At 41.7% G+C, this 144,179-nt stretch overlaps 2 protein-coding genes and 1 long non-coding RNA gene across 7 annotated transcripts; 1 reads left to right on the top strand and 2 right to left on the bottom strand.

Moving 5' to 3' along the window:
- Positions 1–42,549: 42,549 nt before the first annotated feature.
- Positions 42,550–48,650, bottom strand: LOC138716854 (uncharacterized). The gene is made up of 3 exons (XR_011336754.1): positions 48,523–48,650; positions 45,652–45,747; positions 42,550–42,615 (listed from the first exon to the last, which is right to left on the bottom strand). It is a non-coding gene; the product is annotated as an uncharacterized lncRNA (long non-coding RNA).
- Positions 48,651–57,138: 8,488 nt separating this feature from the next.
- Positions 57,139–67,443, bottom strand: THAP12 (THAP domain containing 12). The gene is made up of 5 exons (XM_069883267.1): positions 67,279–67,443; positions 62,134–62,254; positions 60,485–60,592; positions 59,454–59,490; positions 57,139–59,169 (listed from the first exon to the last, which is right to left on the bottom strand). Exons 1-5 carry the CDS (start codon positions 67,365–67,367, stop codon positions 57,227–57,229), a joined length of 2,298 nt encoding a protein of 765 aa, XP_069739368.1. The 5' UTR covers positions 67,368–67,443; the 3' UTR covers positions 57,139–57,226.
- An 11,347-nt stretch (positions 67,444–78,790) lies between these two features.
- On the top strand, positions 78,791–119,316 carry EMSY (EMSY transcriptional repressor, BRCA2 interacting). 5 transcript variants are annotated; one of them, XM_069883282.1, is made up of 21 exons: positions 78,791–78,921; positions 79,797–79,905; positions 83,356–83,455; positions 84,088–84,162; positions 86,400–86,575; positions 87,708–87,860; positions 91,154–91,413; positions 94,462–94,741; positions 97,990–98,298; positions 100,352–100,501; positions 102,020–102,193; positions 104,384–104,520; positions 106,011–106,184; positions 107,075–107,273; positions 108,167–108,331; positions 109,656–109,811; positions 111,514–111,573; positions 112,619–112,773; positions 114,121–114,684; positions 115,886–116,050; positions 117,613–119,316. In XM_069883282.1, the coding sequence occupies exons 2-21, from the start codon at positions 79,836–79,838 to the stop codon at positions 117,805–117,807; spliced, it is 3,717 nt and encodes a 1,238-aa protein (XP_069739383.1). In that variant the 5' UTR covers positions 78,791–78,921; positions 79,797–79,835; the 3' UTR covers positions 117,808–119,316. The 5 variants fall into 5 exon arrangements, with proteins under 5 accessions (XP_069739383.1, XP_069739379.1, XP_069739381.1 ...); XM_069883278.1 differs by having other exon boundaries at positions 115,538–116,050; XM_069883280.1 differs by lacking the exon at positions 87,708–87,860 and having other exon boundaries at positions 115,538–116,050.
- The last annotated feature ends 24,863 nt before the right edge of the window (positions 119,317–144,179 follow it).

The following is a 144,179-nucleotide window of genomic DNA, read 5'->3' as shown; positions in this document are numbered from 1 at the left end:
AGTAGGAGGTGGGGAATGTTTCCAAAGAAGGTCATCATTAAATTCAATCAGTTCTTATACAACGGGACAGGCTGCCCTCTCAACAAGCCTGCAGAGGATACTAAACTAGGGGGATGGTTGATGTGCTGGAGAATAGCGGTGTTTTTCAAAGAAATAAGCTGCATAACTGGATGAACTGGAACCTCATGAAGTCCAGTTTTGAGAAATGTGAAGTTCAGTGTCTGGGGTGGAATAAGCCCACACAGCAGCACAGTGTGGGCCCAGCTGAATAGATCCAGGGGTCCCAGTGGATGATAAGATGCTCATGAGCCAGCCTTGTGCCCTTGCAGCACAGGATGACCATATGCATGGCTGGATTAGCAAAGGGTCAGCCAGCAGGCTGAGAAACATGATTCTTCCCCTCTGCTCAGGGCCTGAGACTGTATCTGGGCACTGGGTCCAGTTTGGATTCCTCAGTACCCAGTAGACAGTGTTAAACAGGAGCAAGTCCAGCCCCGAACAGCCTGATCGGACCTGTTTTTAGTGGGTCTTAGACCAAAGACACACAATCTCAGGAGGTTTCCTCCATCCTGTTATTCTGTGATTCTCCAAATCTGAATTTTCTTCTTCTTCCCACTATACACCAGGACTCAGTCACAAACCTTTTTCTAGGAAAATTATGAAGCTAATAGAGCCAAGCTCACATTTAAACTCACTCCTCCCATTTGCCAAGAATTTTCCCTCCCTCTTACAGAATCACACAAAACTACAGTCTCATGAAAAAGTGCAAACTGAATCATGCAGACCATCATATATATGTATAAGCGCAAATTTGTACAACATAGGAGGATACAGAGGTCTTGAAATGCACAGGCATCACATGTGGGTCTAGAGCTGAACCTGACCTTTCACAGAGGTTGACAGTGCCCAGGAGTTGCACCACAGCAATGCTTCTCCATTGTTTTGCAGAAGGTAGAGCTGCGTGTTGACCACGTGCAAGGGCACCTGGAGCGGCTATAGCAGTTCTTGCATTTAACTGAGTACATCACACATATATGAGAGACAAAAGAATGGATATCTGGAAAAAGAAGTGTCAAAGAAAGCTTGAATCTGATGAAAGGTGGCAAATGTCAAAGAGGATACACCTGGTATTTGCCTAGATATAGCACCGGAAGGTAGGACATTGATTTAATAGATACATGTGCGTGTTTATTCTTAGTTCCAAAGCAGTTTAATAGTGTCTGCTGTAGGATTGGCAGTAACTTAAATGGGTTAGACCATGAAGGGGTCAAGTTTGTCATATGCTTAATGGTACAAACGCCCATCAGCCTGGTCCAACAGAAGCACCAGCCATTACTGGCGTTTTGCAGCAAAATACATCTGTTATAGGTACAGGCAAGGACAATATTGCCCAAATCAAATGAAGCTTCACTAGTCCTGTAAACGTCTAAAGCTGCTGTGCTATGGACAAGGTAAGCAGTTACCTGTTTAGCTTTGTTTTGTGTTTTCTTAATGTGTGTGAAAAAATGAAATGCTACCTGGGCTGAGAAGCGTGTGATATATTCTTGCATTAAGGATAAGAACGGAAACACACAGAGGTAATAATTCTTCCAACACAAAGGAAATTAATAACTCCAGAAGTGATATACAGCCTTTTAACACAAGAGGCATTTTCCTTGGATAAATATAAGTTTTGGAATGGTTTCTCCCCTTGAACATTGTTTTTCCTCCAGTCCTCTGATCCTCGCTCTCTCTTTTTCCTCCACTCACTTCTTTTGCCATTTAGATGAGCAATGGGATCCCACCATGTGCAATGACAAGGCTCTGGCCAGCATGCAGCTCTCTGTGACTTGTGCTGAGATGCCACAGTCAGCTGCCAATCTGCTCTGACTTATCCAAGTTCCAGCATGTCTAACAGGTAAGTTTTTATTAATCATTGTCCATTCTTTTGCCAATCTCGAGCCTGGTCCAAAGCTCTCTCAGGTCAACGTGAGTTTCTGCCCATCAAAATCTCTTTTGATCCCTCAGTGCTGCTTGCAGACTTTTCTTTCTCTCAAAAAAACTTCCTGACATTTATAATTTTAACTTAATGCCTTGTAAAAATGAATTATGAATTCTGATATGTTTTGGAGAAACTCTGCAAAACAAATGAAGTCATCAACTGAGGTATAAATCACATGTCCTTCGTCACTGCTTTCAAAATAAGATTTTATCTACATGCTTATTAGCTCCTTCCAGGCCAAACTGTGTTTTCACAGTGCTTACTTATGTGAGTGATAGTAGAGAAGTCAGCCCAGATCTTTCTGGGAGTAGCAACTTGCCAGTGCAAACCTTAATTAGTGAAGTTTTCTTCTTTGGGGAAGGTTTTTTTTTTTTTTCAAATCTCCTTAGCCACAAGCGTAAAACTTGCTCCTCTGAACCCTGTCTTTGTCTTCAAGACTTGTTCTGAAAAGCAAGATGTAGAGCTATGAGGGTCATTTATATTTGGCTTTCAACCAGCTTGGACAGTGTCATGTTGATTGGTTAGATGTTGTCTCCCCTTTTCCAGCAATGATCTACTGATACATAAAAAAGTAATCCAGAATGAGTGATAGCAGTCAGGAACTCTTGAGCTGTGTCTCCCAAGCCACCCATGACCTCCACTGCTTTTTCCTTTCCCCCAGCCATGAGCGACAGGAGACACTGAGCAGTATCTGACCCACAAGCAACAGGTTAAGAACACTCAACAGCAAAGAGTTTGGCTACTAGTAAAAAAATCACAACATCTGTTATGAGCAGAATGGCTTTGACCCGTTCTCGGTTATTTTCAAGAGAATTGCACATGAGATTAATTTGGCTCAAGGACTCCAAATTAGTTGTGCATATTTATTTTCTCATGTCAGGTTTGCTTCTGTGTTTCCACTGCAGTCATGGCACTGACATTCCATTCAAGCTTCTGGCACAAGGAAAAGCCTGTGTTTTCTCCTGAACCTTACAGTACTGCTTACAAAGAGTAGTTTCAGGTATTCCTAATAGGATGTGGGAAATGACAAGCTTTATCTTCAATCACACATATGTATGAGCACATATGCATGTCTGGAGATTATCCATTTGCTAGAACCTCTTTTATTTCTTCATGTCAGGGCCACATCTGCACATCATGGTGCCTTCAGCCAATTAGTATCTTGCTTATATTAAATACAGGTTCATATGTGTCTACCTACACATACCGAGCGCATGACTGTGTTGATACCCTGTGGTACGAGCATCAAGCAGCTGAGCTTCATTCCCTTTGATAAAAATAGTGATGACCTCTGTGGCCATCCTCAGAGATATAAAGATAATTCTCCTTATTTACCAATAAATTAAGCCTTTTTAGAGTGCTGAGGTTTGACTGATTAACACCTAGAAGCGCCTTATATAAGTGTTAAAATTCTTCTTTATAAATGCACTACTTCACATAGTTCCTTAAATATTAACAGAAATATTGGCTGCAGGTAATGTAAGATAATTGTTATTATTTCCTCTGGTGGTGACGTTTTACTGCCTTGGAGACAGTCAGAATTTGTATTAGATAAAGATCATAAAGATACATGCACAGTAATTTGTATTGTTTACAATTACAGCTCAGGCATTCCCTTCAGCTGCGTCTTGCAAAGGATCCCACCACTTTCCCAGCCAGATGCCTGATGAATTGTAGCTCCATGGAGATAGTGCTAATGGAAATTATGTCACTGCCTACCAGGTCTGGCAGACCAAAGAGTCCTCCCTGGACTAACTCCAACAGCATCCCACTCCAATTTATTCTCAGTGTCTCCTCTTATGCACCGAGTCAGGCTATCACACCCTGAGGTGGGGATGCAAGAGAGAAGCAAACCTTTTATTTCAGTTTAAAAAGAAAGATTGCTCCCACCCCAGTGATGCTGCCCCCTTGCATCCCCATTCATCAGGGCTGAGAGAGCTTGTAAAATGAACGTGGAGCCTACGCAAGCTCCTCTTTACTGAACTGGGAAGGTGGAGATGGACAGAACAGGCCTTTAATTATCTTCCAGGTGTTGCTAAACCCAGAGGAGTTGCTAAACCCAGTGGGAGAAGATGCTCTTCCAGATCACCCACAGCTGCTCTCCCTCCAGCCACCCAGGTCTTCCAATGGAGTAATCTGGATGATCACCAATTATTTTCCTGCTCAAAGGCTGCACCTCTCTACATTTCTGATAGCCATAGCTTTGCCACCTAATGCTTGTAACACAGACACAGCCTCTAGGAGTCGAGGGTCTTGGTGAATCTCCAGCCTGCAACACGCAATATTCGTGACATAAAGAAGCAATTCACCTTTCTTTGTGCAGGATGTAGGAGGCCTTACCCTCCTCCTCTCCTCAGGCACCAGCCACATACTGGAGATCACATCCAAAAGCATAAGAATTTGAATATGATCTAGAGAAGCTTCACCAGAAATGAAGTTGATTCCCCACCCAAAGACCACCACCCAAAGAAGAGCCAGGGAGCACAGCCACAACGGAGGCAAACAGCTCCCCATAAACATTAACTGATTTTCCCTTTGGAAAGGACAACTGGTATATGCATTTAAAAGCATTACAAGCTTTCTACAGAGTCATGCCTTGGAGTGATGACTTACATCCTTACAGATGGCATATTTATCAGCTGTGCAGGCAGCCTTTCCCCTCTGGCTAACACTTTCAGAAAATTTCCATCTGCAGCCCCTGCTGATTTCCATTACTAAATCTGCTGCTTCGGGACTTCTGTAGGACACAACAAAGCCATCAACATGACCTTTAAGTAAAGGCTTCATCTGCATCACACAAGGTTGTTTCTATCAGTGGAGAGGGAAGGGGAGCTTGACTTGGTGATATTAGGAAGATTCCTGATTTATGCCTTTCACACACCACTCCCAGCTGAACAGCTAATGAGATGTCAAGAGCCAAGCACAAAGTCCAGCCCATCTCAGGTCCTGTTTTTACATGTCTTCCCAGCACAGAGGTTCAAGTGGAGAGCTGCTGCATGGAGTGGCTGGAGCAAGTTGGACTGGGTCGTGTGGCTTCCAAATGCTTCAGCAACATTTCTAGAGGGAAAGCAGGAGAGGCAAAGGGTACAATGGGGCTCCCAGATGATGCTGTGTCTGAACTGGCACATTCAGCTCCAGATGCTCAGCTCTGCAACTCCCCGTGGCCCAGTAGTCCACCCTCACCATCACTCTTGTGAATTTAAAAACTCTGTCTTAGTTAGCCCTGCATAATTCACATTGAGAGATGAGAATATACGTTTTGCTAAATCTTCTCTCTTTCAATTACAACAAATTTTCAGCTCAAACTCTCTGCAGAAAGTTCAAGAACTGCAGATGTATTTTTTTTTTCTATTGAAATTTCACAGAGCCTTTTGTCCAATTTAGCTGGCGATGCATGGATGGGATAGCTTGGAAGAGTTAGTCATCAAATATTTGGGCTGCAGGCAGAGGGGGAGCTTGATGTATTGCAGTGTTCCTTGCAAGCTAATCTGAGTGATGCCTTAGATAGTCAGGCCATTGAGTGTGGGGAAAGCCATGACCCACTGCCACTTTCATTCTGTCCTGATGCGCTTTGCATATTTGGTATTGTCTTGCTTGGGTGTGATCCAGGCATACATCCTTGAAATGAAACAAGCCCACACTGTTTGAGCATCCCTTTGCTTTTAGGAGCTGGGAGCCTACTCTGCTCCTCGTGTCATTTCAGAAAGGGCACACAAAGATTTTTAGCTTCTTTAGAGCTCAAAATGGGTATTAAGAAAAGGCTGAAGCAAATGGAATCCATTTGAAGAAGATGCCAGCATCACCCCCCTCTGCAAACAGTCTGCCCTTGGCCACAAAGCCAGCCCATCCTGCAGCTCCCACTGATCTGGGTGGGCCAGGCTCCCGTCTCAGTCTGCACGCAAAGTAGATCTTTCATCTTCCTTCGGGTGAAAAGTAAAATGTCACCTCATCTGTGGGGAATTTGCATTCAAATTATACAAGGCTCCTAGAAGTGAAGAGATTGCAACAGGCGGCTGGCAGCCTATTCCTCCCTCTGTGGGGACTTCTGTGCTGCAAGTATGTACCTGCCGTGCCAAGTGCTGTGACTTGTGGCTTCCCACTGCTGGAGTAATTCAGACTCAAGGCGTCCATCCGTGTCACATAAATATTTCAGCTGGCATTGCTGAAAATACATTTATATTAGGGTATAGCAGGTCATGGATGTAGCATACCCTACCCAGCCCCTGAGTGGGTTAAGCAAGGACACCTTCCCATTGCGTGCTTGTACACAAGACAATACCTCTTCTCTCCTTGCTGCCAGTGCACCTCAGCTCAGGTACCATCCTTCTTGAATAGACTTAGAAAAGCTTGACATTACATCATCGAGGTATTTACTGGGGTTTCTTCCTTCACCAAAAGCCCCTGCAAAGGATCTAACCTCTTCTTTGCAGCACTGGAACCTCCAGCATCGCTGCCTGTCCTCCAGAGGTGGAGGCAGAAGGCTCTCAGGAGCTGGTAGTAGCCTTCTCACTTCAGCCAGGCATGAGCCAACCAGACATCAAGGACCCTTTTCACATCCTCCACTAAAACTCTACTGATTAGGTTGCGCATAGAGTATTTCTCTGACCTCTCTTCCTGCTATTCGTTCTCTGTGGCACAGGGGAACAGGGAGTGAAAAGGGATTTCAGCCTAGGTAAATGAATGGCCAAGCAGAAACCCCAGGGACTTACCTATCAGTAGGACCATGGGTCACAGATGCAAGAATAACCCAAAAGGCTTTCTGCTGGTAAAGCCATATATCTATGTTGCTGAGGTTGTACTTCGAGCTCCTGGAGGAGCAGAGGGAGCATGAGGAGACCACATGAGGTCTTTAGATGCTGCATGAGACCACAGTGGATCCTTGAACGCTGCTGATGGGTCTGTTTACGGTAGCCAAAATGGTCTCTTTCTCTCCCTTCCTTTCTCTATCTCCTCATCTGAGTTTTGATTAGAGGATTATCCATGAAGCCTGGAGGAGGCATTTCTGAGCCTTCTTGGTGAAAAGTAAGTTGTAAACAGTGGGGAGGAAGCAGAATATAACAATAGGCTCTAAAAAAAAAAAAAGGAAAAAGTGTAAGCCAACACCACCCGTTTTTCCAAGATGATTAAGAGAAATTGTGGAGTAAATGAGTAACCTTGTATACTGCTGGTTTATCAATCAGATCGCAACATGGAGGGGAAGGCAGCAGGAGGGGAGAAAGATTTCTCATCTTGGCTTCTCTGGCAGCTACTGGCTGCTCTTTATGAAGCCATAGAAATGTACAACACGCTTTACAAGACACACGTGCTGAAGGCTCTGGGCCAGGGAAGGGTCTACGGATGCAGATCCTACTGCTCCTACACCACTTTATCAGCAGGACACCTGGAAATTGGTCCCACTAGCTGCAGAGTGTGCGGGCTGCGGATCGCAGACTCATCCACGCAACAGAGAGGGAAAAAGTAAAAATGTTGAGAGCTCATTAAAAATATAGAAGCAGAGGGAGTGTGAATGTAAAGGGCCTGTAGGAAGTGTGTTAGTTCAAGTTACTGAATTCTAGAGCTGCTCTGTAAGCAAACAACGGCTCCATAACCCCTATTTCAGTGGAGAGAGCAGAAACCTCCACATTATGCAAGTCTTGCAGCTCTGAGACCTCACCTGGGGCTGGGCGGCTGACCCAAACTGGGTATTTGAAAGAGGAGATGACAGAGAGTTAAATTATAAAACCTCAGCCAAGCTTATGAATGGGTTGATTTTTACCTTCAACCACCATCTTCAGGCTGGAGAAAGCCCACAGCGTGTATGTGACACCCGAGCTAGGAGAAGCAGTGCAAGGGTTCACAATGCTAAACTAGAGGTACCCCAAGAGAAGGTGGACAGAGTAAGGGGGAGGGGTGTTGTTTGGTTTCAGGATTTTATTTAGATGCCTCAGGGCCAAGCATAATACTTAAATCCATTTTTTTCCAGACCATTTGAGTCTGAAGTTTCCATTCAGGACCCTCGTCTCAGAGTAGGATTTATCCTTTCCGGCCCTTCCCTCTGCAGAATACATTTTGGTTTGTGGCTGGCACCACATCAAACATTTCCAGTACCTGATCTGAAGTAAAACATTAAGAATCAGTTACAGCTGGACTTGAAACAACATCAGCACTATTATAGAAGAAAAACTCCTGGTGATAATAATGAGCTCTTTGAAGGGAACTACCAGCAGGATAACTCCCCTGTGCCCTGCAGATGGTGAGTTGGGTGAAGAGAAAAGATGATTTGGCTTCTCCAAAACAGCTGCTGCAAAGCGCACAGCTATCCAATGACAAAACATGACCATGACCAAAGATGGGGGGCCAGGAGGATCCTTTGTGTGATATTTCACATTTCCTCAAGTGATGATTTCAACACAGCACATTTTTGTTGTCACTGGCATTCAAGAGCCTTCAGAAGAGTGGATTAAAGAGTGGGATAAGGCTTCCCTGCCCGTCTGATAAAGCCTAGCTGGAGATAAGGGTTCCTTACATGTCTAATTTTAAAACTGGCTTGATTGCCCTTTGCTTCTCTTGATTCAGAGCTGAACAATGCTGCCTTGGTAAAAGCTCAGAAACTGGCAAAGGGGATGGGGAGGGCCAGGAGTCCACCCTCCTCTTTCCACTCGAGCCACCATAGGAGTCCCCATGGCTTGAAGTATCTTGAGATGCCATGCTCTTCCACTTGAACAGCCAGAGGAGCCAGAAAATTCTTCTCCCAGCATGGATGGCTACTTCAGACTCTGGATCTGCTTCCTCCACCCACAGTAACAATTTTTGGAAAGCTGAAGGAGTTGTGGGGCACACACAAAAAAAACACCTGGGTGGATGAAGCCCTACCCACATCCTCTCCTGCCCCAGCATCAGACTATCCATGCCTCAAGGCTTCCTTTTGACTTTATTTAGCTCATTATTAGGCTGGAGCACCCCTAGCAAGGACTCAGGCTAGGACATGTGAGAGGCATCCAGCCTGGCCCTGGAGCACATAGAGGCTTCCTCCAACCAGGGTGATACTTCCATCCAGAGGCTGGGGTTAAGCAAAGCTTGTTTATCTGAGCCTCAATAAGTGCCATTTATTTATCTGCTCCTGCTTTAAGTGCTCTGAGCAGCAATTCCAGTGTATCCTCCTCAGGAAAAGACAGCTACAAAGACAGAAATGTTCATCCCACTAACTCTGTCCTCATGGCTGTAATACTCAGAGGTGTCCCACGACTCTTGAGTGTTACTGCATTGAAACAAGGAAGATGGTCAGCTGCTGCAAACCTGTGTAGCCCCAACGATAGTGACAAAAACCCCTGATTTACACATAGGTAACAAGAGTCATCTGCTTTAAAGCATGGTTTTGAGAACAAAGCCCTGCCTCTGCTCCATGGCTCCCTTTAGTCTTGCATTTTTTTACTACAAGTTCGGAAAGGAGAGGGAGAGGGGAAGAAGGAAGAAGGGGAAAGTAAGGGGAGAGGTAAGGGGTAAGCAAGGCAAAGAAAAGCACGCACTCAAATGTAGAAAAGGTATAATAAAGCTGGAAGGCAGTAATGTGCAGTATGGTATAGTGTGGAGAAATCAGCAACGAACGTCCTGTGTATAAATCAACCGTGCCTGCCTCCTCATGCTTTGATCGTCAAATACAATTGCTAAAACATGCAAGCCACAAACACTCACCCCCCTGGCTACTTCACGCATCACATTAAAACCATGTCCTGAAACCTAGTTGATCCCTCAGTTGGAAACAAAAGGAATGAATTAAACCATTTATCCATCAGAAGGTGCCAGGAAAGACCCAGTGGATGCAATGTGGGCTCACTGCTTGGTTCTGCCTCCCCAGGCTCAGGAAGAGATGGGTAATGACCAACCTGGGGAGCTGATAGAACATGAAGGGGTCAAGGCAGTGAAGAGGATCTGAGTGACTTGAGACTGTGAAAGGGGATGAGATAGATCCCCTTTCCAAACAGCTGCATAAATCAGTAAATGGGCAGAAGACTCTGATTGGGGCTGATGTGCCATCCCAACCACCCATTATGTGCTGCTGCTGGGACACCAAGCACAGACTTAAGAGCCTGGCACATACACGGTGCAGGGGACCATTTGGTACATCACTAGCATGTGCCTGCACGTCAGGGCTTGAGAAGCCACAGCTGCTCCTGTGGGGTGCAGTTGTAATGTATTCTCCACCAGCTTGGGCCCAGGTGGGTTTGCAGGAGCAATATTTTGTGGCTTACAAAATTCCTATTATCCAGTTTTGGATTTCACTAGGACCTTGCTGTAGTCCCTGGCAGCGGCCAAGACTTCAGCTCTGAATCACACCAATGGGCCAGAATTTAGCAAATGCAAAGAAGACCCCAGGCTAGAAACAAACGTGCCCATGTGCTGCACATTTTATCACCAGCGTAACTGCTTGCTGTTCCTGCAGGGATGGCTTTTATCTTGAGGTCTTCTAGCCCCCGAAAGATCTTTTCAGAGACACTCACACAACTTCGGCAGAAACTGATTCCAAAGCAATATTTTAAAAGTAGTCATATATCCACATGTATAGAGGACACACAAAGTAATATAGTCACATGAGCAGTAGAAACTTGTTGATCTAGAATTATGCCTTTCTTTATAACTTTCCCGCACAAGCCTTCAAAAGAAAACTGGGTTGCTAAAAACTGTCAAAAACCTTTCAAGAGCTGACATGTATCCAAAAATATGTCTGCTCTAAATGATCTACCCTGCTTAGTCTGAAACAACATTCAGGGTATTTCAGCAACAGTAGTGCCATGATTTCCTATCTCTGTTTCAGATCAACTGCAAGATTTGTCTTCTGATAGTTTTGAAAAATTCTCTTGTAACATTTGAAAAGCAGCCCCAATGCAGACTGTGACTTCATGTGTCTCTTTGAAAAGTTGGTCTAAGACTTATTCTTCAAACCATTTCCAGAGGGAGATACATTTTTGCATCCTCCAGTTCCTGCTGTCAAGTTCTCTTTGTTTTGTATTTCAGTCTGCCCTCCAGATTTGCTGTGCACTTTACAAGGGGGTCACAAGAAAGTTGCCTTTGAATGGTTTAACAAAATTGCATCTGTGCATGAGAAAGGAACACTTTGGGTTGTTTCAGTGTCGAGGAGGCTACAGGAGGCCAAAATTGGCTATTGATTAATATGATGAAGCCAAACCCAGGGTCCTTTCATACTCCTCTGGCTTTCCCTTACGTTTCTTGGCCCACCTGTCATGCTTTCATTTGCAGACCTCCTAAGACAATTTTGGATTGTTTAGGGTTTTTTTGGTTTTGGTTTTGGTTTTTTTTTGGTTGGTATTCCCATTCCCTTTTGGCCCAATGATCTTTCAGTCAACGTGAACCCCCACAAGACCCTGCTTCTCCAACCTAGTAAGAGCTGGATCCATCTGTGTGAGGTTTAACACAGCACAAACAACACAGGCTCAAGGCCAAAACCCCCACTGCCTGAAAGCCAGCATAGTTTGGCACTGATTTTTACATTAGAGCCGTAGATCTGTGACAGAGAAGAAAGGAAGGCTTCTTCCCCCTTTGACTGCAGGGGCTTTTCATGGCCACTACTGCACGCTTTCAGAAGCGTTAGCAGTAATGGGTGGAGCTGTGTTGATGGGCACATTTATCTTTATAATGTTAAAAACCAATAAAGTCTGTCTTTCCTTCTGCAGCCCTGACCCTGGAGCACTCAAACTCAAGCTGAAATGGGAGGAGACAAAGAAGAGGACATGGGACATTTGGACCGTGCGTGAAACAATAGAGAAAATCATGAGTTTCAAACTCAGCAGAGATGTGGGAAGGGAATGGGATTTGTTCCTAGGGCAAAACATTGCTCCCTGAAAGGACCCATTCATGGGGGTCCGATCTTGTGTTTCCACACCCAAGGAGCTTGATTGGTTTCCCAGCCATTGACTCCACCATCTTCATCTGTTTCAAAAGCCTTGACAAGGCAAGCTGAAAAGAATCCCCCCAAAAGCACCTTGGGGAACATCCCATTGCCTTTAAAATAAGACAGAACAGGGTAAGAAAAAAATACTCAGTGAGGAGCAAATCTGCCTCAGCAAGATAAATGGATCAAAATTCTCTTGGGTCTTTTCCAGCTCCCCCTGCTGTGAAACTTGAGCCTAGACCCCAGATGCTTTATAGCTATCCATGCCTTCTGGGTTGTGGAGTCACATAAATTCACCCTGGCTGAAGATTTGGTTCTAATGTTGGAGCTGGAGAGGAGCACTGCCAGCCTCTACCATCCTAATGTCATTTAACCCATGGGCAAACCCTAAATATTGTCTCCAAAGGTGGTCATCAAAACAGGACTCAATACATGCTTCAAGACAGTGATAATAATGAAGGAGGCTCCCCCAGGCTTGCCAAACTGGACACATTTCAGAGGTGCATCCTCAGACAAGGTACTCCAGCTGGCTTCCTTCAGAGACCTCCTCCTTAACTTGCAGCTACTTTTCTTCGCACACATCTATCCTTAGACTTCTCCTGTTTTGATCTCAGCCTCGCACCTTTGCCACTAGGGCTCATCAGTTCTTCCTCCTTCTTGGAAATCTCAGAGGAGAGAAGTCCTACGTTATACGGGGGATGTGGAGAGGCACAAAAATGAAGAACGTGACCTGGGTCTTCTCAGACAGTTCAGAGACTGACAGCCTGAGTCAATCACAAATTTACAGTGCACCAAAGAGGGCACTTGGTCTGATTTGAATGCCACTGAGCTGTCCTAAATGCAACCAGAGAGGGAAGAGGGGCTTGCCATGTGCATACATTTTTATTCGGCCCCAAACTGAGTAGCTTCCTGATTTCTGCAGTATATCCACCTGCCCCTATCCATGCCAGATTGAGCCACTTTTTCTTATCAAGGTTCCCAAGGCCAAGGTCGTCTCTGTGTCACCAGGTTAAACTGTGTATTTCATTAACACATGGGAGTGTGATGCTAAATTTGCAGTCATTGAACTGTAGGGCCTTAATTAATTCTGTATATCTCAATTAAGTAGACACTTTGCCTTATATATTTGGGCTCAAAACTTGGCCTAAATTCATATCTCCATATCAAGGCCAGATTCTATCACCTACAGCCATTTCTTACCAATTTTTTTTTTCTTGTTTTGCGTAGCCGGGACTTTCTCTCAGGTCTGGTCAGGGGAAACTAAACTGCCCATGTGTGGGTCTGTCTATATTTGCTACACGCAAACACAGGAATGAGCTGCAGCCCACAGCTCAGCACAGTCTAACTAGCACACAAATTATGGAAAGTAAATCACTTGTATGTGTGTAAGATATTATTTCCTCACAGAGAAATTAATTTTGACCTTCTGTTAAACTGCTAAATACATTCTTATGTTTGGGGGAGTGTTGGGATTTCTTTAACTTTCTCCAGATGAAGAGTATTAAGCAAGGGGTATAGGCAATGGATATTTTTCTCAGAAGACTTTCCAGGCAGGTGTCTCTAGCCCATCCTCTGCAGTGAGCCCAGAAAAGTGAGCTCAACCTGTTACTTTTCCAACTCTTGTGATTGCACTTGTGTTTCTGCTCTGGACCCTCTAAGCACCAACAAGGGTGGAAGAGAATGGTGCTAAAAGACGTGGCAGGTGAAAGAAATAGCCCGTGGACCAGAGTGTTAGAAATGCTGAACTCCTTCCTAGCACATGTTTATAAATGATTGCATCAAGGTTATGGTTTGCAGATCTTGGAGCTTGCAGATGGGATGACGTGGTGCCCAGCCCAACCCTCAGAACTAGCCAGACACTCTGCCATGAAGCAACTGGGGACAAGACTTAACCTTCCACCCAAGAGCTGCATGGACTGAACTCTGCACTCAGCTTGGCACAACCAGAGCTCTCCTTCACATTCCACTCCACCCTAGCAGGACCCTGTTTTGGCCTCTTGTCTGTGCCGTGCAAAATGTACTTGAGTGAGGGGAGCTGCTAAGTTTAGACCAGACCCCTGAGGAATCCCATTTACTGCCTCAGACACTGGCAAGGAAAAATGCACCAGAAAAACTTCAAGATAATCAAGAATAAGCAGACGTGGATCAATAGCAGGAATCTCTTTCTAACTTTCAGCAAATATTAACTTAAACCCCAGAGCAGACATGGACAAATATTGCCTCATCAGACCTTTGGTGGGGGTTAAATATGTCTTTTCAATGGAAAAAAAAGAAAATCTACACTTTTTGTTTGCTTCTGTTAGAACATTCTACTTTTTATTTTCTTACAAAAAGAAAGTTCAAGTATTTTCATTTTCGGTCTCTGTGTTCAGAAATTCTCCCACCATCCTCAAAGGAAAAACCTCATGACACATTAAAAAGAAATCAACATTCCCTGTAAAAATGCAATTGGAATTTTAAAAGTTTGTGCTGGAGAACGAAGATTTACCTCCCTTCAGAAATTAATTTTCTTTGTAACATGAAAAATAATTCTTTTAGTTTCTGATTCTCTTTTTATCTGCATAAACATCCACCACCATGATGACAATGTGCCAGGGTTATGGCACATTATTACAGCATGTTTAATTTCTTCCTGAGCCTGATATTTCCCTAAAAAGTAAGTCTTGACATTTAAACAGGGAGTTATTTGTGGCAAGAAATTCAAACACCAAAGCTGGCTGGATAAACAGAACAAGGAAAACTATTCTCAGAGTGTAACAAGGAAAGGGCTGAAATAAAGAGAGGGGTAGGGGGGTTCAACCAATAGTTTTTACGTCTGTGTTAGCTACCTGTAACACCAGAATGTTCAACTGCAGAAGAGTTATAACAATGCAAATCTGTGACTGGCAAAGCCATCATCTCCTGGTTATTCACTTCTCCTGTCCCTGGGCTACTGCTAGGAAATGAGTTTAGCCTGTTCTTTAACTTCCCTGCATCCACCGTTGGCTCTCAGCACCATGCGGGTACACAGTCTTCTTCCCCGTTCCCTGCTCTACAATGTGATTCTTTTCCCCTTCGAATAAATTACCTTCTGCCGGATGTTGTGATATGAGTGCCAGTCTCGCAGTATAAATTGAAGATTATCAACCTGTATATCTGCACCCAAAATGACCGTAAGATCGCATTGTTGTTTGGTGGGAAGCACATCTCCAACACGCTGTCTGGTGGGTCAGAAGACCACTGCCACCACCAGCTTTCCCTTAGCATTGTCCCCTGCAGACACCCTGGCATCCCAAGGAGATGGCAACAGCATCACTGCTCTTCTCCTGCAGCTCATCACTCCATCTCCAGCAGACAGGAGGTCTCCGAGTGCCTGGCAGGTTATAGGTAGATGAAGTTACTGGGTTACTGGATGCTGCTGGTCCTGAGTGGAGAAAGGCTCAAGGGCTAATGATGCTAAATGCAGAGAAGCAGATGTTTGTCTTCTAAATGATGCACTTCTTGTGCGTAGTTCACAATGGTCCATGGCATCTTCACAGCAGCTGTGCTGTGCACTGCTGCCACAGCTGCCTGGACCCACTCATAATTTTTCACCAAGTAGCAGATGCTTTGATAGCAGATAATCCTTGTGGGGAAGTTGCCTCTGACCGTAGCTTCTGCAGAGTTGACTTTTTCCTATTAAGTCTCCACTGGTCACAGCTAACACATCTATGGGCTTTCTCAGGTGCCCCATGTTGTGAGCTGGGAGTCTAAACAAGTCTACATGGGCTGCTTGTGAATCTCTGACATCTCAACTCTAAATCTGCCCCTATCCAGTTTATACCCATTGCCCCTAGTCCTATCACTACAAGCCTTTATGACTAGTCCCTCTCCAGCTTTCCTGTAGGCCCCCTTCAGGTACTGGATTGTTGTTATAAGATCTCCTCAGAGCTTTCTTTTCTCCAGGCTGAACAAGCCCAACTCTCTCAGCCTGGACTTGTATGGGAGGTGCTCCAGCCCTCTGCTCGCCCTTGTAGCCCTCCTCTGGACCTGTTCCAACAGTTCCATAGCCTTCCTATGTTGAGGGTTCCGGAACTGGACACAGTACTACAGGTGAGGTCTCACAAGAGAGGAATAGAGGGGCAGAATCACCTCCCTCGACCTGCTGGCCATGCTTCTTTTGGTGCAGCTCAGGATACGGTTGGCCTTATAGGCTGTGAGCATGCATTGCTGGCTTGTGTCGAGCTTCTCATCAACCAGCACTACCAAGTCCTTCTCTGCAGGGCAGCTCTCAATCACGTCATCCTCCACCCTGTATTGAAATCAGGGATTGCCCCAACCCAGGTGTAGGACCTTGCACTTGGCCTTGTTGAACCTCATGAGAGAGTAGAGATTGTAAACATGACACCCAGACATGCACAGTCATGATAACACTGCAGATGCCATCTCTGTAGAGATGGACCACTTACGGTCTCCACGTCTGCTACCCCGTTTGAGGTACAAAGAAGGATGTAATCCTTTGCACCCAGCACTGCTGTAAAGATATCTCCTGCTGGGCAAGGTTTGTGGTAAGAAGAACATTTCTTCTTACACTAATGTGCTACTGATTAGTAGATGAGGTTTCCATCACACCAGGACTTCTACGGGTCTGAAATACAAGAAAAAAAATTCTGTGGTGGTTACACTTCAGTAGCAAGTGTGTGGAGTTCAACTAGAATTGTTCACCGGCTGAAAGAAAAAAAATGTTAAGCGCAAGATGTTCAGTAATTAAAGGAAGAGGATGGTGAGATAGTTATTTCCCATGGGAAAAAGTGGAAGCTTACCACCTGTGGGACTTGCAGAGAGTGATGGTTTGATGGGGAGAGAGTTGTGGTTTCTTAGACACTTCTATTCCTTAGCAAAAAAAACATTGTGAAGAGAGAGAGCAGAAAAGAGAAACCAATCAAAGGCCCTCTGCCCTCCCAGAACAAACACATACACTGGATTTCCTCTGTGGAAGAAGCCTCCTATACAATCTCAGTCCAGAGCAGAAAAAAACAACAGGCAAAACACGGAAATGCTAATGCATTTTAATCGGTTTTTAAATTATCCTTAAGCATCACTGTCTCAACTGTGTGTCTTCTGATATTGTCCAAGCTAGGTATTCTATTAAAATTACTGTAGTCAGAAGGGAATTTTTTTTCAGCACTGTTGAAGACCCTATCACAAAGAGCCCCAGGTAGCTGCCAAGGGTCTGTGGAAGAAATGTGGTCCACCTGCGGCTTCCCTACGCCACTCTGTCTTTATTTGTGGTAAACTTTGAGGAGCTGGGCTGAAACCAGGCACCATGCTGATACCTGACACCAGCACTGAGCCAGACTCCGGGTGATTTACACTAGGGAACAAAGCCAAAGGGAAATACAACTGTTTGAGGGGAAGGAGCTGGCACTGCAGAGTATGGACGTATGTGATCAGCCAGCACCTTAACAGAGGTAGTCCACTTTGGAGCAATATTTTTGCTTCTCCTGTATCGTTTTTATTTTCCATATGTTAACATAAAAATCTCCAATGGCTGCTATCCACTGTTACTTCACATTTCTCAAGGTCATTGACACCCAAAATGTGAAAGATTAGATTACTGCCTCCAGGCTTGGATCTCAATTACCCAACTGCAAACCTTGAGTGACGCCAGTCGTCTGGCAGCAGACTCTGGCCCATGAAGGCATTAAGTAGACCTGTGTGTGGCCAGGCAAGATGTGGAGCCCAAATATGTGTAATAGTTTTCAGATTTCATTGTATTTCCACACAAGCCTATGCCCTATATCTGAGCCATTAACCTCTGAACTTTCCATGACCACAACACCCATGTTTGGGACAAATGCAGCTCAAGAGCTAAGCCACCTGGACAATCTGGATACCTTGGTATTACTACCACAGTATGGAGGGCTGTGAACATCTTAAAACATGATTAAATGGCATCACTTCAGTAGCTTAGCCTCCCAATATCTACCTTTCATAACAGCTGGAGGCTGTAAAAGGTTTTGACCTTTGTATATGGAGAAGTGTTTAAAAAGTTTGCAACTCTTGTCCCTGTTTTTAAAGGATGATAATGTAGTGCCCTAGAGTTCTGAGAGGTTTTTACTTTTTTCAACACTAGGTTTTCACCAGGAACTTCCTTTGTTTTGTATTGCCGGTTGTTTGGGCCGGGAGGTTGGTCCTAGGGAGCCAATGCTGCTGGCACAGAAGGCTGCAGCTGCTTGATGTGTGACTGGAAAGGTTGAATCACTTTTTGGGTTGCAGTCCAAAGCTTCCCACAAACTGGTCTAATCCCAGCAGGGGACAGAGCTTGATCTTGTACGAAAAATCCCAAAGATGAGCAGGAGAATTGAAGTTGGTTTATTGTAGCTTTTTCCTTCCACAAATTTCAAGCTAAGAAATAACAAGATGGTGACTGGTATCATCACTAAATGCATCATCTACATCAGTTTCTCCACTCCTTGCAAAGACCATGCAAAAAGAAAGGAAGGATAGGATCTGGTATTGACCCTAAGTAATGCAGATGCACAGCAAGGACCTTCAGCTACTCAGGGAGAAGCTAGTGTAAGATGCTCTGCCCGTGGGTTGTAGCTAAGGTTAATCAAGCAACAGCAGCAGCTGTGGACCTTTTGAGGTTCCTTGGAAGAGTGCTAGTCATGACAGGTGCCATCAGGACCTGTGCTATCAACGTGGTATTTTCAGAATGTGCAGTAGGTCCACGTCCTCTCTGCATCAGCATGAAATGTCAGACTGCATTCAATCAGCTCACTTGGGAGGAGCCAGTGTAGTCTCTGGGCTTTGTTTACACTGATCTACACCTAAAAATACCCCTCACGACTTAGGTGTTTCCTGTGAAGAAGTCACTCGAGTGACACGTGACTTGGGTTTCAAACCATTGCATCTGTGGAGTGTGAACACTTGCTGGAAAGCCTGAAATCATGTGAGGAGCTAACAGATTGCTTAGCTTATTCTGTTGAGTTCAGGTTCAGATGGCCAGAGTATGGTATTGCAGCAATCTCAGGATTGTGGGGTATATTGATTTGATCTCCAGGTTAATTAATGTGCTGTGACACGCAAGGTGGCAGTGCTGAATGCTGATCCTTAGCAGATGCAACTTGATATTCAGTTGGTGAAAAAACTAATTTCAGCCTGGCTTAGATTCTAGGTGTACAGTCCCTGGTGTCCCCTTCATACAATAAAAGCAAATAGCCAGTCAAAACAATCAGACTGCTTGCCCACTGCTTGGGCAGCACATTCTGCAGTCACCTTTGCTCATCTCAAAGGGGGGTCTTTCAAGTCCTGACTTTCATTTTAAAAATGATTAATCCCCACTTTAATCCAGAACAAAGAGACCTACAGCAGGCTTTGCATTAAGCAAGGAAAACCAAGAAAATGAGTGAGGAACCTTTTATTTTATATACCATCAGTCACGGGCTACTGGTTTTTGGTAGAAGAGCTGACAAGCGGTTGTGCCAGAACCAGAAGGGACTAAGCTGCAGACACAGCTTGTTAGAAATGACCTGGGAGCTGTGAAAACTCGCCTCCTCTGAAACAAGTACAAAACAGTTTGATTATTTGCTCCATTTAATGTGGGCTCAGCAGGAACTGGAGATAGGTGCCAAAGTGAAGCCAAGCAAAAATCACTCAGCTGAGCCTTCCCAATGCCTCTGTTGCTCACCAGGGCATTTGGTTACAGAAGTGTGAGTTCCTCTCACTAGTGCCAAATGTGTTGCTACAGGATGAATAATTTCACCTTTATAAACTGAGCTGTCACTGGGAGCAGGCAGACAATAACATATAATTGTGCATACTTCTCCCAGTCCTTCCACTCAGCTATCTCTGGAGTGATCTAGGTTTAGCAACATTGCTTAATGCACTTTGATTTGAAACATGGACCTGAGCTCCAAAATAATTCCCAAACTGAGCCTATTGGATCTGAAGAGGTGGCCTTTCATAAGTCCCGCTCTTTGCTCTGAGATGGAGGCATGAATTTGATGTGATTTTGCAGATTCAAAGACTGATGCTCGAGGAAATTGATTGAATTGCTCAGGGTTTCCCATGGAGAAAAACTGGTTGAATAACAGCAGTTATGGCTCACTTTTTTTTTCTTAACATTTTAGAACTTGAAAAATTAGTAAAACAAGTAGGAGTCTTTTTTTTCAGTAGTTCCATTGCATAACAAGCATGAATGAGGATTAATTCTGTCAGCATCTCTTTTGTATCATATCAGATCTTTTTTATGTTTGTTTTGTCATTTCCATTTTGCATTACATCTGAGGAAAAAGGAAATTGACAGGTCCTAATTTCCACTCTTTTCTGCTTAAATTAAATTAGACTAATTTATAACAACTCACATCTCTTAATGGGAAAACCTAAATCCCTTTCTACTTGCCTTTCTAAAACCAGTTCAAATTATTTCCTGAGCAAAATCAAAGCAGGAATACACAATTGTAATGAAAGATATTATACCTCTTCCTTTTCATCTGACCAGATACAAAAGAAAATTATAAATAAAATATTAATATTGTATATGGTTTCATTGATCAAAGCAGATGGGAAAGGAGAAGAACAACTGAAGATTTGGGTCGTGGCTTCAGGGAAACATTTACTGCTTCTCCCCTGGGTGAGGATTTTCATTACAATACGTCCTTATACTAACTATCTGTAGGTGGACTTCTTCCACATCTTTCTTATGATTCTGTTATGATTATAATTTCAAAGGCAGATGATATTTCAGCAAACAATAACCTGATAGCAGGGAAAGAATAAAGACCAGCTGCTGTTCTTTAATGGTGATGTGAATTTGAATGCATTAGGATGCCACAAGTCAGTGGTAGGAAGGATTGTCTTTTACCACACTCCATACAAATGCAGGATATAATTTCTCCCTAAAAAAGGGATTCAGATAAATCACTTGAACTTTGCCATATAAAAATACGTTTGTTTTGAAGCTAATACCAAATCTAGAAGAAAGATGACTGTGCAATCACTGGGAAAAGCTAAACAAATAAAGCTAAACAACCCGGCAAAGCAAGCTAGAGAAAGTGTGTCCCCATGAATTTGGAGTGAAATGCAGTGGGTTGTAAGGTGAGAAAAAATAGCCCTGATTTATATAAAGGTTGAATTGTCCCCAAAGATTTGAGATCACTTCTTCAGCAACAAGCTCTAGCCATCAAATCCAGTGAGTGACACCTCGATGGAGCATGAATTTGTCCCCTGCTGATTCAGGACTCCAGGCTGTTCCTGATGACAAACTGGCCCTCACCCTGCCAATATTCCCACTGAAATCCAATAAGATGAGTAAAACGGGAGTCAAAAATTCACATCTTGAGTAGCACTCCCCTCCTATCAACTGCTGTGTTTTCACAGTGCTATTGCTGTTATTTTTGGACACAGCAACTCACATTTCCTGCTAAGACTTGTTTCCACTATAATTTATAGTACTATTCCTACAGCGGGTTGAAGGTTCTTTGGATTACAATAGCAAACATGTTGCTTATCTTGCTGGTCCAAGTCCAGTGGTTGTCTGCCTAAGACGTGGTAGCCTCATCTATCCGGGAGAGTGTCTTGATCAGCGCAGGAGTGGTACACAAACCACCTGCGATGCTCCTCACTGACAGATGATTACTTTCATGCAAGAGGCATCATACTCTTCTCCTGTCTAGGGGCTGCTCCACAAGAAGCCAAGAAAAGAGGTGCTAAAAGCAGATTTCACAGGAATGATTTGAGAGATATCTGCTGCTGTCGTGTGTCCCATTCTGTCTGTAGGAAAATCTGATTTATTTTCCAGCCCGGGCCTGTGAAAACTGCAGGAAATGATTGAATTAACTACAATGCTGGCTATGATACACATTTGAACTTGTATGGAAAAGTCTCAACTGTAATTTGATTTATGCCTGTAACAACAGTTGTGTTTATATTAATAAATGCAATGCATACATGGTAATCCCACAAAGCACAGTTATCCACTCTGAGCTGAAAATGGCCCAGCTAACCAGATAAGACCATATGCAGAGACTAGTGGCGTCATCTCCCCTTACTTGTCTGTGTCCAAAACACCAACAGAAGTGTCCAAGGAATGGGAAATAGAATCTCTTGTACAAGTCCTTTCAGAGTGTATTGGACAGAGCAAAAAAATGCCCTTTGGGACTGGGATCTCCTTCTAAGTGGCGCCAGGATCTCTGTGGCCACCAATGTTCATTTCTCCATTATATTATATTTTTTATATGTATATACTTGCCTTATTCTTATAATGGGAGTATTGGCTTCTTTTCTGTGTTATTTATGCTTTAGCCCAGGACACAGTCTTCTACTGATGTAATGTTGTTTGCGAATGAAATATACACTTGAATGCCAACACAATCCATTTCCAGGCAAGTAGTGTATCCCTTGTAATGGATTCAGTAGTGCTCCAGCCTCTCCAGGACACCAGGAGTGGGGCAAATCCAGGTGGAAGAGAAGCTGCGAGAAAGCATACAAGGACAAAGAATACAACAGCAGGGAGAAACCTGGGAGAGAGGAAGAATCTGCTCATGCCCCAGGACCTCAGCTACACCTCTATGCAGTTTCCCTGCCTCCCTCCAAACTAAAATTCCGTTCACCAGAAATCCAGTCATTGGTCCAAGAGGTGGTTTCAGAAATTGAAATCTATTTTGTTAGTCCTTTTTCCACTTTATCGATGGCTCAGAGCTAGCAGTGAGGAAATCTGTTTTTCCTTCCCAAGTCTGTTTATAGCTTTCCAGTGTGGCTGGGATCACATCTTCACAGAATGACCAGGTGATGCTAGGTCTGTTAGGTGGCTAATGAGCTGGAAGTGGGCTGGATGCTGAATGAATGCCCTAGTTCTTCAAGTCAAAGTCTCCAAATATTTTTAATTTCCACGTGGCCTATATTTTTCAAAATATTTAGATACTGAGTAGCACCAAATCAAGCCCCCACATTGAGGTTACTGAGCTATATATGCTCCTTGGAAAGATGCTTCATGGGATTTCCAAAAATGTCTAGGCACCCAAATCCCACTGATTTAAGAGGCTGAAGCCTGCTCTGTTTATGAGGTTTTGAAAATCCCAGAGATGTCACTCTGAATCTCTAGCCTTGCATTGCTTTCTCCAGGACAATGCCTAGTTTCTGCTACATTTTCTGGTGGTTTGGATTCATTTGCCATTACCGGAAGGTTACCCTGGTAGTTAGACTTTCCTTTTTAGACTAAGGAGGAGATTGCTTTACATGATGCCTTTCATCTTCAGTAATATGCTCCATATTATCCTCTTGATTTCTTCCATCTGGGCAAATCTTTTGTTGACCTCACCTGAAATCTAAAACCTTTCAAAATAAGCCCTTCCACTTCTCTCCTCTGATCCCATAACGGTGAATATGACTGAGAGGTCAGAAGTCTGAGATTAGTGGTGACCTCGCTCTTGGGCTTCGTATTGGCAGTAGGTTAGAGGCTTTGAACTTGGCATCCTGACAAATTGTTATTACTACATACCAAAAATCACCTCACCCTCATGTCCGTGGGAGGGTGTGCAGGAAAAGACAGGGAGATGGATTCCTTTAAAGTGCAAAGCTATTCCACACAGCACGACACCGAGACAGGAAGGTTTAACCCAAGAACCCCAAGGTAAACTGCTGACAGACTCTAACTCCTAAAATACAACCCAGAAATTATTTTAATTGAATCCTAACTTACTCAGATGATGTGCACAGAGAATACCGCTTGAGCTTTTATTTTTAGAGGATGAGCTGCCAACCTCTCATGAAAACTGAGCAGGGACTAGAATTCTGCGCTGAACGACTCTCACATTTTACAAATCCACAAATAAAGCCAGGCTGATGCAAACAATTGGTCTATCACCCCAAAAGGCAGGAGTAGATCTTCAGGGTCTGACTCAGTCCTCTGCCATCAGAGGCAACTGCTTTTACTAAGGATGTTCCCAATGTATCAATCCCCATCTGAAGAGATAAGTTTTCCTTTAATTTAATGTTAACCTTCATTATTCTCTATTTTTAGGCTGAAGAAATGAAGCTATTAAAATCTTCTCTCTGTCAGACTGTGAGCACGAGCATGTGCTCGTGTCCATTCAGCATTCGAGTCCTTTGGCCAAGTTCAACCACACTTGAAGGAGATTAGAGGCCAAAGAGGCTTTATTTGGTATCCCCCTGAGAGCAAGGCTTTCAAGCCAGTCAAGCAGAGAGAGGTAGACCATAAGTACACTGAAGCCAGACAAATTCAACTTGGAAATAGAGTCTGCATTTTTAACAGCATGGCTGTCAAATGAGAAAAGCTTCAATTGGATTTTGTGTCTTCTTAGGCAGCAGCGTTAGTCAGCCTCAAGACACAAATCCAAAGGAAACCTGGCTCCTTTCAATACAGAACTACCTGTTTCTTAGATTTTAAAGTCACAGTGGGCCATAAGATCATCTATTCTGAGCTACATATAATATGGACCATAAAATTGCATACTCCAATAAGGAACCCAATAACTTGTGCTTGGCTAAAACCTCTGTTCCAGCAGGCATCTGCTCACAATTTCAGAATATCTGAAGAGGAAGAATCTACTACTTTCACTGGTATTTTGTCTCAACACTTAATCATTCCAACTGTTAAAGCACTGGGTCTCATTTTGAAATGAAATATGTCTGCTTTTAGATTCTGGCCTTAGACCTCTGATAGACTACAAGGCTCTATTGCCTCTTGGTGTTTTCTCCTGAGGACAAACTTCCACCCTTCTTGAGCCTCCTCTGACCTTCCCTTGTTAAGTGATGCAGGTGGAGATCTAGCATGAGACTTCTTTTTCCTAGGCTTTTGAAACTTTTTGTGACTTTTCACTTTGGGGGGGGGGAGGGGCGGCTTTCAAACTAGGTTGACATAGCAATAGCTTGGACAACTTGCAGACTAGGGTTTTATTGATGTAGTCAATGCACTTGAGGGACCTAAGCAGAGACAAGGGTGAAGGGTGAAGAAGCAAAAATTCAAACAACCCAAAAGTCTCGTTTCTCAGTCTGGTGTGGGTCTTTACAGTGCTGAAGTGTTCATGTTGTTTGATAACAACATCTCCCCTCCTAAAAGTGTTAAGGCAGAATTGAGCTTTTCAGAGGGAGAAGCAGTGACACATTCAAGGCTCACAAGAGGCTCCCACTAAGGATAAGGAAGGCCTGGACAAGGCATAGAAATGATAATGTGATATCCTCATGGCTTGCTGAGCACGTTTCAGAAATAGTGGCTCATACAGTTTTGCTTCTGGGCTTCTTGTGGCACTCTCTGGCTAGATCTCATCTCTTGCTCTAAAGAATGTCCAGATCTAACTGCAGTAGACAAGAGAGCACAGAGGCTATGCTCAGCCAATCTGATGGAGTTCACAGGGGGTGAAAAGCAGAATTTGACTATTTGCGCAGACTGACCTCAGCTCTTCAGGCCCTCACTGCCCGGCCCAGTGGTAATAGAGCCCGTAAATCTCTCCTCTCGTAGTTTTCATTTTTAAGTTCTACTTTAAAGCAGAAAACCTGCAACTGGTGGAAGAATAAGCCAAGCATAACAATGGCTCATGAGGTGTGGTAGTAAAGCAGTTAAGTGTCTCACTGCTGATGAAGAACCACATGTTGGAGCCTTCCTCTAGCTTCAGGACACTGACCACCTGCAGCAACTTCATCCATCACAGGTCACTGGCAGATAGGGCATGGGACGTACAAATCAGTATGGGTGCCTTCAGCAAAAGGTCAGCCTGTGGCTTTCAGTGATGATCCCATCTACAGCCCAGCCCAAAGGGGACGCAGCAGATAATGCCAGCGAGATAATCCACATGCACTTCTCCATCACAGTCAACAGCAGAAAGCAAGCTGAGCCTTAAAAGGGGGAATGGTGAATCAGAAGGGGGAAATTAGCTGAAATGGAGTTTGGGAGGAATAGACTACAGTGATGCAGCATGTTCTTCACTTAACATAATGTTTTTGCTTCCTTGATTTTTTTTTTATTTTTTTTTTTTCAGAAAAGCTGGAGAGGAGCAAAGAAGGCTGCTGACCTGACAAATGCATGTCTGTTCTCACAAGCATGCTGGTGAGCAGCCAACATACCTTTGCATGCACAAAGAAAAGAGAGACCTACCCAGAACTTTGTGGCAGCCTGGTGTTATTGCCTCGCGATTATATGACAGAGGAGGTGGAAGTACTTGTGTTGTCCTGCAGATGCCAGGTGCCTTTTTTTTTTTTTTGGTCCTCTCCACTGCATTATGCTGCACACTTCTTGTCCTGGGTCTGCTGAGGTGAGATACCCACACACCACCCAGACTTAAAGCATGGGAGATCCAAAATTAAGGGAAAACTGGATTTTATGGGACCTTGGCTAACTAAATCTTCTGAGTGCAACAGCACCGATCTCTCTGAAGTGTGTGAAACAGCACTAATAACGAAAGGAAGAGATTTTAACCTTTGTTTCAGAAGCCATAAATCACCATCCAGACGGTGAAAAATGAGTAGCAACTGTACGGTTGTAAAATCTACATGCTATGCTAGGCTGAGAAAACAGCAACATTGGAAGTCACAAATTTCCAGAGCCCAAAAGGAGCTCAACAGCTTTCCAAAGACATTAGTGACCCCAAAGCCCCTTTGACACTTTGGTGAGCCACTTAACTTTCATCCCACGGGGATAGAAAGAGACAGGTTTTCCCCATTGAGCCTCCATTCCTGCCAGCTCAGAGGTACGCAAGCGGCTTCAGCCCAGCAACTCTCCATGTAGACAAAACGAGGGTCCACAAGGATGTGTATTTGCTCCCATCCTGCACAGGTCCAGCCCAACATCATCAGCGCTAAGAAATTTCTTGCCTGGTCTCTCAGTCACAGGGCTACACTCTCATCGTGGGTGTCCTTAGCTCTGCTGCCTGTAATGAGGTCCGTGATTTCATGCCATTAGTGGAAGCCACCATAAAGACTCTACAAACTTCAATGGAGACTTTTAACAGGGGTCAACATGGCTCACACTACAATTCCCAGTCTGTTGCTTGAAGCTTGTGAGAAAACACCAGATCAGCTTGTCCTGCAGCAGTGGAGGGCACTGGTAGGTCCCCAGGTTTTGTTTTCAAGGATGGTTGTGCTAGAGTTGCACTTTCCTGTGACAGATGCTCAAGAGAGCAGAGGGGAGAAAAAAGCATAGAAAATGCCTTAAACTGGGGTGACAGGAAGGTCTTCACTTCGTAAACTCTTGGAGGCTGTGGAGACAGGGCCAGAGGGGGAAAGGGGAGAAAAGAAGGGGTGCTGGTGGGATAAGGAAGTCTATGTTTTATGTGTATATAAACATAGAATATCACACACTGGGACATAGGTCTGGTTTTGTGGATTTTTCTGTCCCTGGCAGGCCACGCTTCAGCTGACTGGTGCTACTTTATAAGGGTTGTTTCCTGAGATATGGATGAGATAATACAATGGTTTATAAATCATTCACTTCTGAGTAATCCTATATGGAGTTCACAAAAGACACAAAGGCCTTAAGCTGGAAGATGATAGCATTGTAGAGGCATCCAAATTAGGAGCAGATATTCATATGCTACTGCAACACAGAAGTATTCAAACATTTAAGAGTTATGCCAAAATATAATGGTATCAACTGGGATTGTCCTATTTTAACCAGTCGCGCTTAGCAAGCCAGTTCCCTGACAGCAGGTAATAGCAGAAGGTGGCTGTCTTTTATGCAAGCTTTTTTGTGAGCCTACCCACTGTGACATAAAAGCTTATCTCAGCTCTGGCATGGACACATCTCCAACCACTGCCTCCAACCCTGCTCATATTCATGTTCTTCCAGCAAGACATGCTGGCACCTCCCTGCACATTTCATTGTATGTTTTTATTAGTCTGGGCACGTGCATACATTCTTCTTTTTATTTATTTTTTTTTAAATTCTATGTCCTACGTCTTTTTGAACCTGAGAGGAAAGGACTTCTGGGTTTTACAGGTTTGGATTTGTTCCACTGGATTTAGAGCTGTATCTCCTAACGAAAACAAAATGCTGGAGTCCAATCTGTCATATTAAAGCAAAGATTTACTAAAGGAAAATATGCTTACAAAGTAAATATAAATTAATTTAATTGGTTCCTATTATCACTTCTATTGGAGCCTGCAAGTATAATCTGGTGCTGAAGTAATTAATTGGGTGTGAAGTAGCTACTGTGCCAAAACTCACTTGTAGGGAATGAAACTCACAGACTTCTTGGCCTGACTGTTACCTGCAGCGTCTTGGCTTTGTTATTTTGCAGAGCGGAGCAAATCACAGTGCCGATCTATGCAATCAAATGCTCAGATAAATGCCTTATTTCATGTTTTCATGATGGGGTGGTTACGACTACAGGCATTTTCCCACCCTGGTAAGGTTGAGATTGGTTTCAGAGGGGAAGCCAGCGGACAGGTTTAGCGCTGTTGGGATTGTAGGCACTTATTTTTGTGGTTTTCTCTGGCTTAATATAGTCTCAGCTCTAATGGCCCTGTTTTTCCCCTCCCTGCTCTGGCTTTGCAATAAAGGAGCATTGTCTGGTTGTTTGCAGAGGGAATGGGGAGCAGTGGGGAGAGGATGCTGCAATGATACAAGTATGTTCTCAGCAGCAGCAATAAGAGAGTCACCATTTATGGCCTTTCATTCCATTTTGCCAGGACAGTCACTCATGCAAGCTGGTTATTAGCTTGGGCAGCCTATCTGAATCAAAAATAACTCAAGCTCAAGTAACACAGAAATTTTGAGATGCTGACATGTCCTGAGATGGTGCTCATCTGCTGAGACTGGAACAAAAGAGAGAGATGGCTCTTCCTGATGCTTCTACCCACCTCCTGCACTTTTGGGCCACCAAGTCCTTCTCCCCATGATTCTCCCCAGCCTCCCATGGTGCTTTCCAGATGCTGTCGTCTGCCACTTTGGGGAAGTCCCTCTTCCTCTGTGGCAACGTCTCACTCCCTACTCTCTCATTTATCACTCATCTCAGCTTGTAGCATCTCTAAACAAGCAGAGTCCGTCTTACTTGCAATTAAGTTATGCTCCCAAATCCTGCTCCTCCCGGCACTGGGTGAAGATGGAACTGAGCTTAGGAATTCACTCCACGTTTGCTCTTTCTCCACTGTATTCAAAGCAAGCAGGACTGTAGCTGCTGAACACCCCCAGGAAAGAGGGTATGAGGCTGGGATGGTGCTTGTTGAGAGGTGCTGGATGGTTATCACAGGGTCCAGACTGTATTTAAGGTGCAGGAGCAAAAATCAGCTCCAAACATATCTTCTTCTCACACTTCCAATGCATGTCCTGTACTAGGTCTCACAGGCAGCTTCCCACCACTTTTTGGAGACACAGGCAAAGACTTTAGAGGGACAAGGTAACACCAAAGATAACAGGACTTTGGGGTGACTGTTGACCACCCAAAGCCCTGACCGAGACTAGAGATGGACTTCGGTGGGGACAAGACTTTACATGCCAGTACACCAGCGCTGCTCCTTGGAGTCTTCAGTGAAAACAGACAAGACAAAAGAAGTGCTGCTATTATTAGAGCTAACAAAAACACTGATAAAATACTTCGGACAAAAAAAAAAAAAAGTTTTCTGAGTAAGAGCCCAACCTTAGTAGGAAGTTCCTGATCACTGTTTTCCAGTCTTTTCCCTCAAGGGAAAGCAGAGACAGGCCCTTATCTTACACCCTTTTAAAGTAGCATCAGTGGTCTGGTTTTTATTAAAAGATTTGATTTGTTTAAAACTGAAGTTTTTGGTTTGTGAATCTTATTTCTTTCCACTTCCTCCTCTCACTCTCTCTCCATGTATAAATATTTATAAATGTACTTAACCAAAAACTTATTCTTAAATACAAATTCGAAGAAGGGCCAACATCTTCTTTAAGTTGTCTGAAGACTTTTGCTCAATTCCGAGCTCTGCCAAGGCCTTGTTTGGGCATCCCTAAGCCCCTCCCTCAGTTTTCTTGAATCTACAGATTTAGCTAATGCAATTGTACATCACTGGTGGGACAGAGAATTAAAGTAATTCTTTTTCACCAGCCACATGTATTATCCTGGATGTTGGATTCTCAGGGCCAAGGCAGTCCTGTGGGAATTATGATTGCAAGGTCCTTTCTTATTTTAGGGAGAAAGTCCCAGGGCGTGGAGGAGAAAGCAGGAACCACGCTCACCCAGGATCATGTAGATGTACCCCAATGCAAAGGTACCCCGGACACACCGGTCTAGTCACTAGCCAAACTCCCCAGAACTTGGGGGTTCACAAGAGCATTTGCCAGGGGTAGCACTTCCCTACAAAACCCTGGTGAACACAGAGGAGGAAAAACACCCAGACTACACAGGGTAGCCTCACTGTGACCTGCCAGGGCTGGGAATGATTGCAGCTCACAGGCCAGCCCGAGCTGGGGAACCTCATAAATCATGTGGAAGTGCAGAGTTATGAGTTTCCTCAGACTAACACCACTAATTGCAGTGCGCTCTGATTGCTGGTGCAAGGCCACGTAACATGCCAGCGAGCCTCGAGGGGTGCTGGATGGGGTGATGCAATTTTGGGGGGAGTGCAGGCAGACTAACACCATCCCAGAAGGTGCACAGCTGGAGCACAGCTCAGACGGACATCATCCCCTGCCAGCTCTACCCTGTAGTTAGCAACCAGCTAACCAGTGCGAAAATCCTTCGCCCTGCAAATTGTCTGAATGTGCCCGATTTTTCTCCTTTTGGAGAGAAAAAAATTTTTTTCTCCCCAAAATTCCTAGAGAAGCAAAAAGTAGCTCAGACTGGAAGGAAAGCCAGGCTGCAAGGCAAGCATCAATCAGAGCTCTATCTGCAGAGGGCAGCTACTTGGTGCTGTAAACGCTCCAGGGCTGTGTCTTTGTAGTAAAGCGATCCTTGTGATCACTCCACACCCAAGCCAAGTGACTCAGAGAAAAAAATAATTAAATATGTTAATAATTATCAGGGCCCCATTTGATTAAAACAAATAAAGCTTGGTGTATTTAAGCGAGGGGAATGTGCAGGTCTGCAAGGCTCAGCTTGCAACCAGGAACCAAAGTGGATGCGGTGCCTGGGTTGGGCATCAAAGGACCAACCAAGCACAACTCAAGGAGATGCAAAAGGTGGCCAGGTCCCTTCTACAGCAGTTGTTCCCATCCTCTATCCCAATGTACTGTCCTAAGAGCAGAGATGAAATTAGGCGCTGGAGCCATTAGGTCTCCACATTTCAACCTACCCAAGTGGGAGACTCAGCAGGTTTCGGGTAGTTGGTGTAAGAACCAGCATCATGCAAACTGCCAAGGGAAGGTGGGAGGCAATTTTTGGAAGTGAAGAAAACATTGAATATAATTAATTACACCCTGAAGGGAGTTCATTCGGGAGCCTTGGGTATCTGGTGGATGGAGTAGGGCACTCCTGAGGGGAGGTTCAGATCTCATGGGAGTTTGGTTGAGCTCCTGAAGTGCCCAGAGGAAAGCCAGGTTCCTGACTTGGACCACTTGAGTGCGGTGCTTGCAGGGGGAAGTTGTGCCACTGAAACACTTTCCTGTGTCAGCTCTTGCCAAAATACAGGTCCTGTTTGGGGTGGAACATGGTGGACACTGTGCAGAGCTTGGAAGGCAATTGCAAGAGCATTTCAGAAGAAGAGCGCATGCCCAAACAAGTGGCCCCTCAGCTCCTTTCTCTGCATAGGTAACTTATCTCCTCTCTTCCTTGGAACCGCAGGCAGCATCTGGGCTTTCTGGCCAGCCTTTTGGCCAAGGGAGGGGAGGTTACTAGTGTGGTGTTTGCACAGGAGAGTGTGGAGCTCCTCTCCTGCACTAGAATGTGGCTGGGGACAGGCAAGCGGCTAGGGCACTCATAGCAGAGTCTGAAGAAGCCTTTCTACAGCTGTTTTGATCTCTCAAGTGTACAGGTGATAAGAATCAGGGCCTGATGCACTGGGAGGGCATTTATAGACATAGCGAAACGTGCCTGTGGAGCAGGGGGGTGAGTTCACACTGTATCGTGCTCAGGATCAGCAGCACTCTAGGGAACAAATACCAAGACCTACTGACAGGGTGTGTTTCCCACATAGGTGTTTGTGCAGCAGCATAACCGCACCCATGCATGTAACACCATGTGCACGTTATGGACATGCTGACTGCCAGGAGCTGAAGAAGATCTGCCTGCCTCAGCTTCACCGTAGCTTCTGAAGGCAGACTCTAGGCTGAGCGAAGTTGCATGAGCAGATACAGCATCCCAAGGAGGAAATGCAATTTGTACACCAAAGCATTCTCATTCCCAGGATGGAGCTCATTGAAACATAAGACTTCATTGTTCTCTCTGCACGGGGATGTCCCAGATCATAAGTGGATGCAGATTTCCCACTGAAATGCAACCATTTTGGGGACAATCTGTTAGCACACAGCAAAACGACCCAACCGCTGAGAAGGGGAAGCAGGAAAAAAAAAAACCAGTCCCAGTTCAAATCAAAGGGGAACCTGAGGGAGATTCAATAGAGCTCCCCTCCCTAGAAATCAGCCAGGGCACTGGAGCCACCACCCCTTCAAAAGACCAATAGGGACCCAAGACAGACAGCAATGGACAGTACCTGAAAACAGGACACAGCTCTCAGACCTTTTCTTCCCACTGCTGGGGATGGGACATGCAGGGGGAAGGTAGCCACCACCAACACCTTCTGCCATGTGGTCTGTGTCTGTTATTTTGCATCCTGCTGCCCTGCTAATAAAACAAGCGATGCCCTTGCAGTGCTTTCCAGGGGAGAAACAAAAAAACTGCATTTGCTGTTAGTTTATTTTTTAAAGCCCGATTTAAGAAAAGAAGAGGAAAGGGATCCCTGCAAGGGGCACACTTGCTAACAGGAGAGCACAATACACTTGATTGCTCTTTCGTGTCTTGCAATACCTCACTGACTCCCTGGGAAGGAAAAAACAAAAGAGGGGTTAGGTGATGTAGCTGTATAGTGTATAAAGCAGCAGCTCCTTAACACATGGTTGTAGTTATGCAGCTGAGGAGTGGACATGTATTTTGGGAAGATATCCAGCCGGAGTGCAGCCAGTGTGATCAGATATCCAGGGTAACTGCGCCACCTCATGGTCCCCAGAGCCAAAGAGTTCAGAAGTAGGAATGGGGACATCTCCCACTAGACTAGGCTGCTGAAGGTCCCATCCAACCTGGCTTTGAACACTTCCAGGGAGGGGGCATCCACATGAACAACTATTCCTTCTAAGGCAATAACAAAATAAAAACAGGATATGTCTTTTGCTACAGACGCCCCCTGCCTGCTCTGGGACTGCTCCTTAGAGCACATGTATCACTTCTTCATCCAGTCCTGTTTTAAGAGACCTGACCCCTGTGGCGCTGGCTCATTCCCTGCAGATGTGAGCTTGCAGCCCAGTAGATCCCATACTGGAGAAGGGCTATCCCAGCTTATCATGTCCTGCTTCCCTTTCCTTTGATCCATTCAAAATAAGCTCTCCCATTTGGCACCCCCAGGCAGCCCTCCTTTTAGCCTCCTGTTCTCACCCTTCTCACACTTCTAGCTGATTGTTGGCCATGTCTCTTACAAGCTGTCATTTGGGCAGTCACGCCTGGATTTTCCCAGTTTTTCTTCTGCAAGGCTGGTGGTGGTGGAGGACTTTTCACTGACTTAACTCCAGCAGAAAATAGTCACCTAGTGCTCCCCCACAGTGAAAAGGGAGAGCGGGGTATCATCAGGGTTAAGCAAGACTGCCTCAAGCTGGCTATCTAGCATAGCATAAAACCATGCTCTGGAAAGGTCTCACTTTCTCCCATGGGTCACAGTGAGGGTCTAGTCAACTAGGTTTTTTTAATCCCTTAGATGGCTAAAACTGACCTGAACCCAGTGTGCACATCTTCTTTGCCTCTCATTATCCTCAACGATCAGCACTTCCACCATTTTCCATTCTCCTTCATCCTTTTGCTGCTTCTGCAACCACACACATCACCAAATCCTTCAACTGAACTCTATCCTAACTGCACAAGGAGAGATTGTCTGAAAATCTCACTGACTTCTTTCCTTCATATCTAATCTGATGTGCACAGTCAGTCCTGTTAGGAACTGATGCTGTGTCCTTCTTATCTGTGTTCACCCATGCAGATTGCATTTTCATGGATGACTTCCTTTTGTCTCGTTGATCCAGTCCTTCTCTGCAGTGAGATAACAATGAAGAACACAGCTAATTTATGATAATGTCACACAGACTCCTGGCATTGGTAGTTCCTGACACTGTAAAACCCATGTAAAGTGCAGGTGGAATAAGAGAAATTTTGGAGATTTACTGTATCCTGTATCTAGACACAGCTATTATTTTAAAACTTCTCCCTCACCCCCAGCACCTATTCTTAAAGGAAGGCCTTTGGGAGAGGAAGGGATTTGCTCCAGAAGCAATCTGCAGTAACAGATTTGGAGCCCTTACTGCCTCAACGTTCCCATCCCCTTTACCCATTGCCTCTCTTTTTCTCCTGGTACTCACATGCTTTCAATGAGCTCTATGTTTGGTGGGAGATGAATGCTGAGCTCTGATGTGAGGTTACAACTACGTGGGGTTGAAGGCCACTCTTACAGGAAGAGGATTCAGCTTAGGGAAATGGAATTTTACCTGCTTTGTTTGGAAATGCTGTCCCAGGAATCACCAGGTAGTAAGTTCTTCATATGAGGAAAATTTATTAAAATATGTGGGTTACTTGGAGTCTGGAAATCTCATCTCTGGCTTGACCCAAAACATGATATGGAACCAAAACAAAATACTTCAAAAGTATAACCGTAGCTACCCCTCTGTACAAACAGTTCAGAAGGCAAAGGAAAGATGAGTTGGAGAAACAACTGAAATGCAGCCAAGGGAATTTATTTCAAGCCATTTAGGAAGCTGCTTGTAAACTTTACTCAAAGTTCAGTGGTTCTTACTGGTATGAAGAAAGTTTTAAAGCAGAGAAGAGTGACTGATGGCTCAGTTGCTGCCAGACTCCTCGACTTCATCCTTCAGCAAAGCAATGAGATGCAAGGTGTCCTTGGAAAGCCAGAAACATCAACCCCAAGTAAAAGTGATGCAATAAAAACCATTTTCCTCCCCCCACTTCTCTTCCCCTGCCTGCTTTAGGATTAAGCTCCCAAATGCACTTCATATGTGGGAAGGGACAGAATTGAACAAACCCATAAAAAGCTGAAATATTGTGACGTATGTGGCTCATCTTACTAGAAGATCCTCAAGGACAGACACTTAAGTATCGTAGTTGTCTTCATGCCAGCAAAATGAGCATTGCCAATGCTCATTCCCTAGCCTAATGGCCAGATGAGGTGGAAGGTCTGTACTTTTATGATTAATCTCTTTTGCTTTCCAGAACATGTTGGTCACATCCATGCTTGTCATGGGGAAAGCTATCTGGCCTCTGCAACCAGAAGACTGTCTGTGACTGGAGAAGACTGTTCCAGGGACCATGCATAGAATTTAGCTGTATGGACAGCTGAGACCTGTGCTGTTACTAGTATGGATTCAGGCAGAGAGCTTTATTTTCTTACAAGAGCGATAGTTCCACAGCCTCATCAGTGAAAACTGTTCAAGTGAGGTCCAACCTTACCCTGTGAGGATCAAAGTTTCCGATTCAGCTCAGGAGGTCACCTGGAAGCAGGGAGACCAAAACTGAAACAAAAACCTAATTGGTCAAATTATTTATGAGGAGGAGAAGGAAAACATTAAAAAAAACAAGGAAGGAAAACATTAAAAATAAGCCAGGCATTCAACTGTCCTGCACAAAGCCTATTCAACATCTCTATGGAGTAACTGGGAGAGACAGCAGCTACTGGATGAACGAGCTGATAGAGACTAGAAAAAGGGAGTGTCACATCCCCCATTGGGTTTCAGGTCTTCTCCCTGCCTTAATTTAACGAAGCAATGAGTCAATTTGGCTTCTTCATACCTGTGACTGTAACATCCTGTCTCCATCTATGATCAAAGTAATCCAGACACCACAGGTTTTGGCAAATGTTTTAAGAATCACTGAGTGAAAGTCAGTGAGCTGGATGATGAATTAAATCAAACTAGATAATTAAGCTAAACTCATCCAGACTTTAAATAGAGGAAAAAGTGCCCATGTAATTCCTTTTAAGTGCTAAGGTCATTATCAGTCTTTATGGCAAATCACAGAGAATATCATTAATTTCAGTGGATGCAACCACAAGTTTAAGGCAGGGGGTTTTGTATGACATTTGATTATTTAACACCTAGAAATAGTCTCCATGCTGAAGCATGATTTTCACCTTATTAGTTTTATATAACCTTACTAACCTCCTAACTCAGATGGAGTTGATGATCTCTAAGGCCTTTTCCAACCTAACGTTTCTATGATTCTTCTTCAGTGTGACACAGTAGACATGTAGTTCCATATTATTTATATTCCCTATGACATGTCAAGCATTTAAATGTCACAGCGGTTTTTTTATTGTCAGTATTGCTCTTCTCTGCAGTAAGATGGTCATACTGAGGAATGGACATAAGAATGTTAACTGCTTACCCACAGAGTGGGAAAGCGTCACTTTTGCAATTTAGAACATCACTGAATTCTATGTCAAGGTTTACTGCTGACCCAAATAATTACAAAGAAAGCAAAAGAATAAATGAGGAAAAGAGTTTTACACTCAAACATACACCAGTTTTAGGTCTAGCTATTCCATTAGTGGGAGCAGGTAAAGAAAGGAGAGACATATGTATCCTTGTTCCCAGGTCTGTTATGTGGAGATGTTATATCAGACTTGAGGACCAGCCCGAGATCTGGATCCCACCTTCTCTTCCTGCAGTTTTTTGTTTTATAAACTCCGACTGAGTGTGCCGTCACGCAAGTTCAGAAGATACATTAACCATATTTGCCAGCCCCAAAGTTTATATCGTATGGTTGTTTTTCAAAGCTCCACCTATCCCATGCAACATTTCCTTTCTGATAATTGCTACAGAGATACAAAGCTTCATAATGGAAAGGGGGACAAAACTCTCTAATTCTCACCATTATCTTGAGGGAAACCTGTTAAAACATGAGCACTCTGATATTTTCTTCCAAGCTCCTCCCCTGAGATATCCTCTGAGCATCCCTGGAATTTCCTTGCATTTGCCCACTGCCTTGAATTGTCGTGGGAACATGGCAAGATTGGGAAGGTGTCATTTGGCATTGAAGGCTTCTCAGTTTTGTCAGGAATGAATGGAAACACAGAGCGGTGAGCTGCAAAAAGGAAAACCAACAAAGATTGTTTTAAAATCTTGTTTAGTTTATCTATTCATTGTAATAGTGAAGAGATTATGACCCTGGGATTTCATGTTCCCCCCACAAAGCATACGTAAGGCATACTTACACCTGCCCAAGGGGGAAAAGTCTCTTAGAGCAAGGACTAGTCTCTAGTATCATCAATGGCAAAACCAAAAAAGCCATTTTGGACCTGGTTTCAAATCTCAGGTAGATGGCAGTGCCCTCCACTGCAGGCCTGGGATTGCTAAAGTCACAGGTGCAAAACACCACTAAGCTCTTGCTTAGGCTGTCAGAAACTTTAAGGTACAGCATTGCTGTAGCATGAACGGCAGTATGAGTAACTTGCTGGGGCCATAGCTTCAACCTCAGGCACGCATTAACTTCTAACCTGGGTACTAGCTGGGTACCAGAAGACAACCAGATCTCTTCCAGAGGACACACAAACATGGTTGTCATAATTTTATCTAATCCTGACTTGGGCTGCACAGCTTAGGCACCATCTAACATGGTTTCCGACCTCAAGCCAGCTCATATCTTGGAGTACAGGAGTTCGGAGTCAGCATCTGCACCTGATCATATCGGTTGTTCCTGTGACTTCTCTTCCATCATACGAATGTCTGTCATTAGCACCTGTCAAAATGGTTCCTTGCTCAGGTACCTTGAACTCTACACAACATCCCATGGCCATTTGTGCTTTGAAGGCATCAATGCTCTTATTCCACAGCACTTGTAGCTGCATATGAGCACAAATTCCCAGAAATGAAGCAAAAAGACATTCAGGGAGATGGGAAGGGGATGAGAAACCAAGTCCCAGAGCAGGTAACAACTGCTCTGAATTAAAAGCAAGGGTGTGTCAGCAAGTGTTTTATTCCCATTCCGATACTTGAAAAAAGGGAGAATGCTGAGAAAGCTCTCACAGACTTTTATCTCTGTGTTAAACAGAATATAATATTAATCAGAAACAAACCCCTAGGAACTAAAGTCACAAGCAGATTTTGTCACAGCTTGATTTCCAACTTGGGCTCTCCTGTTCACCAGAGATATCGGCTCATCCAGCACACTGTGAAGTCAGCAGAGACATCTAGTGGCAAAAATAACATAAAGATACACAGGGGAATATACTGGAGTGCTTTGCTTCGTCTTTCAGACAGCTCGATTATCACTGGCTTTCTACTACACATAAAAAGGACTGGTTGAGAGCTCAAGGCTGTATTTTTAACTGATCTGTTGAAAAATGTATTGGAATGATGCTTTCCTAAATCTCCCAAACCCCAGCTTTATGGAGATAAAACACCTCTATAACTACTGTGCTTCCTGCCTGTCCTCAGTCTCCCAGGACATTGTTCACTCTGACTCTCTCCAGCTTTCTGAGGAGTCTGCAGATATTGGTATTGTGTCTGGTTCTGGTTATGTTTTTTGGTCATATGTGAAGGTTTCTGTATGCCATTGCTGCTGGTTTGATTGATGTGATACTGTTATACAATTTTTTTTCCATCTGTTCTTTACAAATACGGTTTTTGTTAAGAGCTTTTCGGATTTTGGCTTTGATGGCACTGGGTTTTGTTTAAAGACTCGCATTACCTATTACGTTGAATGTCTCTGTGCAGCTGTTCCATTTAGTCCAAGTTAGTTCTTCACTGGACACAAACCAGCCACTATTCAGCTTTGGCAGCTGTTTAAAAAAACCCCAACCTTTAAGAATGTAACAAAGCAATAGCAAAATTAAATTTCTTAGTGGAGCAGGTCATACTGCCAATTTACCTGCAGTGAAAATCTGGCTTATCTTCGTCAAAGTCTGTAGTCCTCTGGATTTATTCTACAGTCACAGACAAGGGATTGAAATACAATATAATGGTGCAAATTAAACATGTGAACACCGAACCGCCAGTCTAGGTAGAAATTTTTGCTTTTATAATGACTTTGTAGGGCCCACGTACATCTCACTGAAGACATTTGGCCAATGATGGGAGATCATTGCTGTGACTGCTATACAGCTGCCCAAGAAAAAGAAGACTGTGGCCCAGATATTAATGGGTATTCAACAATGTTCAGTACTTTGACACTTAATGGACTTAGATGAACACTGGATTGTAAGGACTTGATCGTAAGCATCCTAATGGAGCTAAAGTGAGTGACCTACCAGACCATTTAGCAAATCTCTGCTCATCATCTGGGCTGTGGTACCCAACTACGTGTGCAGCCATACCTTAACCCACTTGCAGCATTAAATATTTCAGCTTATTGAAAGCCAGCATGCTGCAAGGTTTTACATGAGCGACGAACTTCGGAAAATTAAATTTAGGCTCTGAAGTCAATTAGACAGTGCAAAGTGAAACACTGAAACACCAAATCACCTACTGGATGAGTCAAAGAGACAGTCAGGGATCTTCAAAGCAGTTGGGATCAGGTATTTGATGTGATTCCACACCAACTGTAAAACATTAAAAGGTTTAGAGAATTCAGTGGAAAAGAAGGAAATATAAGATTTTTTTGGAATTACTCTTTTAACCTTGGTAGTGATTTTTTTTCTACTCTGTAGGCAGGCAGTAATCCAAGAACAGGTGGACAATCAGTGTCTCTGCAGTTCACGGCCACATCAAAACTAGTGGCTACACCTCTTCCAGTAAGTGAGATGGTTCAGGGACTGTTTTCTGACCTGGAAGATCATTTGCACAGCATAGCCAACACCTGTACACCCCAAATAATCACCAAAACACAGTGACAATCCCATCTGCTGAGAGTGACCCACCCTGGGGAACAGGCACAACTACCCAACCTGGACTGCTTCAGGACAGCAGATGGGTCTGTGCCTTAGTCCTGGTTAGTTCCAGTACTCTTCAAAGGAAAGGTTAGCTACATAATCATAAAACCACTATTCAGAACTGTAATCAGTAATATTAAGCATAAGGGAGACTATAAATACCTGTGGCTTCAATGTGTGACTGAGCTTCAAACTACTAGGGAGGAGGAGCCAAGAGAAAGCTTTTGCATCAGACATCTCAGCTTACAATACATCATAAAGAGACTTCTGCAGTTTCCCCTGTGGTGCTGAGTCTGGCCAGTGTCTGGAGCAAGATACTGAGATGTGGATTTGGAGAGAATGGCAACTCCAGTGATGCTGTGAACCAAGGATGTCCATCATTTCCCAGAAGGAAAAAGAAACAACAGAGAAGTTATCTAGTGTGTCTTCTCTTTTGGGAATGGGGAAGATACAAACTAGAAGTAACTAGCTCACAGAACTGGGAAGATCTCTTTTTCTCTGTATCGCTTACTATCGCTGTAATGTAGGAACCGGTATATGTGGCTCTTGTCACTTGATACTTCATTTCAGTGGAAGCCGGAAGAGCTTAAATCCATAACAGACCAAGCTCTAAATACTTCCTCAGGACATACTTGGCTGCTGTTTCCAGAAACCTCTTCCTTTGCTTCTCTCATCATTATTGGACTTGCTTTTGCAGTGTCAATGTGCAAAGCGGAAGGAAATGCTTGGCCAGAAAGTGGGAGACATAGAGTATGTTTTACAAGGCTCCTTTGCATCAATTCCAGCTCTCAAATTATTGCTTTTCACCATTTAAATAATACAAAATGTCAGTCCAAAAAGGCAGGCTATCTGCATGGGAGATTCAAGACACTTTCTGAACCTTCAAAATCAAGCCATTTGTCAAAATATATAAGCACCAAAGTACACAATCAGTTACTGAAAGGTGAGTAAGCAAGAAATTCATTCTAATTTCTAATTCAGTAAACCAAATTATTTTTATACAATCTTAAAGTCCCTTTGATGGTCTCTTAGTGCCACAATTTCTGAGAATGGCTGAAGTACTCAGAAATCTTAACATATGAGAGAGGACATTTTAATAGCACCTGATTTCAAAGACACTGGCCATGAACATACTGCTAGAAAGTCTTTTGGGCAGGGTCTGCAAATTATACAGCTTAAATCCGAGGCATCCACAATTACCAGTCTCGTTAGACTCCTGGCTTGTCTGGTACATCCCTACTGCTCCTGAGCACATGTAGATTAATGCAAAGAAGGTGAAAATATTTATATGCAGGTGGCTCTCTGTGGTAGGAAGACGACTCCGTAGGGCCACGCTGAAGGCTGCCAAGCAGGAATTCAGCATTGTCTCTGTTTGCACAGAAGGACCTCAGTGACTTGGAAAGCACAGAAGAAGGAAATATTTTCTCCATGACATACTATGGGCTGCCTACAATCAGCATCCTTCCTCAGCAGCTGGGCTTGATAAACGTTGTCGGCAGCCTGGGACTCCTTTTGGGCTCCCTGTGTCAAGAATGAATCTGAAGCAATAAGGCAGGGACAAACACTCCTATGCCAGAATTGCTCTGGTCACGCTAGAGTGAGGCCTTATGTGACTGGGCTGGAAGACTGAATCCTTCAGAATAAATTCAATTTGAGCTACTTATTGGGAATAATCAAGTTCACTAATCTAATCTTCAGTAAGTTATCCAATTCTATTACATATATCACATTTTAAACCTAAAAGAATCCTAATATAATTTTCAACACGAAAAAGTAAATCTATTACCTTGTTTGTCTGCTATAATATACTAAGTTGCCAGACACAAATAGTGTTAACAGTTCTGCATGCTCTTACACATACTATTCTTTGACTTGGTATTTTTAGTCCAATTTCTGAAAGAAAAAGAATTTTTAAAACCCTGCAAATGTGCTGGGGTATTTGCGTCAGCTTATCTAGCTTTCCACTAGTACCTCTGAACCAACTGGCCAATTTCATACAAATATGGGCAAGGAAGACAGATCCTGCAGAGCTACAGGAGACGGAGATCTTTAAGTTCCCCTCACTATAGGAAACGGCTGAATGCGGCCTCACCCTTTATCAGACATCAGAGAATCCACACAGGCTAGCTCCTCTTAGAGACACAAATCCAGATAAAATTAAGCTCCTTTGGCTCTGCTAATCCCAAAACAACTTCAGTTGTGATCGAGTGAGGCAATGCCATGCCTTGTGTTTGTATTGCTCCAAGGGACAGAAAAAAGGTCACACCACACATCTCTGCACTCTCTCCCTTATACATATTTTTAAATCTCTGCTCCATCACTGGCTTTCCAGGTTGACATTTCCACTGTGCTGGGACATTTGGAACAAATTTACCTTTCAATATTACCACATGCAAGCAACATAAAGTGGTAGCTGAGGGGTGCTGCAGGACACACAATACCCTTTCCAGTATTCCCATCATTTACAAAGAACCACGTAATGGGGGTCTGGGCTTTCCTCTTGAAACAAAGCTTTCAAATGGTTTGGCTTGGCTTCCTTTAGAGCTACAGGCCAAGTGAACTACAGCCATTTGTTCTGCAACCATAAATCTCACAAGCTATAAAGTGGTTTTCTAATCTTTTTATTTTACAGGGCACACATTTTCTCAGTGAGCCATGCCCCTTCTTAGCTGAGATTTGGAAAAATCTGCATGAGGAAACCATTCCAGCCTTCAGAGCTTAATTTCTCCAGCTGTTACATTTTCCTTATTTTCTGGGCTGTCTTCTTTCAAAAATTAGGTGCTCCAACCTGTCACAACCACTGTGTAGAAGGAAAAGAGAAGGATCATCAGCAGCACCACAATAAAGTTGATCTTGGAGCCAAATAAAACTCTTGTGGAAATTAACTTGACTAATCTTTCTCCTTAAATAAAAATACAAAAAAAAAACCCCAAACCCAGAACAAAAACCTGACAACCCCAAAAGCCCCAAATCAACAACAAAACTGAGAAATGAAAGGTTTTGTGAGGGAAAAAAAAATGTACACACAGCTGAGCAAACAGATTTTGAGGTCTGTGAGCCATCCTTCCTCTGGACAGGATCAAAGTAACTCTGCTGGAGAGCATTATGGAAAGAGTCACACATAAATCGGGATCCTGAAAGTTTAGGAGATAAAAAAACAGGGAAAGGATCTGCTGAAGTTCCCTGTGACAACTCCCACTGCTACGAAATCCTGCTTTTAAATATCTAACTGCTGTTTTGAAGGCAATGGGGAATAAAACTAGAAGAAATAGCACAAACCACATAAGATATTCACTCCTTTGTCCTTCCACATCCTCCTGCTCTGGTAGATCCTCTCCTACACCAGCAGAATGGCACTGGGCCCACTCTCCCATGCTGAGATGGTGCAGGTAGGTGATGGCATCCTGCCTGGCTGGGCGAAACCACTTCCAGAAGGCATCACCTTCAGTGGCAGCTTAGCAGCAGTCATTCATGCTTTTCACATGCCTGACCATACTAGTCTCTGCCATATCCACAAGATGGAATCATAGAAACCCTAGGTTATTAAAAATCTTTGAGATCATCAAGTCTAACTGTGCCTGTCTATTACTAAATCATATCCCTAAGCACTTTATCTATCCTTCTTTTAAATACCTCCAGGGATGTGATTCAATCACCCCCCTGGGCAGCCCATGCCAGTGCTTGATAACCCTTTCAGAGAAGTTTTTCCTAATGTCCAATCTGAACCTCCCCTGGTGCAGAGGTGCCTGGACATACAGCTTAAGACAGGGGTTTCACTCATTTGTGAAACCTGGAGGACCTCCTACTAGTGACAAAGTCAAGGAGGATGGGAGATGTCTTCACATCACTGCAAAGGAGCTGGTACTTTCTGGTGAACCTCTCCTCCTTCAGCAAGACCATGCATGGGTGAAAGATGTGGAACACAGGAACAGATTTGTAGATCATATCCCACCTCTGCTTGCACAGGGAGAAGGAGCCAAGCTCTGCCAGTTACTGGTAGCTCTAAAAGGAACAGCTGAGGTCACATCAGCAGTCCTCATATCCGTTCCTATTTCCAACCCCAACCCTGTGTGACAGCAACAGTGACATTTTGAGAACAAAAAGAAGAGCCAGTATTTTTTCATCCATAATGAGACATGGGGACAGTTTATTCCTAAAAGTAAAAGCAAACAAAACCAAGAAAGACCTATAGAATCACAGTTTGGGTTGGAAGGGACCTTAAAGTTCATCTAGTTCCAAGCCCCCTGCCATGGGCAGAGACGTCCCACTAGATCAGGTTACCTAAGGCCCCATCCAACCTGGCCTTAAACACCTCCAGGGATGGGCAACCCACAGCATCCCTTGGCAACCTATTCAAGTGTCTCACCACTCTCATAGTGAAGAAATTCTTCCTAATGTCTAGTTTAAATCTGCCCCTCTCCAGTTTATACCCATTCCCCCTTGTCCTGTCACCACAAGCCTTTATGAATAGTGCCTCTCCAGCTCTCTTGTAGGCTCCTTCCAGGTACTGGAAGACTGCTGTAAGATCTCCTCAGAGCCTTCACTTCTCCATGCTGAACAAGCCCAACTCCTCTCAGCCTGTCCTCATAGGGAAGGTTCTCCAGCCCTTGGATCGTCTTTGTAGCCCTCCTTTGGACCCGTTCCAACAGCTCCATATCCTTCTTACATTGAGGATTCCAGAACTGGACACAGTACTCCAGATGAGAGATCACAAGAGAGGAAAAGAGGGGGAGAATCACCTCCCTTGACTTGCTGGCCACGCTTATTCTGATGGAGCCCAGGATATGGTTAGCCTTTTGGTCTGCGAGTGCACATTGCCAGCTCATGTGGAATTTCTCATTGACCAGCACCACCAAGTCCTTCTCTGCAGGGCAGCTCTCAATCACATCATCCCCCATTGTGTACTGAAATAGGGGGTTGCCCCACCCCAGGTGTAGGATCTTGCACTTGGCCTTGTTGAACCTCATGAGGTTCTCACAGCCCCACTTCTCCAGCCTGTCCAGGTCCCTCTGGATGACATCCCGTCCTTCTGGTGTGGCAACTACACCACTCAGATTGGTGTCATCTGCAAACTTGCTGAGGGTGCACTCAATCTCGCTGTCAATATCGTTGATGAAGATATTAAACAGCACTGGGCCCAGTACAGACGCCTGAAGGACACCACTTGTCATGGATCACTACTCTCTGAATATGACCATCCAACCAGTTTCTTATCCACTGTACCTTCCACCCGTCAAATCCACCTCTCTCCAATTTAGAGAGAAGGATGTTGTGGGGAACCATGTCAAAGGCTTTACATAAGTCTAGCTAGATCACATCTGTCAGTTTACCCATGTCCAGTGCTGTGGTCATCCCCTCATAGAAAGCCACTAAGTTGGTCATACAGGATTTGCCCCTGGTGAAGCCGTGCTGGCTGCCATTAATCACCTCCATATCCTCCATGTGCTTTAGCATAACTTCTAGGAAGATCTGTTCCATGATCTTCCCAGGCACAGAGGTGAGGCTGACAGGTCAGTAGTTCTCAGGGTTGTCTTTTCTGCCCTTTTTAAATATGGACACAATGTTACCCTTCTTCCCGTCACCAGAGACTTCTGGTTGCCACGACTTTTCAAATGTCATGGAGAGTGGCTTGGCAATCACATCGGCCAATTCCCTCAGGACTCTGGGATGCATCTCATCAGGTCCCATAGACGTATAAATGTTCAGGTTCTTCAGGTGGTCACGAACCTGATCCTCCTCTATAGTGGAAGGGGTTTACCCCCCGGTCACCATCTTGCTGTCCCATAACCTAGGAGGGGTGAGGAGAGCAGTTCTGGGGCAAAAAATTGTTCAGTACCTCAACCTTCTCCTCGTCTCTGTTGATATGAGGTCACCATTCCCAGCCATCCGTGAGGATACGTTCTCTTTGACCTTCCTCTTTTGATTGAAGTACCTGTAGAAGCCCTTCTTGTTAGTCTTTACTTCTCTTGCCAAGTTTAGCTCCAGCTGCACCTTGGCCTTCCTGACTTCCTCCTTACACAACTGGGCAGTGTCCCTATACACGTCCCAGGTTACCCGTCCCTGCTTGCACTGCCTGTGCACTTCTCTCTTCTTCTTTAGTTTAACCAACAGGTCTTGACTCAGCCACACCAGTATCTTCCCTTCCCTGCCTGATGTTTTACATATGGGGACTGAGCGCTCTTGCACTTTATGGAAAGCATCCATGAATATTTTCCAGCTCTGTTCGCTCCCTTGTCTTTGAGGACCATGTCCCAGGGGATCCTACCGAGTAATTCCTTGAAGAGCTGGAAGTCTCCTTTCCTGAAATTTAGTGTCCTGAATATAGTTCTTCCCTCTCTCATATCCCTCTGGACCTTGAGCTCCACCAGTGCATGATCACTGCAGCCCAGGCTGCCTCCGATCCTAATATCACTGGTGAGTTTGCTTGTATTGGTGACCATCAGGTCCACTATTGTATCTCCTCGGGTGGGGGTCTCTGCAGCTGATGAATATGTCATTTCTCTTTTTGGCCTCTAAGTATTACACTTATGCACTGCCTAGTGTACTTTAGAGACTGCTGCAAAATACGTGTCCTTTTCAAATAGTTGTAGGAACAACTGTTCTTGAGCTTTAAAATGGCCTTTGTTACACAGTGGGGTTTTCATTTTAATAATTCCTTACATCACAATGTGTGCTTGCATGCTCAGGAAGAGTCAGCCAAATGCTTGAGCTGAATCATGTGTTAAGAGATGGCAAGGAAACAATATCACACAATGGACATATGAACATCATTTTTTACATATTAGACACAAATATAGTGAAGTGCTGAGAGCACAGAAAAAGCCACAATTTCCCATTTAGTTCTGCTGAGCTTGTACTGAATTGTAAATAGGGGATAAGTCTCCAAAACAACTTTTCAAGATTTAAATGCAGCATCTGGAAGGTCTGTTCTGAAACACACTGATTTCAAGGACTGCAGGAAATTTGCACATACACAATCATTTTGCATTTACCTCAGATCTCACTTATGCGGAAACCAAAGTTTTATTTGCCCATGTTGCATCCCTAGTGAGAAATTGTTACTGCCATCTTTTTTTTCTTAGTATACGGTTTTGCTTCTTATTCCTTGCTTTTTTTTAATACAGGAAGGAAATGTAAGAATGTCAGGTCCAAGGTGACTTGTCTGTAATACAACATGTTTTTATTCCACATGTAAAAGGAATGCCAGCTTGTTCAAATATCAAAAATGTTCTTCCTCTCACCCTGCTGCAGTAACTGTTACTTATCTCTAAAAGCAAGCAAAAACCCCCAACCCTAGACAAAAGATCTGCTTATTGTTCAGCTGTGCATCCACTCTAATGTCTTTATTATGAATGATTCAGATGGCATGAACACATGATTTTATACAGTATTCATCCAAGTTTTTCAACCAAAACATTCTGCAAACTGGATGAATGATCTGTGAATTGATCTATTTTCCTGCATGGTTCAGAATGAATTAAATTGTTTTTAAAATGGAACATTTTCCTGATACCTAACCGCACCAGTTTGCCTTAATTTCTCTTAAATCTAATCTTGAGAGTATTCATATTTCATAAAATTACATTTCACACTAGATTATGACTGTTTATTTATAAAATATTTTTTATTATTATTCAGCATTATGGTTGAATATAAAATACCAATTATTTTATAGCGCTCTTCCCAAATTCTTTCCCAGCCCAGGAGATGTGGTTACTCTGTAAAGGCTATGATACATTCAAATAGAAGAATTCTAAAACTGCGTACTTAAAACTCTTTATGCCTTTAGCATACTGAAATATCTACTGCACGGCAGCTCTGGGACAACCAAGGAATGCAAGACACATTTTTATCTGACCTAGCACAACCCCTACATGTAATAAGATATTACCAAATTGTCTGTAAATTAAAATCCTAGTGGAACTCTGCTCAGCTCAGGGAAAGTATCACTATACTTCAGGAAATACTGATTTGCTGTGAATGAAGAAATTACAATATCAAATTTTTGTATTAGATAAATAAGGGAGATTGGTTTCTGAGTCAGCTGTGGATATTTAATATTTTTAATAGATGCTACTCACTTACACTTGTTCCCTACACTCACATTCCTGTCTCCAACATGTTCCCACCTTCTTTTCTGCAGAGATGCTCAGACTCAGGGTACAAGCGTCAGTGTGAAGAGGATGGTTCACAAACTGCTGTCAAGAGCAGTCGGTGTTTTTATTGGAGAAGACAACACCTAAATAACCAAAACCACATGGAATGAGCTTCTAAGATTCCTCCTGTCCTGGTGATCCTTCCTTATCCACTTCTGACAAAGCACAAATACAAATGGATACTGACGTTAGGAGGGGCTGTCTTTGTAGCTCTTAGGAATACCATGGACTGTATGTTCATTTACCTCAAACTAACCCAACCCTACTACTCCTTTAAGTGTCATATCATGTCATATCTGTAAGTCTCCCAGGCTAGAAACATTGTTTTATATCACTTGGCACAGCTTTGGCAGACTTTGATATAGTGTCCTGATTCACTACAAATTTTTCACGTGACCAAACGAGGGCCACAGTCACTTCAGATATCTGGTAATTGGGACTTACACCCCAGAGATTTTATGAAAATGAACAGATTGATGAAATAGAAAATATTACAAAAATCACTGTGATTACTACATAATCTTTTGCATACAAAAGAGACTATGTCCAACCTGCATCCCTAGCCAAACAGGAATCCTGGAGCCGTCTCCTCATCTTCAAGAAGGTGCATTGACCCAGCTTGCAACTGCAGGTTCCTGGTTCCCAGTCTGCTTGGAGCACAGGCAGAACACAGGGTGAAGTCTGCCTGCAAAGACCAGAGAACAGTACAACAGAGCAGGCTATAATCAGCAAGATTTACTACTCACGCCCAATAGTAGGGAGCTGACTGTAATGGTAAAAATCAACATTTTAAAATCTCAGAATCACTGCAGATAAGAAGTGCAAATAGAGAAACATATGGATTGATATGATCTGGTCCAACAGCAAAGTACGGATCCATACAACCTGGTGTCTAACTCCAATCCTCATTGCTAGAACATCTTCAGCTAATCATGCTCAGCAGTTCACTGACCGTGTGACCATCACAACTCACAACATTCTTGATTTATGAGGAAAGAAACAGTAGAAACATTGCAAATTTTTAGCCATCCATGATGGTTTGCTCCGTATTTCATTTAATCAACAGGTAAGGAATGTGCCAACAAGAAGCTGGCCAACCCAAGAAGGAGTAAGCAGAACAAGTAACTGTTCGAAGTATAACTTGACTGTACAAGCTGCAACCGTGACCCTCCCCTTGGCAGAGGGGAGGGTCATGCTATTTAGGATCACAGATTACTGATTAATACACAATACTGTAGAAAGGGCTTTCCTGCACTCACATCTGAGGGGACACTGAAGAGGACACTCCAGTGAAAAGCCTAGAAACTTCTTCAGTCAGTTCAAGCTGTTTAAAGGTCACCTTTTCTCTGAAGGCTGTGAAGGTAGTTCGCTTGTCTGGGCACCCTGCATAGCCAAGATTACAGAAGCACAAATCTTTATTTAATATTTGAAGAATAATGGTATTTGAAGAAAACTGAAAAGCAACTTGCTGCATTTTTTCAACTGGGATGCATAAAAGCTGCATTTTAGGATGGGGGGAGAAACATGAGGCTAAGTAAGTAAATGGATGGTTTGGTTTGTTTAAACTGTAAAGCTAATATCATACATGTTGCAAATTTGTCCTGGTCAGAACAGAAGTGTCTGGTAAAGATCAGAATCAATGACTGACACATGAACTGGAATGGAGAAGTGAATGCAACTTTGTAGACAAAAAAAATAATAAAAAAAAATGGAGGATTGTGTCCTGAATTTGAGAAGGAAGTAAAAGAAATAAAGTAGAACAAAAATATAGCATATGCAATACTTAACAGTAGAAATGAAATACAATGGTTTTTTTCTATTCTTCAAATCAGGATTAAAATGAAGGGATATATCAAAAAGGCAAATTTTAAAATTGTTTAAAAAAAAAAAAAAGAAATGCATGATCTTAGAGGAGAGCAGGTTAGTCACAAAAGGAGCAGAAGAAGAGGAAGAAGAGCACCCAACCCTGGAAAGAGACCCCTCCACCTTGAAGTTCTTTCAGGATCACTGCTGGGAGAAGAGTGGTGAGACCAGAAGGGCTATATGGTAGCAAGGTGTGCAGTACCTTAAGCATACCTGGGAGAAACAAACAGTGCAGAAAATGGCTGCGTAAGCATTTTTAGCCTTTTTTTTTCCCCTTGAAAAGTTTCCCAGAAGCAATGATGCACTCTCAGATGGGAAACAGCATCCAGGCTCTAGCTGTAATAGTTCTACCTGAAAAGGTATGCAGAATCAGGACTAGAGTTGCAAATCTGTTCCATTATCCTCACTGCTGGAATAAGAAGGTGACATAGTCTGGAAAATACAGGAATATCTGATGTCAAATTCTATGTATTACAGGTACTTTGCAAATCTAGCTTTTATAATGCAGAAAGGTGCCTTTATATTTTCCAAAACACACACCAAAACCAGAGGTTTCTCCATAACACATCTTCTGCAATGATGATACACTTACAGGATTAAAGTTTACAGAATCAGCTAAACGGAGAAAAGTCCACTCAGCTGCCAAGCAGTAATTCCCTCAAGCTTTCTGCTATCTCTGCAGACACTGAACAGGGTACTCTACTTTACGTACATTGATTTGGAAGGTGTAGTTTTGTATGATGAACTTGGAAGCCACTGCTCAGTTGCATACCTCCACTTAATATTTCAGAGGGGAATGGAAACTAATAATTAGTACAAGTTTAGGCTCATGTATTTTACTAATGTACCAGCTGTGTGCTTGGATCTTAGGGCACAGGGTTCAGAAGGAACTCTGTATGGCATGGACAAAAACTCCGAGGAACATGTGCCTTTGACTCTGGGCATGGTTCTTAATCAAAGTACTGCTCAGCAAAGTTGACATTTGCAAGATAACCAAGAAACTTCATCTGGCTTTACATACTTTATATGCATATACACACGCACATGCACAATATGAATCAAAAATTGACTTAGAAACACTTATTCATTAGGCAAAGCAAAGCCCTCCAGAGTACAAAGACCCTTTCTCAGTGAGGTTCCTGGCACTCATAGCTCTCTATTACTTTTTTATTATTAAAAAAGGAATTAAAACCATATTTTTCTCATTTCAGTAAATACCTTTACAACGTCCAAACAATTCCAACAATGATATCATCTGCCTCACTCCTCCAGGGAGAAATTCAGGCCAGACCGATAGTCCTGCTTATTCCTGGAGCACAGAGCTTCACACCAAGGCATAGGCAGCAAGCCCCACTCTTTGGGGCGGGATATGCATGTCACAGCACCAACCACTTTACACTGTACCTCCTACAGATCCCTCCCTCCTCCTGAGAATTGTTCAGCACTATAAATTCTATAAATTAAGACCTGAATACTCCTAAGCCTGATCTCTGCAGGCAGATACTCAAAGCTGTTCTTCAGCAGGATGTGCTCACCAGTAAGGATCTGCCCATATGGATCCTATTTCTCCACAAATACTTTTAAGGATATGTACAACATGTAGCATAATTGGGCTGCAGTCCTTGAAATGGCCTCCGATTTATTAAATTAGATGACTCACCTCCAACTTGTTAAGTCCCCAAGCTTAGGAAGGAGGTTAAGCATGCTTTTAGTTGGCTGCCTGCATGACAGTGGACTCCCAGGGAGAGCTCCAACATCCCCAGCACTGTCAGCCTCCCTGCAGCCACCTCTCCTCCATGCTTTGTGCAAGGTACCCCTTCTGTCCACAGCACAAATTCCTCCAGCCCATGTCTGCTCAGCCTGACACCACTGCAGGCTGGCAGATGGGGATGGCGAAGACCAGGAGCTCATCTGGGCTTAGCTCCGGGTTTACTTTGTACACAGGCTTGGAGCATCATACTGACAAGAGCACACTCTCCTGGGTGGAAAACTGGTTGGATGGCCGGGCCCAGAGAGTGGTGGGAAATGGAGTTAATTCCAGCTGGAGGCCAGTGACAAGTGGGGTTCCCCAGGGCTCAGTGCTGGGTCCAGCCCTGTTCAATGTCTTTATCAATGACCTGGATGAAGGCATCGAGTGCACCCTTAGCAAGTTTGCGGACGACACTAAGCTGGGTGGAAGTGTTGATCTGCTGGAGGGTAGGGAGGCTCTGCAAAGGGATCTGAACAGGCTGGACCGTTGGGCAGAGTCCAGTGGCATGAGGTTTAACAAGGCCAAATGCCGGGTCCTGCACTTGCAGCGCTACAGACTGGGAGAAGTCTGTCTAGAAAGCTGCCTGGAGGAGAGGGACCTGGGGGTGTTGGTTGACAGCCGACTGAACATGAGCCAGCAGTGTGCCCAGGTGGCCAAGAAGGCCAATGGCATCTTGGCTTGTATCAGAAATGGCGTGACCAGCAGGTCCAGGGAGGTTATTCTCCCTCTGTACTCAGCACTGGTGAGACCGCTCCTCGAACACTGTGTTCAGTTCTGGACCCCTCACTACAAGAAGGATGTTGAGGCTCGAACGAGTCCAGAAAAGAGCAACAAAGCCAGTGAAGGGGCTGAAAAACAGGCCTTACGAGGAACGGCTGAGAGAGCTGGGGTTGTTTAGCCTGGAGAAGAGGAGGCTGACGGGAGACCTTAGTGCTCTGTACAACTACCTAAAAGGAGACTTTTCTCCCAAGTGACAGCGGACAGGACAAGAGGAAATGGCCTCAAGCTCCGCCAGGGGAGGTTTAGGCTGGACATCAGGAAAAGAATTTCACAGAAAGGGTCATTGGGCACTGGCAGAGGCTACCCAGGGAGGTGGTTGATTCACCTTCCCTGGAGGTGTTTAAGGCACGGGTGGGTGAGGTGCTAAGGGGCATGGTTTAGTGTTTGATAGGAATGGTTGGACTCAATGATCCGGGGGGTCTCTTCCAATCTGGTTATTCTATGATTCTAAGATGTTGGTGATCAGCTCTACTCAAACATCAGGTCCTGTTCATGGTAGATTCTGAAGTCTCCTGTTTGCTAGGATCTACCTGCTAGAAAATTCCACTGAGGCTTGAGGGGCATGCCAGAAATGCAGTCTTGCTGAGCAGACCTCCTAGAGGTTCTTCCAGGAGCAAGGACAGTCCTTCCCCCAGACCCTCAGACATTTGCTGGCTGAAGAGGTGAGAGAAGCTGAATTTTCAGAGCTCTAGCAGTTGTGTGTGTACTCCTAGCTCCAACTGTAGACCATCACAGATGATCAACGACACAGTAATCACCTCTTGGTGAAATATGCCAAGAGACATGTGAAATTATTTGCAGACATGCTGAACTGCCTCCAGCCCTGGCTTTCACAGGGGTCTCCATTTTTAAACATTAATCGGTGTTCCTCAGGATCTTTCAGTAAAGGTAGAGCTGCAACAGGTCCCTCTCCTCTAGCTGCTGAGAAGGAAGTCTACGCACTTCCATATGTCATGCTTGCAGGCTGACAGCATGGCTTCCCAGCAAGAAGGATCTTTTGCTGCCCACACAAATGCTTTGTCATAGTGTTGCTGCTAATTGAACACATGATCATAAGTGTGTAAGCACTTGTGGGAGGTCTGTAGATGGCACAGGTGGTTTTGGAGGATGGCAAAAGCCATCTTTAGTCAGCATCCCCAGTTCTACAACTAGGAAACCAACTCATTCCTCAAAAGTATTGATGTCAATTAACATGCATGGGGGGGTCATTGGGAACCTTATGCAAAACACTTATCAGTACCCACTGCAACACAGAAACATTATCTACTGTAAGATCACGCAGGCAGTCACGCACAGTTACTTACTGACATACTTAACTTTAGGACACCACAAAGCAGAGGAATAGGGGACTACATGGACATCTGTTCTATCACTGCTCCACTGCTTCCTGTCATTCTCACTTAACGAGTTTTACTAGTATCTGCCTTGTCTTCAAGGACACTTCCAGGAATAACTATGTTCCCAGCTAAAACAGAAGACAAATAGGTATGGTTTTAAGAAAAATGTAAGTTTGCTACACAAAAATAAATTAACATAAACATTGGAGAACTGTGGCAATAATTAACAATTACTACATTATAGAACATGCACACTGAATTCTGGTTGATTAACAGTGTTACTCTGCGAAGTAAATAAAAGTTCTAATGAACATGCATACATTTCAAAACTGCTATAGAGTTGTCTACGATTTCCAACTCATTTTTTTTTTATTGATGCCTCACTACCTATACATAGCAAAATGCTGGGAAAACCGCTATTCTTTTTAAGAACTGTTTTCCTTAAGGAAAGCATGGAGCTTTAGAGGTCTGGAAATTATGGAATGTTAAGCCTGCTTTGGGATAACACCTATTGTTATTCTAGATTAGTAACTGTTTCTTGAAAAAGATCCAGTAAAGAGATTTATTTTCATCTTCTTAGAGTAATTGGGATGTTTCTGGCAACTCCAAGATTCTCAGTGTTTCACAGAAACAGAGTGCATGGGGAACAGGATGCACTCAGAATCATTAAGTTGTTCATGCCCTCGGCTTATTTACAGCAGAACCTTGGCAGCTAAATAAGCAACTACAGGATTACAGCAGGCAGTGATAGAAATAACGCTACAGGAGGTGGAAAGCTATATGCTACTTTTTGAAAAACAAATGGTGATCTCTAACAGGAACTCTGTGTTTGGGAGAAGAGTATGTGTATTAAGACAAGCATTGCTTTCACAAAACACAGTCAGCAGAGCAGCTACAGAAAACCCGCTTTCATTAAAACTATTTCTACCTCGTTAGTGATACCTAAATTAAATAGGCACATTGCTTCATTACACAGAATTCCCAACAAGTCAGATTAAAGCAAGGTAAATACCTCAGATACACCTTAGAAACACATACTGCCCTGAATTGACTGGATATGAGACAGTTAGTCCCTCTGTCTCAAGAACCTGTTAAAAAATGGAATAAAAATGTTTGTCCCACTTTCAGACACTTCTCTGTCAGTCCGTGACCTGCTCTAGCAATAGTGTTCTATTTAAAACTGTATTCCTGGATTCCACTTCAGTCACATGCTTTCTCTGCACCCCTACAAAGAAGATGGGAGCCACTGTAGTTTCAGCAAATGGTTTTCCTCCACACAAATCTCTTAAGTTAAAGGGTTATCAGTCATTTCAATCTGCTATTCCTTTGCTCCTCTGCATCCTGCCAAGCTATCACTATTCAGACCACCTGCTACAGGTTCCGAAGGGATGCACTGATGTGCCTAAAAAAAAAAAAAAAAAAAAAAAAAAAATCAGGCTTTCCTCACCACCAACAGGACAATCAATTCAGCTAAAGAAGGAGCTTTTGATCAATTACAGATAATCCAAGCATCTCTGTGAAAGGCAGTGCAACCATCAAGCACAGCAAGCTATCAAGGCTCTTGAAGCAAGCTAATTAACAACACTAGTAACAACTGCATGTCTCAGCTGAGCTCCAGAAGGCACTTCAGTAGCTAAAGGAGTGGTTTACTGCATTTCTCTTCTTCAGTTCACCTCAGTACATTAGTCAAAATTATCTCACTTACACACTCTTCAGCTCTTTGGGCCAATTCTATGACACTGGGTATCAGTTTTGACCCCTGATTATAGCTGTTAAGTCTTAGCTCATCCAACCTGATTTTATTGATATGGGGGTCATAACCATCTCACATTGTTAGCTTTAGCAGGGAAACTAACAGACTTTCCCAGCATGGGTAAGATTTTGTAACTTATTAAAATTTTAATTGAGATTTTCTTTGAAAAATAATTTTTGCATGTCTTCTAATTTAAAAATGTCCCTTTTTTATAGCATTAACATAGATTTGGGCTATTTTCATATATTCAAAGAAACAGAGGCAATAATTGCATTAACAGGAAAGCATGTCAGAAAGGATATACATATATAGCAGTGGAAAGAAAAGATAATACTTGAAGAGTATTTTTACTACTCCAATGTAACTAAAAGCTCCTGAAAGCATTTCTTAAGATCTACTTAGCCATGTTACTATGTCAGTTTACTAGTAAAGGATTTTTTTTTCAAATTAATTCTTATTGTTTGACTGCATTAAAACATTAAGAATTGTATAGTCTACAATCATTCAATTTCTGTTGCTGCATGTCTTTCCCACTGCAACTGGAAGTACATAAAAGGACATCTGTAAAGAAGTTATAAAATTGGCATGCATCAGGACAGCTGCAAAACTTGACTTTTCAACGATTTAAAATTTAATCCTTACCTGTTTCAGTTAGGCAGAACTTCCAAAATTAAAAGCGGGGTATTTAGTGCTATCTCAAAATACTCAAAAGAAACCCTCAGCAGAACACACAAATCAGAAGTGCTATTAATGCAGAAGAAACTTTTGTGTAAGACAATGCCACTCATGAGAACTAAAAAAAACAATGGAGAAAAAACTGGCAGAACTAAAAGGTACCTAACAAAAGGATACATTCTCACAGAGGCACAGCTTTAGTAAGAAATTCAATACTAAGTAAAAAGCAATTCACATTTTATTTTAAATTGCAATAAACTGTACAAAAATGTTTCATTCTTGCAAAAAATAACATCAATATTTAAAATTTTACTTCTAGACAAACAATCTCTGCCTTTAATCTTTCCTGGATGAGTTTACAAATAAACAGACAAGATGCATGGGTTTATGTCAAAGCCAGGATAGAACAAACAGATCTAAATGTTTGTGGAATAAACTTTAAAAGTTTTTAGTGTCTTTTAGGTATATCAGTACTTCTGCCATGCCTGTTAAAAGCCTAAAGAAAAAAAGTTGTGTCTCACACAAAGGAATGTAAACAGTCATTGAGAGATTAAAGAGGCTGACTCTTCCAATGAAACTGTAAACGTACCTCTATACCACTAACACTCACTTTACACCGAGAACAGTCCACAGCACGAGGATCGTGCACTAGCCGAATCCACTGTCCAAAACGCCAGTTAAATACACAAGACTTCTTTTTATAGTTCTGAAAGGGATTATACTCTTTTATTAATGTTTTGAGCTTTTATCCTTATCCTAATTCAGGAACGAATATGTAACAGCCCCATCAGACCTACAATCACAATATACTTTTTCCAAGATGCAACAAAGTAAACAAGCACCTAGTTAAGTCAATTGGATGTAGAAAGCACCTCTGGGCAAAAGCACAGGCTTATTTTCAGGCTTGGTTTTGTTCACATAACACGTTTAATGCCAACTAACAAAATATAATTTGGGTCACTGAGCACTGATCAGTCCAAGACCTAAAATGGAAATACAACTGCAGTGATTTTTTTAGATTTCAACAGGTTTTTAATCCTCAGTTTTAAAGCTTAATTGAAAGCTGTTTCAACAGATTGTTTAAAGCTTAAAAAAAATTAAGCATCTTCTGTTATTTCAGAGTTGTTTGAAGGAACAAGCTCTTCTTGAAATTCCACTTTATCTGGGTAGAGTTTAATGTAGGTGTCCACCATTAAATCTAAATCATGTTTTGTATCAAAGTTTATGTTCAGCAAAGCTAGGTTGCTTGACCTTTGCTCTGTCAAGGTGTTTTTCAGGTATGCTTTTAAGCGCTTGCGTCCTATTTCATATTTTTCATTCTCCACTTTCATCACTGGAAGTATGCACAAGACTTTAAGCAACGCGTAAACATTAGGGAAAAACCTAATGTCAGGCAAGTGAAGTGAGTCATAAATAGTAGTTGGAAGTTCGATATCTTTTCCCCTGTGCTTCCATTTGATTCTCCAACAATGAAGCTCAGCAGAAAGCGTGTCCGGATTAGGCAAGTCATTTTTGTACATGTCAGCGTGATGCTCCTCGGATGTATTGAATTTGAGCTGACCCATGACTGAGGGCACCAACGATAAACACTTAAGAGCTTTTAAATGTTGTTCTGAGAATATATCTTTTAATTCTTGAATAATATGCTCCACTGTGGGGACACTAAGGATTTCTTTATAGTAATTTTCTGACGTTACCTCAGAGTTCAGGTTCCCCTGTTGCGCCCTGCGAAATTTTCCTGGGAGTTTAATTTGTACATCCAGTTTTGCAGCCAAATTTGTTGCTTCCTCAAACCAAAATTCATGATAAACTTCAATATTCTCCATCACTTCATTCAGAGAATGCAACACTGCTGTTAAGCTGCTAGCTGCAAAGAATACATCCGATGTTTGTCCTTGGAGATTTTTTCCAAATGCTCTTGTGAAAGACAGAACATTTTTCAGAATAACAATAGTAACAATGAAGTCAAAATCTGTTAATGCACTCGAAAGTACAAATGCTCGACCGGCAATAAAGTTGTTCCACCTGACAGATGAGTCATTGCCTACTGCGTCCAAGCACAGCACCAGTGCTTGCATGAGGTCCACTAAAACCTCAAAAGTATCGTGCCTGCCTGTCCACTGAGAACGTAAGATCTCCTTCAGTTCATTACCCTTCTCCTCATTGTTCTGAAAAAGAACAGAAATTGTGTTGTCCAGTTCTACTAGCAATTGTGGAGACTGATTAAAAAGACAGCAAACTTCTTCAATTGTTCCTAGTGCAACGGAAACACCAACAACAGGAACTGATTTTGCCAGCCAAACATTTAAGGCACAAGAGGAACACAGCGTATACACAGCTTGCGGATACTTTTCCAAGAGTCTTGTAGCCACAACCTTCATTTTAGAAGCAAACCCACTGGAAACGATGTAGGCTTGACCTCTACAGTACTCCATGTTCAGACCCCATTTTTCAGTAACAGTTGTATGGAACTTAACAGCTAAAATTTCAGGATCAGCCTCATATGGTAAAAACCCTATGAATTCTTCTCGTAGATTATGAGAATCATCAACAAACCTCACCAACACTGGTAAATGTTCCTCTCCTGCTATGTCTACTACTTCATCAGTGACAATAGAAAAGAAATGTGAGTCTCTTACTTCCCTCAGTGTCTCTTCTCTAATACAGTTTTCACAGATCTCAAGCATTTGTTTCTGCTGAGTTTTTGGACAATATTCAAGATTGACTGCAGTCATCTCAAATCGTTTTCTCAGAACTTCATCTCCAGCATTTATTCTGTATTCCAGCAGAGCCTGAAAGTTATCTGAGGTAAAAGCACCTTCTGGTAATTCATCATTACGGCCATCCAAGGGAATATTTTGTTTGCCCATTAGGATCAAAATTTCAAACAAAGATTTAAGGTAATCTTTGTTTTCTCTTTCTTCCAGTGTTAAAGGGACAGCTTCTTCCTCCTGTTCTTCCCCTCCTTCTTCCGAGACAGTATTTTGTTCATTGCTTTCATTCAATTCTCGAGTTGCCTGTTCCCGTTCAAAAGCTTCAACTACAAAATGTAAAATACTGTAAGTGTCAAGATAACATGAATAAAACATAACATTTACATTCTCTTACTGTTCCTCTATTACCTTTAAGTTACTGGAGTCCAGAGAAGAACGTTTCCAGTTTAAAAGTGAATGAGTATTAAGAAAAGTGTTCATACTGGCTTTTTGAAACAAGCAGTAACTCAATTATCCTCCTGACATATATAAACTTACAGTTGTGTCCTGCATTACTTAGGCAGCTTTAGCAAATGAAGTTTTTATGGACTTAATTATTTTGCCTACTTACTCTTTTGTTGCTTGAGCGTTCTTATTTCATCTTCACTCTGGAAAAACAAAACAACCCTTACATTGATGATGTCTAGTCCATGACTTTAAAATAGTAAAACACAACGAGATCACATACAAGTATTGCAGATGAGACCATTATAAGACTGTTAACATTGACCAAAAAGTGCTAGAAGGTCCAAGAGAAGGAAGCTTCTTCAGGTAGTTTATTGCTGCCGAAACACGTATCTACTAACTACGTGAGATTAGTTCGCTACTACTGCTAAGATTCCTTTACTTATATTAGGAGTTTGTTCAACATGTATTCTATAATTAATAGATGCCATTAAAAAAATCCATTTCAATATGAACACTCATTGTTAATAGACGGAACTGTCTCTAGCTCTACTTTCAGTAATAAACAGAATAAAACTCATGAAGAAATACTTAGAAATTGTAGTTTTCCAACATGCATACAGAGTTTAAGAGTTGAATTCCTCTTAACTGTCAGTATACTTATAACCACAGAGACACTTTTTTCATTTATAATACAAAAAAGGTACCAATAAGACAATTCCACAAAAAACTTCTTGATCTTGGTTTTGTACATGGATTATCTTTTCAGAACAATAAGCTAAAACAAGCATGTCTGAATTGGTACAGACTTCTGAAGTTAAATGGGTGAACTGAAGATCACAATCAACACGTACCAAGAAACTCAGGGTACCACACATAAGTCGCATTCAGTTAGCATTGTAATAACAAGCAAGAGGAAGCGTGCACCTTCTTTGGAAGACAGAATCAGCATGGATCAACCCATTTCATCTTCCAGTTTATTTCATTAAATTTTCCTTAGTATATAAAATTCATATCAGCATATTATATGGACATTTAAACCCATCACCAAAAAGACAGTAGAACAGGAAATATTGAAAATGCAAACAATCAAGCACCAAATATTATTGACACTTTTTGTACAAAAGTTTCACATGCAATTACTTGCCTTTACTATTTTACTATTAAAAAAAAACCCAACTTGACATGAAAACTTACCAGCTCTTTTATCCTTTTCCTATGTCTGCTGTGGGGATTGTTCAAGTGACTTGTAAGGTCAAATATAGTTGGCACAGCATTATCCCGTAAAACTGTTCTGTAAGGGCTCTGTAAGAAGACGAAACACCCAGATTAGGGATTTCTTTGGGAAATTCTAAACCCCCAAAATTTTGGATGCCATGCTCATCCCCCTCAATTTTTTTTTTTTTTTTGAAGTATTTTAACCTTCAGTGTTTCAAACTCAACAGAAAGCTATGCAATATGACTCACATTTCGGGCATATCAAGTGAACACTGAGAATGAGAAGAGAGATACTAAAGAAAATTCCAACCAAACCAAAGCACAAATCCTTTTTCCTCTCCATTACCTTCATATCAAAGACCCCAGATGCAATAATTTTAGCTTACTGCAATATTATGATTTTTTAAAAAGAAACATTCTGGATAAAAAGATATATAAGCATCAGAAAGGAAACATTTTATTACTACTGTGCTTTATTTTTTATCACTGATTTCACAATTCCAGGAAAAAAAATTACATAAACATTTTCATTGGGAAAATGTTCAAGTACTTCTTTCAGTAGACTTACGAATTCCAGAAAGCACTACCATGAAACAACACATTGAAGGAAAATTTGTCAAACGGGCAGGAGGAAGACTTCTAGATGGTCATGTAAATGTTTCTAGCAGTGAAATAAGCATATTTTAAGTTTTATATCTTGATATACCATAAACTTATATTGTCTAAACTCCGAAGTTCCACTAAGAACAAAATTTTAGCTGATGACACTTGTCATCAGATTGAAACACATTTTAAACAAATTGAAACAAAGCTGTTTGAAACTCAAACTCAGAATTACTTCCAAAAGTAATTTGTTTGTTTCTCCAATGCTCGCTAATCAGAGACTCTGTCACACATTATTCAACCAGGAGCAACGTCTGATCCGTGCATTTTAATTATCTTTCATAACTAAAGGACATATTTACCTACATTTCAAGAGTGAACTTCACATGACACAAAGCTCCAAGTCCACCATTTTCTAATGTTACATTATCTGTTAAAATCAACAGTGAAGAAGTGAAACCTAGTATTTCATTAATTAACAGGAAACATTGTCGTGCCATGATTTTAGCTCGATTAAAAAAAAAAATAAATCACAAAAGCTTAACAGATAAAAAGAATGTTTAAATCTCTCGGCCACAACAGACTGTAAATGAACCAAATCACACCATGTTCACGCTTCAATAAAAGCATATTAACAATTTTAAATAGAGGTGTGCGAACTTACATACTTACACCCACTAAATTTATACGATGCTGTAATATCTAGTGATAATGAATAAAATAAACATTGCTTTGTATGAGGAAAGAACTGCAGTGAAGACCAGTGCTCTACAAACATACTGAAGCAGCAGGAGCAGTTCCACTTTTCTCTTCCCTAACTGCTCATTTCCACCTCATCCTTTGTGCTAACATCTGTGGTCTGTGCAGTGCCCTGGATCATGACAATGATCTCAATTAAGACTAAGAGATTAATTTTTCCACAGACCAGTTAGCCCGGGGATCCAAGATTAAAATACAGCATTCTGATGAAAAGCATTAAGTCACATTTCAAAAGATGCAATAAACAAATGCTTGGTTTTACTTACACTTTTACATATCATTGAAGTCTCAAAATGTTTAGCGCACAATCTGTAATGCTTGTTGAGCTGATCTGGAGTTTTATCTTCTAAGTCTGCCCTTCGACAGTTTTCTACCCATCTTTGACATCTGCATGTAAGCAAAAGAATTAGCTAGTTTTAAGATAACATAAAATCCCCTACCATTTCAAAGGGTACTCAAAATTGCAATACAATAAGCCCTGCCCTTTGTGCAAGGCTAAGGAAAGTTCTGTACACCTTCAGTTGTAATGTAGCATCAAATCATTTTAAAGACTTGGTTTTCTCCTTCTGGTCACCACTTAACATTGCCCCAGAAATTCATTAATCTTTTCCCTTAATCCACATATTCTTGCCTTTGTTTCATGCACACAGACTGTAATAGAGCCGCTCATGAAACGTAACCGTTTCATTCTTAAGAATTTAAACTTAAAAAGATAAGAAAGAGGTGCGCTTGTAGACCAAAGTCAAAGTTTTTGAAGGCAGCTATTAAAACACTTGCCTTCTCCACCTCCCTCCAAAACATAGCATTTTTCTTCTTTATTGTGGTCATTAGGGAGTTAGAATAGATTTTTGTAAAGTAAAATAATAAAAGCAAAGGAGCAATCATTCTACAGATAGTCCTCAAATGCCTGAAGTAAGTCTTCATTAGATGCATATTTTTACAACATTTACTTCTGTCTTGGATCAGTTCTCCCAGAATTAACACAAAACTAAAGAAATATTTCCCCTAATAATAGGGCTCATTTCAGAAATACAATATACTGTTTCCTCTGGTGAGTAAAGCCCTTGCAGTAATTGATGGAAATGCACTGGTCAGCTTATATTTCTCCCAGTGGGGTCTACACAAAGTCACCTTCTTGCTATGGATTTTTGAGCAACAACAGGCCTAGACTGATTCTGCACAGACACTCCATTAAAACGCATGTTATTCTATTTGTACAGTAAATACATATATTTATATGTATATACTTATATAAAAATTAACAAGACTCCAAGCAGCCATTGATAATCTTTGTATTTAAGTTGCAAAAATAACCCTCAGAAGTAGCATTATTTTAATGAACCTGCTTATAGCTTGTGGGATCACAGAACTACCAATTTATAACAGCACATAAGTAAACAGAGTTCAAAATATACACATCAGATAACTAAAACCTTCATATGAACACAACAGACGATTTATTAATCATTCTAACTGTACAGAATGTGGTTACTCAGCTCCCATTCCTCCTGGGGTAAATCCTTCCCTAGACAAACTCAAGAACACCAAAGACAACTACATTATAAAGAATTATGGCGGCATCACAATAATTCTACAGCAAAAAGGAGAAAAAAAAAAAAACTTTCACCACAGTCTCAGCAACTTATTTTACTTTAAAAGCTGTCATTTCACTACACACTTTTCAACATGGACACTCATTTTAAAATGCTGTGGGTTTTTTCTTTGTTTCGTTTTATTTTAATTGGTACATGTTGGCAATATCCACAAAGTTGCAGGTACCTACACAGAGAAATTACATGAACTGTCTACCATTTGAGTAGGGAAAAGTGGGGCACACCTCCCCACAGCCAAATCGTTACTGAAATTAAAGTGAAAATATTACGCTGTTCACATAAAAAAAAAAAATCTTAATTTTTATTCCCAGAATAAAAAACGATGGCTGCCAACCTAAGAAACAGCTAGAAGTTACAAGAAAGCAATTTTATTACTTTTGACTGCAAACACAGAATTCACACAACTCGACATGACTCAGATTTTACAGCATGGTCTTATAAATTAAGAATGAAGTTTAGACAGCATCAAATCTCTTCAATTCCGCACAAACTGCAGTCATTCTTTTGATTGTGTAAGAATCTATGAAGAGGTAACTAGCATTGCTTTAGTGCATATGCACCTTCCAAAATTGTGGGGACCAAGTAAAGTCAAACAATTTCTGTTGCTTGACAAAATTTTTGAGCTCATCAGTGATATCAAGGCCTAAGGCAGCCTGGGCTGCAGTGATCATGCACTGGTGGAGTTCAAGGTCCTGAGGGATATAGGACAGGCAAGGAGTATAGTTAAGACCCTAAATTTCAGGAAATCAAACTGTCAGCTCTTCAAGGAGTTAGTCAGTAGGACCTCCTGGGAAATGGTCCTTGGAGACAAGGGAGCAGAACAGGTCAGGCAGATATTTAAGGATGGTTTCCACAGAGCACAAGAGAACTTAGTCCCCAGATGTAGGAAATCAGGCAAGGAAGGGAAGAGACCAGTGTGGTAGAGTCAAGTCTTGCTAGTAAAACTAAAGGGCAAGAACCACACAGGCAGTGTAAGCAGGGACAGGTAACCTGGGAAGAGTACAGGGACATTGCCCGGTTTTGTAAGCATGGAGTCAGGAAGACCACGGCACAGATGGAGCTGAACTTGGCAAAGGAGGCAAAGAACAACAAGAAGGACTTCTATAGGTATGTCAACAGAAAAGGAAGGTCAAAGAAAGCGTATCCCCACTAACGAACGACAGTAGTGACCTTGTATTAACAGACGAGGAGAAGGCTGAGGTACTCAAGCACTTTTTTTGCCTCAGTCTTTACTGGCAACTGCTCTCTCGGGTCATGGGACAGCAAGATGGAGACAGGGTGTAATAACGTTATTTATCTGGATTTCTGTAAAGCCTTTGACACGGACCCCCATAACACCCTTCTCTCTCAATTGGAGGGATATGTCCAGACACAGATCTGTGACAAGTGGCATCCCTCAGAGATCCATATTGGGTCCAGTGCTGTTTATTATTTTCATTGATGATACAGAAACATAGTGTACCCTCAGCATGTCTGCAGATGACACCAAGCTGAGTGGTGCAGTCGTCACACCAGAAGAATGGGATATCATCCAGAGGAACCTGGACAAGCTGGAGAAGTGGGGCTGTGTGAACCTCATGAGGTTCAACAAAGCCAGGTGCAAGGCCCTATATTTCGGTCAGGGCAACCTGTTGTTTCAATACAGGATGTGGGATGACATGATTAAGAGCAGCCCTGCAGAGAAGTACTACGGGGTGCTGATTGACGAGAGGCTCGACAAGAGTCAGCAGTGTGTGCACACAGCTCAGAACACCAACCTTATCCTGGGCTGCATCAAAAGAAGCATGGCCAGCAGATCAAGGGAGATGATTCTAATCCTCTGTTTTGCTATCATGAGACCCCACCTGGAGTACTGTGTCCAGTTCTGCAATTCCCAACATAAGGAGCATATGGAACTGTTAGAACAAGTCCAGAGGAGGACCACAAAGATGATTAGAGGGCTGGCGCACCTCTGCTGTGAGGACTGCCTGAGATTGTTGGGGTTGCTCAGCCTGGAGAAGAGAAGGCTCTGAGGAGATCTTATAGCGACCTTCAGTACCTGAATGGGCTACAAAAAAACTGGGGAGGGACTTTTTACAAGGGCATATAGTGATAGGATGAGGGACGACAGCTTTAAATTGGAAGAGAGAAGGATTTAGACTAGACATCAGGAAGCAATTGTTCACAATGAGGGTAGTGAGGCACTGGAACAGGTTGCCCAGGAAGTTGTGCATGCCCGGTGCCTGGAAGTATTTCAAGGCCAGGTTGGATGAGGCCTCGAGCAGCCTGTCCTAGTGGGATGTCCCTGCCCATGGCAGGGGGTTGGAATTAGATGGGCTTTAAGGTCCCTTCCATTCTATAGTATATGATTCTATGAATTTAAAAAGCATTATCTAGATTTAAGATTGAGATTATATGCGGAGGTTCTAATAAAAGTATTACTTATTTTTCATGGTATTTTCCATTGCCTCTCACTCATACATTTCTTGCTCTACCAGTGCACCACCCTGCTTTTCACCCATTAGGAACTTGAATATCCCACCAATTCTGCTGCTGCTCATGATGCTTCACCACCGACCATCACTCTTGTAATCCTTCAACAACTGCCTGCCATGCTACTGTCCTATCTGTCATGTACAAAGCCTGTCTTCTAGCACCTACTGCCCTCAGCACACACAGTCGGACTGACAGCATTTTACCACCTGAGCCAGTACTGTCCCTACATAGGTTCCCCATAATGCATGGGCTCCATTGCTCCTGCACCCCTCCAGCCGCCTCACACCACTAACAGCCATACATCCCACTGTTCTCACACACCTACAACAGATGTGCAGACCCTCACAGCCAGGCAGCCCCACACTCACCACCACCAGGCAGCCTCTCACATGCTCAGCTCTCCCCGCCAAACCAGGCACTCTCTCACACCCTTGGTTCCCTACTCAACTCACAGCCAGGCACTCCCTCAGTCTCCCACCCCCCTCACAGCCAAGTAGTTCCCAACCAGGCACTGCTTCACACCCTGAGCCCCCCATGTGCAGCGCATCCCTTAACAAACCAGGCACCTCCTCACACCTTCAGCCCCCCCTTACCTCACAGCTATTCAGCCCCTGGCTCCCCCCACACAGCAGGCACGCTCTCACCCCCTCACATGCTGAGCATCCCTCCACAAAAAGGGCACTACCTCACACCTTCAGCCCCTCACGTGCTGAGCATCTTCCCCACAAACCAGGCACCGCCTCACACCCTCAGCCTCTCACATGCTGAGCATCCCTCCCCAAACCATGCACTCCCTCACAACCTCAGCCCCAACTCACCTCACAGCTATCCAGCCCCTGGCTCCCCCCTCACACCAGGCACACTCTCTCACACCCTCAGCCCCTCACATGCTGAGCATCCCCCCCCAAACAGGTCACTGCCTCATACTCTCAGCCCCTCATGTGCTGAGCATCTTCCCCACAAACCAGGCGCTCCTTCACACCCTCAGCCCCCATTCACCTCACAGCTGTTCAGCCCTTGGCTCCCCCCCACACCAGGCCCTGCCTCACCCCCTCAAACCCTGTTTCACCCCCCTCAGTCCCACACGTGCCGACCATCCTCCCGCCCCGCCGGCGCACGCGCAGCCCCCCCCCCGCCGGGCCCCCGCGCGGCCCCGCCCCCCGCAGCGCGCGCGGCCCCCGCCGGCAGCGCCGGGCCCGGCCCGCGGCGGCCTCGCCTGCCCGGGGAAGCGGGGACGGGGGGGAAGGCGGCTCCCCCTCGGGCGGAACGGACGGGCCTGAGGGGCGAGGCGAGCCCCCACCCCGCCCCGCTGCGGGCTCTCACCTGACCGGGTCCCGGGGGAAGCGGAAGAAGGCCAGGTCGGACTGGGTGCTCTTGCGGGTGCAGTTGGGAGCCGCGCAGAAATTCGGCATGGTCCTCGCGATCGGCGCCGCTGCCCCTTTAAATCCGCGGGCCGGAGGGAAGGGAAAGGGGGGGAGGGGGGGAAGGGAGGTGTGTGTGTGTGTGGGGCGGAGGAGGAGAGATGGGGAGAGGGAGGGAGGGAGGAGGGGGGTGCGGGGGAAAGCGGCTCCACACTGCTGTGAGCGGCCGGGAGGATTCACCGCCGCCTCCGCCGGGACAGGGGCCGCCTCCTTCCCACAAGGCACCGCGCCCGCGCGGCCCAGACGAGCTGCGCGCCTGCGTCCCCGGCGGGCGCCGCTCTGCGCCTGCGCGCGGGGCTAGCGGGAGGCGCTCTGCGCCTGCGCATAAGGGAGGGCGGGTACCGCCTCGCGCCTGCGCGGGGGGCGGGGGGAGCGGGATGGGCTCTGCGCCTGCGCATAAGGGACAACGGCTGCACCCCGCACCCCCCAGTGGCGCATTGAGTGTTTCCCTTAACGACTTTGGGAGGCAGTGGTACCGAGAATGCCGGCCAACAAACGCTCCGTGACTCGTGCAGCGAGGCGAGCTGGGGACAGAATGTATTTCCCACTTACAGGCATATGGATAAATTTTCCCCAGCAATCTTACGGCTAGTCTGTTACTTTCCAAGGACTAATTTTGGTGTTACTATGAAGTTCACAACGTTCAAATCTCTCGCTAATTTGGAGCTTTGGAGCCAGCTCTGCTTGGCCTTGCATTTGAGATAAAGACTGCAAAAAGAGGTGATTACAGAAAAGATGTCCGTTCAGCACGGATCATACTTCTAACAAGACATTATCATCACATTATCATGTCACAGAATCACGAGGTTGGAAAAGACTTCCAGGATCATCAAGTCCAACCATTCCTATCAACCACTAAACCATGCCCCTCAGCACCTCATCCACCCATCTTTTAAATACCTGCAGGGAAGGTGGCTCCACTATGTCCCTGGGCAGCCTGTTCCAGTGCCCAATGACCTTTTGTGTGATTTTTTTTTTTCCTAATGTCCAGCTTGAACCTCCCCTGGTGCAGCTTGAGGCCATTCCCTCTTGTCCTGTCACTTGGGAGAAGAGACCAGCTCCCTCCTCTCCACAACCTCTTTTCAGGTAGTTGTAGAGAGCAATAAGATCACCTGTCAGCCTCCTCTTCTCCAGGCTAAACAACTGCAGCTCTCTCAGCCGCTCCTCGTAAGGCCTGTTCTCCAGCCCCTTCACCAGCTTTGTTGCTCTTCTCTGGACTCGTTCCAGAGCCTCAACATCCTCCTTGTAGAAAGGGGCCCAGAACTGAACACAATACATGAGGTGTGGTCTCAACCAGTGCTGAGTACAGGGACAGAATAAACTCCCTGGACCTGCTGGTCACGCCGTTTCTGATACAAGCCAAGATGCCATTGGCCTTCTTGGCCACCTGGGCACACTGCTGCCTCATGTTCAGTCGGCTGTCAACCAACACACCCAGGTCCCTCTCCTCCAGGCAGCTTTCTAGACAGACTTCTCCTAGTCTGTAGCACTGCACAGGGTTGTTGTGCCCCAAGTGCAGGACCCGGCATTTGGCCTTGTTAAACCTCATGCCATTGGTCTCAGCCCAGAGGTCCAGACCGTTCAGATTCCCTTGAAGAGCCTCCCTACCCTCCAGCAGATTGACACTACCTCCCAGCTTAGTATCATCTGCAAATTGCTAAGGGTGCACTCAATGCTTTCATCCAGGTCATTGATGAAGACATTGAACAGGGCTGGACCCAGCACTGAGCCTGGGGAACCCCACTTGTCACTGGCCTCCAGCTGGATTTAACACTATTTACTCCCTGGGCCCAGCCATCCAACCAGTTTTCCACCCAGGAGAGTGTGCGCCTGTCCAGGCCAGAGGCTGACAGTTTCCTAAGCAGAATGCTGTGAGAAACTGTGTCAAAGGCTTTGCTGAAGTCCAGGAAGACCACATCCACAGCCTTTCTCTCATCCAGTAAGAGTGTCACCTTGTCATAGAAGGTTATCAGGTTAGTTTGGCAAGACCTGCCTTTCATGAACCTGTGAATCTCCAAAGAATTAACAGTGTTAGGAAAAACACTTGGAAAGAAAACATGCTATCAGAGGGACGTTATGTCTAATTTTCAAAAAATACAATTACTCAGATGAAACTTAACTCTACTTTGTCTGAACTAAAAAATACTCCACATTTTTTAGTAGTAACTACTTCTTGTATCAGTAGAATGAGGTCATAATCTTTTCTTGTTGTTTCTTTTCTGTGTTGGTTTTTAGGAAGGTGGTGTTACTCCACAGCCTGGATGGATAATTAGAGAATTCATGGGTGTTCTAAGCAATAAAGTAATAAACATGGAGTATAACTAGTGCAAAGACTTAGGTCCGTCAGAGGTAAAAGTGGAAGTAAAGATTAGAAATGGGGAACAGAAAACTGGATAGTTGAGTCGCCATCCCTGGAGGTCTTTAAAAGACACTTGGATGTGGTACTTAGGGAATCCAGAATGCTAATTTGGGCATGTAGCTGAGTTCATTCCTACTAAGTAGTTTTAAGTAGTCATTTAAGCCAGTGCTAAAGATAAGTTTAGCTGCACCTAACTGCTTTCACTTTACTGGACAATCACCAGCGTTTGTATGTAGTGAGCTATATAAAGTTCACTGTATAAAGGAGTTAATCAGATTAGTAACCTGCTTTTAAATACACTCATTACCTTTAGGTTAGATTTAATTCAGGTAACTGCCATCTGATTTCCTGTGCAAATTGCATAAATGTTGCGGGGGAATGCAAAAAAGAGAGTAAGATCGTTTCAAGTGCAGTAATAGTTTAGGAGCATGATTGCATAATGTTAATGTGCATTTTAAAATACTTAAAACCTGTCACAGTAGAAAAAAAATACTTCTTCACTCTTAAATGCTAAGAAAATTATGAGTATTTTCTGTCCAAGATTGAAGGGCCTTTTCTCCTCCAGACTGATTGACGAAATGAAAGTGTGTGTGTGTGCGTGCTGAAACTCCTTAGGGCTCTGAACAAGCAAAATCAGATCATTATAATGGCAGTATTAAAAAGAAATTCACTATGGCACGTATTTCCGAACTGCTACTTCTCAACAAAGCTTCTGTTGATAATGCATCATTTGAATCACTATACAAGCATGTTATGGCAGTTATCTGCTGAATGTGTATATATTTACATATGAGCTTTCCTAATGAAATGAATGCAGTGGCTTGTGCATAAAGTTAACTTACTGAAGTCTGCTGGGTGATGCTTTTTATGTGAAGACTAATTTCTAAGTGACTCCTATATAATGAGAAGAAAATTAAATTATTTTCAAAACCCAACAAAATTACTAGAAGTCCATTATTTTTAAAGAAAATTAGTTTGCATTACTACTTAGTGGGAAATTCCAAAAATTAGTTTCTGTTGTAGAGTATAGAAATCACCAGAACCTTTTTCTTCCTACAGAGTAGCCTCTGAAGTGTGCATCTATAATCTGTGTGCTGATGATTTTGTGTCTTAAGTAATTCTCCAGTTTATTGAATTATTGTTCACAGTATATTTCCAAGAGTGTCTGTCTATTGCATTGAGTGGGGATCGCATACTACAGTAGTTGTACCAATAATCTGTATTGTCTGGATAAATTATTCTTAAAAGAATTTTGTATGTTCGTGTGGATTTTTTTAATTGCTTTTTTTCCCCCACTGTGTCTTAAGGTCAACTGTTTCTTAAATCCAGGATTCTGTATCACATAACAGTGGTTGTAAAATAACGTCTTTAATGTACTTCTGGAAATGAAGTGTATGTCTCTTCCCCAGGGAGACAGTCAGTATGCCTCTGTTTTCTGATTGTACTGTTAAAAGTATGATTGTGTACTCCTGCAGGATTCCTGCTATTAAAAATTTAATTACAAGAGAATATTTGAAGTCTGAAATGCTTTATTGACTCTTAACTACTGTTATGTTGTCTTGAAAGTCTTACAGCCCCATGGTTGCTGGGATAACCTGTCTGTAAGAACTAAAAGGATGTCATGTATTTTTGTAGATCTGTATTCTTGCTCCCTTTGAGACACATTAAAATCTGCAAGGACAGGATGTAAACTGAGATGCTTATGGTCAGGGCTTGCCTACAGTTCTGGAGAATGGGAAAGCAAAGCTGAGCAATACCTAAGTCTTGGAACACTGCTTAAGAGAGGATTTCTGAGACCATGTGAATTCATACCGAATATGCAATACTAGTGACCAGCATATTACATAACCCCAGCCCTGAGCTCCTCCCTCACAGGCAGCCTTTTGCAAATCAAAGTTAGCAATGTCTGTGATGATCTTTAAGGGCCATCAGACACAATTCCCATTGCATGTTCCGTAATTCACAGGGACTCGATGATCTGGTGGGTCTCTTCCAACCTGGTTATTCTATGATTCTATGATTCTTGTTTTTCTGATTGAAAGAATGCAGATTTACATTGGTTTGGGATCAGCATGAGGAAACATGAAGAAATTCAGAGGGCAGGTGTTGCAGCAGCACTGTGCTTCTATGTGAGGGTGTTGTGTCAGCTTTACAAGTGTCCTGTATTAAGCTATTTACTCATAGCAGCCTATATTCCGTTGTGCTGCTAATTCCCTTTCCCTCCCTGCACAGGAGAGCAGCCCTCTAAATTACAAGCAACTGCTTTGAGTCCAATCCTTACTTCTACCAGAGCTGCTGCAGTTTCTGAAGGGTTCAGCCAGCCCAAGCAGATTATTCCAGCCTTCCGTGCTGCTAGTGCTAACAGGAAGACACACATTTGTATCACTGTGAAGGAGTTAAAAGTGAGAGAATCCAGGTCATTTTTTATTTTCCCTATTTTTTTGCCCCAGCTTAGGAGTGACACGTTGCCTTCATTTGTCGGCACAAGCCTTGCTGCCAACAGTGCTCAGACTAACCTCTTAAAAAGTGTGTGTACTTTTCTGAAAGTTTTGGTAAAGGCTGCACAGTGACAAAAATGTTACTTCTAGTTTGCAAGTGGCAGCTTGCTTTCCTTTTCCATTGCTGTTTCCACCCTACAACAATGCTATAGGTTTAAATAAGCTTCCATTTGCTAGGTGTTCCAGGATCAATATAATTTCCTGAATTCACGGTACAGCAAATGAATGGAATCCTTCAAAATCAGCTGGGCATAAAAAGTTTATAAGCGATTATATTGCTAGGAAAAATAAGGTCAGTGATTGTCCAGATAAACAAATACCTGGTTTTATTTGCCATTGGGTAATTATGATTGCTAAGTGTTTATCCTGTTATCCATAGAGCTGCCTTTATTGTCTGGTCTCCTGTCTCCAGAGAGTGATAAAATATATCCTTTACAGCTGATGCATTCTAAAATACGCAGTCAAAATCAGGAGGAGGTCATTCACACATGATTTGAGTTGAACTTAGAATACACAGTCTGTTGATGAGTTATAAAGTGCAAGGGAGAATATGCATCCCCCCCTAAAATACAACACAAATCAGGTCCTAGTGTGACTGAATTCCACTAACTGGTAATTTGGGATATGTTCCCTTGAATTGCAGAAGTAGGCTGGAGTTAACAGTGGTTTATAATACGCATATGTGACCATAGATAAGGATGCAAGTTGTACAGTGGAGCGGTAACTTTAACACTGCCTTATTCCCACGTTTTCTATTCCAAGAAATGCCTTCACTTTCTTCCTAGCAAGTTTAGATGTTCTTTACCAATACAGCATGGTACAAAGAGAAGGTAGGTTTGCATCTGCCTCCCAAGATTGCGGAGGGTAGAGACTTTAATTTGCTCTTTAGAATCACAGAGTCATAGAATGACACAATGAAGGGTTTTTTTCATTATCTGAGGTTATATAATCAAGTTTTTGCCTCAGTGTAGCAGACTGTTAAAAACATGCTCGACTCGATGCACAGTGGCACTTTGATGGATTTAAGCCGTGCTGAATCTAGGTACTTTCAGCACTGAAGCTGTTATGATTTGTAAAATAAATGCGTATGCTGAATATAATATGTATTACTCTACAATAGGGGGGAAGAAAGAGATCTTTATTAACTGGCAACACAAAGTTATCTTCAGGGAAAACAGCTGAAGTATCTTTGTGGATTTAAACACCAATAGTCCTGGGTAACATTCCCTCTATCTGACAAAGCTGTACATAAAAGGCTTCTCTGGCAAGCTGCCAGTGCCTAACCCTAGGCTTCTCTTCTTCTCTTAGCCAAGAGAAAAAATGCAATGGGAAAGCATTTGAGGAGGAAGAGAGAGTTTAGGAGTGCTCTGAGAGCGATAGAATTAAATTAAAATAGAGACGATTGTGTCAGAAAAGCATAACAAGTTGCTGAATAACCTCCTAAAAAAGGTGAAACACAGTGGGTTAAGACACGTAATTCAGAAACAAAAAAAGGCCAAGAAATAATTTAACTTTCATTAGAGAAGGCTATTTCTCTCTTATGCAAGACATGGAAGATACTTTAAATCATCTTTAAATTCCCTACAAAATTTAAATTCTCTAAGTTGATTGGGCTCATCTTAGTAAAAAAGCATAATGGGTTTCTCACTTCTTTTCTCAGTTGCTGGCATGCTGATAATAATACTTTTTTCCTCGATTTTCCAATTTTACTTTTGAAATTACCAACCTACCACTCTTGGAAGCTGAAAATTCACCATTTATGGCAGGAAAGAAGCAGCTGCAGTAGCTGTGTGAAGGAAGGAATAAATCATTAAGAGTAAGAATTATATGTGCATAGTTCTCTGGCACCAGGCTGATGTGCCTCCCCTACCTAGGAAAAGCTGGTCTGAAGAAAAAGGATTATTTTGGAGTCTGTATAAATCAGGTTGTAGTGATGCAAGTGGTGATGCAGTTAATAATCCAGTGAGGTTGCTGTGCTCATTTCCTACAAGCCCCCAAAGAGCTGAGAAGCCCAGCTTTATCCTGGTGACCAGGGCTGCATACAAATCACCTTCTCCACGTTAAATTCACTGCTCCTCCCCTGGGCCACCTCACCACTGATGCTTCTAAGCTACAGCTCATTGTCTTCTCCCAACCATTGTCTTCCCCCTTCTATTATCTTAGGGGTTAAAAAGAAGTGTGGTGCTACACAGATTATTCTGTTAGCACGCAGAAAGTTTAATGAATTAAACCAGTGATAATTGATAGGAGGAACAATTTTTGCTTAAATGCACGTAATTGAGCAAATTCATAAAAAAAAAAAACCCAGCAGTACGATGTTATAAATCATAATGTGTGGCTTTTGTTTTTTAAGATGCTTTATGAAAGTGGGAGACTGAGGCAAAAGAGAGGCTATGCAACTTGTGCAGGGTTGCTCAGTAGCTCACATCAGATGAGGAATTCTACAGGTCCTGAGGGATCCCAGTTTCATCTCTGATGTTATAAAGGAAGACTAATGGTGAGCTGCTGTTAATGCATTTAGAGCTGAGGTACCAGCCCAATATGACCAAGCTACAAAAATTCAGTGATTTACTGCTTGAAGCTGTTTTAATTAAATGAGTTCTTAGCTTGCCTTGACTGCAAAACCAAAAATGGATTATTACAAACTACTTTTACCTTGTGTTTTTTTTACACTGTTGAGCATTGCTTCCTTAGGAAATGATTAAACATGGCTGCTATCAACAAATTTCTCTGTTGTTTTGCTTTCTAAACAGTCAGAAAGTGCTCTGTAATTTTGGGCCTCCTTAACTGATAACTTACCTAGAGACTGAGCATGCAGGTAATGAGAACAAAGAAAGCGATTGACATCTGGAAGGCAACTAAAGCTAGAAAAAAAATGATAGCATTTTCATATTCTGCATTTTCCAGGATTTTTAATAGAATCACAGAATGTTTGGGTTGGAAGGGACCTTAAAGCACATCGAGTTCCAACACCCCTGCCATAGGCAGGGGCACCTCCCACCAGACCAGGCTGCTCAAGATCTCATCCAGCCTAGCCTTGAACACTTCCAGGGAGGGGACATCCACAGCTTCCCTGAACAACCTGTTCCAGTGCCTCACCACCCTCATCATGAAGAATTTCTTCCTGATGTCTAATCTAAATCTTACCCTTCCAATTTCATAGAATCATTAGGTTGGAAAAGACCTTAGAGATCATGAACTCTAACCGTACCTGTCTACTACGAGATCATGTCCCCAGCCACCTCAACTGCCTGCCTTTTAAGCACCTCCAGGGATGGTAATTCAGCCACCTCTCTGGGCAGCCAGTTTCAGTGCTTGATAACCCCTTCTGTGAAGAAATTTTTCCTGATGTCCAATCTAAACTTCCCTTGTCACAGCTCGAGGCCATTTCCTCTTGTCCTATCACTTGGGAGAACAGACCAACACCCACCTCTCTGCAGCCTCCTTTTAGGTGGTTGTAGAGAGCTATAAGGTCTCCCCTCATCCTCCTTTTCTCCAGGCTAAACAACCCCAGTTCACTTAGATGCTCCTTGTAAGACTTGTTTTCCAGCCCCTTCACCAGTTTGGTCACTCTTCTCTGGACACGCTCCAGGACCTCAATGTCTTTCTTGTAGTGAGGAGCCCAAAACTGAACACTACTCAAAGTGTGAATTTAAAGCCATTTCCCCTTGTCCTATCACTAAATGTCCTTATAAAAACTCCCTCTCCAGCCTTCTTGCAGGCCCCCTTCAGGTACTGGAAGGCTGCTATAAGGTCTCCCTGGAGCTTTCTCTATTTCTCCGTGTTTCTGTATTAATGAAGTAAGCCTCAACAATATTGTCTTTGTTTTCGTATTTTTAGTATATAACCAGAACACTCTTGATATTTTGTCCCTCAGACACGGAGAAATGCTATCAAATCTCAGCCTCCTTTGAGTAACCAGCCTGATTTAGGCTAGAAGTTCCAAGCTAGCAGCATGCAGGCATTCTGAGTCCAGATAACCTTAATTTGGTCTTACAGAGGAAGGTCCATACTGCTCCTGGGACTGTCTAGGGCTTCTTGACTCAAGAAGACCCTCCTGACCAAAGCTTGCTGGGCTTACTGGTAGCTGTGGTGCGTGTGCTCGGACTTATCTCTGATTCTCTGCAGAGACAAAACCTTGGTGGATCCATCGCAGTTGATCAACTGCCACAGAGCTTTGGCCTTGGTTCAGGTGACTTATGCTTTTCAGGAAACATTATTTATGTGATTTGGTTTTTTTGGTTTTTTTTTCTTTGTCCATGGTATTTCAGCCCTCCCTTTTTTATGGGTAATGGAGAATTGATTGTAAGTTAGTCTGAAGTAAATGGCAACGATGCTGCCGTAACTACACACAGAATTTGGCCTTTGGACTTCCCGGACCTCTCTCATATATTTCCATGTCTGGCTCTTCATCCTTAATAATAGGAACAAGTATTCTTGGAAATTACCTTATAACATCTGTAGAAATGCAGCAATTTCACCTTCAGACACTTTATACATTTTTTTACATCTCTTTTCTACAGACCTAAGGAAATGAAGTTCTGGGGCATGACAAAGTGTATATGGTTTTCTTGAGTCCATAAATGTGTATGTACGTCAGCACTGCTGTGTGTCTGTCCACCTTGCCCATAATAACTGTTGATCCCATTGGCCAGTTCCATCCACATTTGAAAGAATATTAAAGTTCTTAACAAGAACAATTTGGTGGGGTTTTTTTTAAGTTTAAAGAAGATGGGTGCTAAGCAGAGCTGAGAAAATGTATGTGTGCTCTCTCTGAGCTGTGTTGTTAACAGAGATTTCACTGTGTATGAGAACAGTGGATTAATAAAGATACAAACTTGAAGAAAACTTTCAGCTAAAATCTACACCTTAGTAGATGAATTTTATTTAAAAAAGAAGTGTTGGTAGTTTCTTGCTCACAGAATGATTTATTCTACAAATAGAAAGGCCAGCTGTTAAACACCTCAGGTACAATAAAACTGATGCTTTGCTACAGCATCGCGGTCAACAACCAAAGAATAGACCTCAAAAAGATTATTTTATTCTGGTAAGTAGTGAGGCTGCCCTGCCTGTTCCTGTTGTCCAGAGTTTGCAGTGGAGTTCCTGACCTGCAAAGCAGAGCTTCACCTTTTGGTACTAACATGGTGTGCATCTTCCTCCGGTTTGTGCAAAGCTGAGGAGATTTATTTTCATTAGCTAGTATTATGCAGAGATGATGCTACTTTCCTTCAGCTGGTTCTGGCTTAAGAAAGTATTAAAAAAGAAAGGAAATTGTCCTAGCTCTCCTATACTGTTCAGCATAATTGCTTTGAAGTACTTGAGGTTTATACTGCTGTGAAGAACAATAGGAAACGGCAGGTGAGGAAACATTCACCAATGATCACAGGGAAGAAACATTTTTAGCTGTAGTTAGGTGGCAATAATAGCACTTGCAGCTGTGGAAATCGATGTTGCACACACCATCCATCCAGCCTGTCTTCACCTTAGCAAACATCCAGCCCTTCCTGGCATTGTGAAAGCCAACTATAAAACAGGATTTTCTGGGAGAGAGCGGAATAAGGAGCCCTGCCTGTCTCTCCATCAAACCGTGTGTCCCCAGGCCAGGCGTTTGCTTTGCAGAAGCAGAAAGTGTGCAAGATGAGGTGTGGAAAACAAGTGCCTGCAGCAAAAACGCAGCCCTGTGAGCTGCGGAGCCGATTGCAAAAGCCCATTCTGAAGGGATTTAGCATGATTTTTCTAGCGATCATCTTGCAGACAGTTTTATGATCAGATTCTTTTTCCTCCTTTGCCGCAACACGCAAACCGAACAGACAGATGGACCGTTTTTCAGCTTCACCCCGGAGATATTTTCTATTTCTAATCTGACCTAAGGACTTTTAAAGAAATGGAACTACTGCTTTTCTGGGAAATCTGCAGGAAAATAAAAGTTATAATCACCGCTACTTATAAACAGGCCGGGGGCTCCGACACCGCCGCAGCTTTTGGGGGAGGTGGCTGCTCCGCTTCCCGCCGAAGCGGCTCTGAGCGCGGGTTTGGGGCCTGGATTTTACGACCTTACGGTTTGTACGGAAAGAAGCGCGGGTGACCCCGCACAGCCCCGCGCGGAGCCGGCGGCCCTTCATAAGTCAGAAAGCTGGAAACCGCCTCTTGACGCGAGGGCTGATGTTATCCCCGCCACGCTCCTTTGCAAAAGGCTTAAACCGCCCACGCCTAAAGTTTAGGGGGATCTTTAGGACGCGGCTTCGGGCGGCGCCAGCGCAGCGCGCCCCAACCCAGGCGGCCCCCGCGCGAAGCTTTTTGTCCCCTCTGACTGTCCGTACCCGGCCGCTGGGCCATGGCGGGATTGTAGGCACCGCCTCCCACCGCGTCGACACCTGCCGAGAGGACTACAACTCCCAGCGTGCATCTCTCCCCATCGCCGCGCACGCGCGTGTCGCCTCCCGCGCCATCTTGGCACCCGCTTCGTCCATCTCCTAAATTCGCAGAGGGCGGGCGGGGGAGCAGAAGGACTACAACTCCCGCCGTGCTCCGCGGCGGCCGCGCATGCGCAGTTCGCCCCCGCCGCCATCTTGGCCCGGGGAATCGGTGCCGCCGCCGCCTCCGCCAAACAAACCCGAGAGCGGCACCGGAGGGGAGCAGGGGCTCTGCCGCCGAGGAGCCTTTCGATGTGCCAGGCACGGCCGGGCAGGTGGGTCCCGCTTCCCGGCAGCGCCTCCCCGCCTCGCCCGGGGCGCTCTCCCTCGGGGCAGCTCCCCGAGCCCGGGGACCCGCCGCCGCCTCCCGCCGCTCCCCAGGGCCGCGGGTCCCCTCGGGGCGGCTGCCCCTCCCTGGCCGCCCTTGCTGGAGACCCTCCCTCCTCTCAGCCGCGATGTGGAACGTGCGACGGCGCCGGGGCTTTTGTTCGCGGTGCTTCCCGCCCCCCGCGCCGTTCCCCGCTCAGGGAGTGCGGCCGCGGGCTGCCACGAACCGGCTCGCCCCCTCCGGCTCCTCCTTTTCCTTCGTTATCCCCGCTGGCTGCAACGGGGAGATGCGTCCTCCTGCCCTGGAATCCCGCCGCCATGCGATCGGGCGAGGGGGGTGTTCCCGTGTTTGGGTGTTTAGGGTTTTTTTTGAGGAGTGGGTGCTGGTGTTGGTACGTGGGAAGAAAATTTTCAGGGTTTCTTTGCTGTTCGGTCATATAATGGGCAAGTGCGAAAATGCGTTCCCCGAGGGGAAGCGGGGCGTGCGGCTGGCTGGAAGGGAGGAGACTCGAACATCGATTCGGAGAGCGTTTCAGCGTGAAACAAAAAAAAAAAAAAAAAGGCTTGAGAAGGAGATGGAAAACTCGGTGAAAAGGCTTCGGTGATGGATTTCGGCAAAGGAATGTAGGAAGTCCGTGCCTTGTGCAACTGCTGAATTCCTGCATGGCAAAGCGTTGGTATTACAAAGGTTGGAGCACGGATGAGAGCGAGTGTGTCGATGGAGTTATGAGCAAGCTGAGGACAGTTTGCATTAATCGGCTCGGGAAGTCGGTGAATGATGGATTTGCACTTACTACGTTTCTATATTGCTTTTTTGTTTTAGTGAGGCTGAGCTCTGTGGGAACGGGAACACAAGGGAAAGATGCCTGTGGTGTGGCCGACTCTTCTGGATCTCAGCAGAGATGAATGCAAGAGGATCCTTCGCAAACTGGGTACAGTAAGATACAGTTTGTGGGTCTGTATGTTTGCTCTTTCAAGATTTGCTAGCTTGCTGCTTTCATGAAATACTTTAGTATGTCTACAAACAACTTACAAGTCATTTTCTGCATTTTGCATTTGTCGTTGGTTTGACAGTCCTGGCTTAAAATGGTGTTTGGCAGATGCTGTTTGCCTGACCAGAATGAATAGAGGAGAATTGTTTTGGTTTGGTCGAATTTGTCACGGAGGCCCTGATCCATCTCTGCCTCAATATTATTGTTGTATTGCTGTTCTTTTCATGGCTACTAACATACAAAGGGATGCTCTGAGAGAGTAGGAACTTTGTTTGTCTTTCAGGTCTGTATTGGGCACCTTTCTGTATCAAAAAAAAAATCATGGAACCCTGGTTTAATTGACATGGTGAGAGCAAGTTCAAGTAGTAAAGGTGCCATTGTAAAGACGAGAAAAAAACATTTTGATTTCTGGTTACACAGATAACCAGGGAAGTGTGAAAATGATGTTTTCTTTTCACTGTTACTGACAAGAGCTTTTTTGCATTGCTTCTGATGTATTTCAAAATATGAGACCCTTGTCCAGTAGATTTACATTGGGAGATTTTTTTGTACTCAGTCTTTGTAAATACGTGTGTACAAGGAGACATACCTTTGTATTCTGGAAGGCAATAAAAATACTTGCTCTTTCCTCACATCCACTTTTCGGAACCACAGGAGAGGGAGAATCCTTTGTTAGACCATTGATCTGATCTTGTGCAGCCATTTTTGAGTCCTTGCACCTGAATTTGTTTTTATTTAGTTAAGGATATTTTGCCAGTTAAATACGCTGTAGCATTAGAAGGAAGAAAAAAAACAGCTTAGATTTCTTTTCAGACTTTCTTCTGAGGAGCGTAATCTGAGTGATGGTGTCAGGAGGAAAGCTGAAACTGCCCGTGATTTCCTGTGACGGTCGAGTTGCAGCTTTTCCCTTTTTACTTGAATGTTAAAAGGTGATGTGCCAAGGTTCTTAAGTGTGCCAAGGTTCTCATACACTATGAGAACCCTCACTTTACCCTTTTTATTTAGTTTCTTGGGAATCTGGGATTTGTGTTCTGTTGGAACAGGTAGCAATGCAGGTGTTGTGCACAACATTGCAACTAAGCTGTACATGCATTAAGGTGACAGCCCTAGGTCTTAAGTAAGGCTTAAGAAGTATGAAAACAAGGAGAAAGCACAGGATGCTGAAAGATTTGGACCGGATATGTGCTGCTAAATTATGTTAACGTAGCTCTGCTGGCTAGAAGCATGGAAAAAAAAACTTCCACCCCAGCTGACAGTAGTGTGCTGGCAGAATCTTGCTGGTGCAGCTGAGCCAAACAGAACTGCAGCTACACCTCCTTCAATGACATAACCTAGGCTGACAGGGAAAAAAAAAATAAAAAAAATGGAAATCTGGGTTTTTTTTGCTGGCATGAGCTGTGTCCCCACAAGGGGGCCCTGCCAGCCTAACAGAGGTTCAGAGCCTGGAGCAGCCCTGTCTCCTCTAGGGTAGAGCAGCTCTCGATTTAAACACGCCCACCGCAAGACTGGACGGGGAAGGAGCCCCGGGCAGTGGGAGCCAATAGCTGTCTGATAGGCATATCCAGCAGTGTTCAACTGCTTTAGAGTCCTGCTTTTCCAGCTCTCAGCTCAACATCTTGTTTTCTTGGCCGTTCGGCAGTAGTGGAGTTCTCTGTCGTGAGTGAAATGCAGTGATGTAAATGAAGCTGAAATGCATCTGGAGACATGCCATACTTGGTGTTGTTGCTGCGGCAGTTGTGGTTTGTAACTGAATAAGGGGGTGATGGTAGCGCCTTACACTTCAAATAATATTTATTTGTCAAAACTTTTTTGGCCATTTGATGTATTCTGTGTTGAAAAGACAGCATACCAGTTAGTGATTGCTACATAGATGTAAGAGTAAGGAAGCTAATCACAGCTGTTCTGTTATCTTCGCAAGCTTCCAAAAGGTCAGAATGTGCATTTTTAAAGCTCTAGTGTAGAGCATCTCTATTAATAATAATGCAGAATGAAAAAAACTTTATCCTTGCTAAATAATTGTATGGTTTTAACTGAGAATTACTTTGTTGTTAACCGAGGAAAATAATTAGTATCTTAAATATTGTAACATGGTTGTCTAAATAAATGTTGATATTGGTAATAAACATTGCATTAATTAGCAAATGTTTTATAATTGAAGCTGTTAATGCTTCTGTAGGTTGCTCAGCATCTCTGTGCGGGCTGCATAATTTACCAAAGGGGCTCTGCTTTGTGTTTTGTCTGCTTTATCCGGACAGGAGAGCAGGGCTTCTTTTCAGCACAATTCCTTGATTTGATTTGTAAATTAGCTCTTTGGAATCCTAAACTGAAGGGGTTTTTTTTAGAATATCACTAGTCTTTGTTTTGCAGCAAACTTCAGAGATCATGGCCTGCTCCTTTTTTTTTTTTTTTTTTTGTTTAGGGGGATCTGTTGTGGGGTTGGTTTGGGCTGGCTGCTGAAATGGAGATGCTGAATGAAAGCCACCTATATAAGTGTTAAAAGAATTTGTATTTCTGGTTTAAAACAGGAGTTTCAGTAATGTTTTCGTAAGGTGTGCTAAGCTTAGCAAAACAAGTTATACTTAGCAGACTCTTTTATTTGCATTAGGTGTATTTTCACCCTACTTAGTAGGGCCAAATTCATAAGTTTTAGTAGCCTTTAACTATTCTGTTTTGTAAAACACTGATGGAATGACATTTCTTTTGCATAAGTCACCTGGAATTATAAATTTACATTAAAACAGAGTTGTGTTTTTGGGAGTTCGTCTTAGTGATGGCTCTGCATTTGAGAACAGCTGGATTGTTTCTTTTGTGTTGAGCAGGTTTAACTGTGCTACATTCTTTTAAGATTCAGGAAGTTGTACATATCAAGTAAATGGGTATAAAAGATTATGATGGTCATATTTAAAAAACTGATCTCCTCCATGGTAATTAAGGAAAGGCATTACAGAAAAAAATCAGTTTCTTTTCTGACAGTGTATTTCTTTTTCAAGCCAAGCTTTTCCATGAAACTTTTAGTGATATGTGTTAAAGATTTTCTTCTCCTTCTAGAAAATTCTGAGCTGCTGTCCAAATATTGGGACTGTTCCTTCAAGCTTTCTGGCTCAACTGTCAACTCAGAGAGCTTGAAATATTTGGTTGGATTTATAAACTAGGTGATCCTCTGTGACGATACAGTTGTTTCATGGAAAAGCTGTATGTGCAAAGTAATTGACTGAGGGAGTTCTAGATCATCAATCTCTTTTGAAAAGCACTGAATAATTGAAAGATGTGTTCCTCCTAATGATTTTGAAAATTAATAGAATACTGTCAGTAATACTGAAAATAACATTATTTTTTTTCTCCCTTTGCTGTGAGCATTAAATAGAAATACTGTTTGCTCTAATTCTTCAGAACTGGAGGCATATGCAGGCGTCATCAGTGCCTTACGTGCACAGGGAGACCTTACAAAAGAGAAGAAGGATCTTCTTGGAGAACTCTCTAAAGTGCTTAGGTAACCGTGACATTTTTAAAATAAGAACTGATGCCCCTGTTTTTTTAAAATATTGCTTGTTGTTTCTATCGCTAGTATCACAGAGCAAATGTTAATTTAGAGGACTAATTCTCCATCTTCTGGGGGTTTAATTCCTATTCTGCTTTGAGTTCTTAATAAGGAAAACAATTATGCTTCTATGGTTTAAACTTTACTTTTTCTTGATGTTTTGTGAGATACTGAGTGTTAAAAGGTTTACAGCTAGCTCATAGATGTGTGCTGGCTTGGGAGTTTCATCAAGGTAGGGCTTAAAGGTCTCTGGGCCCAAGTTACAAAAGGAATGACATTGCATGTTCTTTGCGAATTTTACTACCATGTGCATTAAATTGATTGCTCTCATTAGGAGGTTGAATCCTAGCTGTTTTGCAGGAATACCTTATGAACAATGATGTTCTTCTTATTCTTCAGTAGTATTTTGAAAAATAACACATTCATTCTTTCTTACTGTGATTGCAAAAGTTAAGTGACAATCTCTTCAATGTAAAAGCCTGTTCCCTTTCATCTATTGAGTGGATTATTCATAAGTTTCATTTTAGCTAGAAGTTGTAGATAAACGTGCATGTCTGACTAAAATATATTGCTTTTTTTAATAGTATTTCAACAGAGAGACATCGTGCTGAAGTTCGGAGAGCAGTAAATGATGAACGACTAACGACTATTGCACACAAGTAAGTTATAGGTCATTTTCTGCATGGTTTCCCAAGATACCCTTTGGAAAATCCATTATGACTTAACTGAACGGTGCAGCCTTGACTATTGATGATGGCTCAAAGAACAGTATTTAAAATGGTGTATGGATGAAGGAATTGCTGTATAAAATTTACATCAGGGAACTAGAAATGGTTTAGTACTGTAGAATTTGGGTCTGAAGGCATACCGTTCTCTGTACAAGTAGAATATAAGGAACAGGTTTTTGTCATGAAAAGCTTTCTGGAGGGCAGACCATTAGAAACGGAGAGTAGAGAAAATGGAGAAATCCATAAGCAGGATGAGCTTGTTTGATTTATTACTTTTTGTTGTAAGTTTAGTTTTATTTATATCCAGTTGGAAAGGTTATATTAAGAGGAACTTAACTACATAGCAAGGTGAAGGGGAGGGAAGGAGGTGTCAGAGATTCTGCTGATACACTGTCATCCACTAGAGGGGAAAAAAATGGTCAGAGTTAAAAAAACTGCAGCAAGCTGACTGATGACATCAGTGTCCGCTGTTCTCTGCTTGAGGCGGCTGCTGTGCTGGCATCAACTGGGCTGCTTCCTCCTTGCGTTTGCTTTCACAAGCTCCATGTTATTTTGAGAGATGGAAAGGAGCAAGGGGGCAAGCGCTTCTGTATCTCTGATAGTTACTTTACAGTGTGACTAGTTAGAACTGAATTGTAAGTGTCTGTGTTTTTCTTCCTTTTTCCATTTTATAACCATTGATTTTTAAGGTTGACTCCTGTAGCTTAGATGTTATGGGGAGAAAAAAAAGGAAGTCGTACAAATAGGCCATTTCGAGTTAGCACTCGTTTGATCCAAGACTTGCCAAAGTCAGCATACAGTTTTAGTGCTCCAGAAGGACATCTAATATTTTAGTGCTTTTGATGTTCAAGGTTGAAGACTCAGAAATGGGTTGTTCACCAAACGAAAATTACTGAGTTCCTTATGCTTCTTTAAAGAAAGTGCGGGGGTGGGGGGGTGGGGGGGGAAGAAAAATAAGCATTTAATTGTCAAACTGGAATTCTTTTCTTGAGTAAAGTTTCCTTTTAAAGTAGCAGTTCTGTTTTTAGCATTTTACAGAACAAGCATAAAATTTGTCCTGAGGTGCTGAACTTCAAATGGATGAGATATTATCATCCAGACAAGGTGCAATTGTGAAGTGCTGCATCTCTGTTTTTCCTATGGTAATTATTTGTAAGTGATAACTGGTAGTATAGTATTTATCTTAAATAATTCTCTGACTCCTTAGGAAAGCCAACTTTGGTAGCTTTCTTATAAGCAACATTTGTAGTTTCAATCTTAAAAATGTATTTTTACCTCAGCTGATGTAGCTCTGCTTTACTGTATGAATATGTATGAAGAACACTGAAGTGTGTCAGGATTTAGCAACAGAGCAGATCTGCATTTTATGAACTCATTTGTGCTGGCTTTTGCAGCAACTTGCTTATAATAATTCACGTGCAAAATTGTTTTTCAGAATATATTAATACATTAAAGTAGTTGATTTGCTTAAGGATATAGCAGCATTGAAAAATAATTTATCATTTTGGTTTTGCTGATTTGACAAATGACTAGTATAAGACAGTTGTAAACAGAAGTGCTTCATCTAGATAAGAGCAGCATTTTTTGGAAACAGTCTAGTTTGCGTGTAAGTGCTAAAGTTAAGAGGAAATGAGAGCGGCAGGCTGGTTTCTACTGAGGAGGATGCATGGGTGTCTTTAAATCATTTAATGTTCTCTTACCTTGTTTGAGACTGCTTTAACAAGTCTGAAAACTTGGCTGTTCAGGTAAAAAAAGATCTGCATTAGAAGCCAAGGGTTTTTCCCTGTAACGTAATCAAGTTTAGTAGTCGTGTGAAATCTATTGGATGTCTAGGTGTTTTTGTCATCCAGAAGCAGAGAGTGTACCAACTCTGCCTGAATAGTCACTAACCTAATAGGAGGGGTTTGAACATGACATCCACAGATCTTCAGCCCTTGAAGGGCTCTGTAAAACAAGAGTAAGAGAAGCCACTCTTAAATTTTCAATGTGAGGATTTTTCTATCAGGTGGGAAAAATGAAATGAGGAAATTTGAGGGTTATTGCTCTAGTGTGTCTTTAGAAACCGCATTTAGACTTTCACTGTTAAAAAAAAAAAAGCACCGAAATAAAGACTACTCAGAGTTTTGGAAACGTGGGGGAATGCTTATAGAATGTGTATTTCTGTTTAGTATGTCTGGACCAAACAGCTCTTCCGAATGGTCTATAGAAGGTCGTCGACTGGTGCCGCTGATGCCCCGGCTTGTTCCACAAACGGCTTTTACTGTTACTGCTAATGCTGTTGCCAATGCAGCTGTTCAGCACAATGCATCTCTTCCGGTTCCTGCAGAGACTGGGAACAAAGAAGGTGAGAGAAAGCTGGGATTTTACTGCAATCTATGGGAATATAAAAATGTCACAGTGTAAATTGTTCTCTTAGATTTTAAGCGTTAGATATTTTTTTAAAAAGTCTGTATCATTCTTCTTGCACAGTAATTATAGAAATAAGAAAAAAACCCTCTTATTTTAAAAAAGATGCCTTGTAGCATCTGCAGCACAAATCTTGACAGCTTTCTGTTAGCCAGTACACTAGCAACTGAAATTAAAGAAAAAAAAAATTGCCAGGATATTAGGGAGAAATTCACTGGTTGACTTGTTAAGCTCTGGAAAACTGTGAAAGATTGGATTGATGGGTTAAGGTTTTGTAAAGTTCTGTAAGTGATGAATAGTATTTCAGAACAGTTTATTTTAAGAACGCAGGTAGATTTTGGTGAAAGCCAAGAAAATTTTGTTGGGTTTTTTTTTTTTTCACTTCAGATTAAATATACCAAATTAAGAAGTTAAAAGATTGCTTTCTGCTTCTGCTCTGCCTTTTTAAATATTGCTAGTACGCGTTCCATCTAACTTGACTGAATAGGCTCAAATTGTGCTCCGTGTAACTAGAGAACATGTAACACTATTGGAAACAGACTGTTTCATTTTGGTTTTGTGAGGAGTGCTGGATCATTGTACTATTGCTTACAAAGAACAGTTTAGAAAAGGTGGTTAGCAAAGTCAGTTGCTCATTACTGAAGGAATATTTTGGTTTCTTCAGCCAAGAGACACTAGCTATTTTCTATTAGTTACCACTCTAGGTATGGTCATTTAAAGAAAAGCAAAAAGATTGAAGTGTTGAATTAATGCTAAAATGATAAATAACAAATGTTGACGCAAAATATCAGGTTAATAAGAATAAAAAAAAAAATCCAGAATCGGCAGCGCAAATTTCTGGGAATGGGAGGAGGGGAGGTTAGAGTTCTGTGTTGTCTTTGAAGGCCATTAATTCCATGGCTGTGTCTTAGGTCAAACTGGGGAGTATTCAATGGTAACAGGGTTGTAGAGGCAAAGATGTGGATAATGACCCAATAAGTCTTTGACTTCCATTTCAGTTGTTAAAATAGTAATAGAATAATGGGATTCTGCACTTCAGTTATATGGAAGGTGTCTTTTCTCCTCTTCAGTGGTGGTTTGCTATTCCTACACAAGTACCACTTCAACCCCAACATCTACCCCTGTTCCAAGTGGCAGTGTAGCAACAGTGAAGTCCCCCAGACCTGCCAGTCCAGCCTCCAATGTAGTCGTCTTGCCAAGTGGAAGTACTGTTTACGTCAAAAGTAAGTGATACTAGCATCTGATTAACAAAAGGGAAAGAAAGGGACAGTCTTGTGGCTGAAGCATGGACTGAGTTAAACGCTCTGACCTTGGGCAAGTCATTTAGTGCCTTTATGCCTTCATTTAGTCTGAAGAAGAATGAATTTATGGCTTCCCTTTTTCAGAGAAGTTGTGTTCAGGATAAATCCACTCACTGTAAGATGCTGCAGGGAGCAGTAATGGCAGGGACAACAAGAGTGAAAAGTATTTTGAAAATAAAATACAGGAATTACTGTTTGTCAGTGGATTTCTAATCCATCTTGTACAGAAGTTGTCTTTAAGGTAACTGCTGGCTGCTTCTGCAGAGGAATTCCCTGTTCCTTCTGCTTAAATAATGCATGGTAGTCATTTATTTGAGTTAGAAGAGGTCCATCTTTTCTACTTTCACAGTTGACCTAGTCTTTTTTAGAATAAATTGTAGCAAGCATTTATATGCTTACAGTTAACTATGTTTGGCCACCTTGTGAATTATTTGGAAGCCAAATCTTAATGAGGCTTACATTCCTGGGCAACTGTGAGAACCCCATATGAAACCCCACTGGATACCCATTTTCGTGTATTTAAATTTGGAAATCCAGGACATAATGTTTAGCAACAGTCTTTTTCTTCTTGTCCCCATCCCCCTTCTTTCTTTGGCTAATAAATCAGTTAATTCTAAAAGCAGAATATGCCCTTGTACCTATGCCCAGCTCATCAGAGGTAGTTTTATTTAAAAATATTTCCTTGTCTTTATTTGTTGTCTATCAAAATGCAGGTGACAAAGATTAATGCTGCAGTTGATAAGTGCCATTTTTATGCTTGCTGTGTATACCTTTGATATTTTAAAGTTATTTGAACCTCTATACTATATATGCATGTTTGTATAAACTTCTAGCTAGTCAGAAATGTCACACTGTACATAAATACAACACTACCTGCAAACCACCATCTTTAATGGCTATATCAGCCCATGGAACTCATTACATTATGATTTTTCATTTTTCTGATTTAATGTACTAATTGCCCAGCTTCAACTTAAAGATTTGGGCAAAAATGTTCTTAACCTTTTAAAGTAATATATTCCTCTGTTGAATTATTACATGGTAATGAGGATAAAACCAATCTAGGCACCTGATAGAGGAATAAAAGGTTCTCATTTTTATTTTGTCCATCCCCAGATTTTATTTGTTCCCCACCCGAGTGTTTAATTTTGGTGGGTTTTTGTTTTGTTTTGTTTTTAAGGAATCTTATCTCTTTCAGAATGTTTTTATCAGTTATGTTCGTTTTAAAAAACCCACTTAAGAGCAGAGTCAGGAGTCTTGAGTTAATAGTCATGACTTTGCCACTGCTTTGTTGTGTGACCCTACCCAAGTCACTGTCGGATTGAGCCATTAACCTCTCCATGCCTCTCCTTCCTTGCTCGTGAAGTGTGAGCTATAGTGGAGCTTACCTTGTAGCTATAAGCTTATGAGGAACTTTGTGCAAATACAGTTTCTAACATGGAGTAACATTCTTGCAGAATCCCACTGGTGAAAACTGTGCAGTGTTTAACATAAAATAGTATTCTGCTAGTTGAATCTTTCTTTTGTGTTGTTGTTTTTTTTGTGGATGAGGGCTTCAAGAAATACCTTTCTCTTCAGCATTTCTCAGTGACTCAGTGGAGTAACAGCTGTGTCGTAATGTCCTAGCTGCATGTGGATTTTTGATTTCAAATGGATTCTGGAATTCCTGCACTCACAGTAATGCTTAAAAGCCCATTCCTAATAGACCTTGAAGTCATGTAACTTAATCTCTTCTTTATAAATGGGGATCACCTCTAGGCTTGTTCAGAGCCATGAAGTAAATTGTTGATTAGAGCTTTGAAATCTGGACTTACAGATCCATGTTTCATCTGTACTGCTATAGCCAGCTAAAACTACTTTTTGGAGTTGAAAGCAAACTTCAAATATAACCTTTGCTTCTCTTATCTAATTCAGTTTCCCATCTTTGTGTGGATACAGTTTTCAGCCTTCTGAAGTGTACCTACAAATGAGCTGGTACTCACACGAAGAGAGAATTCCATTTTTCAGAAATCACTTGCTGTGCTACTGCGCACTTTCTTGTCCATGTGAATTCCTGCATTCTTGCTTTTTGAATGCCAGAATATTTAGTTATTTTAATTAGAGATTGACTGTAATTAGATCTTGACCCTAATTAGAGATTGACTGTCAATCAAGTCTGTTTGGTTTACCAGTGAGGCTGCTTTTTTGCTGTGACATTTTTTGTCTTGAAGCTCCAGGCATACAGAACAAGATCTTCAAGACTGAAGCAGGGATTACATCTCTGGCTTATCTCTGTTTTTAAAAATTGTTTAACACTGGCTAAATTAGTAAACATGAATGCTACCCAATAAATGTAAGAGATTTTTAAGGTTATTAAATCGTGTTTTTCTATCATTTATACTGATTTGTGAACATGTTGAATGTTTTGGAAAGTTTTACATAGATTTAAGACCCATTGATCATGGTGTTATCCTTTGCTCAGCTGAATATATCAGCAGATTTTTTTATGTGTGCACTTTGGATGATTGTGAGGAAGAATTAATTCCTTTTGAGATTGGACTTCTTTTGGTTATTTTGTGATTGTGTGTTAGGTACCAGTTTTGTCTGTTGCACAAAGCACACCTAACAGGGCAGGAGCTCATAAAGTGAGGTTTCAACTTCATAGTTAAAGGATGTAATAAAAAAAAAAAAAAGCAGCGATATAAAGATACTATGTTGAGGTGAAAGAGAGGAGGGGACTGTAGTGATAGGCATGGTGTGAAAATAGGTATAAAGGTTGAAATTGGAGAAGACTACAGAAGAATAAACTTTGGTAGTCCGGTTGCTGTAAGCCAAACCAGCAACAAGTGTGTAGTGTAAAATTTTAAACTGAAGTGTGCATGGAATTATACTGCCCCACTTGTGTGTTAGTCAAAATTCTGGAGACGGAATTAAATCCCTGTGCTGGCTCTTATGTTCTTTTAATTTCTTAAACTAAATGAAGTAACTCAGTAACTGAGTAGCTTGGGGCTAGGGGGATTTGTTTCTTTGCTTTATGGCACTTTGTGTGATTTATTTCAAGGACTAAGACCATCTGTAGTGTGATACAGTTTAGTTGTGACGATAAGAAATAATTTATCTTCTTTTTCTATTATTTGAAAGTGGGTATAAAGATTTAGCAACTGTGTAGTGTTTTAGGAAGCATTGAAAGCTGCAAGTAGGGAAGATGTTATTTAGAAAAAGTACTTCTTTTCCAGGTGTCAGCTGCTCAGATGATGATGAAAAGCCCCGCAAAAGACGGCGAACAAATTCTTCTAGTTCTTCCCCTGTTCTCCTGAAAGAAGTCCCGAAGGCAGTGACTCCTGTCACTAAAACCATCACGGTGCCTGTAAGTGGCAGCCCCAAGATGAGTAATATAATGCAAAGCATTGCCAACTCCTTACCACCACACATGTCGCCTGTGAAAATAACCTTCACTAAGCCCTCGACACAGACAACAAACACGACAACACAGAAGGTATGTGGGGGAAGCTGCCAAATGTTACTTTATTCTGGTTTTATCAATGAATGAGATGGGATATTTGACTCTTCCTTTCTGTGAACTGTCTAGCTGTTTTTAAAGGATTGTTCTTGGGATAGGGTAATCCCTCTTTAAAAGAAACAAAGAGAAAACCAAACTCTTGTATGAATTTAGTTCACCTGTGTGTGAAAGGACCTGGATTGACAGCCGTGGAGACTGAAGCCCTCTTTTTATCCACAGAACAGGTACAGCACAGGCAGCGGGAGTGCAAGCTTCCCCCAGACTGCCCCACCAATGTGCCTCAACCCTGACCTGAAGGGACCACTTCTAGGGATGAGAGGGGATTCAGTCTCCATGCTCATTCAATTCTTGGCCTCTCTGGTGAGACTGCCAACAAGGTTGCCAGTTAGTACCATTTGTGGTGTTGGGTTTTGTGATATGGACACTAGTCCACTGAGAACTGGATCACATAGGCCACTGAACAGCCTTCAGATGGTAACAACTGTTGGTCAAAGGTAATCTTTCTTATTTCTATTTTCCTTATTTTTAATTATTCTTTGCAGTAGTAAAATTCCAGGAGAGGTGGCATGGGCCTTCCTTTGCTATGCCTTTTGCCTAGAAACTAGTTTTTGGGAGTCTATAAAGCTTGTTCTTAGAGCTGATCAAAGAATGGGGGGCTTTATTTTCTTTTCAGTAGTAGTGTGCCATTTCTCATTCTACAACAACAGTATTAAAGTGATGAGAATCAGTTGCGTTATTTCAGCTGAATGTGCCTAGCTTTCACTAAAATGCAGTGTGTGGAAAAGGTTTTCAGTGTTGAAGGTTTGTATTGGACTCAGATTTTGACATGCCTGAGTATTTTCCCGTGCTTTAGAAAGCATTTTGGATGTGTCTACTTTTTTTGTTCTTAATATTTTTAAAAAAATTAATAGGGCAGACCGAGTTCATTCTTGGTGTAGTTATTAGTTAAGACAGACTGAGGGGAGGGGAGTTGGTCTCTGGAATTAATTTGGATTGATACCAACAGACTGATGGTAGGCTGGCTGCTAACAAGCATTTTTTTCCAACTGTGAGTTTGACTGTTGAGCTTAAACTTTCACATGGTATTTGTTCTATTAGTCTTTTTAATTGTTTTATGACTATTTGCATTAGCAGAGCTCTTACGTCCTCATTTTTGGAAACTTTTAAACTAAGTAAGATAACTGAAGTAATGTGCAATAAAGAACTTGCTTTCTGGCCTTTTCCCACTTAACTGTTTGATGTCAGTTTTCATTTGATTCACTGCTCTTCAGCAGTGTCTTTAATCAAATTTCATCTCTGAATACACGTATAGAATTTGGTGAGTGAGTATAAACTATCAAATAAAATGTCCTGCATTCACTATAGCAAATTCACAGCTAGGATGGGGCTTAACCTACCTGTCCTGTTGCTCCTGTTAGGCTCATCTTTCATTCAGGAAGAACTTTCCTGCCCTGAATACCTGTAGTGTTGTATTAAGTATGAATGTTATATGTTATGGTAGTTAAAACTGGAGCGTACTGAAACACTAAAAGGAGAAGAGAAAGAACTGTTGACAGGGTCTTTTCTGCAGTTGTGCTTCTGCTTATTCTGACATGGAAAATGTAGGGTTTGCTTTGCATAGCATTTGACTTCTGCTAATCTGTCATGATGGTAAATCATCACTTGTTTCATTAGGGAGCCATAGTCCTGTTTGTATCTGAACTTGTCACGCTGCCCTCCTTTGTTGGATGTAGATATGCCAAAATATGTAACTGGATCATTTTGTTGGGAGAAATCCCTTGTAGTAATTTTAAGTGTTGGACTTGTTACAATCAAATTGGAGGTGTGTGTACTATTTTAAGCAAGTGTGGTTGGATATGAATGAAGTTGCTTGATATGAATGAAACTCTTCGTTTCTGCATGCCAGCTTTCTGAATGGTTTTGACATTTTAGTAGGTTGGAGGAAGATTGTTGTAACAACTAATAATGTCATAGCTCCAATTTCTGAATTCTCTTATAAGTCCTCTGTCTGGGATACAGAAAAAAAGTCTAGCTAGTGAAGCTTCTGTCAGCTAACGCCTTCATTTCTTTAGGAACTAGTTTTTGATGTCTCTCAAAATAGAGTTGACAGGACTAAACTGAATATAGGTTAGGAGTTATTTTATACACTACAATTAAAATCAACAACAAAAGCAACTTTATTTTTGAAAAAATCAGGCAGTCCTTCTGCTGTAGAAGATGTGATGCAGTTTTGGCACTGATGATGTTACTAAAATCATTTCAACATACGTGAGAAGGGTATCTCAAAAATATAATTGTTGTGATTTGATCTTTAATACTTCAAATTTTTACCTGAAAACTGTTTTCTGGATACATTTCATACATGAAGATGTCCCAACCTTTTTCTGATATGTGACTTTTGAAAGATGAAAAGACCCAAACCTGCTTTGTCACAGGACAGTTTTTTATTACTGAGAGCACTAATTAAAGCAGAAATTGTTTGAACCCTAAATAAGTTTTTTAACTGATAAAATATTGATTATTTACAGCCTTGTGGATCAAAAATATTTCCTATTACTGACTCTGCAACTGCTTGTGAAAGAGAAAAAAAAATTTCTTCTCTCATTGCCATTTCTTCATGCATGTGCAACATTTTGGGAAAATGGCATTGAAAACTTGCTTGAAACCCCTTTAGTTCCATTTAAAATGTGCTTTAGGTTTTCTGGCTGAGTTTAATAAAGCCAAGCATTTAATTTCTGTTTGCCTTCCGACTTGAAATAATTCCACTTCAGTTGGATAGCTCTCCTCAATAAAAAAATAACCAAAAAACCCAAACCTTACAATTTGAAGGAAATGTTTATCGCCACTCCTTCAAACTAATTTAAAGTTTTGTTGCCAGCAAATGTGAATATGACACCTTTAAATGGTCTGAATAAATGTGTATCACAAACACTAAATACATGTAGACAGATATATTACTGAAATGTCATGCTTATAAATAAATGCAGAGAACAAATGAATTCCTTGTTCTTTTTCTTCTTTCAGGTTATAATAGTAACCACCTCTCCAAGCTCAACTTTTGTACCCAACATCCTTTCGAAGTCCCACAACTATGCAGCAGTTACGAAACTTGTCCCAACATCAGTCATTGCCTCCACTACTCAAAAGCAACCAGTGGTTATAACTGCTTCTCAGTCATCTTTAGTCAGTAGCAGCAGCAGCAGCAGCAGTAGCTGTTCCACTCCCTCCTGTACTGCAAATACTATTGCTGTGACTGCTGTAGTATCATCAACACCATCAGTGGTTATGTCAACGGTAGCACAAGGTATGGCAATAACACATTTATGAAACCTCTTTCACTGATGAATTGAGCTTTGTTTTGAGAATAAGCATAGAGGAGATGTGCTTTGTTTACATATGATTAGTAAAGCACAGGAGATGTGAAAGAAGTCTGCTGAGGAAAGTAATCCAAGGTATTCTATAACAGTTCTTGTAAAGAGTGAAGGAGTTCAACTTCAGCAATTAATGTACAGATACTCTTTTTGAAGAGAATATAGTGAGGCGATGTGGCATAACTTTTTATTTTTATAATATTTTACTTGCAACAAGCAAATGCTACAGCCTCAAAATTATTTGCTTTAAGAACTCTATCTGATGCATGAATAATGGATGTTTCCAATACCTGAAGATGATTGCTTCTCTTAAAGCCTGATTTACAAGAACATGCAGAGTTAACATCAAATAAATACATGTTATGTTTGACATGCCCAGTATTTCTCGTGATAGCTAACCTTGATGACAGTTCTGAAAGGTAGAGAGGTTTTTACACCTTTTTATATAGAATCGTAGAATCACCAGGTTGGAAAAGACCTCTTTGATCATCGAGTCCAACCATTCCGATCTGCCCCTAAACCATGTCACTGAGCACCTCATCCACCCATCTTTTAAACACCTCCAGGGATGGTGACTCAACCACCTCCCTGGGCAGCTTGTTCCAGTACCCAATGACCCTTTCTGTGAAAAATTTCTTTCTGATATCTAGTCTGAACCTCCCCTGGTGCAGCTTGAGGCCATTCCCCCTTGTCCTGTCCCCTGTCACTTGGGAGAAGAGGCCAGCTCCCTCCCACAACCTACTTTCAGGTAGTTGCAGAGAGCAATGAGGTCTCCCCTCAGCCTCCTCTTCTCCAGGCTAAACAACCCCAGTTTCCTCAGCTGCTCCTCGTAGGACTTGTTCTGCAGCCCCTTCATCAGCTTTGTTGCTCTTCTCTGGGCTCACTCCAGAACCTCAGCATCCCTCTTGTGGTGAGGGGCCTAGTATTTGAGGAGCCGTCTCACCAGTGCTGAGTACAGAGGGAGAATAACCTCCCTGGACCTGCTGGTCACGCCGTTTCTGATACAAGCCAAGATGCCATTGGCCTTCTTGGCCACCTGGGCACACTGCTGGCTCATGTTCAGTGGGCTGTCAACCAACACCCCCAGGTCCTTCTTCCCCGGGAAGCTTTCTAGACAGTCTTTCCCTAGTCTGTAGCACTGCATAGGGTTGTTGTGCCCCAAGTGCAGGACCCGGCATTTGGCCTTGTTAAACCTCATGCCATTGGTCTCTGCCCAGCGGTCCAGCCTGTTCAGATCCCTTTGCAGAGCCTCCCGACCCTCCAGCAGATCGACACTTCCACCCAGCTTAGTGTCGTCTGCAAACTTTCTAAGGGTGCACTCAATGCCTTCATCCAGGTCATTGATAAAGATGTTAAACAGGACTGGACCCAGCACTGAGCCCTGGGGATCACCTCTTGTGACTGGCCTCCAGCTGGAATTAACTCCATTTCCCACCACTCTCTGGGCCCGGCCATCCAACCAGTTTTCCACCCAGGAGAGTGTGCGCCTGTCCAGGCCAGAGGCTGACAGTTTCCGAAGCAGAATGTTGTGAGAAACTGTGTCAAAGGCTTTATTCAAGTCCAAGAAGACCTCATCCACAGCCTTTCTCTCATCCAGTAAGAGTGTCACCTTGTCATAGGTGGTGATCTGGTTAGTTTGGCAAGACCTGCCTTTTGTGAACCCATGTTGACTGGGCCTGATCACCCGGTTCTCTTGCATGTGCTTCATGATAACACTCAAGATCCCCTGTTCCATGATATGTGCATTTTATAAGCATCTCAATTTTCAAGTCGTTAAAAATGGAGACCGTAGTGGGTCTGCGTTAAAATTCCTAGGTTTCTGATTTCTGATCCTGACTATGTATGCCAGCTTGACCGATTTGACTGCAGTTAGTCACTGCGTAACCATTTGGAAGGGAAGCTGTGAATGAATGAAAGGGCCTCAGTGACCAGCACTTGAAAAATATTCTGCCTGACCAGTACAGGTGTCACATGGCAATTTTTCCCTATCCGTATTTTCCATTCTTGTTCCATTCTACAAAAAGTTGGGTGTCCAAATCAAGGCTGAAGTGTTATTTTTCCTTCCATATTGCTTTTGTTAATCACATCCTGAAGATGGTGGTCTATGGAGCAGAAAGGCTTACAGCATTATTTCATATTGTTTGAACTGTGGGTCTTTGGTTGGGTTTGATCATGGAAGAAGCTATAATTCTAAGGCATAATAGGTGGAATATCTCAATATCATTTACCATTCTTTTTTTTTCAAGATCATTGGTGTCACTGCAGAAGATGCTGGTGAAACATTTTGTCACATAAAGCAATAGTCGCTCAAACTGTGAAGAAAGTTAAAAGCTGACCAAGGAAATGGAAAAACTGCTGTATATGATGCAGTGACTAAAGGGTTGCTTATATAGGTTGCCAGAATTCTGGCTTTTATGATTTCTATCATTATCACTGCCATCTGTAAATGTAGAGAAATAAGAGTAGATTTTCTTTCTGGTTTTCACTTGTTGGGGCTTGGTTAAAAATTGCCTTCATAAGACATGGACTTTGTCTGTTTTGGTGCTTATGGATCTGCAGTTTAGAGTTATAGATGAAGCCAAATTTTGCTGGAAGTGTTGTGATAACTATGTAAGGGAATGACCGAAATAAGATTTGTTTGGGAACTGTGTCTTTCCATCTTGTTGCAAACTCGTTTTAATCACCTAACCTATCAGCACAAAAAAATGCATGTACCAGAGTTTTCTAGATCACATACCATTACTTGATTCATTCTTATTTTAAAAGAACATTGTGCTTACTGGCATGTACTCCCTTCTAATGTTGGCGGGTTTGATGTTTGTCATCCCCATAGCCTAACTTTTTGTAGTCATGATTTTCAGTTTAAATATTTTGCTTTATTGAGGCTTAAAGATTAGGCTTTGAAAGTATTTGTGAACTATTTATACTACAAAAGGTGCAGGATGTAGACTAGGGTTGTGATCTTTACATTTGCTGCTGTTCTGCCACCACATCAAGAATCTGTATAAAGTTCCCTTGCCTTTGAGCCAAGTGCTCCTGATATGTGGGAGCTTTTTTTACTTGGACGTATCTATGCATCTTTCAGTAGTAAAGATAGTTCAAATGCAAAAGTGGTTAAGAAATTGTAATATTTTTGTTTCGTATTGCAGTGTTTAGTTTTAAACCATTTATTCTTTCATAGGTGTGTCTACATCAGCAATTAAAGTTGCTTCTTCTAGACTACCTTCCCCAAAAGGTTTGGTTGGGAATCCAACTCAGATATTAGCACAGTTTCCCAAACAGCATCAACAGTCCCCCAAACAGCAGCTGCACCAAATACAACAAGCCCAGCAGCAACAGCAGCAGCAGCAACAACAACAGCAGCAGCAGCAACAGCAGCAGCAACAACAACAACAACAGCTGGTGCAGTCTTCTGTAGCTCAACAGCAGCCACAGCAATCTCAGTTGCCACCTGGCATCAAGCCCACCATTCAGATCAAACAGGAATCAGGTAGTTGGAGTTAATCTTGGGTCATATTGCCAATTTATGAGGTCTAACCACAGCTCAAGAAATTTGGGCAGAATTCTGTTGCAAAACGTGCATGGAGAACTGTCAGTAAGTCATAATTAACTTGAGTACGGGATTTGGCATTAAACCTGGATATGAGTAAGTAAGATAGTGAAGGACGTCATAATGTTTTCAGCTAACAGCAGTTGAAGGATTTGGTTCTATCACTATTCTTGTTTGGTTCAGGTATACAGACCACATTTTAGCAATAAATGTTTTATCTTTAGAGAATGAAAGGTATGTGAAAGTCTTCAAAAGTAATGTAATTGGCAACCTGGAGGACACCAGTTTTCTGAAGATCCAACAGCTGTTCGACTGTATGAAGTGGAAAAAAGTTAACCCATGTTTTAATGCTTTTTTCCTGGGTCCAGAAATCAAAACTTACTTTTCAGGTACTTGTGAAAACAAATACAGTTAGATCTGAGACTGGAAGTTGGACTGGGTTCTTTTTGTAACATTGGTTGATACAGATGACTCTGGGCAAGTCATGTAGTCTTTCTATCTTGGCTTTACTCTGCTGTAGAATGTAGTTCTTGTGTCTGTAATATGTTGCAAGAAGTAATGCTTGCAAAGTTGCCTAATTCTAAAGGAAGAAGTGCTATAAAAGTGCAAAGTCTTCTTATGTCCATAGATTATATGAATCAGATCAGTAAAATTGTTTTATATTCATACTATTTAGATCAAAGATTTAAAATAGACCACCAAATGGAAAAATAAAGAGCCCTGCTCCTGTCCTTTGATAAGTTTCCTTTTGGATTATTGTACCATTGCCAAAGGAAAAATATCTACTAATGAAGACACATAAGAGGCCTCCATCCTCCAGTCACTGAACGATATTTGATCAATAAGAGCTTCACTCATTGCCTTCTACCATAGGTTTAGGCTCAGTGTGCTTTATAGTTAAAGCTTCTTTGGAAATATCATCTGGTACCTATTCTTTGTGGAAGACGTGAATTAATTTCCACAGAGACTTTGCTTTTTATCCCATTTTGTGTTTGGATGATACAAAGGCTTCAATTTTATGTTTCCTAACTTCTGATAGTGCATTATTTAAATTTGCGGTTTATTTGCTCCATACTGCTTTTGTAGTCAACATAGAAAGAAAACATCTCCAGAAGATGTTTCACAAGTGGACAAAATTGTTTACCTGTTTGTGTAGAAATACAAGTGCCTACATTTAGATGGGATTGATTTTGGTTGGTATTTCATGGCATATGACCAACATAACGCAATACATTTTCATTGTCAGGGAATATAGGATGCCAGTGTTCTTTTGAACAGGTGGCATGAATCTCCCAGTTTGCAATTGAGAAGTGAATCTTGGAAAGGTCCCACTTCACTGTACAAATGAAAAGGAAGGGATCAGAGTTCTTGCTGTACTTAATTGTCCTCAACCTTGGTTCTTGCTGATCCTACTTGGTTTCAGCCGAGTTCCTTTGTGGCTTCAAGATAACTGATATATCAAGAGGAGAGAAAGGAGCTAACTTCAAGCAACCTTCTGTAGCGAGTATCACAGTTGCACCCACTAGTACTCTTTATGCAGAAAGCTTTTTTTTTAAAAAAAAATTATTCAGAGGGATGAAATTCAACTAGACTAATTAAAGCACATTCAAATTCACAGACTAAACTGAAGAACTATTTCATTCTTAGGTAGTTTATTGTGTATGAACTAATTTGGTATCAATTGTAACCTGTGGTTCCTAGGAAACGTTCTATTTTTTGAGTCATGGGCCAGAAAAGTCACTACAACAAAACAACGAAGTAATGGAATCCCCTGGCTCAGTCCTAGTAGATTGAAACAGGCACATGAAAGGCAAAGATGATGACTATCCTGTTATTTGCAAAGCAAACAGATCTTTTCATGATCAGGAATACATGGGCTCAGAATAAAAGCCTCTATTGAGCCTACTTGCCCACTAGGGCTTGGTCTGAGAAAGCATTTCAGAAAGTAACTTTTCGTGCCTGTATTTTAACAGTGACCTTTCTCCTTTCCTAGGTGTTAAAATAATCACTCAACAGGTGCAGCCCAGTAAAATCCTTCCCAAACCAGTTACAGCGACCTTGCCCAGCAGTAGCAATTCACCTATTATGGTGGTTAGCAGTAATGGGACTATCATGACAACTAAACTGGTCACTACTCCCACTGGTAAGTTCTGGTTCTGAGAAGGTAAGGGAGGGTAAACCCAGACATGCAGGTGATCAAACACAGTTTATTAGGGTAAAAAAAACAAACAAAAGTACTCCTCTCATGAGCAGTAAGCACAACAGCACATTCACAATCCTGTTAATATTTATTTTAGATGAAGATTTTTGCAATGAGTGCTCTTTTATTCGTCCTATGATCTTTTTGAATTAGTACACAAAAATAGAATAATTCCTTCCCCACTGGATTTATTTTAAAGGAAGTTTTCTTGCAACTTATACTTTGCACTTCTGTAGCACCTTCTATTAGACAATTTACATTAGCTTTTAGGTACCTCAAGCAGATAAGTCAGCATCATTCCTATTTTACATATATGTACTTTAGAAGGAGGTGACTTGCTCATAGTCCTGCAGTGAATTTATAAAAAGACCAGTAAACTGAATTTTGAACTCCCAGTGTTCTTCTGAGGATCTGATTGTATTTGCGTTTTCTTATTGCTTAAAGGTAACGTAGACTGTTCAGATTATAAACTGTGAGGAAAACTTAAAAGGCAGCTTTATCCTAGTTTTAAGAAAACTGTAGCTTGCTTCCTGGATTTATAGCATGTGTTGGAAATATTAGCATGAACTAAAGGTGACTGTTCTTTTTTAACTTTTGAAGTAATTGGCAAAAACATTCTTAAGTACATTAAAAAAATCTATCGGTTTTGCAGTTCATTGAATTGGTAAAGCCTGTATTGTGCTCTCTTGGAATTGAACACATGGCTTTCTTGTTACGATAAGCTGTTTTGCTCTGATCTTTAGTAATTAAGGTCTGTAGTGCACTGTCTGCAGCAGTACAAGCAGAATGGAATTATAAGTTCATGTAGCTGCTCGTTCCTCTTATTATTTTGAGCAAGTTTCTTTTGAGGAGTCTCCTGTTTCCATTCTGAGAGCAGTAGGTAGGAAAAACCAGCATATTTATACCATGTCAGGAGGTTTCTTTTGTACTGCTAAATGCTAGATCGATAACGTTGCATTATTGTTATAGATTATATTTTTATCTGAGAGTGATATTCAGCCCAGTCATTGGTAGTGTTCTTTATAAACAGTTTGTTGCATGGGAGAAGTGAGCGTATGGTTGTCGTTCAGGAGAGGAAGGGATCCGTTCTGGTAGTGTCATCAGATGCTGAGTTCTTGGACATTGAAAAGGGAGCGATTGGCAAACATACATGCAGAATATAAACACCTATTTAAAATTAAAATCTTAGGCACAAGGATGTGAATTAAAATTATGGCAGTCTTGGAACATTTGATAAAATACTTCAGGAAACTCTTGATTTAAATTAAAGTTGATATATAATTGGCTTTTACTCTGTAGTTTTAAGAAGTACTAGGAGAACTGTAAGCATGGTAAAAAGTTGCAGTGTCGGGTCTCTGAATAAGATCTAATGCTTTTCTCCTAAACTAACTTATTTTTCCACAAATACTAGTAGAAGATCATGTTCTAACAGCGAACTTTCTTGTTCTGTCTTTAAAACAGGAACTCAAGCAACATATACGCGACCAACAGTTAGCCCCTCTATAGGGGCTCGGATGGCTGGAACTCCAGGGGCTGCTACTTATGTGAAAACTACAAGTGGTAGCATCATTACAGTAGTACCAAAATCCCTTGCTACTCTGGGAGGGAAGATTATCAGCAGTAATATTGTTTCTGGTAGGCATATGAGTTATTTGATATTAAGATATTTCAAAAGTAACTTTAGAGTTGCTGTAATCATTCAGGGCTTTTCTGTGGGTTGCATGCTCAAATAATTATTTGAAGCTTTACTGGAGAAGTTAATTCAGAAGAAAAATAGCTGAGAATGAAGAAGAAAATAATAGATGGAGGTCATGGAGGTAAAGTGTTAATACGGATTGCAATAGTTCCTGTGTTTAAGAAGGAAACATCTAATGTGAGGGAAGCCTTGAAGAAAAAGAGAAATATGCAGAGGAGAACTATTACGTTATGCTCTGTTAGAGGTCAGAACAATCAGGAAACTGCATTAGGTCGAATTAGAAGCATTTTAGAGTCTGGGTGCTGCCCCTTTCTATTCCACTCCCTGTCCAAAGAGCCAGAATAAAAAGTAACTGTGCATGCTAATTTCATCTGTTCAGTCTCTACCTTATCTTGTTTGTCTTTTGCCAGCATCAACCTGTCTTTTCCATACCCCATGTTCTAACTTAAGTTTTTCCTCTCAGCCCCATGCAGACCCTGCTGCTTATCTTTGTTAGTCTCCTGACCAGCCTTGATGCTCTGCCAAAACAGCCTCTAAACGCAGGGTCTCTTTAGGACCAGGACTGAGCACGCTCTGACCACCCACAATTTCTTGGTAGCTTTAACAGTGCTAATGCAGTGAAGGTCCTAGCTAGGTGCATATGTACAGCAAGGTCTGCTGGGTCTGTTCCTCCTGTGTAGTACTATCCTTAAATTATTTAGAGGTCCAGCTGTTGATGCTTAGAAAAGACCTAACGTGGCACCAGCCAGCTGCTGTCACTAGAAGGCGCTGCAGAAGCTATCCAGTAAATGCACTCTGGGATGTTGTCTGGTAGAGGTTCCTCAGTTTTTTTCAGATCCTGATATCTACAAAATGATACAGTAGCTTCTTTGGGAACAAGTAACATTTTTAGGCCTTGTGGTGAATTGTTAACAAGTCTGGATCAAATAGTTTTTATACAAGTGTAAGTTTTATTCTGAGCACTAGCTAATGCAAGGAAGTCCTTGTCTAGTCGTGATAAAGATAGTAACAGTTGCCCTGAAACAAAAGGGCAAGTTGGTGAGTTATTTTGGGATTGTTGGGGGGGTGTGGGGGTGGTTTTTTGAGTTTGGTTGCTGAGGCGGCAGTGTTTAGATGCCTCTGAAGTCACTAGAATTAAGTAAATTGTGATCTTGTCTCAATAAGACTTCTCTTTTCTAGAATTAGTAGATTAATCTGAAATGTATAGTGAAGTATCTACAGGTATGACTGATAGGTAGAAGGTAATGAGCGCAATACTTGGGTTTGCATCTCTACTGTGACTAAGTGGTACTTTTTTCAAGGAGAAAGTGGGAATTGTTGATAAAAAGCTGTCTGAGCAGATACTGAAATGGTGGTCTGGTAACACTGATGGCTTGCATATTGGTGTACTCTTGTAAACTGTGGAGGGCTGACCAGAATAACCTGTCAGTGCAGGTGAATAAAAAACTGATACAGGGAGTGAAACGAATCAAATACTGGGAGAGGAAGAGAAATAACCAACACAACTCTTCAAAAAATAACAAAAAAAAAGAAAACAAAAAAACCCAATCTCACGCTTCCAATCTCAACTTTAAGAAGTAATTGTAAAACAACAGCATTATTTTTTCCTTCTTTCAATCCACTACTTGTTACTTGTATTACACCAGTTCAATGCCAGAAACAGCTGGCATTTCTCTGGACCAAAGAAACATTCTTGGTATGTAAATTCTTCTGCAGAGGTTATCTGTAGAGGAGCATTTGTCTGTGCAAGTAGGACCTTGAGTTTAGTATTAGTGGTGTCCTTAGCCCCTCCTAATTCTAGCCTTTGAAAAGTTAAACATGTTAGACTGAGAAAGCTGTATCGGTCTGCTCCATAGTTTGTGAGAAGGGGATGACTGTCCTAGTATAGATTACATTACTCTGTCTTGGGCATGCCTGTTTTTACTGTAGGTGAAGGATTTCTAGATTGGGCATGTAATCTTTCTATGCTGAGTTGGATGATAGAAATTCCCATTCCAGATCCTGCCTTTTCTTTTGTTGTGGTGTCAAATTTAAATGCAGTGATTCCTATATAGCTCACCACCTTCTCCAGTGGAAGGAAATGTACGTGTAATAAACTGCACATTATTTCTTTTCTTACAAAAATTTAGGAACTACAACAAAAATCACTACAATTCCAATGACATCCAAACCCAATGTGATTGTTGTGCAAAAGACTACTGGAAAAGGAACTACAATTCAAGGGCTTCCAGGCAAAAATGTTGTCACAACACTGTTGAATGCTGGGGTAAGTAGGAGTTTCAAGTCTCAGTTAGATAGCAAAGTGGCAAGCTGTGTAGTGGCTGCTGCATCCATTCTGCTAAAGTCTTTATTAAAAGCACACTGAGCATGAGCTCCTTAACACATGCAGCATGCCTTAATGTCAGGGATATTTGAAAAGCAAGTGTGTTTTGCAGGATATGAACGGTGCTTAAAGCAATCTGGGAATGTTCTTAAAGTTAAAGGAAAATAAAAACTTTTGAGCTTGCCTCTTTTCCATGATTAATGCTTTTGTAATCCTGAAGGGATTGAGGAAAATTACTAGAACCCTATCTTTTTTATCCTCTGGTGAGAACCATGATCCTGTGTTATAAACTTGCATCTCCAACTGTTTATCTTTTGGATGTGAAGGGCAGAAATAAACTGCCCCTTCGCAGTAAGGGCACAGTCTTTCAGTTTCTCGTGTGTAACAAAGTAACATCCCGTGTATGAGTTTTGTATAGGTTGAGTTATCTTTTGGTACCCTCACTTGTAATAAGCCTAGTTTCTATCTTCCACTTGATTTACACGTAAGTGCTAGTAAATAAAAATGATCCATGTGCTGTATGTTCCTAGATAGAACTGTGAGATCTCATGTATTAGTTGCGTACTCCTTAAAAGTCTACTTGGGTAGCTGAGCTGAGTAGGGAGGGTTTTTTAAACCTTTTATGATTTTTCAAGTTTTTGAACTTTCCTAGTTAACTTGAAGCTGCATTTTCACACAAGTGGAAATCTTATGATGCTACAAAGTGTGAACCACCAGAATGTGATATTTTTGAAACAAGTATGGTTCTTGGGATTTCCAGCTACTTGATGGGAATTGGAATATCAAGAGAACTGGCAACTAATGTTATTCATCTGTTTTGTTTGTGTGCAGAGCTGAAAAGAAGGATACTCAATGTCTTTGGTTTTCTTAAGCTATTAGGAGTCTAGTCATATGTTAGCACTATTCCAAAGTCATATACATCCTGTGAAGTGGCTCAGAATCTACATTTTTTTAAATGAGCTTGTAGCCTTAAAAAAAAAAAAAAAGTCCATTCAAAGATCTGTGTTTAAATAACTTCTTTTTAGAATTTCATTTCAAGTTTTGTAGATGTCTTGCCAAACTTGGTGTTAATAGAAGTGAGTGTTTTAAAAACATTTGTAGAGGATTTGAGGAAAGTTCTCATTACGGGAATTCTCTGTAGCAACTTCAGAAATCTTGTCAGTGTCTTTTAGTTGCTTCTTTTGTTCATCCCCTCAGAGCCTCTCAAAAGGTAAAGTAATTGCGAAGGGGATTTTGGAGGCTTTTCCATTCAAAGTCATACGGGGTTTTTGTTCTTGGTCTTTGAATGCTTTTTATCAAATAAATCTAGTTGCAGAAGCAGGTTGATTTCATGGTACACACATTCACCTGTGATTTTGTATTTTTTTTTTAGAGAAGTGGGTCTCTCTGAAGAATTTATCTAAGTTAACCTGTAAACTTTGACTTCTCTACAGGGGGAGAAAACTATTCAGGCAGTGCCAGCAGGAGCAAAACCTGCTATCATCACTGCCACAAGACCCATCACAAAAATGATTGTTACACAGCCAAAAGGAATAGGGTCCACGGTCCAGCCAGCCACCAAAATCATCCCAACTAAAATTGTTTATGGTCAGCAAGGGAAAACGCAGGTACAGTGAGGACCCATTTCTGTCTTGAAATGTACCCCATAATTTTAATAAGAAGTAAATAATTTTTCACTGTTGCAGGATAAATATGTCTGTGGGGAATGAGACTTAGGGGTGTAGCGAGGTGGCTTTGACTCTGATTTCTTGAGCACACTATTTGCATTTGTTAGCTGTTTCTGGAAGCCTAGAGCAAGCCAAAAGGATTTACTAAGCCTTTCACATAGCTGAAACCGTCTTGTTGTGGCTCTAAATGCCGATTTTAAGTCTTACAGCTAGCTAATGGCTTGATCAGGAGAACTAAAGAGGCAGAGTCTTGAGATAGGTCATTCATCAGATTTGTGGTTTTATTGAAGATGTTTTCTGGTTAATGTGTGTTCAGGTTGTCCCTGCAACCTTGTATAGTTGATATGGCTGTATACAGAGAATCTGGCTCATTTTCAGCTTTTTCTCTGATTGCGCTTAGTATTTAAAAGAACTCAACTTCTATCAGATATAATATTTTGCATGTCTTGATTGTTCAAGACTGTATTTATCATGGGTTGTAGCAGAGGGGTGTTTGTTCTTATCCGTTAAGTGCATGTTCCAGCTCACTTGCGTAGCTTTCTCTTGTCACACTGTAGTTGTATGCGGCCTTGAAAAATGGCTGTTTAGTGGTTTATTATGTTAAGTGCTCCAGATTACTGAGTATGAACTACATTCTTGTGCATTGCCATTTACTTGGGCTTTCTCATTTAATAATCAGAGCTGCTGAATTTACAAGTAGACTTTTTCAGTAATTGAGTATTGTGTAGGTCTCGTACATTGATCTGTTTGAGTGGCGCACTGTACTGTGATTGGTAAGTTCTGTTTTCAGGAGTGCTCTTACTATACAAAAAAATTGTCTTTATAATTAGGTTCTCATAAAACCAAAGCCAGTGACATTTCAAGCAACAGTTGTGAGTGAACAGACCAGGCAGTTGGTGACTGAAACGTTACAACAGGCATCAAGGGCAGCAGAGACAGGAAACTCTTCTCTCCCAGAAGTGAAAGAAGAACCCCAAACCTACACGGAAAGCAGCTCTTCTTCTACAGAGTCCTCCCAGAGCTCCCAAGGTGTGTATTAGTGTTGCATGAAATACAAATAGACTGTCTCACAAGTGTGCTAACTAGTTTCATATAACTCACTGCATCTCTTTTTAGTGCAGGTTTTCACTCAGTCTGTTAGCAGTGAGTGTCATTGTTCTCTTCCATTATGGCTTTGTTTAGCTTTTATGAACAGTTTACTATGAGCTTTCATGTGCTATGTGAAAAGTAGAGATAGTGGTTTCTTGTTGGACTCCGACTTGCTGTTATAATGCTTGTGGCCTGCAGCCTGTTCTGTCTTTCTGGATGGTCTGCAGGAAGTAGGCAGTGTAGCAGGTTTTTTTGGCAGCTCATGCTCTGCCGCCGTCTTTCCTGAGTGCATTGAAGCATCTGTCTTCTGCATGACTGAAAACTGTCACCTTTTATATATAATTCTGTAACTGTTGTCCTATACTACTGTTTTAAGTAAAATAAAAGGTTTTGAAGATTCAGCAAATTTATGAGAATTTAGGAGCTGTTAATTCAGAATGCAGATTGTGCGTTGATCACCTGGACTGCTAAATCCTTCTGCAAAAGAGGAGGCAGGTTCAAATCCAAGGCAGGTTCAAAATACAAAGACCTACTGAACTTTGATTGTTCAAACCAAAGCGTTAACAAACAGCTAAGATATAGGATCTTTTTTTTTTCTGTAAACTGTTCATAACTTCAGCACTATTTTACTTCAAGAGTCAATTGTGAAAATAAAAGTGTGTTGCAGAATGAGAGTGTTCATTTTTGACAGTGTTCAAAGTGCTAATTGGTAATGAACAATGTAGTCTAATTTTGAACTACAGTCCTGCTTTAAAGCAGGAAGTTGAACAAGAGACATCCAACCCAAAATTATTCTATGATGACCTGATATGCCTTGGTTCTTTTGCAAACAGATTCTCAGCCTGTAGTTCATGTGATTGCTTCAAGAAGTCAAGATTGGTCAGAACATGAAATTGCTGTGGACACAAGCCCTACAATAATTTACCAGGATGTATCCAGTGAATCTCAGTCAGCTACATCCACGATAAAAGCTTTGTTGGAACTTCAGCAGACAACAGGTATCAAAACATGGATGGTTGTTGTGTGGCTTGACCCTCGCTGGATGCTGGGAGCCAACTAAAGTTGCTTTGTCACTCCCCACTTCAGCTGGACAGGAAAGAGAAAATAAAATGTTCATGGGTTGAGATAGGGACAGGGAGACACTCACTAGTTATCATGGGCAAAACAGACTCACCTTGGGGAAAATGAGCTTAATTTATTCCTGATCAAATGAGAGTAGCATAATAGAATTAAAACCTAAATTTTGAAACACCTTCCTCCTACCCCTCTCTCCTTCCTAGACGCAACTTTGCTCCTCAGTTCTGTACCTACTCCCCCCTGAGCAGCACAGGGAGACAGAGAACGGGAATTGCAGTCAATTCATCACATGTTGTTTCTGCTGCTGCTTCCTCCTCAGGGGGAGGACTCCTCAGGCACTTGCCCTACTCCAGCATGGGGTTCCTCCCATGGGAGATAGTTCTCTGTGAGCTTCTCCTACATGTGTCCATCCCACAGACAGCAGTTCTTCACAAACTGCTCCAGTGTAGGTCCCTTCCACAAGCTGGAAGGTGCTTTAGCGGTGGTCCCCCATGAGATCACAAGGCCTCCTCTCTCCATGGGTCTACAGACTCTTCCAGGAGTCTGCTGCAGTTGAGGCTTTCCACAGAGTCAGTCTCCAGCGTGGGGTCCTCCATGGGCTGCTGGTAGATATCTGCTCCACTGTTAACTTCCATGGGCTGCAGGGGGACATCCTACCTCACTCTGGCTCTGGCTGCAGGGGACTTTCTGCTCTTGCACTTGGAGTACCTCCTTCCCCGCTTCTTCACTGACCTTCATGTCTGCAGCATTGCACTTATTCTCACTCCTCTCCTTGACTGCAGATTCCATTGTGCAGCTTTTTTCCCTTTCTTAAGTCTGTTATCCCAGAGTTGCTACCACAATCATTATTTGGCTTGGGGTTGGCCAGCAGCAGGTGCATGTTGGAGCTGGCTGGCATTGCCTCTGTTGGATGTGGGGGGAGCTTCTAGCGGCTTCTCTAAGAAACCACCCCAGTAGCCCCCCGGCTACCAAAACTTTGCTGAGTAAACACAATACAGTTTAGAACAACTTCAAAGCTTATTATGTGCTTAAGCAGCAGTTTGTCATAAGTTCTGTAATTGAAAAGGGCCTATCTTGAATCAGCGTAACTCCTTTCTCCTTATCCTGTAACAGTTTGCTTGAATGTACTGTATAATGTTCACTATCTATTTAACTAAACTTTTGCATTTATATTGGAGGTTTATTTAATTATGGAGATGTACATACTGGAGCTTTATTTAATGTTTTTATTTTCTTCTAAAACAGTGAAGGAAAAATTAGAATCGAAGCCAAGGCAGCCTACCATTGACTTGAGCCAAATGGCTGTCCCAATCCAGATGACCCAGGAAAAGAGGCATTCTCCAGAAAGTCCTTCAATTGCTGTAGTAGAGTCAGAATTAGTTGCTGAATATATCACAGCTGGTAAGTGACTGAGGTAGTGTGAAAGTGGGTTTGCAGTTGAAGCCTGGAATCTTCATTTTGGATTTTTTTGACAGTGGGTTTCATTATTGGTTGTCACTCTAATTGCTGTTGAGGAAATGAGTATTTTCTTCCTCTCTTAAGATGCTGTACGGGGGACAGAGGTTGCATCTGCTTTTCTGGGCCATAGTGGAGGATGTTTTTAACTGATATGTTGGATTGTTGCTTCAAGACATACTAGTTGAACAGGTTTTCTGTTTTCTGTTTGGATGGAGAGGACAGACTGTTCCATGTATCTTTAAGGGAAATGTCTAGTAATGAAAAAGTTGAAAATGAAGTTACAGAAACTGTATATTTTTTTTTTGTATATATGTAGAGGAGTCAGACTTCGGGTTAGTTTAACCCATACTTGTAAAATATTACTTGCTTACCAGGGTTAAGTGGGTTTTTAAGCCAAGTGTGCATTTAGCATGCTAATGTAGTCCCTGACTTCCATTTGCTAAAAGGTTTTGAATTGGTAAATTTGTACTCTTTAAACAAATAAATTGTTCGAATTTATTATATTTGGGATTCAACTCTTAACTTTTTAAACTCTTGACCCCTATCTGGATGTCCAGTTTTCTGCAAGTCCTTGACTGCCTTCCACTGAACAACTCTTAATTATATCATGTCCCAAAACACTGGCTGTGAGCCACTTCCCATACATACCTGAGAGGATCAAATTGTCTGGTTTTGAAGTCCATATTATTGGTCTCCCTACTTACTTTATTTGGAAAATGAAAACAGAAGTGTGTTAAAAATCTGCATTGGAAAAGAGGAATAAAACTTGATTATATTAAATTGTATGTCCAATCTGATATTTTCATTTTCCTGCTCAGTACTTCACTTTCTTTCATCTCTTGTATGGTCTAACTTTCAAGTTGTGTGAAATTGGAGCTGGGGAGGGGTTATTGTTGTTCTTCTAAATAACACTTACTGTACATGGCTTCAGGTTTTAATGCTTGAGTCATGCTCCCTTGGATCTCTTCTAAAACAAGATCAGAAATACAATAAATAGTGCTAAAATGATCTCAAATTAATAGTTATCTTTGACACAGATAACGTGCATTGAGCTTCTCTTCAAGGTCCCAGTTTTCGCTGTATCTTGCTGTAAAGGTTTATGTAAAATAGGGCCCTTATCAGGGAGGATGGGAAATTACAGTTGATATCTTTGTAGACTTATCTGTTTTTCTGCAGCTTAGAAACCATATAAAGTACAAAAGTTGAAAATTTCCTTGAGATATGATTACTGTTGGAAATACTGGGATTTTTATAAACCTTGAGTTGGTCAATGGGAGTCTACTGGAGAAGTACAGGCTCCTGTGGGTTGACTAGCAGCCGTTACTGCTACAGCACAAAACTGGTTATTTTGCCCTTAGACTTTTGTTCCCCTGGTGTCTGTGAACAGTGCCAGGGAATGCAGGTAATTTTCTTCTTGTTTTAATTTATGCTTTTCAGGATTCATCAGTAATCTATGTAGCTATATTTTCTGCTAAAATTTCAGTAGGAAGACAGTAAACAGTCTATAACCTGCTATGAAATCTGCTCCGTGTACTTAGACCAAAGGATTAATCTATATGGGAGCTGGGATTCAACAAGTGCTTCCTCTTGAGATGAAGGGAGCGGTTTGTACATCTTAGTTTCACCTCTTTTTGTCTGTCTGCAGACTCAGGAAGACAGCACTGTATTGGTTCACATTCGGAAGAATATCTACACAACCATATAGGTTAGAAACTTTACTTTTAAATGAACTTTTCAATTGTGCAGGAACTGTTGGAGGATATCCATGACAGATCTGGCACAGCATGCAGGCCAGTATGGATATAATCAAACTCCTTCCTTGGAGTGGGAAAGTAAAATTATTGTATTAATTCAAAATATGACCTTTCTTTTAACTTTCAGGAAATTCACTAGAAACTTAAGTTACGTTACAACTGAATTTAAACTTTGCTTGTTTTCCTTCAGTTATTCATTATTTTGTAATTAAAAAGTTAATTAAGCAAATATTTACATATTAGTATGGACAAGCATAAAGTTATTTGGATTCATGTCTTATCAGTGACTGCAATATAGAATGGTGGTTTGGGTTTTTTTTCTCAGCAGAAGATCATTTCTTTGTTGGTCCACTATTTAATTACAGTGGCATCACCATGCCTCTAACTCATGTTATAGCCTTTCTAAAAAGTGCCATAGACCCATGACAAGGTCTCCATATTTTGGTCTGTGGTTTCTGATAAACCTCACTTGTTCTCATAATACCCAAACATTTTCTAATTGCTGATCTTTCAAATTTAACCTGTGCTCTGGAGATTATTTATTGCACCTTATCAGTGGTAGAGATATGGTGAGCAAGGCTTGCTGTTCTTAATTGCAATCAATTGTGAAGGTACTTCTAGCATTATAAAAAAACCCAAAAAATAACTTGTGCACTACAATGTAGTGCTTGTGGTTTAAAAAGAACCCAGCTGAAAATAGAGTATAAATTATGCTTGCAAAGTTGGTGTGTTGGGAGGGGGGACCAGAGAAGTTCAGACCAGGCTTGATTACTTGGGAAACAGAAAAAAGCAAACCCCCTCAACTGCTACTATAAGAGGCTTCTCAGGCTAGATCTACACTTCAAGGTTGAAGCTAACGTACAGTAAAAGATGTATTTCATACTCAGATCTTTATCTCGCTCATATATGCTTTCAGTTGAAGCTTAAATGCAAAGCAAATAGTTGAAGCTACTGCCGTTAGTTTTGGAGAAGTGCCACTGACCTCTTTACTTTCAGTTAGTCATCGGTCCCAGCCCCACCAGCAGTCATCTCAGCCCCAGAGGACTCTGCTGCAGCACGTGGCTCAGTCGCAGACAGCAACGCAAACTTCTGTTGTGGTGAAATCTATCCCTGCATCTTCCACAGGCACAATTACCCATATCATGCAGCAGGTTGTACCCTTTCTTTTCCCAACAGTCTATAAACAGCAGGAGATTAAATGAATGATATAGGGCCAGGGCTTGTTCTGAATTAATGTGCCGTGTTGCTGCCACTGAAAATGCTATAGTGTAAAGACAAACTAATAACTTAATTTTAATATTGCCTGTTTTGATGGTGAGGGTGGTGGGATTAAAGGGAAGCAGTTAATGAGATTACTTGAGACTGTTTAGTTTAAGAGGTATTAAAAGCCTCTTTGGAAAGAAGGGGCTTCCTAGGTGAGTTCTTGCTCTCTATATGTCATCTCTCCAGCAGCAATAAGCTGCTTTTTTTCTATACGTCATATTGCAGGGGCCTAGGGTTTTTAGATTGTGTTGGTATTAGTGTAGGGGTGAAGCAGGATCTAGTCAGTGTACAAAGTACACAGCATCTTTTTCATTTGAGGGCTTTTAGTTTGTGAATAAGCAAACTTCTCTGAATCAAAAAGATCATGTTTAGACCAGTATTGTGAGGATATGAAGCACTTCAAACAAACAGTATAGCTTGTGGTGAAATATTAGTGAAACCACTCCAATGCCTTTGTTCAAGACATGCTCAACTCTGTAGTGCTTTGACTTCTAGGAACCTCAGCTGTGGATGAGGACAGTACTATGTTAGGTTATAAACCCACTTCAGAGACTGTATTTTCACAGGTGCCGAGTGCCTCATCTTGCTAAGGCTGTTTAATTAGTTTATATCAGTGTACAAGTATAGTAACATAGATATCTTGCTCCCTCAAATCCCTCAAAAAAAATCAAACCATGTTTGATGTTTGTACAGTTTTTTTGCACAAAGCCCAAGAAAAATTGCAATAAAATTTCGAGGAAGGAAGAAGAAGAGGGAATCTTTATGGAAATAGAGTAGGTTGAAGGTATTTGGGGAGCTGCAGAGGAAACCACGGAGAAGATGGCTAGGCTCTCAAGAGGCAGAGTAAGAATTTATTGTGGAGAAATACTGGCTTTAATGAGGAACTACTAGTTCAACTGCCTGCTGATCCCTGCTGCTTGATATACAACTGCCATGCAACCTTAGCGGATTTTAACCTTAGTCTGATGCATATGGGGGCTACATTGTCTCCACTGAGGATTAGTTATGCAGTTAATGTTGTCACACAGAGAATGTACCACATTTCAACATGATAAAAATAGCTATTGATTGCTTATGTAATGTAGAATATCCATGTAAGGGCACCTTTTTATATGTGAATTGGGAGCCTGTGGTGGTTAATAGCCCAGTTGAAACATTCAAAATTATTTTTAGATTGTGTATTCTTACAATTTATATTTGTCCTTACTAACATGCTCTAACTTCTTCTTATTAAGGCCTTAAGCAGTCACACTGCATTTACCAAACACAGTGAACAACTTGGAACTGAGGAAGGAGAAGTGGAAGAGATGGACACCTTAGATCCTCAGACTGGCCTGTTCTACAGATCTGCCCTGACACAATCGCAGACACAAAAACAGCAAAAACTGAGTCAGCCACAGCTGGAACAGACTCAACTGCAAGTGAAAACTCTGCAGTGTTTCCAGACTAAGCAGAAGCAGACAATCCACCTGCAGGCTGATCAAATCCAGCACAAACTCCCACAAATGCCCCAGCTTTCTATAAGGCATCAAAAACTAAGCCCCCTGCAGCAAGAGCAAGCACAGACCAAACCAGATGCACAGCACCCCCCACACCACATGATGGCCAAAGAAAGGCAGCTCCCTACCTTAGTGGCACAGCCGCAGCAAACTGTAGTACAGGTGCTTGCAGTAAAAACCACGCAGCAGCTGCCCAAACTGCAACAGGCACCAACGGCACAAAAAATCTACGTGCAACCCCAGCCCCCCCAGAGTCAAATGCAGCTACCTGCCTCTTCAGAGAAACAGCCAGCAAGCCAGGTAACGGAATATTGATAGCATGCAAAATACACGTCGCTGTTCAAGGAAAAAAAAACAATACACCAACCCTGTTGCTGTAGCAGTGTTTTGTCCTGGCAAGAGAGAACTCCTCCTTCCACTGGTATTAATTAAACTGGCAGAAGGTTGGCACTAGGAAAGAGAAGCACATGTTATAGGGGAAAAATCCATAGAGCTTACAAACATATTTTATTGGACAGATTTTATGAATTTCTGCCGCCACTGGTGCGTGGAATTTGTCCCTAGTTATTTTCTTTAAGTTTTTAGATATGACACGTTATTAATTTCCTTTCCCGTAGCGCTTTTTATTTCTGTGGAAATAAAAGATGAATACACTGCAGTCTCCTAAGGCTCTCCGTTGCACATCTTCCTTTGTAGTTTACATCTTCCTTAAGTTTTGTGGCTTTCATGTACAGGAGTAATTTGCTTTTCCTTGGGAGGGGAAAAATGTGAAGACTGAATGTGGAAAAAAAATTATCTGTATTTTAACTAATTCCAGGAAAGTACAAGTATTGGGATTTCTTGCCCATTCAGGAATACATGTGAAAATGAGAGTTAACAAACATCACTTGGGGATGTAAATCCCAAAGGAAAATGAGGCTGCTGTGATATTATTCTGCTACAATCCTTAGCTAGCAGCCTAAAAAGCTGCTTTTCCCCAGGCTTCAGTTAACTGTTATACCATATTGCTAATTCCTTTGTTAAAACACTTGAGTTTCAACTGTCTTCCTAATAGCAAATATGTTGTTTGTGCCATACTGTCCTTGGAAATATTGATTAGATTTTTAATAAAAAAAATTAGCTGTAACATGCAGAACAAAAATTTGATTTTCAGGTGCAGCATCCAATTATAACGCAAGGATCCACTGTTACAAAGATAACTTTTGAGGGGCATCAGCCTCCTTCTGTTTCAAAGGTAGCAGGTGGCAATTCTGTGCCCAAACTGGCATTGCCAGTTACCAGCCTATTTCCTATGCAGGCATCCACGAAGACAGCAGTAGCAGATATTTTGAGAGTGCCTGTGATGGAAGCCCAGATTGATACAAGCATAGAACATACAGTAGTGGATCCCCCAAACAAGGCTTTATCCACTAGTAAAGTAACTAGCGAAGCAGAGTCATCACCTTGTACCCGGGTGCCAAGGGTGACTGCAGTAGGGTTGACTGCAACTTCCATCCCCCAGCAACAGACGTGTACAGAATCCAGTTCAAGTCCTCCTGCTGGCGGTCCTACTTTAACAGAGAGGAAACTCGATGCACAAGGAATGCCTACAACAAACCAGTTCATACATATTCAGAATATATCACAAAAGCAAGCTGAAGAGAGTTCATCAGAAATTGTTGTCCAGGTAAGAGGAGACCAGAGCAAATAAGACAAAGGTTGTGCAGAGCACACGTCTAATGTGATGATAACAACTGAACAATATTTGAATATTTTTGTTTTCCATCTCCAGTTTTTGGTTACTTCTCTATTATTATGTTTGTAATGGATTACTGCTTTGAAGTGTGCAGTTCTTAAATTGAGCTCCAGTTTCTCTAGCACTGTATCATTCACTGTGTCCTTGGTGTCTTCCTTTTTTTTTCAGTTAAGAAAACAAACCAAGCTCATCTAATTTTCAAAGTACTTTTATATGAAATGCTTAAAATATAACACTTGACGCTTACAAAGGAACTATGAAACAGAATTTTTTATGGTACTTATTCTTGTTACCTCTGAATGTAAAATTAGAACAAAAAATTAAGGCATAGGGTTTTACTTACTGAGGAAATTCAGTGAATGGGGTCTGGATTCAGAAGAAAGCTTTTTAACTTCACTTATAACCAGTCTTACCACTTCTGAGATAAAATGACTGTTGATCTTTAGTTTGAATGCCTTGAGTCATTGCCTAACTGATGATTGGTATTTCCATTGATTTTGCTGTCTTAAATATGATGTTTTATGATGTAACACACGGTCAGAATATCAACTGAGGAAGTAGTTAAGTCATCCAAGGATTCATAGTGGTATAGTATGAAGCTTTGAAGACACGTTGGCATGGCATATGTTCACACAAATGACAGTGTGGATTGAAATGGTTTTGTTGTGCATCATATTCATGTTATGCTGAAAATGCATTTGTTGTGGGAAATAATTTGTGTACAGAGCTTTCCATTCTTTCATGCTACTTTGTAAAATCTTCATTTCAGCTAACTTCGCTTTCGTAGAAATCATCGAGTTTTTTACTCATTTTTAGTCCTGATTTCCCTAAATAGACAAAGGTAGATTTCTATTTTACTTCATTTGTATATTATGAGAATCTGTGTTGTTTATCATTGTGACGTGCTATAAGCTGTTTCAAAAGTAAAATACTGCCCAGAATTTCAGTTGTATGAAGTTGTAGATTTAGTTTCTAGAACCTATGAAACTGTAAGTGGAAATAAATAGCATAGATCCCTTGTGTTTATCAGTCTATGCTACTGTAGCTCTGAGCACAGACAGAGTTTGTTTTGTATTGTATACAAAAAAAACCCATCGCTAGTCCTTATACTTGAACATTTTGTCTGCAAAAGATAAGAAAAAGATAAGGCCGAAAAAAGTATTATCTCTGCTTTGCTTTTGGGGAGTGATGGATGATGAGCGTTGGTGGTTTAGCTGGTGGTTGTGCTGCTGTCACAGACCTTTAGTGAAGATCCAAGGCCAAGATCAGTGCCTTAACAGTAAGATTGTTCAAATTTTATCTTTCACAACCTAATCTGCTGAAAGGGTGCTTTGAAGCTTTGTCTAATGTAATGTAAAAAGCAACAGGCCTTTGCTAGGGAAAATTGCTTTTGGAAACCAAATATCCTTTTTGCATAAATGCCCGTGCTTGCGCAGATACCTTTACCTGTGACGTCTGTGTGTGTTAAAACTTGTATCTTTTCTTTCTTTCAGACTATCCCTCACTATTCCATCCCTTGTCACTCCAGCTCCAATGTGGTAGTGGAACCCAGTGGGCTTCTGGAGCTCAACAACTTCACCAGTCAGCGTCTTGATGATGAGGAAACAGCAGTGGAGCAAGATATGGACAGTGGCACCGAGGAAGGCACTGAGCCCAGCCCCTCTCGAAGTTCTGCTGAACAATCCTAAGGAATTGGAACACTGGAGTGCACTTTAAAATATCTTGGGATTTTTAGTATCCAAGACGCCATTGTATTGTGGTGTCTTAGAGCACTTTGCCTATAGAGTTGTTCATTGGACCCTTGAAGCATCAGTGTGTTTTAACAAGACGATATTGCAAAAGCTGCATCTTAAAAATTGTTTCCAAAAGGCAAAGAAAGAAAAAGTGGAGATTTAATAAACCTGTGACAGTGGAATGTGCTGTTAAAAAGCAAATCTGCAGCGAATTCTACAGCTCGTGCTATTGAAACCCTTGCCAAGATACTGAAACAGCTTTCAGTGAAAAGGGATCATTACTTTGCTGTGTTTTTTTGTTAGCTGTTGAGCAAAACACCATCAAAAAATGAGAATGTTTAATAAATGTTTGTATTTTTAAATAGCATGTGAGAGAAAAAGTATCACTGACTGTGCTGGAAAAGCCCCAGGAATTTTGGAATTGGTTAGCTTTCTTGCACTTGTGCTCACTTAGGGTTAAGATTTTTCATAAGCCTAAAGATATAGTTTATTTTTTTAAAATTCTTGTTGGTGAATGTTTGGAAATAAGAAAAATCACTAACTGGTAGCAAAGTGGATTTGCTAGTGCATTTTTGTTTTCATGCTTTACAAGAATTAGGGTAACAGTGTATGAGGCATTTGTTTGTGCCATAAGCACACGAAATGCTCTTCTACTCTAGTTAATCTTTGATTATTTATTTAAATAAAAAAATTTTAAGTGAGGTTAAGTTGTTTAAAAAGTTCCTGTGAAACAGGTGTGTTAATTCTAATACAAATGGGAGGGAATGGGGGTGAGGGGTGGAAGTATTTTGCTATAAATCAGTTTTTCAAATCGGGGATAAGTGGTTCAGCATCTTTCAAAGTTGAACCTTCGCATTTAGAAGTGAGCTAAGGCTTTTAAAAATCTATTTTACTCTTACATGCTGTTTTTAAAGTGACCGTTTTGGGAATTGAAAAGCTTAAATCGATATACAGCAGTAGGTTTCAGAAATTAGCCTTATGACTTGGCTTGTTGAAGCAATACAATGGGGTTTTGTGATAGTTACAAGCCGCAGAGAGTTTTGGGTTCGGATAGCATAAGAGAACCAGTTTTAATACATTCTGCTAATGAAGACAATACTTTTTTTTTTTCCAAATGTATATAACACCGTGTTTTTAACTGTTTTGTATAGATTTAATTATAAATAACTAAGCATTTTAAGACTTTGACATATCATTTAAGTGTATATACATCTGTCAGCCTAACTGCCCACTTTTTGGTGCTGAAGTACTACTGTAAGTAGATTTCATCCAAAGTCTAATACAGCTTTTTGCGTCACTCTTTTTTTAAGTTGTGATTTTACTGTTGATATTGTAGTTAAGATTAAATTCCAACTACAGTAACTCAAACTAAAAATACAAAACCTAAAAAAGCATTTATCTTACTTGTCCCGAGTATTCCCTGTGTAAGAACATGCAGTAACCCCTAGATGGTGCTGTTGATTTTTCATCTAACTTCAGTTCTCTAAATTGAGTCCCCATGACTTTCATAATACACCCTTTTTTCCTTCTTTTTCCATCAGCATTAGAGCCAAAATCATGGAGGTAGTGGTGGGGAAAATGTCCTGATAAATTCAGCATTCAAATGCCAGAGCAGTAGGACAGGAAACTAATTATTTTGCATTACCTTTGTGTTGGGATAGGTACTGGTTTGGTTTCTGCTGTATTTGGCACTCAGAATGCAAGACAATAATATATGTGAAATGAAATGTGCCATATTTATTTCTCTAGTAAAACACAAAATAACCCTACCAGTATGCCATTCTACGTAGTTCAAGTTTTGGTAGCTACTTGGAAGCTGTTACTCTTCTTTTGGTGGAAATAGCTGTGACCAGCAATAGTGACCAAGTTGTGATACAAGCCCTGAAAGTTCCACAGTGCTACAGAAGGACAAAAAATTATTTAATACAGATTTTACTGCCAGTGGGATTGGACAGGCTCTTGTGCTTTGCCGATGCCAGCATAAGGCATAGAGTGTAGTTTTCCATACACAGTTCTGAAAAGCCCCAAGCAGATAAGAGTTTTTCTGGCTTGTATCAAATTTTTATTATCACCTCGGCTCTTGGAGTATTTTGAGTGTCCCTGGCATATCTAGGACTGAAAGGCAATGAAAGCATAACCTAGAGCAAGATTTTTCTTAAGTGCTTTTGCCCAGGAACTTTGCCTTAAATTATGGTTTAAGGTTTTCGTGAGTGTGTATGCTCCATCCAGCCAAAAAGAGATACTAAGAAATGACATAAGGTGAGTTGAGCATTCCTAATGCATTAAGTATGTTGTTAAGTTCTGGTCCAATTTATTCCAAAGTTGTATGTTAGACTTTTGTTTGCATTGTCAGCGATGACTTTACGGCAGAGGTATGAGCAACTACAGGGAGCTCTGACAGTTCCTTGAAGACAGCAAATCTTTTAAAAACACGAAAGCTGTTAGTGTTGCTATGAGGGGTAATTGTTTTCAGGCTGGCAAATTGAAGCACATGGTGGGGATATCTAAGGGTCATGTAAGAAATTTAGAAACAGGTCTTTTGTAGTTGATGCATTCATTCTTAAAACTCTTCTTTAGAAGCTTTCCCAAACTGAGCTGAATTTTTCCGGATTCTGTTATTTCATTTGTTCTAACACTTCACCATATAAATAACTTTAATAATAATATACAAAATGAGGTAACATTTAGAGTCAAGAGGTTTTTTTTCTTAGTTACTTGATTTTTGAGAAGAACTGTAAGAAGGCGTGCTCGGAGCATTTGGCCTTTTCATCAACTCCAGGCAGCACTGCCTGTTCTCTGTCCTGCCCTGCAGATGTGCAGATTTTTGATACCTGTCCTTGGGATACTTAACCTTATCCTACTGCAGCCACATATCCACTCCTCACAGACTTACAAATATCACTGAGCTGCTAAAAATAAAACATCAGTGTGTAAGGTAACATTTGCCTATCCCTGCTCCCTAATAAGCTGCATCTTCCTTTCTGAAATGAATTTGATGGTCCTTCTTGGAACAGACCCTGAATAGTACCTGAATTTTCTAAAACTGGTGCTATGAAAGTTACATTAGAAGAAGTACTGAAACAAGGGAGGAGTCATGCACACTTTAAAGATATATAAAGTCATAGAATCATAGAATAACCAGGTTGGAAGAGACCCACCGCATCATCGAGTCCAACCATTCCTATCAAACACTAAACCATGCCCCTTAGCACCTCGTCCACCTGTGCCTTAAACACCTCCAGGGAAGGTGACTCAACCACCTCCCTGGGCAGCCTGTTCCAGTGCCCAATGACCCTTTCTGTGAAGAATTTTTTCCTAATGTTCAGCCTAAATCTCCCCTGGCGGAGCTTGAGGCCATTCCCTCTTGTCCTGTTCCCTGTCACTTGGGAGAAGAGGCCAGCACCCTCCTCTCTACAACCTCCTTTCAGGTAGTTATAGAGAGCAATGACATAGAGGACCACAAATTTTCTGGAAAGATTTAACCATCAGGGTAAATGTATTTTCAGTCTTGTTCTTTCTCCAGTAGCAGAACGAGCTTTTGAAATTTCAGGCAAAATAGAAAAACAAGCTAATTGCAGTTGTGTCATCTTACATATGGGGGGAACCCTTTGAACAGAATGCATGACTAAATAGATAGGATTTAAGAAAAAAACTAAGACCTTTAAAAAATCATGGAAACTTAAGACTATATGCTTCTTTATGTATATAAATAGTTCCTAGTGTCTAAAGATTCCACAGATGGAGGTGGTTATGCATCCCCATAAGTATATGGCAAAGGCAGATGGTTTCAAGTTGGTAATGTTCAATCCAGAGAAGACTGAGCATAATTTAAGACAAACTAGAAAAATCATGCTGCTTCAGGGTTTGCCTGAATTTGAAAAATAGCACCTGTGGCTCAGGACTTGTTGCATTTCCTAGGTTTGATGTAAACTGTGAAAAATGTTTGCTAACAGTCTGTGTGAAGTTTCTTTCCATGCTGTGGGGCTTAGAATTTTTCCCCTACCCAAAATCTGTCATGAAAATCTGTGAATCTGGTTTCTTCCAGTCAAAATGCAACTTATAACTTAGGATAAATTTAAGAGCTTAACGTTGTTCATCAAAGAGAAAGTTAGGAAAGAGGTGCCTTAAGATGTATTTTTGGGCTCCTATGCAAGAAGAAATTATCATTATTGGCTCTTTAATCTGATATAGAGGCATAGAAATTGAAACTTGAAAAAATCAATACCAAGATTGAGGATAATTAATTAGAGTTATCGGGGAGTGTCATGTTTGCTGTAATTTAGAGTCTTTTTCTCTCCAACAAGCGGCAGGACTGGAGGTTGAAATGCAGTGACCCTGTATCTCATACAGAGGTATTTAAACTGGACAGTTACATTGCTGCCTTAAGGCTTTAAACTAAAAAAATAAAATAAAATGGTATTTTGTGGTACCTTGAGGCAGCTCAAGCTGTGACTGTTAAGTCAAGGTTGCAGTGGTGGTGGGGTTTTACATCTTTCACTGTACTTGAGTGAAAAGTCACTGAAGTGTTGTAAATAGGATGATGACTACCTGGGAAGTTGTTCATCATTTCTAGAGAAAAGGGCATTTGAATTAGTGGAGCAGGAAAAATATTAAGAGATCTTTAAGCACTGGGACTGAAGAGTAACAGCATGGCATGGAATAAATTTTGGAGTCCAGGATTGTCCAGAGTTGTCCAATAAGCAGTAGTACAGATCAGTTCCTAGTCAAAACTTCATATGACTTTGATTTTGCCCAGTTCTTGGCTGCTTTTGAAAAAGTATAATTTCTTGTGATAATATCTTGATATTTTCCACATCTTTTCATCTCAGTAAGTTTTTGGCAGTTTTGAAGTTTTCTGATGTGCCATTTTCTTTTGCTGCCTTCACTAAATGGATTCTGTCATAAGGAAAAGCTACACATACACATATCCCCTAACTGGGGATGGATAATTAGGACCAAGGGCTCTTTGGGTTATCACTGAACCCTTTGGAGCATAGTAGGCACATGAGCCAGGCTCTCATGGACTACATATGGGATTTAGACACCGAGGAGGGTACATTGTAGAATGTATATATATATTTATCCTTGGATAAATTGGGAAAAAAAAAATATATATATATATCTCCTTGTTCCTAGGAAGCTATTTTCCTGTAAGGTTAGTTCAGACCCATAATCTGCTCTTCTGTCTCCCATTCTTCTTGCAAGAAGAGAAAGCTGTGTATAATACATAGTTTCCATGAAGAAAATGGGAATGCTTGCATCCCTTCCTTGCAATAACTTCTGGGTGCCTGACACTTGAATAGCAAAAGGCTGAGAATGGTTCTTCATACACTCACAAGGTCGGTGAAGTTGGCAGGAACTTCTGGAGATCATCTAGTCCAACCCTGCTGTGCAGAGCAGGGTCAGCTACTACTCAGAACCATGTCCAGTTAGCTTTTTTTTTAAATGTGCCACGATTGAAGCTCAACAACCTCTTCCAGTGTTTGAACGCCTGCACATTCCATTTTTTAAAAATTATTATTCTAGTATTTAAATGGAATTTCATGGTTTTTGAGTTTATGCCTGTTATCTCTTGTCTGTTTCTTGGTTACCGCTGAGACAAGTCTGGCTGCATCTTCTTTATGCCGCCATCAGGTATTAAAGCACATGGAGAAGACCCCCCTTCACTCTTATGCCCAGAAATTTGAATGGTCACAAAACCAATGATATAAAATTATTTGAGAAATCACTTCTGTTTCAAGTTTTCAATAACCTGGCCTGTGGCATGGTGCGTTTCTTGGGATATTTGGCTTCTGACTTGAATCCTCACTGGCGGGAAGGTTTCAACTGCAAGCCATGCCTATTCTGCTGCTCTCAAAGCTCTGTGAAGTAAACGCAGTTGTAACCATTGTCAAAGCAGCTTGGAGAGATGATAGCCATGAGCTTTTGGGGAGCTTGAAAATAGTACCATGGAGTAGTTTGAATGTATAGCCAGAGAGGCTGGAATAAGACTTTCCTGTTGTGTATCACATGGAGAAGATGCTGCCTCCTCCAGGGTCAGGATAAGGCACTTTTCTATGGGGTGTCTATATGCCCCAAAGACTGGAAAATGGGACTTGGTTCAAGGTTACAAATTCATCCAGAAATTAATTTCTCCTAGAGATACAACAACTCATTATCTCATGGGTTTTTGTTTGTTTTTATTTAGTTTAATTTTATTCTTCATATCTTTTTTTGTTTGTTTGTTTCCTGTCAAGATTTTTTTTCTTTGTTTGAAGTAAATGTCACAGTGAGATGTGATAGCAAACCTGGGCTATTTATAGAGGAAAGCAGCATCATCTTGACTTTCAAAGTCTCTAGCACAGAATTAAAAGCGTAACTTTTCTGGTCAGGAAATGGCAAAGGTTTGTTTTGAAATAAGCAGTAAGAGCAGAGTAGTATAAACAGCAACTTTGGGGTACTGTGAGGGAGGGGAAGTGCTTTTTTGGACACCGGGATTGCGTAAAGCGCTACTGATCCTGAGCCAAAAGTGAGTGTTTTGGGTTTTTTTCTGTTGTGATTGCCTTTCTTTTTGTCCTGACAGGTGACTGAAGAAGACACTCTTCTATATTTACACCTTTGGGACATTCATTCATCAATTTACAGCCCCTCTCCTGTTAGCATCTGCTGGGAAGGGTGATTGCTCAGAGGGAAAAATGCAAGTTATTTCCATCTATCATCACACTGAAGAGTAGATGTGTCTTACTGCTGCACCTGTGAATGTGGCCAGTTCATGTTCCCTTGATTGTGTTGCTTTTAGATCAAAATGTAGAAGTTATTCTATCATTATTTGAATAATAAGTTATTTCAATAGTCTACAATGTTAGGAAGAACTGTCCTACATTACCATTGCATTTCTGATGCTTAGAGAATCCTGCAGTCTCCTGCGAGCACTCTGCACTCAGGAATGAAAGGGCATCTTTAAGGGGCACCCCAGCCTAGCAAGAGACTGAGTTGTAAAGATCTTGGAGGGCGTATGGTATAGGACCTCACTGAGGTTGAAGTAAAAATTCAATGTAAAGGTCAAGAAAAAGAAGTGCTGCTCCAATAGGTCTGAAAAAATATTTGCTCTCTGCATACACTGGTGTCGTGTGCTCTCAAGGCATGTGGGGGACATCCCCTCCTCATCCTATCTGGCCATTTTTCTTAATATGAGGATGTAGTAGTGAGATAAGAAAAATAACATTTAAAGGAGACTGTCTAACAAGAAATTTATCTGTTGGTTGGTTGGTTTTTTTTCCCCAAACCAGATTTTGGTATTGAACTGGAAAATAGAGCCTACTCTTTATTTAGAGGCACTAGTATGCTGCTTTTTGTAATAAGTTAAAATAGGAACATGTGAACTCATTAGGAAAAAAAAAGAAAATAATTGACCTAAATTGTGGCTAAGATCCTTTTGGAAATGAAAAGGTTTCTGTTCAATTGTTTTTCATATGTGCTGAGTTTTCCATTTTTTTCTTGGTTTGTTTTGGACATGAAATAGAAATACTATATTGGTTTGAGAAGAGGTTAAAAACAGCATGAGAACAAACCACAAGAAGTAGGAAGTAGCATGAGTTTAGTGAGAACAAAGTTTTGTAGCTGCAATGTTCCCAGAAATAGGAATATTTGTTTTCCTCTCCAGACTTTTACTTGTACCTTCCCCCTTCAGCCACATTTGGATTGCAGTGACGCAAGGCACTAACAAAGCACTGGAGTGATCTCCCACTTTCTAGTATTTATTATTGTTGAAAAGGGGTTCAGAAAAGGATTTGGTTGCTAAAAATGTGGGGTTTTTTTTTCAGCTGCAGCAATCTATGTCTGCATGCAAAGGCTGTTCATGAGTAGTGTGCAGCCTCCTCTTTATTCATGTAAATGTATAATATAGATCCAACGGTGACTGTGGCATGGTTTTAACTCTGATTTATGGCTTTTGCTTAAACCTACCATGCCAATGTACAACAAACAAGCCCAGGACTAATTTGAGAACTGGAGGGCTGCCTTCCCTGTAAAGTGGTAGCATTGCCTTGAGGACACACAGACTCATTCGGTTCCTGATACTGCTTCAGTGCCTCCCTCTGAATTTTTCCTGAGCGAAAGACAAATTTTCCTGCACTTGATGGGATTGAGTAGACAAAAGTAACGATAAAGATCTGCCAAACATCTCAAGACAAAGAACTGAGGAAGATGCTGCAAACCAGAGCTGACAATACAGAGGGCACAGGAGAGGACTTTATTACAAATAAATGTTATCAAATTAGACTGATGTTAGTGCATGGACTCAGTAAGCAATTGCCTGGTCTAGTCTGTCACTGTGAATGTGCCATGGGGCTTGGAGTTACTGTGGGGTTAAGTTTAGCACAAGTGTTTTATGGAAGATTGCAGTGGCCATGTCTGGAAATAAAATAGGAACCTCAAGCTGACATAAACTGGGGTTGGGGATGGGGGCTGCAAACTTTGAACTTGAGGATAAATGTAACCTGGATCATATCAGTTAGCTCAGTCAAAGTGCAGGAAGACACAAAGGCAACTCTAGCCCTGGAGCTTTAGTCCCACTGCAAGAGTTGAGCAGAAGTAGTGATCCAGGAAATTGCTTGCCTTGAACATATGTGATACCTACAGACAGTGTGTGGGATATGGGAAACAGTGGCATTCAGATGCCAGCAGGACAACTGAAAGAGAATTCCTTATAAAATTCCTTACTGAGAGCTGCGGCCCATGTTACAGTGAGACACAGCCCTGATTTGCATCCAAATAGTTGATTTGGTGGAGACACACCTTGTTTGCAAACTTACACGGACTCTCAAAGTAATATAAAGTTATCTGGTTCCTGACTGAGGTGGACTAGGCATCCCATTACCTCATTCATCCCCACCTTCCATCCCTAGAAAATTAATTTTTAATTCCTCAACTTCATTCTTAAAGGGACTGAAAATGACTTTTCCTGCCTGACAACTTCCTTACAAGAGTAAGGTTTATTTAATCACAAATCACAACCTTGTTCTTGGTTCTGGTAGAAAGGATACCCTTTGTATGGTTTCCAAAGAACTTCATGGTCTTCTTTTTCTCTTCTTTGTCTTTTTTTCCAGGTCTTTGTGGTCATGCTACAGTAATCTCTACAGCACAGATTCACAGGATAGCTGTAACATAATGAATAGGCATTTTCAGGTCAAATCTAAGTGGAATCCCTCTTGGATATTACCAAGAAATTCCTTAGTTGGTTATGATGGCTGCAGAAATGCAAGGGGACCCTTCTACACCATAAATCTAGAAGATCTGGATTCCTATATCTTGGAGATCATGACACAGAAAACACATCTACTGTGGGATGGGACATCTGGGAGGAGTGTGCATAGCATGCTGACTGCATGTCACAAGAAATTTATGTTTTGCCACATGTGTGAGTTGTCTTTTTAGAGACATATGAACTACCCCACACGTAGGTGAAGCCCATGGGGCTGTTGAGAAGCAGGAAGGAAGAAAGAGGACTACTTTTGTACCCTAGAACTAGTAAGCTCAGCAGGTGAACTGACTTCCAAACTTCAGGTTCTCAAACATGACATATAATCATAGAATCATAGAATAGTTTGGGTTGGAAGGGACCTTAAAGATCATCTCATTCCAACCCCTCTGCCACAGGCAGGGACACCTCCCACTAGATCAGGCTTCTCAAGGCCACATCCAACCTGGCCTTGAACAACTCCAGGGATGGGGCATCTACAGCTTCCCTGGGAAACCTATTCCCAGGGAAACCTATTCCACTCTCATAGTGAAGAAATTACATCAAGAGGTAAGGTGATATCAACTATGCCATCACTACTGCTGTCCCTTGGGATATACATACACATCATACAGCATTTACCTTCCATGGGATGTGGTGAGATTTTATGGTATGATAACAAGGATAGAAATGATACAAACCCCCAAGTACCTGTGGAGTTTACTGCAAAGACGCAAGTACATCTTCATCCTTTGCCTTGGTTTGTGTCTGTGTGCTCTTTGGTGGTACTTTACTGCTCTCTGCAAATGAGCAAGCTCACCCTGCAAAAATATTTACCCTTCCTGGACACACCATTTGCTACAATATCCTACGGCAATATCCCTGAAATTAATGACATCTCCTTCATTGGTTTATGAGATCACTTGTGAACCTAGGAAGATAACCGGCAGTGGGAATGCCAGTATACACCTGGATAGCTTGAGTTCCCTATGAGAAATGGTGAATGTTTTTCCTAGAGAATTAGGATTCCTTTATTCTGTTTCTAACTTTTCTATATGATCTGTCAAAATTCAAATGCATATGATTTTGTAAATGGGAGACAGTCAGATGGAGCAGGCTGTCAAGGGAGGTGGTTGAGTCCCCATCCCTGGAGGAATTTGGAAGACGAGTGGATGAGATACTCAGGGATATGGTTTAGTGGCAGATAGGAATGGTTGGACTCAATGATCTAAGAGGTCTTTTCCAACCTAGTGATCCTATGATTCCTATGATTCTATGATTTGAGCCCTCATTTATTATGTTCTACCCATCCTATTCATCTTTATGTCATATTCTTTGTTGTAGATGTGGCCTCATTACCACCAAACCACTGTGAGGAGTGCAATGAAACACAATTGTCTTACTCCTGCAATTCACACTGTCTGGTGAGACTTGTCTTTTGCTTCATTTGGCCAGATGTGTTGCGTACTGCAATGTAGTAAGCAGTAACTTATGTTAACATAACACTCAAAACTGCTGCTGTTGGAGTCTTGCCAAAAGTATCGTTAGGTTTCTTTGTCAGATTTTAATACCAAAACATAAATAATCCAACCCAAGCTAGCTCAGTGTAGATACCTTCTGGTTGGTTTGGCAGAGACCCAGCCTCGCTGTGTGTTGACACAACACACTCCATGCTGAGCATGGTGTCTTGGCTATGATCTTGTTCCTCTGAGTCTGTGGTAGTGACATTCCCACTTTTCTGTCATGGTGTGTTCAAATTTATCCTTGTCCTTCCACAAAGCATCTGTTTTCCACAAGTTTCTTCTTCATGCTAGTGCCTTGTGCTGATCCATTTTCTCCTGATCAGACACGAATCACCATGGAGGATGTTTTGAGAGAAACTCTGGGACTCACTACTGCTTCCTTTTCCCTACAGTCTTGTATTAGCACACAATTTTTGTTTTTCATTACTATTTAGGTGAGATTTCTAATGCACTAAGAACAAGGAGGAGCTCAGAGCCACATGTAGTATGAATGGGTTAAACCAACACAATAAAGGCTGTTACTTTGGATTTCCATGGGTTTCTGTGCCAGTTCTGTTTGTTTTCAGGTTCAGCTACCAAGAATTTATTATTTCATTAAAAAAAAATGTTTTGTCAAATAATAGAAGTTGATTATAGTGCAAGTGGAGAAAGACCAACTCATTTAATTGGATGCTTCATTTCTGAAACATGAGCCCATAACAGTGTATGTTTGTTTTTTTCTTCAATGGATGCTGAAGGACTGAGCTAACAGAAAACCTACATGAGTTTTGAATTAAACATATGATTTTGCTGCCTGTCCCCATCCCCACCCCACCCCGAAAACATACTTATTGACATAAAAGGCAAATCAAAGGGTCAGGTGTCTTTATTGGATGCCACCTGCATGAAGCTCTCTAGGAATGAAGCCAGGCTTCTGCAGCCATGCTGTAAGCTTGGTCTTGTTTTGCAGGAGCATAAACAATCGTATGCAGATGTTTCACAGTGAACTGAAGCCGGAACAGCACAATTTGCATCCCACTGCAAACACAGTTTCCTGTGAAGAACAATAATACTTCATCACTTTTTTATGTTGCAGTTTGAGCTTGGTGGCAGGCTGGTCTCCTTCGCGGTCACTTGAGAAAGGAAATAGCTTAAAAAAATTGAATTACTACCAGAAAAGACCAAAATTCTTTAATGTGGTTGTGCCATGTATCATGACATTATAAATATAAATTCTTTGCTTCTTTCCCAGACTCGACTGGAAGAGAGGAATGATGCTTTTTACCAGTCTGCATTTAGCTTTTTTATTCTGCCATTCATGTCTTGACATTTGAAGTGATGTCAAAGAGTGAACTAAAAAAATGTTCTGGTTAAATTCCAGTTTAGTTCTTCGTGTGCTTTTTTTTCAACTTTTAAAGGGTGACATTTTATAAGTGATACTTGTAGTAATTGAAATCCTATTATTATTCTTTTCAGAGGCATCATAGTCAGACCCTTTTCCAAAGTCCATGGCTGAACTAAACTGCAATGAGATTAAGTTCACTGGTTAAAATAGTTGTGGAAAATTCTCCTTCTCATAACGACAAAGAACTGAGAAAGTATAGTAGTTCCTGTAATGGGATAAATTGCTTATGTTAATCAGTGAAGGCAATGTATATAAGAGAAATGAGAACTGGAGGGAACCAAGCAGAGAAATCACAACAAATTTCTTGTCTATATACAGCAAGTATATTGTTTAGTGCAACAGCTCTGCCGGTGGACATGACAGGGATTTTGTGAGAAACGGAACTGAGCAAAGATAGCATTTCCTGATATTTAATCCAATGCACTTTTTGTTATATTCTAATGGCCTGTAAGGACAGATGGTAGAAATTCTAGTGAAGGCCTCTGGGCAGGGCAAAACGAGGGGAAGTCTTGTACGGAACCAAACAAAAACTTGCTGTGAGTCGTGGGGTGATATGGTTAGTGTCCTGGTGATTATTACATTTCCATGGTTGCCATCCAGCTTACAGAGGGTAGTGTAAAATGCTGGTGGAAGAGGAAACTTCAGAGCTCTAATTTATGAAGACTTTCGTAATAGAGCTTCTAAGCATAAAAGCCTTTCACTGAAATCAGAGTCACAGAATCACTAGATTGGAAAAGACCCACAGGATCGTCAAGTCCAACCATTCCTATCAATTATTAAAGCACGCCCCTCAGCACCTCGTCCACCCGTCCCTTAAACACCTCCAGGGAAGGTGAATCAACCACCTCCCTGGGCAGCCTGTTCCAGTGCCCAATGACACTTTTCTCTGAACATTTTTTTCCTGATGTTAAGCCTGAACCTCACCTGGCAGAGCTTGAGGCTATTGCCCCTTGTCCTGTCCCCCGTCACTTGGGAGAAGAGGCCAGCTCCCTCCTCTCTACAAGCTCATTTTAGGTAATTGTAGAGAGCAATGAGGTCTCCCCTCAGCCTCCTCTTCTCCAGGCTAAACCACCCCAGCTCTCTCAGCCGTTCCTCATAAGGCCTGTTCTCCAGCCCCCTCACCAGCTTTGTTGCTCTTCTCTGGACACGTTCCAGAGCTTCAACATCCTTCTTGTGGTGAGGGGCCCAGAACTGAACACAGGATTCAAGGAGCGGTCTCACCAGTGCCGAGTACAGAGGGAGAATAACCTCCCTGGACCTGCTGGTCACGCTGTTTCTGATACAAGCCAAGATGCCATGGGCCTTCTTGGCCACCTGGGCACACTGCTGGCTCATGTTCAGTAGCTGTCTGATTGTACTGGATCCAAGTGACTAGGAGATCATCCAGCAATGGTCAATTTGGTATTGGTGCTAAGGAGTCACTCTAAAAACCAAAAGGGATTCAGGGCTGGTGAGAATACATTACCCTCACCAAGCTGTTCAGGTGGTGGGAAGCACAGCTGGGAATCTTGTGGCTTCCAAGTCAAGAAGGGTGTAGAAGTCCTTCCATGCAGCCTATGGAAAAAACCCACAAATGCCTTAAGTGGACTAATGTCTTGCCTCTCATCAAGACCCACGCCACTGCCCACTCTCATGAGCTGATCCAACAATGCTGTGCTCTAAGCTTTGCCCCAGTGTGTGGAAATATAGAATAGAATCATAGAATCATAGAATAACCAGGTTGGAAGAGACCCACTGGATCATCGAGTCCAACCATTCCTATCAAACACTAAACCATGCCCCTCAGCACCTCGTCCACTCAGACGAGGGTTTTTTTCCAGTAGGAAACTTTTATAACAACATGGTGATTTTTATGTATGTGAAATTTCTCTCTCTCCTTTCTTAGTGCTTTTCTTCTCTTCAGGCATTCCTTCTCAAATAAATACCAGCACGCTGCTCAGCAGCTTCCCTCCTTAAGGGAAAACATGCCTTTGTGGTGCCACATGATCTGGGTGATCATGTGACCCAGGGCACATAAATCACTTGTTCTACTCTTCGCTTTGGCTCCCTGAGCATTTGGCCATCTCCCTGCTCCACAGGGTAGGGCAAGGATAAAATCCATTGGTGATTCTGAGTTGCTTGGATACTGTGTGGACTTGGGGCTAAATTAAAAAAAAAAACAACCAAAAGCAGAAAAATACATCTTCTAGAGTATTCCCTCTGGTCTCCAGCCCTCCTCATGTAATTAGCCAATCCCTGTGCCTTTCCTCAGGCCAGTTTGCCATCCCAAGCTGCCTCCGTCACTGTTTGTCTGGTGTTCTCACTCTGTAGCTGCAAGCAGGCTCTGTACCTTCTTTCCCTAATTTGCAGCTTTTAATTGACAAATTGTTGCCTTCTTCCAGAACAATTCCTTGCTTCCATGCACCATCCTTGGGCGATGACTGAGCAATAAAATACAACTGATCTCTCCTACAGGGCTTTCCCTGTACTCTCTGCTCCTCAGAGGAAGCCTGTGTCCTTGATAATGAATCGTGCTCATTTTTAGTTTTAATTTGCTGTTAGTCTGTATGTTATACATATGTATAAAGATTAGCTATGTATATAATCTTTATTACCTAATTCCAGGCCGAGATTATGAGTTAGACTGAAGAATCTGTAGAAGTCATAGCTACAACAACAAAAATATTAACATGCAGTGATATTCAATGTAGTTCTGGTATGAGAAAAAAAGTGTTTTGCAGACCTCGGTTAAGAGGATTTGGCTGGGTTCAAAGGGGTGTGCATCAATCAGCCCATTCTGGTGGCAGTACAGCTACACTAGTTCAAACCTACTCATGAGACTCAATTCCAATTTACTATATGCTGAGATTTATTCTTCACATCAGAAGAAGATTGCTCGCTTCACTTTAAGTTTTGTTTAGCATGTATATTCTCTATACAATAATGTGGACTTTTCAAATGAGCCAGCAGCCTGGTTTGCAGCACTTGTAGCAACACACATCTCTTAGGAAGATGCTCTTAGTTGTGTGTTTTAGTTTTAGGCCACTGTGTGAGGAGCAGGGAGTTGGACTCGATAATATTTACGAGTCGCTTCCAACTCAAGATATTCTGTGATAAATACATATTTATCTCTCTCTATATAGAGAGAGATATATACATATTTATCTATATACATATTTATCTCTCTCTATATATAGAGAGATAGATGTATACATCAGCTAGCAATTGGTTAAATGTACTGCTTTCTGTAAGCACATGACAGTAGCTCCTTCCTTCTCCATTGGAACCACTGTGATCTGCACCGCTCAGAATCTGATGATACTGAGGTGCTCTTGGGAGCATTGGCAGCAAATGAGCTTTGTTAGCTACTGATAACATTAATTTTCCTTCCTTCTGGCCCAACATCAAGGCTGTGTTTGCAAAGGCAGCAGGTCTGCTAGAGTCATTCTTCATTTTGGTGGACTATAGAGATGTTAGGAACAGATGCACATTCTAACTTAAATTTACAGGGAAAAGTAATCTTGGCATTGACTTTGTGTGTAGCAAAGATGTAGGTGTAGCAGGTGCTGCCCTATGTTCTAAACTATTTAATGAGGGTGACTGGGCAAATGCTGTATGTGTTTGCAGTGATGTAGTTTTCTGAACTGAATCGTGCTTCATTGGGGGTCTAATATTGTAAGTTGTCTTTCCCTATATTCCCAAATGATCTTCCCACTGCGTAGAAGGTCAGGAGTTACCACTGCAGTGACTATAACAAAACTGAAGGTCATCCTTAATTCTTCTTAGTTTTCAAAAGCCACTTCTGTCTTTTCTGTCTCATAGAATCATAGAATCGTTTAGATTGGAAAAGAATTTTAAGATCATTGGGTCCAACTGTAAGACTAACAGTGCCAAGTCCGCCACGAAACAATGTCCCTAACTGCCACATCTACAAGTCTTTTAAATACCTCCAGGGATGGTGACTCAACCACTTCCCTGGGCAGACTGTTCTGATGCTTGACAATCTTTTTGGTGAAGAAATTTTTCCTAATATCCAAACTAAACCTCCTGTGGCACAACTTGAGGCCATTTCCTGTTACTTATGAGACGGGACTGATATCCACTTTGCTACAATTTCTTTTTAGGTAGTTGTAGAGAGTGATAAGGTTTCCCCTCAGACTTTTTTTTTTCCCAAGATAAACAATCCCAGTTCCCTCGGCCACTCCTCACAAGACCTGTGCTCTACTCGTTCCCTGCTATCATGACTTATGGCAGTACTCATGCTCCTAGTAGACCAGCTTCATGGTCCACGACTGTCCCAATAAGCCAAACAGGGTCAGAGCATGGTCCTGTGGTTGTCAAAACTGTAACTGTTACCACACAAATTGCTATTAGTGCAAAGCAATGTGAGATGCTTGTTCACAAATCTGAGTACATGCTTCGTAGTAAGTACCTTCTGGATAGAAGCAGTGAAGGAAAACCTAGCTGTTTGCTCACGTGTAGTTGCAAATAATGATTTATTTACAGTACAAAGAAACATCTCACTTCAAAATCAATCCCTTCATGTCACGGATTCTTTGTGAGGCTTTAACTGGTTAACCTCACATCTCGGCTGGTCTTCCACATCCTTTTGTAGCTGATTATAAATGCATTGCAGTGAATTCCATTTATTAGATAGCAGTTGTAGAGTAGCATAGATGTGAACAGTAATTTATAGATCACAAAAAAAGGCATACTCCCTGTCTAGGAGACACTGAAATCTAGTCAAATTAAACACATGGCAGAACATGAGAAAATATTTCATTGCAAGAATTATCTGGGGTTACCAGAGATTAGGAATGCTGTTTGGAGAGCTGAATTTTAAGCAGTGCTTTGAAGAAAAGAGGACATTTGACAGATGAACACAGGGAAGGAGCAAAGGCACAATGCCAAGAATGTGAAAAGCCAAAAATAAAATATTAGATGAGAAGACAGAGATATGCCAGTGCACTGTGAAATAATGGTCTAGATATTGGTCCTGGCAGGAAAAACTCGAGTTTTGAAGATTGAGGAGCAGTGCAGGTAGAAAAGGAGAGGTCTTAGGACAGCTGTATTTATAACTTCAGGAGTGTGATTGCATACTGTGAGGACTTAGTCTCCAAGAAGAAAGTGTGGACTTGGGAATGAGAGAAAAAAGTAAATGACGTGATGCAGCAAACACAAGAAAAAGAGACAATGGAAGGTGGAGAAGTGGTATCTGGAAGGAAAAGGAGTTCATTTCTGTGCTTGAAATGCAGATTCTGATGGGCAGGTCACCATAGGTAGTGTCAGGGCAAAGGGAGAAGGAGAGGTTAGAGCCCCGTGCTGAGGTTCAGCATCATGGCTGTATGTCAGGAGAAGCACAGAAAAAATAGATCAGGAGGGAGAGAAAGTGGATAGAAAGAAACACAGAGGACCAAAGCTGGGTCCCAGTCAAACATATATACTCAGAAGATAACTAGAGATAGAGGAGCCCTTTCAGAATGGTCCATAGGAAAATTTTCATTGACACGTACTCTGTATCTGTTCTGTCAGAGACATCGTTCCCTCTGTCTTCTGACATCCAACAGCTTTACTTGGATGTGTTAATCATTGCTTATTTATTAGGCTTCCAAAAATACACATCTGTACTTTTCCATTCTGTGCCTTATCCTTGGGAAAATTCCCCTGTAGACACCTACAGATATATCTAAATCATCAGTGTGTGCAGAAACCTTGATAATTTCTGTTTGACACGACTGTCGCTGCTTTCTCTCGGTGCTTCCCTGCATTCATCTGTCTGACCCTTGCTTTGTACTTTGACTGTGCGTCAGGCAGACCCTTCAGTAGATCTTCAGGGTGCTGCAGCAGTACAGGAAAGACGCATCCTAGTCTAGATTTTCCTCCCTGCTAGTTGATGCTGGGTGGGTTTTTACCCTTTTCCTGGCAGGACCAGTAAAGCTCTTTCCTTTGGTACAATTATGTGTGTCAAAAAGAATGCTCCATCTTTACATTGGTGGAATTTACTCAAGAACCTGATAAAAGAAGATTATTTCCGTGATACTGACTCAAGAATTGGTTTGGGGCACCTAACCGGACACAGGATCTGGGAAACCCCCTGATTTAGCAATATGAACACAAACACAATGAGCTGTCTCTAGCAGCGCAAAAGCAACAGAGAGCTATCAGCAATCAACGAGGGAGTAGGTGGGTGGATTAAAGACAAAAATAAAAAAAACATGAAAAAAAATTAGGAAGACAGTATTTTTCTGTCCTTGCTTGGTGTAACAATTCCCAGAAAAAGAATGAGGGTAGCAAAATAACACTCTTCCACAAGCCAAAATTTGATTATGAGTGGAAAAACAAACTTCTCTAACAGCAGCTGCTGTTTTATATGTTGGCCATAAAGCACATGGTATTATGAAACTTGTAATAATATTTAGCAACTGCAGTAATCTGGTTGATTTTTTAATAGATGTTCACTTACATCCTGTTTATAAGATGTCCCTGAGCATCTGCAACATCACAAAGTAGTATTGTCATGGCAAGGTGGTTAAAGGAGACTGTTTTCTTGGGATGGTGGTGATTAATTAGCATTTGATTTACAATTAAAAAAATAAATGAAAGGGGATAAATCTTTGGCCAATATTAAGACAGGTCTTCAGCTAGTCCAAGATGGCCTGGGTCATTTGAAGACTAAACTCTGGTCTGCTTTTCTGTTCTTGGTTTTAATCAATATCACTTAATTTTACAATACTTTGAGATTTGTTTTTCCAACTACTTTAAGGTTTTTGGCATGATCTGTGTTTTCTTTTATTTTTATGGTGTTACCCAAAACATGTAGATCAATCTGGGAATTGGATTTGGATGTTTCTAAAAACAAGTATTCACCCTCAGAAGTTGTGACCTAAGAAGTCTGAATGAAATAATTATTTCAGAAGGAGCTGCATAAAGATGCCCAGTTCAGTGCAAATTTCCTAGGTTATAAAATTTTCATCGGCAAATGTTCCCTCTCAAGGATGTCCTAGGAAATATTTGTGCATAACTGAGGAACCTCATGCTGCCTATGGGATTTGGGGTGACTGGTGCATGGCCAAATGCTTGCACAACTACTTGAAAGATTGCAGACTTACCATGTAAGCAGAAGGGGAAAGACTCAATTTCTTACTGACCTCAGCAGCTTCTTTGACTCATTGAAAGCAGCAAGGTGCAAGTCACAAAAATTTTAGCAGGGCTAAGCTCATAGCCAGTTTTCATGCTGGTACAGCTGATGTCCTCACTTGTTGCAACAAAGGAAGCAAATGCAGAACAAGAGCAGCCCATAACTCATTTGAACATCTTGGTGGCTGCATTTTGCCATCGTAGATTAGGGACAATATGTGTGGCCATAGTCTCTCCTCCACTCATCCAGCAGACAAAGACGCTTCTTTCCCAAGATCCATGTGGCAGCTTCCAGTAGCTCCAAATTTTTTAGCAGAGAAAATCCTCACCTTGATCACTTTGTACAGTAGTAGCATTGAGTGTTTGTGACAGCAGCCAAACAACTTATCCTCCTCTTCGGGTGTGTGGGGGTGTGGAGGAGTAAGTCCAAAATCAATAGTACCCAGAAACATAACACACAATAATTAAGCCTCCCTTCCTAAAATATCAGCTCAGAGTACATATTTACCTAGTCATGCTTTCCACTAAAAATAAACAGATTAAAATCACAAACCTACTGTGTGAGTAGGTGGGGGTGAAAACCACCACATGTGAAGAGTAGCATGTGATAGAAATTCCTCTGCGCAACATATTCAGGCTCCCTTCCCATCTCACCCTCCCTTCAGAAGTCTGGATTGAGTTGCTGGACAATTCTTGCCAACAAATACTGGGTCAGCATGTCTGCGTTGTGTCTGTGTTGTTATCAGTTATCCACAGCCACTGCAGCCACATTTCCAGGCAGAAGTTATCAGAAATAATTACTTTTTTTCAAGGGTTGGGGTGTTATTTGTTAGTTTTCTTTGTCATTGTTTATTTGTTTGCTGGAGACACCAGGGGCACCTGGTTAGGACTCAGATCCTAAGGTTTTTTTCTGGTTTGCTGCTGTTTTACTGGCATTGTCAGGAACAGATTGTACTCATGGCATGTAGAGGAGTATCAATCTGTGCCCATTCAAGGGTTTTTTCATCAAAAAACCAAATAAATTATTTGACATGTCAGTGCTGCTCATTCAGCTCTTTTGCTGTTGGGTTTGTGCATCCAGACCAAATCTCTGAAGTGGCAAAAAGGGGTGTTTGCACAGCAAAAGCAAGCAAAAGCTAGGGTGCTGATGGGCCTTGTCACATTTGTTGTGTTTGACCTAAGAAGAACTAAGCAACAACTCGATATCTTTTGATCATGACCTCCATATTCAACCCAAATAGCTAAACATGTTGGCATTTCTGTGGGTCCTTCCCCTGAAGGCACACGTATTGTTTCTGTTAGACTTAGGAAATGAATTTGGACTCTTTCTTTATTTTGGGTTGAAGTTGCACAAGAACTGTCCCATCGAAAGCCCATAGTTATTTCTATCTCCCGAATGTGCCTTGAGCAATTCATTCTCCAAGGCTATGTCTACATTAGCAAACTGAACTTGCCCATGATGACTCTCCAGCACTGAGGCCACCTGGCATGAGATAGCCATGTCCATACTGCTAAAGTCTATTTGTCACCAAAACATAGTGTTTGAACATCTTGTGCTTTTTTTTCCAGCCTGTAATAGGTGACACTTTAGGAGAGGGTTGGTTTACCCAGGGCAGAGGTGTACCAGGGATACCTTAGCAGCTCAGAGATTGATATCCAGAGTCTGAGTCCTCATAGTGTGTAATTTACTGGAGTAGTTTTTGCCTGAAAGACTATGCTGAGTTGGATATTATTTTTCACAAGGTATTTGTTTGTCTTCTATAGTCTTGATACTCCACACTTTCTTCAGAAGGTGGACAGTCACTCACTAATTGTCTAGAGATGAGGATCCTGATTATTTTGGACCGTAATCCTTCAAAGACCTTTAAACTTCACACGGTCCAAGCTGAATATTTCTATCCAACTTTAAACTGAAGATATTATGAAGGTGCTATAATTCCTAATCTTTTATGTATCACTAGATGTGGCTTTCCACACTGTCTTGAGAAACTCCAACTAAGGGCACGTTCTCATGTAGGAATATAAGAATATGTTTTCCATTGCTTTTGGGGTTTTTTTGGAGCAGGTGTCTCTGTGTAAGTACAATGTCAACAGCACCAACAAAAGACTAATAGGTAAACTTGCATGGTGTTCCAGGAACAACGAACTAGCATCTCTGGCAAGAGAAATTTGACCTGCGCTTGGACAGGAAGGGAAGGTTTGAGCAGGAAACCCTTTACGATTTATTTCATTAACAGCAAGAAAATAGGTTACAGATCTCTTAGTTAAAAACTAAAATGAAAAATCCCTCATGCAGCAAAAGAGCTTTGAAGAGTATTTTCCAGACTAACTCTGAGAAAAGAAAACAGGTCCTCTATTTCTTAATGATCCACAGCACTGAACATCTGCCCCAAAATATTCAGGCTCCAGGCTGCCAGCAAAAAGAGGACTGGAGGTTAAGGTCTTGACCTTCCTGAAGAAATTCTACTTGGCCAATAAAGATTTTGGCTAAAGGCTTTTACTGGAGGATGGATGAAGATTCATGTCAAAGCTGAAAGTGATGCCAGCAGTTTCTTCAGATGTAATATTTTAACTGGGTATTTACTGAGTTGGTGGGTTTTTTTGTTTTGTTATTGCTTCTCTTTGAAAAGTTGAAACTTGTCCAGTAACACTCTTTCTGTCTTTTATATGGATTATCAGTCACTTAAGAAAAACAAACAAGCAAACAAACAAATGAAAATACAGCACAATTTTCCAGTCACATTTGCAGTTTCTTTTAAGAAAAAAAAAAGAAGTTGGCAGTCAACAAGTTTGTAATGAAAGGTGGTGGACTGGAAGTTCTCCTAACAAACTTTCAGCTGAGATCTTGGAAGAACAAAAAAATAAAGAACTGTTTTCCTTAGTTTTTGCCAGCATTTTTAATGTTTCCACCAGCTGCACTAGGCATCAAACAGTCACAAAACGTGGAGAACACGATTTTTAGCACAATGCGTGTTGCATGACTCCTTTGACAAGGCTGTGTTTGTAGGAAGTATTATACCTCATGGTCTTTAACTAAACACAGGTGAAACTCTGAGTTTATTCATAAAGGCTGGGATTACTTCAACCGTCATCATGGAACAGAGAGATAAACAGAACTAATAAGTAATGAAGCTCTAAAAAAATCCTCCTGAGACTTCAGCCCATCTGCAAATTGCTCAGTGATTTAGCAGGAACTGCGCATGTAGAGGGAGAGGAATATGAGGCTCTAAAGCCAGATTTTGAGGCTTATAACAGTTTTGATGGGTAGGCAGACCTCTCCATATATCTATCTAAGTTAATGTCTAGCAAAATGCATCTCCAAATCTATCCTACAGCAAAAGAGGGTGTCGCTGAGTTCAGGATCAGGACCAATGACCTCAGAGTTGCAATGACAGACTATATCCATGGATTTAAGCTGCTTATTTAAACCCAAGCTTTGTTTCTTGATCCAGCCCAGATGTAACCAAGTGCAGCCCACACCTCTGACCTTGTGAAATTTCCACTATTTATATCTCATGGGATTAACTTCAGTATGAACCCAAACCTAGCTTTCTTCTAGGCTATATTTTATGAACTCCATACTTTCATTTATGCCTAATCCACATCCATCGCTCACTCTACCTTTGAATCCCACCTTGGTGTAGGGAGCAGTTTTCCTTATCCAAACCCCATGAAGTCTCCAGACAGACTCGCAATACCTGTGACAATACCTCCACATGGTTATACTAAGTTTGTGTTCATTCCTGCTTTACAACAGTGGAGGGAACTTGTTCAGGGACTTCAGTGTATAAAACACCTCAGCCGGAAACTCTTGTCTTCATTAAAATTCAAAGTGTATACAAAGATATAGAAAAATAATAGCAAGAGGATCATTCTCTTACCATGATGCCTTTTATCTTCTCACAGTGATGCTGAAAAGGATGAAAGCTGCTTTTCCAGGGAAGCTGCCAATCAGTGGTTCACAGCTGGAGGGGATTGACTCAATAATGTAAATTAAAAAACATTCAGAGTTTGAAACAAAATAATACAAAAAATTATCCACTTTTTTTGAGAGGGAAGTGAATTTCTGCTCAGGCAGAGTAGAATAAGTGGCTTGGAATAATCATAAAATATAACTTAATTATATTAATCTGTGTGTAGTGGCAGTCAGGAAAGACTAGGCTATGCTTAGTGACATAAATGGGGAAAAAAATCACTTCAGGGTTATTGCTAAGCAGCAGAAGGATAAAGTCAGTGATGTATCATAACTGAAACATGGGGACAGAGTTTTTAGTAGGGCCTGTAGTGACAGGACAAGATAATGGTTTTAAATTAAAACAGGGTAGATTAATATCTTAAACTAAAAGAGGGTAGATAATACCTCAAATACTGTGTTCACTTTTAGGCCCCTCTCTACAAGAAAGACACTGAGGTGCTTAAGCATTGTGGTATAATAGATTTATTAGTCCCTGTGAATGGCAAAATAAGATTGATTTTTGCAAAAGAGAGCGGTTGACAAATGCACCAACTGGCAGCAGACAACTGCATCTGGCAAAACAGACAGATTGTGCGACATTCATATCAGCTAAGTGACACCTGGAGTGAGTCGGAGACCTCACAGCCTGATGTTATTTCAGATAAAATAACAAAGACACCCCCAATAGCATATTCTGAGCTCCCCATCTCAAAGGCGTGACAAACAGCAGAGTCCTGGCTTCTAATGACACAACCAGCCTTGCCAAAGGCAAATCAATACATGCTAATTGACTTAGCCTCCACCTCACCAAGAGATGCCAGAAGGTTTTCAAAAGGTATGAAACTGGTACCTGAAAACCCTTTTAGTTGAGGAAATAAAAATCACCACTGTACCTGGTGAACAGGTCAATGAGCCTGGACCTCTCTTCCTCCACAAAGAAGAACTACGCTGGTAAGGATTGCACCTCTGACTCTGTCAGATGTTTATCCGTGAAATCATCTTTCAATCATCCATGAAATCATCTCCATTGCTCTCTACAACTACCTGAAAGGAGGTTGTGGAGAGGAGGGAGCTGGCCTCTTCTCCCAAGTGACAGGGGACAGGACAAGGGGGAACAGCCACAAGTTCTGCCAGGGGAGGTTCAGGCTGGACATTAGGAAAAAAATTTTCACAGAAAGGGTCATTGGGCACTGGAACAGGCTGCCCAGGGAGGTGGTTGAGTCACCTTCCCTGGAGGTGTTTAAGGGACGGGTGAATGAGGCGCTGAGGGTCATGGTTTGGTGTTTGATAGGAATGCTTGGACTCAATGATCCAGTGTGTCATTTCCAACCTAGTGATTCTATGATTCTATGAAAATAGCTACTAAGTTGAGATTTTACTCTTACTTGGTTTATGTCTAATTGCTAACTGGTTATAAGTGTTTAAGCACTACCACCGCAGTGAATTTCTCAAGGCAATCCCAAAATTGTTTCAATCTGTCACTTGAATTAAACTACTTACTGCCTCCACCATTAAGAAGTTGAAGGCATTGCTGCAAGTGACTGCTGGTGTCTTGTTTGGGAATCACACATATTAACCCCGTGAGTCCCAGTCTCCAAGGAAACTCTCACAGGTAACCAGATTCTGACTTGTGGCAAAATCTTGTGTAAGCATATACACATAATCTCTTAGTCATAAACTGTCGACACAGTCTGAGATTTTTCATCTTGTGGCTCAATGAGAGTCCTTAGCCACCTGTCAGAATCTCACCTATTTAACCTGACAAGCTTGTGCAAAGAAAGGCAATGAAGCTGGTGAAGGGGCTGGAGAACAAGTCTTACGAGGAGCAGCTGAGGGAACTGGGGTTGTTTAGTCTGGAGAAAAGGAGGCTGAGAGGAGACCTTCTTGCTTCCTACAACTATGTGAAAGGAGGTTGTAGCAAGGTGAGTGTTGGTCTCTTCTCCCAAGTGACTAGCAATAGGATGAGAGGAAATGGCTTCAGGTTGCACCAGGGGAGGTTTAGTTTGGGTATCAGGAACAAAAAAACAAAAGGGTTGTGAAGCATTGGAACAGGCTGCCCAGGGAAGCAGTGGAGTCAACATCCCTGGAGGTATTTAAAAGATGTGTAGGTGTGGTGGTTAGGGACATGGTTTAGTGGTGGACTTGACAGTGTTAGGTTTATGATTGGATTCGATGGTCATAGAATCATAGAATGATTTGGGTTGGAAGGGACATTAAAGATCATCTAATTCCACACCCCCCTGACATGGTCAGGGACACCTTCTGTTACAGCAGGTTACTCATAGCCTCATCCAACCTGGTCTTGAACACCTCCTAAGATGGGGCATCCATGACTTCTCTGGGCAACCTGTTCCATTGCTTCACCACGCTCACAGTAAAAAATTTCTTCCCAATATCTAATATAGCTCTTCCCTTTTTCAGCTTAAAACCATTACCCCTCGTCCTCTCACTGCACTCCCTGATAATGACCTTATAGATCTCTTCCCACCTAAATTATTACATGATTCTAAAATTGAGAATTGATATAATTAAGACATTTCTTACAATGAAGGTGGTGAAACATGGATAGAGGTTGCCCAGAGAGGTGGTGGATGCCCTGTCTCTGAAAACGTTCAAGGTGAGGTTGGAAGGGGCTCTAAGCAACCTGACCTAGTTGAAGATGTCACTGCTCATTGCAGGAGGGTTGGACAAGACGACCTTTAAAGGTACTTTTCAACTCAAACCTTTCTATCAGTCTATGATTCTAAGCCCAACACACCAGTGAAATTTGTTCAAAGGATAAGTAACCACATAATATTATCAATTCACACCCTATCTCGGTGCTTTATGCTTTTGTTCCCAGACTGGTAGTTGCACTTCCTCTTGTTCCCCATATTCCCATCAGTACAATTCCATGGGAATGAAAGTTTTTGCTGGAATTAACATGGCGAAGCATGAAGGAAAACTAGTACACTGATCATTCCTCCTAATCAAGTCCATAAGAAATGCAATTGATATGACACTCCCCTACGCACAATAGGTGTAGATATGTGGATAGAAAGAACTGCTGCACTAATGACTAAGCAGATTGATTTCCTCCTCTACTGCCTTGGAAACCCAGGACAGCACAAGGTTCATCGACATTTACTGGAA

The sequence above is a fragment of the Phaenicophaeus curvirostris genome, chromosome 1, assembly GCF_032191515.1.
Source record: "Phaenicophaeus curvirostris isolate KB17595 chromosome 1, BPBGC_Pcur_1.0, whole genome shotgun sequence".
In the NCBI taxonomy this organism is placed as follows: Eukaryota; Metazoa; Chordata; class Aves; order Cuculiformes; family Cuculidae; genus Phaenicophaeus; species Phaenicophaeus curvirostris.
Note: the sequence above shows the minus strand (reverse complement) of the source record. Positions and strands in the feature narration are given on the sequence as shown.

What these genes read in the sequence shown, in the direction of transcription:
- THAP12 (XM_069883267.1), bottom strand. Translation starts at nt 67,367, where the DNA reads ATGCCGAATTTCTGCGCGGCTCCCAACTGCACCCGCAAGAGCACCCAG. An exon ending in TTCCCCCGGGACCCGGTCAG is followed by an intron (nt 62,255 to 67,278) that starts GTGAGAGCCCGC and finishes GCTTACATGCAG; the next exon opens with ATGTCAAAGATGGGTAGAAA. An exon ending in GGAAAAGGATAAAAGAGCTG is followed by an intron (nt 59,491 to 60,484) that starts GTAAGTTTTCAT and finishes TTGTTTTTCCAG; the next exon opens with AGTGAAGATGAAATAAGAAC.
- EMSY (XM_069883278.1), top strand. Translation starts at nt 79,836, where the DNA reads ATGCCTGTGGTGTGGCCGACTCTTCTGGATCTCAGCAGAGATGAATGC. An exon ending in CTAACGACTATTGCACACAA is followed by an intron (nt 84,163 to 86,399) that starts GTAAGTTATAGG and finishes ATTTCTGTTTAG; the next exon opens with TATGTCTGGACCAAACAGCT. An exon ending in CAGCAGTAATATTGTTTCTG is followed by an intron (nt 102,194 to 104,383) that starts GTAGGCATATGA and finishes ACAAAAATTTAG; the next exon opens with GAACTACAACAAAAATCACT.